General features: G+C 36.5%; 1 protein-coding gene and 1 long non-coding RNA gene across 3 annotated transcripts; one reads left to right on the plus strand and one right to left on the minus strand.

Moving 5' to 3' along the window:
* Positions 1-11,979: 11,979 nt before the first annotated feature.
* On the minus strand, positions 11,980-13,705 carry LOC120221797. The gene is made up of 2 exons (XR_005525897.1): positions 13,639-13,705; positions 11,980-13,401 (listed from the first exon to the last, which is right to left on the minus strand). It is a non-coding gene; the product is annotated as an uncharacterized LOC120221797 (long non-coding RNA).
* Positions 13,706-13,809: 104 nt separating this feature from the next.
* Positions 13,810-86,739, plus strand: TMEM161B (transmembrane protein 161B). Of its 2 annotated transcripts, XM_039219380.1 has the most exons (13): positions 13,810-13,947; positions 36,688-36,791; positions 48,494-48,577; positions 50,709-50,806; positions 54,340-54,496; positions 74,073-74,224; positions 74,739-74,799; positions 75,277-75,417; positions 78,146-78,259; positions 80,294-80,468; positions 81,507-81,603; positions 82,786-82,898; positions 86,493-86,739. In XM_039219380.1, exons 1-13 carry the CDS (start codon positions 13,945-13,947, stop codon positions 86,574-86,576), a joined length of 1,383 nt encoding a protein of 460 aa, XP_039075311.1. In that variant the 5' UTR covers positions 13,810-13,944; the 3' UTR covers positions 86,577-86,739. The 2 variants fall into 2 exon arrangements, with proteins under 2 accessions (XP_039075311.1, XP_039075310.1); XM_039219379.1 differs by lacking the exon at positions 86,493-86,739 and having other exon boundaries at positions 82,786-83,869.
* The last annotated feature ends 57,440 nt before the right edge of the window (positions 86,740-144,179 follow it).

Genomic DNA, 144,179 nt, shown 5'->3' on the forward strand with positions numbered 1-144,179 from the left:
GTTATGGACTCTGGTATTGTGGTTAAGAGCATGTAGTTTGGGGGCACCTGGGTGGCTCAGTTGGTTAAGCATTTGACTTTGGCTCAGGTCATGATCTCACAGTTCATAGGTTCGAGCCCTGCATCAGACTTTGTGCTGACAGCTCAGAGCCTGGAGCCTGCTTTGGATTCTGTGACTTCCTCTCCCTCTGCCCCACCCCTGCTCGTGCTCTGTCGATCTCTCATTCTCTCAAAAATAAATAAGTATTAAAAAAATATTGTTTAAAAAGAGCATGTACTTTGGTATCATATGGCTTGGGTTCAAATTCTGCTGTCACTTACAGTATAACTTTGGCTAAGTTATATATACTTTTTCCCCCTCAGATTCTTCATGTGTAACATGGAGGTAATACTTACCTAAAAGTCTTGCCATGAAAATGAAATAATATCTACAAAGACCTTAAAATGATGCAGGCACACAGTATGTTTTTTATCTCCATATCCACCCAGATGATAAGGCTTCATTCAAATCCTATTTACATTTATCCTGTGTACATTTTTTTTTACTGTCTTGTCACTGGCTAAAATTTTAAATTATGTTATTAAAATATAATAGTTTATATTTTCAAACGAATATTTATAAAATATATGTGTGACATTAGGAAGAAGGATATAATGAGGATCCATATGTTCTCCATCCAGCTTAAAGGGGAAAAAGTTGCTTTAGAAAGGATGAATGTATAATTTATTATCTAAACCAGAACATGTTTGAGAGTGAGAGTGCTATTAGTTATAACACCAAGAAAATAGGCAAACCAGGTCTGTTCTGGCTAAACCAAAATGTAAAATCACACTATTTTTATGTTCTTGTATGCCCCTTCATTATTCCAGTCCCTCCTTCTGCAGCTAGAGAAAATCACTATTTTGATTTTGTGGTTATCATTCACTTTAATTACAGATTTTTGTCTTATGTTTGTACTCTTAAACAAAATATTGTTTACTTTTATTGGTTCTTAAATTTATAGAAATGGAATCCTCCTTTAATATTGTTTTGTGAGTTGCTTTTTTTCTTAACATTGTTCGAGAGTCTTCCATGTCCATAGATTTGTAATGCATTTTTCCCCACTGTTATATTCTACTGTATAAATATACACGATGTATTTAACCATTCTATTGTTCATGGACAGTTAGGCTCTTTCCAGCTTTTACTGTTATAAATAATACTGTTAATAATTTTCTTTTTCATATATCCTAGAACATATCTCCCGGACCACAAAAGATATCATCATCAAGTTTACTAGTTAATACCAAATTGTTTTCCAAATTGAATATATCAACTTATATTCCAACCAGCAATGCATAAGTGTTCTGGGATATTGTCAGACTTTGAAATTTTTCCTTATGTGGTAGGTGTGAAATTGTATTTCCTTGTGTTTGAGCATCTCTTCAGGTTTCCTCTTCTATGACTTGCCTGTTTGGGGTGGTGGGGTGTGGTATACAGTGTTGTTTGGTTTTTCTTTTTTAAACTAAATTGTATTGGTTCTTTATACAATCTGAATAGTAATCGTTTTGTTAGTAATATGGGTTGTAAAGATTTTCTCCCAGTTCATGGCTTGTCTTCTATTCTCCTTATGGGGTCTTTTGTGTTTTTTTGGCTTTTTACTAGAGAAAATGTTAAAGCTTATTTAGAAGTAGGCAGAATAGAATAATAAGCTTCCATTACCTATTATCCAGCTTCAACTATTATCAACCCATAACCAATCTTGCTTCATTTATATTACCATCCACTTTCCCCATTTCTTATTATTTTGAAACATATCCCACGCATTATATAATTTTATCTCCAAATATTTAAATATGTATCTTTAAAAGATAAAATATCTTTAAAAATTACTATTTTAACATACTGAATACTTTTTAATTCCATAATATCATAAAATATTCAGTAAGCATTCAAATTGCTAATTATCACAAAAATTTTTAAGTCTGTTTGAATCACGTCCCAGACCAAGTTCTGTGGTAGGTAGACTCCACAATGACCCGCACGCCCATTCCCTGGTGGACACACCCCTGCATAATTTCCTCTCATACTGTATCTTGGTTTGTATGTGGGAACAACCTGTTTGTCACATATCTGTATGATGGAATGTCACTTTTGAGGCAAGGTCAAAAGAGACATAAAAGTCACCGTAGCTTCTGCCTCTCTGTCTTGAATTACTTGCTTTAGGGGAAGCCAGACCACTCTTTGGTGTGGTGAGGAACAAACAACCAGCAAAAGAACTGAGGCATTTTGGCACTAGCCACAAGAGTAAGCCATTGTGGAAATGAATTCTCTAGCACTAAGTAAACCATCAGATGATTGTAGCCCCTGCTGACAGCTTGGTTGCTACTTCACAAGACTCTGAGCTAGAACCACTCTGCTAAGCTGCTTCTGGATTTCTGACCCTCAGATGCTGCATGAGATAAGAAACATTTGTTGCTGTAAATATTATGTTTTGAGGTAGTTTTTTACAAAGAAATGAAAATTAAGAAAGATTTTTGTACCTGTAAATGAGGTGCTGACATAACAAATACCTAAGACAGAAGAGTGCCTTTGGAAGTGGTGGTGGGCAGCAGGTGGAAAGACTTGAAGGAGAGTATTAGTGAAAGTTTGAAAAGCCTTGAAGAAATGTGTTTATAGATGCCTAGTAACTTTGAGGAGGTGGCAGATGAGGTCTTAACAGATTAGAAAAGTCTTCTTAAAAATTGGAGGGAAGTGGCAGAAAGTTTAGCAAGTTTGCCAGCTACAGTTATGCACAAAGTAGAAAATCTGCCTAATGAACTGGAGACTTCCAGCCAGAATGGTAAAGATGTCGCCTGGTTTCTTGTTGCTTACAGTAAAATGAGAGGAGGGAGGTAAGTTAAAGGAAGGACTGATAAACAGTAAGGAGACAGAACTTGGAGATTTGCACATTCCCAGACTCTCTAGGTGATGAATAATGTTAAAATTAGAAGATGCCTATGAACAAAGAACAAATCCAGGGACTAACAGGAAAATATGAAGTTGAGGGTGTAGACAGTAAAGCCCTTTAGATATCAGAAAGATATTAACGTGGTACCTCAGAGTAATTTCATACAGACACAAAGGATGTGCCTCACACAACTTATCAATCAAATTACAGGGTTTCTAAGTTCAAGGGTGTGGTACATCAAAAATCCAAGGTAGAGAAGGGTTGATAAGGAGTATGGGTGTTGCTTTGTCTAATGGCTTGAACTCAACTAAAATTAACAGGAGGCCCACAGAGTTTATAAGAGAATTATTAGCAAACTATACTTTTTTAAACAGACTTAAAAATGTATATTTATTGATTTTGAGGTGGGGAGGGGCAGATAGAGAGAGAATCCCAAGCAGTCTCCGTGTTGCCATGTGGGGCTTGATGTGGGGCTTTAACTCATAAACTGAGAGATCATGACCTGAGCCTAAATCGAGTCAGAGGTTTAACCAACTGAGCCACTCAGGCACCCCTAAAAGAGACTTTTTAGAGGGAATTATATTACCAGGCTATTTGCCAGCCTGGACTGAAAGGAACAGAGTACCAAATGAAAAAAAGTTTTTGGACATCCATCTTTCTACAGGCAGAAACAAGCAGACAACTATACAGCTGGAAACATGGGGAAAGAAGATAACTTAGCAAGTGGACCCAAGAGACCAGAAGGCAGAGTGAAGAGCCATGGAAAAATTGCTCTCAGGCCTTGAATCTTAGTCAAGGAACTGCCAACCTGTTCCCAGGTGGATTTTAGAATTTCTGTAAACCTGTGTGCTGATTCCCCCCTTTTAAATACACATGTCTATACTGGTTATCCTATTTTACATTAGGTGTGTGGACGCAGATACTGTGTGTTTTTAGTTTACAGGTCTTCAGATAAAGAGGAACTCCACTTAAGGAGTTGTGCTTGAGGAAGTTTACCTGAAAAGCCTCATCCACACCTGAACTTAATTTATACTTCTAGGATTTGAAATAATACTGTAAAGGGATGAAAGTTTTCAGGAATTTGGGGAGAGGGTGAGTGTATTCTGAATATTGGAGAAATGAATCTTTTCGAGCTAAATTATGTTAGTTTCCTCCAACACTGCATCAGGGATCATCGCCTATAGAATATAGGAGAAATAATGATATATCATTTGGATTACATGTTCTGGGAAAAGCCAGGTGCCATGTTGTGAGGATATTCAGGCAGCGCTGTGAGTGAGACATCTTCTTTCACCAGTCAAGACTGCAGAAGACTACAGTTCATGGGTATCTGGGGGGCTCAGTCAGATAGGCATCCAACTTCCACTCTCATGGTTCATGAGTTCAAGCCATACATTGTGCTCTACACTGACAGTTTGGAGCCTGTTTGGGATTCTTGCTCTCTCCCTCCCTCTGCCCTTCCTCCTCTCGTGCGGGCTCTCTCTCTCTCTCTCAAACACACACACACAGTGAATAAATAAAAACTTTAAAAAAGGAACCTCAAAATGGCAATTTTCTTCATTTTCTATCATTTGGCATTTTCTACCATTCTTCATTCATCAATATACGTATATAGAGAAACTTCACCTCACTATTGTTACCTGTGGTACAGTCCACATAGAAAGGGCAGGACAGATGCTTGATTAATTTTACACACACACACACACACACACACACACTTGTTTTTTTAACTGGTTTTGAGAACAATGAATTGAGAGCATCCTTCAATGTTGATGACATGGATGCTTTTTGTTAGTTTAGCTATCATCATGAACTCGTGAATTTGAAGACATTTGATAATTTGCTTTTCCAATCCACTGCATTTGATATGTTCCAACCTGTGCTTAGGGACATATAAGAATTCCTGTAATCTTGTGTGTCCTTATTGATAGTCAAATTGTCCATCTTTGGCCCATGGGAAGCTTTTTAGTTATCTCCTGAATCCATTTGACATGATGCTAGGATAGCTTATTTGTTATCTTGCAAAACAAAATATTCCAGGCTCATCATCATTTTCTGTGCCTGAAAATCTTGCTACTTTCTGAAGGTTTAATAGGTTTTCCTTTCACATTTAAATTTTAATTCACCTTTAACTGATTTTTCTGTATGCTGATAAATAAGGAGTTCCAATTTCATTTTCTTCCATATATCCTGATATATATCCATATTTCTTCCATATATCCAGGTATCCTGCACCATTTACTGAATTGCTCCTACTTTTCCTGCTGGCCCACAATGCCATCTCTGTCTTATGCAAGATTCCTTATAAGAGTGCAGCTGTTCCTAGACTTGTATTTGAACATAAATCATTTTTCCATCCTGAAGGCAGTATCACAGTGTCCTAATTACTGTAGCCTTAACAGATATATTGAGATATGATTCACATACCATACAGTTTACCCATTTAGAGTATGAGATGGGATGGTTTTTAGGGTATTCACATATATGTGCAACTATCATCATAGTCAATTTTAGAACATTTTCATCACCTCAGATAGAAACCCCATATCCTTTAGCTACTATCCCTCTAAATCTCCCCATTCCTAAGCAACTGCTAATCTACTGTCTTTATAGATTTCCTGTTGCAGAATGTCATATGAATGGAATCATATAATGTGGTCTTTTGTGACTGGCTTCTTTCACTTAATATTTGCAAGGTTCATCCAGTACTTCATTTTTTTATATAGCCAAATAATATTCCACTGTATGGATATACCACATTTTGCTTATCCATTGGTCAGCTGATAGACATTTGTGTTGTTTCTACCTTTTGGCTATTATGAACACCTATTTGGTATAATCTTACAATGCTTGCTATCTGACAAGTTAACTCTCTCCATCTTAAATCTTTTGCTTCTGGAATATCTTGAAATTCATCATCCTTTGCTGTTTCATAGAAACTTCAGAATTAGCTTGTCAAGTTTCTGGAAAAACTTAGCTGGGATTTTTATTGCAATTGCTTTCATTGTAGGGGAGATTTGCCATCTTAATTCTAGAGTCTCTAAATACTTGAACATGTAATTTTTTTCTTATTAAACATTCTTTAATGTCTTTCAATGTTTTCTGATTTTTTTCTCTTAAAGAAAAAAGAATTTTAATTTGCTCCTATGTAACTTATATTTTCAAAATGATATGGTAAATGGCATTTTAAAAAATAATTTCTAACAGTTTATGTCTGCTAGAATAGAAATGCAATTCACTTTTGTATATCAATATTATATCCAGAATCATTGTAAAGCTCTTATTTTAAAATTTATATGTAAATTGTTTCTTCATAGTCTAGCTTTTGTTTTTTCTTTTAACTGTCATACAGTGCTAGCTGGGATCTCTAATATGGTTGGTACTTGTTCCTGACTCTAAGGGACTGCTAAAAATTTTCATTGTTAACAGATATATCTGTCTGTTGTAGGTTTTATTGACTTACAGAAGTCCTGGGGCGCCTGAATGGCTCAGTTGGTTAAGTGTCCAACTTCAGCTCAGGTCTTGATCTCAAACTTGTGAATTTAAGCCCCACTTCAGGTTCTGGGCTCTGTGCTGACAGCTCGGATCCTGGAGTCTGCTTCAGAGTCTGTGTCTCCCTCTATCTCTGACCTTCTTCTCCTCTCACTCTGTCTTTCTCTCTCTCTCAAAAATAAATAAACGTTAAATAAATTTTAAAAAAAGAAGTTCTGCAAAATTCCAATTTGGCAAAAGGTTTTATCCATGTCTGTGTTCATTGTTTTAAAGGCTTTTTCTGGGCAACATGTTTTCTTTTTTGAAAAATTTCTACTGATTCAATATCTTACATAGTAATCAGAGCATTCATATTTTCTATTTCTTCTTGAATAACTTTTGAAAAGTTACATTTTTCTGGAAACTACTTCACTTATATTTTCCCACTTGTTATAATAAAATTGTTCATGATATCTCCTCATTCTCTACAGCATTTGTAATAATGTCCTCATTTTTGTTTCTAATATACTTTGTGTCTGCTTTCTTTCTTAGGTAATCTTGTCAAAGATTTGCCAATTTTATTATTAAAAGGTGAAACTTCTTACGTTGTTGCCTCTCTATATTGAATTTGCTTTTTGTTTAATTCATTAATTTTATTTCTATTATTCATTCTCTAATCTCTCAGGTTTAGGACAGATTATTAGATCTGTAATTTTCAGTCTTAATATTTAAAATGATCAGTTTCCTTGTAAGTACTGTTCTAGCTGCATTCTATAAGTGTTGATATGTAGTATTTCTGTCATTGTCCAGTTCTGAATATGTACTTTCTATTTTACACTTCAATTTTCTATTGTTCATTCTTTTTTTGAATGATTCATCTTACATGGAAATGAGTTTGTTTTCCAAATATAGGAGGTTTCCTACATTTATATTAATTTCAATAAAATCAATTATACTGTGATTAGAAAATGTTATCTAATAATACCAATTCTTTGAAAATTTAAGACTTTTTATGATTACATTTTGTAAATTGTTCATGTGAACTTAAAGTATTTTTTATTATGATGGCCTTCGTAATTTAGAACAGCCCTTCTTCTGAAAACAACTAGAAAAGTTGGACAAAACAGAAAACAAACAACTGAAGGCATTAGAGAGCTAAAGGAAAAATCCAGAGGAAAAAAACAGTTGTTGAATATAGCATTAATGATAGCCTTTCCCCGGGATATCTGCTGATTCCAGAGAAGATGGCAAAGAAGCTCAAACAGCACCCCTGACTAAATTATAGAGTTAAAAAGACAAAAATTGGAGTTCATGGCCTGCTCTGGTAAACTCTACATGCTTAAGTTTAGACTCCAAAGGTCTATACCCTGGGAAAAAGTATGAACTAGAAGGAGATCTGCTCAGAGTCCAATCATCTCAATCACTGACTAAAGTGACTTTAGCTTACTAGTGCTCTAAATCCCTGCCAGGAGACATAAATCCTTTCTGCAAAAATTATCATTTAGGCCTAAAGGTATAATTTCTTCACACACTAGTTCTGGCATTCAACCAAAAATAACCAGCATAACTTAACAAAATAATATAAAAATTAGCACAAATCAATAAAACCAGCATAAGTAATATAAAATAAAAAATATAAGAGACAGGCACCTGTTTGGCTCAGTGGAAAGAACATGCGACTCTTGTTCTTAGGTTATGAGTTCAAGCCCCAGGTTGGGTGTAGAGATTACTTAAGTAAATAAATAGTTAAACTTAAAAAAAATGTATGAGACATATAAGTAAATAAGATAATATGATAAACAACCACAACAAGAAACAAAGGAGCTTCAGATAATAGCAGACCCCCTAATTATTAGACACAGGTTTTAAAATAAGTATGCTTGATGTGTTTGAGAAAATAAAAGACCCAATTGAGACAGATAAGTAGACAGATAACTAGAAACCATAAAACAGAAACAAACAGAAATGCCCAAACTGACAACCAAAAAAGTAGTAACTGAAATAAATGCTTCAACAGGTAGTTTGACAGGAGATTAGAGACTTCAAAAGAAAACTGTGAACCTGAAGAAAGTTAAGAATTATCTAGAATGAACCAGAAGAGACAACTGAATGGATACATAAAAGATAATATAAAATGATCTAACAAACATTTAAGTGGAGTACCAGAAGGGGAGAAGGGTGAAGGGATGGTGGAGAAGTAGTATCTGATTTTCCAAAAGAGAATAAGAAGAGCACATCCCAGATTCAAGAAATATTACAAACTTCAAAAAGAAAACCAACAAAACCCAAAACATTTAGTTAAATCGTAATAAATTTAAGACAAACATCTTAAAAGCAGCCAGAGAAAAAAAGAGAATACTTTTAAAGGGGTAAAAATAAAACTGACATTATTTCTCAAAAAAAATTATGGCAGCCAGAAGCAATGGAATATACCTTCAAAATGATAAAATAGCTGTTAATTCAGTAAAAATATTCTTTGAAATGAAGGTGGCATAAATAGTTTAAGGATAGAAAAATGGAATTTATCACCAGCAGACATTTACAAAAGCAAATACTAAAGCATGTTCTTCAGGAAGAAAAAAAATATGATCCTAGATAGAAGCTCAGAAACTCAAGGAGTCATAAAGCACAATAGACAAAGTAAATGTTTGAGTAAATATAATAGCACAGTAAGTATAAAAATGCTGTCTTGAGGAATTTAGGACATTAAGTATACACAATGTAATATGAAGTGGGGTGGTAAGTAAAGCTGATGTGTTCTCAGGTCCTTGTATCAACCGGAAGAGGTATAATACAAACTAATAGAAGAGTATATAAGTCTTAAGTTCTTGGGGTGGGAGAAATAGAATAATTAAAAATTAATCAAAAAGAATGCAAAAAAAAAAAGATAGGACATATAAACATATATAACATATCCTAACAAATATAAAAATACCCTAACCTAGGATAGGACAAATAAAAAACAAAATATAATAGATTCAAATCAAGCATATTAGTAACTATGTTATATATAAGTGGATCAAACACTTCAATTAAGAAAATATTACCAGAGTCGATTTAAAAAAATCTATTATTTCGTACCATTCATCAGGGTAAAATGCCTTTCCCAGCATACTCAATAAAATCCAAACCCTTTCCTGGCTTTCAATGTCAATATAATTTAACCCTTTTATACCCCCTAAATTTATTCTTTTCTTAGTTATTATGCTCCAAACAGGTAGGCTTCTTTGATTCCTGAAATATTAGAAATTAGTCCCTGCCTTAAGATTTTGCATTATGGCCCTAGCTGCAAGCATGGTTTCAATTTTTGCAAAGCTAGATTTTCCTGTCAAATAGGAGCTTAAATGGTATTTTCTTACGAGGTTTCTTTAGTCACCTGATCTAAAATAGTCATCTATTTTAATTTCCTGACTACCACTGTTACTGTCTTATATTCTGACTTATAGTCAATTATCACTAAAATGTAAATTCCCTCATAGTAGGGACTGTGTCTGCTGTATTTACCATTGTTTCTTCAAGTCTAGAACAGTGACTGAGATACAGTTGATAATTTAATATTTAATGAATGAATAAAATTAACTTAGGTTTTAAACAGGTACTTTATGGTTTTGTTTGTTTGTTGCTCTTGGTAGTGGGTGTTTTAAAGACTTTTCCTGGTAGCAAAAGGTATCAAATGATACCAAGATTCCATTTAAGTACGTTAGTGATCCTTGAAAATATGCATTGTATAATTTGTGAAAATTTGCAGTAATTACTCTAATTAACTAGGTATATGCTGTGGACCTAATTTTACCTATGGTAATATATAAATAATGGAAAGTTTCAGAGGTAGTCTACTGAATTATTAAAGGATTGCAATACACTTATTTTTTAATGGTTAGTTTTGAGAGAGAGAGACAGTGTTAGTGGGGGAACACTAGAGATAAAGGGAGACACAGAATCTGAAGCCTGCTTGAGAGGGTCTGAGCTGTCAGCACAGAGCCTGACAAGGGCTCAAACTCGAACGGCAAGGTCATGACCTAAGTCAGATGCTTAAGTGACTGAGGCACCCAGGGGCCCTGGAATGTACTTCTGAAGAACATGTTTGTTTTTCCCAAATTAGGAAGATGAGAATTATATGGAGGTTACAAAGCCTAGTTTTGGGAAAGAAAGAAGCTCCTTTCATCCATTCTTAAATAAAAGAAAATTTTAAAAATTACCCCCTTACAGAAAGGTTTAAAAGGGTTATTCCAGGAATGGTGATTCATTTATTTTAGTTACTTCCTTTTTTACTCTTTGTTCTACGTTGAGGATTTTGTTTTTTACATCAAAGCAATGCTACTGGTCACAATTTTGCAGCCTGCTTTTAACTTGGAAGAGAAACACTTTCCATTAGAAAGACTAGTCTAGGGGCACCTGGGTGGCTCAGTTGGCTAAGCCTCTTACTTTGGCTTACATCAGCATCTCAGGTTTGTGAGTTCTAGCCCGGCGTTGGGCTCTGTGCTGACAGCTCAGTGCCTGGAGCCTGCTTCAGATTTGGTGTCTCACTCTGCCCCTCCCCCGCTCACATTTGCTATCTCTCTTTCTCAATAAAAAAAAAAAAAGGATTAAATAAGCGTTAAGAAGACTAGTCTACTTTTAAAATATAGCTAACTAACTTTTTTTTTTCACTTGAATAGGTACATTTATTTTTCATCTGGTGTTAGATAGTGCTCTGCTCATATACCCTTGGGGAACAATAGAGTCATCTCTTTGTACCTAGAGAACAACTAGACTTTGATAAATGGAATGAGGCAACTAATTTCACTAACTACACATGACAGCATTTGACCCATCTCTAATTGCTAACAATTGTTTCTAACTTTTTAGCATTTTAATTATTGCTACAATGAACACTTTTGTTCATAAAACATTTTAAGAGCAATGTAACTAAAATGATTTTTGTCCACAACATTCATTTACATGGTATTTAAGGGGTAGGAGGTGGTCAACACAAAACAGGTCTCAGCTTTCTAGGTATTTATGTCTAATTAGGAAAACAATATACTATAGTAATCTGGGGGGAAATTACAAAGGCACCTTGTAAGAAAGGATGTAATCTATTAAAGCAAAGAAAAAGTAGTGGAAATTTCTCAGAAGAGGAGCTAATCAGGAAAGTATTTTGTAAAGAATATGGAGCTGGTCTTTGAAACAGTGATCGGTCTTATTGACTGAAAATGTTCCAGGTCAGTGTGTGTGTTGAAGGAGGAAGTTAACTTTTCTGGTGTTAATTATCTGAGAACAGTTCTCATTCAGGACACTGCAACTCAAAAAAAAACAAAAAAAGCAAAAAAACCCCAAAAACAAAAAACCTTAACAATAAGCAACCAAGACTTTGATCAAATATTAGACTCCTAATTCCCTTGCCAAGACTACTCAATTTCTTCCTAATCTCCATTATCCACATCTTTTATTTCCTTTCATAATTTTCCCTTTCTGTCAGACTCTCATCTGTTTAAAAGAATGGAAATAGGTAAATCCCTCTATTTCAACACATGTAACCAATACAAAACATTGTAATTATTTGTGGGATAAAAAAGACAGGGAGATGCTGCCTTTAAACATACATGGAATGCATTTTAATCTTTAAAAAACATTACTTATAACAGATTTTTCACATTGTAATAGATATTAGAATATTAAAGGTATTAGCCAAGGGTTATTTATCAAATTGTCAAATACCAAATAAGGAACACAGAACTCCATGATCTATTAAAAATGATAAGCAGATAACGAATACTGACTGTGATTTCCTTTCGTGGTTTTACTCTGGCAGGAATAGATTCCATCCTGATAATAATTCCAGTCTTACTGTCACACAGGAGGAGATGCTCTGTGAACCTCAATGAGGCTGCCAGGTTTAGGACGGATGTAAGAACCAAAGTGTCAGAAATGAAAGAGTAAGACTTCACAGGATGTGTTGTCACTGACAGACTGATAGCCAGTTTCCTTCTCCACCTTTTCTTCAAGAATAGCAGCTGCTTCCCACAGATACACAAGCAGAATGACTCCAATCCTTCTCTACCACACTTATCATCTGCAGATGCCCTGGGGCTTGTCTATTTACAACCTCGTCCCTGTACAGCAGAGGTGGAACCCTCAGGGAAGTTCTGGATCCATTAGCAGCAGGTCTGTTTCACAAAGTATTTCTCAGGCCCACCCCACCTCCAGCTGGTTCCAGTGTCAGTACTTACAATTCCTACATCTTTATCATGTTATTCATTCCCCCTCCCCCTGTCAAAAGAAAATTTAAAGTAAAAACAACTCATTCACTTGACCTCTAGGCCCCTTTGTCATGTAAAGCATGCTTCTTTTGGGTGGCTCAGAAGTGACTCCCATGGTCTTCTGACCATTTATTTATAGCTTGGATATCATGCTCTCCAGGTACATCTATAGCCACTCCTGCCTGCCCAACCTTCGTAATTTCTTGTTAAGCTTCCTAGTTTATCTCCCCAAGACCAGCTTTATGACAAAATTAGATACTGGCAAAAATGCGATCCTATAAATGAAATTGTAGATACAGTCACGTCTTTAAGCAAGGATCCCAAGTTGTGAGATTAATCTCTGGGTTAAAGGTGCTCTGTACATCCACTTCAAGCCTGCCTCCAGTACTGTGGCTTATAGCCAAATAAAAAAGGCACAGAGTTGCTGGGTACAGATTTTGGCAAAAACACCTTAAGAGAGAGGTACATGGGAGTTACACTTTTTCCCCAAATGATCATATGTTTTTTAAAATAAAAGGAAACCTTCGACATTGTAATGTATTAAATAGGCAGAATTCTCCTCCTGGTTTCTCTTCTCTTGGTAGATAGATGTTCTTCTGGCTTCAACTGGTATGTATGAATAGTGAAGAAACGTTCTCAGGATCAAATTCCACTGCCCTGAGGAAGAGGAGCGCCGCAGGGCGCACTAAATCAGGTAGAGAGATGACGGAAGGGCAAACAGGTCTGTGGAGATCCGGAAAGTCTCCAAGAAGGGGCAGCCTGGAAAAGGAGAAGGTAAAAGAAAGCGCGTGGCTGAATTCAGGCAATTACTGTGGTCTCAGCACGAGCACGGCCTGGGTTTTTCCCCCTCACTAAATCCTCTGGGCTCGGTTCCCACCCCGTTCATCAACCTGCGCCTCCATCACCTCCCTGGGCAAGCACGCACTCCGGCCCAAACCACCCAACCTACCTCCCCAAGCTCACAGTCGCAGCAACCCCCTCCGCCCGCCCACCTACCTGTGCTGCGCCTGCGCTTCCCCCCGCGCTCTCTCAAGGTCAGCACCGCCCCCAGCCTCTAACCTAGCACCCACGGAAGTGGCATTAGAGGACGTCCTGCGTATCCTCACCTCTGCGTGGCGTGGGGTCGCCGTCGTTCAAGGAGGGGAGGGACTTCCTGTCCCGCGCGGGCAGAACTTCCGGCAGAGCCGGAAAACTCTCTCCTTCGCGTTGTTTAAGAAGCTCCCGTCTGCTGGGTGGGTAGGAAAGGTCCCGGACGGTCCCGGGGACTCCAGGGCGTCCGGTCTACGACCTGTCCTTGGCGCCATGGTGAGTTCTTGTTTGAAGGCTGGTGTAACAACAGTGGGAAGGAAGGGGCCAGGAGGTCAGTCCTGTGAAGGTAGCCAGTCGGGTTCCCGGCTGAGGATGGAGCAGGCGAGAGCAGTGGCATGATTCGCGAGGGCAGGACCCTGTACCTGCCCCGGAGCGCTGAAGCTCCTGGGCCGCTGAGGAAGCGGCATCTGCCCTGCCCAAAGGCGAGATTTGTCCAGGAGTACCTATAGGTAGCCAGAACGTTCCTGGTCCATTCACTGTATGTGGAGTGTGGCGCCAGGTGGTCCCAGAGTTGACCTTGCCAAGTTGATTACTTCCGCCCCTCTCTCCTTCTTAGCTGCTTGGCAGTGGCCAAGAACTCAAGATCTTAGAAATCCCTTCAGCTCTTCCAGGCAGGCACAAGGGAACCCTTTCTTGTAGAGGATCAACACCTGTCACCTAAAAGAAAGGGCAAAATCAGCTTATCTTTCAAACTCAGCCCATTTGAAATTGGGAAGGGTGTCAAAAAATCCAAACTTAGTAAGGAGGGATTTTATTCGAAAGGAATATTGCAACACAGCGAATGCCCTAACCATAAGATCTGCAAGAGTCTCAAAGGTTAAGCAAAGAGGGTTTTCTTTTATAGGGAGGAGTAAAATAATGCTAGGAAGAACCATGTGTGGGGAAGTGAGATGAAAGCATAGTACATTGAACAGTTAATCAGATTATTTTATCCTCAGGCCAGTCTGTTCTGAGGAAGAGCTGTTAAGGAGTTGTATGCTGCTTCAGACTGAACCTGGGGAAAGAGGGTCTTAACCAGAAGTTCAGTAACAGATGTTTTGTTCCAGTTGATCTATGGGTACAAGCAGTTTAGCCAGTCATTTGTGAAACAAAGAACAGGAATTTGTGGGTTCTGTCTGACCTTGTCATAGGTAAACAAGTGGGGCATCTGCGACTCTTAACCAAGTCGTGTGGATACCAGTGATTCATTTTAGTAAGCCCTTTCCAGAACACAAAAGGCTATAGAGGGTATTTCCAAACCTTTGCTGTTTGCCATGATCACAGTGGTTTGGTAAAGTTCAACACTGTCAATTATTTGACTAAATAAAAGATCTCAAATTCTCATCTGGAGGGGAATCTGTCTTGGAATTTAGCCTCAGTGTACCATGGTTTTTCAGGACCAAATGTTGACATTGATCAGCTGTTGTGTACAATGTTGGACTTTTGAATGACTTATAGAAACTTCAATGAATGTGAAAGAAAAGAATGTCAAAGTAATGTGGTTTCTGATCTACTCTACCAGCTAATGTAGCCTGTGACTTTCTGGTACTGTGTGTGTTTTTAACGTCAGTGAATAATACAGTTTGTGTTCATTAAGAAGGCTTTTTTCCCTCTTTTATACAGTGGTATTAGACAAAGATAGGGTATAGTTGGATGAGAAGGAGCCAAAGACCAAAATTAGCTTAACCACCTCCACCCCACTACCTCCTTAATTTTACATAAGGAAGAATGTGAGGTCTGGAAATAAGCAGTGGTTTACCTAAGGTAACAGTAGTTTGGCCTACTCAAACTTCTACTGAATTAAAAACTCAGATCTCCACTTGTTACGTTTAATCTCATTTTTTGCTTATTGGTCTGAAAAGCTGAGGATAAAAATATAATAAAAGTCCGTAAATTTACAATAGTCATAAAGTAGCTGAATGTTAACTTATTCCCAGTATTCTGTAATACTAGAAGGAGAACTCCTCCTGCCTTCTCAAAAAATACAGTTTTGTTTTAGGTTGAGGCAAACTCATGCTGTTTTTCAAAACGGAGCTTAAGAGACTGTCACCTGGAGTATGTCTCCAGGGGCCAGCTAGTTGACTCTCCATTCTGGTATTGCTTATATTTCTGTGTTAACTTACTTAGCTCCACTTAAGCGATCCCAGTCATGAAATCGATAACATCTGTATATGCAAGTTTGGGCAATGTATAGAATCCCTCAAAAGAAAGGGTTTAGCCATTAAATGAAGTGAGAGGTTGAATTTATTTTGAAGCTTGTGAAGGAAGGACAGGGAGGGGGAGAAAGAATCCCAAGCAGGCTCTGCATGTGCGGCTGGAACTCAGGAACTGTGAGATCTTGACCTGAGCCTAAGCCAAGAGTCAGTTCTTAACTGACTGACCCACCCAGGCACCCCGAGATTAAAACATTTTCTGATTCTCACATTTCTGATTCTGTGACTTTCAGGACTTTTTTCAGAATAGGTACATGTTTCTCATTAAATAAAATTTAGTCTGACTTCCACTTTTTTCCTTACCCTTTGATTTTTCAAGTTCGATTTTCTTTTCTTTTTTTTTTTAAATGTTTTTTATTTATTTCTAGGAGAGAGAGAGACAGCGTGAGCAGGGGAGGGTCAGAGAGAGAGGGAGTCACAGACTGAAACAGGCTCCAGGCTCTGAGCTGGCCGTCAGCACAGAGCCCGACGCGGGGCTTGAACCCACGAACCGCGAGATCATGACCTGAGCGAAAGTCGGACACTTAACCGACTAAGCCACCCAGGCGCCCCATCGATTTTCTTTTTTTTTTTAATATACCATAGAGGTATTACTTGGAATCATTGTACATATGTTTGGCCAGGTTCACTGTTGTCCTAAATACTACTCCAGAATGGAAAGCAAAGCATTGAGATACCATGATTTTTTAACTGATAAAAATTCAGTCTATTCTTTTATTTCCTGATACATTATATACACCCAAACTCAAAAAATGCCTGTGCATGTAATAAGGTTCTTCTGTTGCGAGCAAATGACAGTAAGTAGGATTATGGTCCAGACTAAAAATACTTAGTATTCCACTCTTAATTTTTTTCTTTCATGTTGTAAAACTTGTTAGTCCATAGACAATTTACTGAAGGAAGGATGAAACTATTTGTTCTATTACAATTATCTTTTTGAAAATTACAAATCAGCTGTAATCAAATAGATCTTTTTACCATTTAAGTTGATTTACGGGACAAAGTATGTGAATAGAGCTAGTTCTGGAATTGCAGGTGTCTCATGGCTTGTTTTATTTATGTTCCATCCTGTGGTAGTTTTTATTGCTGGGATTGAGCTATGTGGTCTTTTGGCAAAAAAAGGTTGTCAACTTCTGCCTTACACATTCAGAGTTAATGAGAACGATTAGGGGGCGAAAAAGGGTAGTGGGAAGAAAATGGTAAATGTTATAATAGAGGTATGTATAATGTGCTCAAAGCATAGAGGAAAGAAATTCTAACAGTAGGGGTCATGTAATAACTGAGGACACTAGTTCTCAAACTCGAGTGTGTAGAATTCACCTATGTTGATTGATAAAAATGCTTATCTGAGCCCTGTTATTGGTAGAGTTTCAGAATCTTTTAATGAGTTTTACAGTTAAGTCTCAAATTGGTGGTCCTTAAACCATACTTTGAGAGAACTCAAGTGCAGACATAGGCTTTAATGGAGATATTGGAGATATTTGTGCTGGGTGATGATCAGACATCTGCAGTTTGTTGATATGGTGGATTATTTTAATTGATTTTTGAATATTGCACTAGCCTTGGATCCCTGGAATAAATTCCATTTGGCTGGGGTGTATAATTCTTTTCATATGTTGTTGGGTTTTATTTGTTAATAATATGTTTAGGATTTTTGCATTTATATTTATAAGATAAAAATGATCCTGTAGTTTTCTGGGCTGGGTGTTTTCTGTTAAGGAAGGTTATTAACTATTGATTCGATTTCTTTAATAGATACAGGCTTGTTCAGATTGTTCATTTCTTATGTCAGTTTTGGCAAATTGTGTCTTTCAAGGAATCAGCCTGTTCATTTAGGTTATAAAATCTGTGGGCATAGAGTTGTTCATAGTGCTCCTTTGTTAATTTTAATGTCCATGGAGTCTGTAGTGATGTCCCCTTTTTTGTTTCTGATATTAATAATTTGTATCCTTTCTTTTTTTTCTTAGCCTGACTAGACTTACTGTTTTTATTGATCTTTTCAGAGTACCAGTTTTTGGTTTCATTGATTTTTCTCTATTGATTTCTTCTTTACAATTACTGATTTCTGCTCTAATTATTTCTTTTCCTTCTGCTTACTTTGGATTTAATCTGCTCTTTTTTTGGTTTCCTAAGATGGAACTTCAGGTGTTTGATTTTAGATCTTTTCTAATATTTACATTTATGCCATAAATTTCTGTTTAAGCACTGCTTTTGCTACATCCCATAAATTTTGATAAGTTATGCTTTCATTTAATTAAAAATACTTTGAATTTGTCTTGATTTTTCCTTTTTGACCCATGTGTTATTTAGAAACATATTATTATTTTTTTTTTTAAATGTTTTTATTTATTTCTAGGAGAGAGAGAGAGACAGCGTGAGCAGGGGAGGGTCAGAGAGAGAGGGAGTCACAGACTGAAACAGGCTCCAGGCTCTGAGCTGGCAGTCAGCACAGAGCCCGACGCGGGGCTCGAACCCACGAACCGCGAGATCACGACCCAAGCGAAAGTCGGACGCTTAACCGACTAAGCCACCCAGGCGCCCCTAGAAACATATTATTGACTCTTGACATATTTTGGGATTTTCCAGTTCTCTTTTTGTTACTGATTTCTAGTTTAATTCCATTGTAATCTGAGGGCAGCCATTGTATGATTTCTGTTTAAGTTTGTTAAGATGTATTTTATTACCCAGAATGTGGTCTGTCTTGGTGAATGAACATGTGTAGCTTCAAGGATGAATTCTCAGATTTTATCAACTAGCCATATAGTGGCAGAGATTTGGGTTTCTTCCCAGTTCTCTGACTTTTCTTGTGACTTCTCTCCTTCACTACTTTCCTAAAGAGGCTTAGTTCAAATAATAATAGAGACTGTTCTCATGGGTAGAATTTTGTTTATTTAAGATTGATTCTTAAAACTAGTTTATACTCTAGCTTTGGCCCACTTTTTAAATAATTTACTTCTTTTGTGTGCTCTGGAGTAAAAGTGTAAAACAAATTTGGGTGATTTCAGAAAATCAGAAGCTAGTTTGAAGTGTTCATTTCTAGGAGAGAATTTATTATTTTCTTATTGTTGTACTGTGGTTTTGCCCATTGTTACTGAGTCAAGAATGAACACAACTTGCCCAAAAGAAACTTTGAAGAAATAAACTTGTCTGTAAAGTTTCTTTTTCCTCTTTATCTAACACTTACAGAATAAAATCTTTGAAGTTCTGGTAGGAAGAATATTCTCTTGGTTTAAGCACTGTCTGTATGTCAGGTATGTCTGTATTCTTGGCCATAGGGATATAACTTTATCAAACAGAGATAATACTGCCTTTGTGGAGCTTATGCTTTACTGGGAGATTCTAATGATAATGAAATGAGACATTATATATGTTGGTTGTGATAATTACAACTAAGAAAGAGAAAAGCAGGGTAAGGGATAGAAAATGATTAGGGTGGTTATTTTAGATAGGTTATTCAGAGAAAACCTAAATGAGGAGGTGACATTGGAACAAGTATGATTTAATATCTATGTATATATCTTCAACACATATGCCTGATATCTGTGAGTACATATTTGTGAGCTGTACCCTGAAAAATTATTGTAATGTCAGGCACAAAGTTCATATTGTCTGTAGCTGTATAATTCTTTCAGAAAAGTTAAACATTACTATGTTTCCAAACAGTGAACAGGTAAATAAGTTAAATATGTTTCTTTTAATTTTTTTAAAGTTTATTTTGAGAGAGAAAAAGAGATTAAGGAAGGAGTAGAGAAAGAGGGAGATTGAGGGAGAGAGATTCCCAAACAGCCTTCACACCAGCAGTGTGGAGCCTGATGCAGGGTGTGAACTCACCAACTGGGAGCTCATGACCTGAGCTGAAACCAAGAGTTAGAAGTCCAAACTACTGAATCACCCAGACGCCCCTTAAGAATATTTGTGTTTTTTTTCCTTAAAAAACCCTCTAAAATAGTAAGTGATATTTTATCTAATAGATTGATTTGTGCCACATATTTTTAGTCTTTTAAGATAGTATAGTTCTTGAGAGAATACAACTCATCAACTCACAATGTACTGATTTTACATTCATATCTTTCAGTTGCATAAAACAGACTTAGCTATTCCATTGTTAAAGTAGACTAAAATAGCTTTGTGTTTTGCCCATAATCAAAAGATTTAGAAAAACATATTTCAGCTTTTGATATTTTAATATTGAAACTTAGGATCCTAATATCTGATTATAAAGTTGTATTTATTTTTAAAAAATATTTAGGTAGTATGAAAAACCAATCTACTCATACACGCTCATAAAGATGACTTTGGGGAAAGTACAATAAATAAATGGCATGGAAAGTATGCTTGAACTAGAACTAGATGACCTCAGTGGTTTGCCTCAAGTTTCTGTGATTATGAATATGTGAAACTGAATATCCTTGATGCACATTGAGTTGAATATGCATTGAATTGACAGGAGGGAATATTTAATTTGTTGTTCAAGAAGAGTTTCACAATGGATGGATTGGACTAGGTCTTTTAAGGGTAAGTAGAAGTATGTTAGATGGATAAGAAGTTAAATTTTACTTTTCCTCACTTTATTTAGGTAAAAGTATCTACCCTACTTACATTAACTCGTTTAAATCTTCATGAAGTATTTAATCTTGCATTTTTTTTAACCTCCACTTTTTTTACCTGCTTTTTTTTTTAAACCTCTATTCTACAGATGTAGAAATGGAGGCAAAGCAAGATTAGAGTAACTCTTCCAAATTTAAACAGCTAGTGGTGGTGGAATTTGACTTGAACGCAAGCAGTTTGACCATTGTATTGTGCCAGTCCTACTGTTTACATTTGATAGGTTTCAACTTAGGAATAATTTCCAGAACAGTTTCCTATAGAAATAATATTATGGTGTTATATTTCTAGAAAGTCTTTCCCAACCTAGTTAATAACTTATATTATCTCATATAGTATTAAAGAAATTAATCATTATTGTCATGCATAAAAGTAATGATTAACGTAACTCAGGTGCCAAACAGGTGTGACATTGCTGGCAGATAGTCACAGTAAGAATTCAGTCCTTCATATTCCCTCCACCTTAACTGCATCCAGTTAAGGCACTCCTTCTGTACAGTATTAGTTTCCATTGTGCCTCTAGTATAGACTTGTAGTAACGTTGATGAGGTGAGGAGCAATTAGAGAACTGGAGAAGAATTGGAATTTCTTGTCATTGTTAAGTATTTGGTGGTTAAAAGCCTGTCTCAACTATTTCTTTTCCTGAGTGCTTCTAAGGATTAGCTTGCTCCTTTTCCTTTCACTTGGACTACCTGTTGCTTACAGCTAGAAGTTAGTTTTCTCCCTGAGTTGCAAATAACATAGTATTTGTAGGGTACCTTGCTTTCCTTCCATATGTGCAGCGCACATGATAAAGGTTTTTACTGCTAGGAGATTAAAACATTTTTTTTCATGTTTGTTTATTTTTGAGAGAGAGAGCATGAACAGAGGAGGGGCAGAGGGAGACAGCAATGGAGAATCTGAAGCAGGCTCCAGGCTCTGTGCTGTTAGCCCACATTGGGGCTCGAACTCAACTAACCATGAGATTATGACATCAGCCGAAGTTGGACGCTTAACCGACTGAGCCACCCAGGCGCTCCTAATAGGGGATTTTTTTTTTTTTAAGTCACCTTCCCATGTTACTTACTTCCAGCTGATCATAAACTTTTTCCTTGTCATAAAGATCTTTTAGGGAGAAAAGTAGAAGCTCTGGATGATATTGATGAGTCTTTGCAATAAATTCTTGGAAGTGGAGAGGTTTGGATTGTGAAGAAGAGATGAGATGGAAAATAATAAGGGACACTGGAGAGAGAAAGGGAGACTTTTCTCCTCCAGAAATTACTTATGAAGAAAGAACTTCAACAGGCTGTTCTGCTCTGTATTATAAGTCTGTGATAATAGGTTGCCTTCATTTGATGTCACAAATAAGGCACTGTAAGGCTCTGCAAGGCTATGGCTGTTTTTCTTCTTTAACTAAACATGATACTTTTATCTTTTTGATAGGTAGTAGATGCCTTTTGAAATACTAATCTGATTGCTTATTTTTTTTTATGTAGTTATCAATGTCTGCCCTTTACACATTGCTCAGCTGACTTTTGTTATCTTTTACCTTTTGATAGCCACTGCTTGCCCAAATACAGTGATTTACCTAGCAAAGCAATGCCACACTTTCCTGCTTTTTTTCTTCCTAAAAGAAGTCTTATTGGAGTATTCTGCTCCATTATAACTTCTTAAGTTCATTATGTTTATTAAGTATTTTTGTCATTTCAGAAGGTTTTAACCATTTTTATAAGTATAAATGATTAAAATATTTCCAATTCCTGATAATTTATGGGCATGTGTATTTATATATGAATGTTTATGACTATAGTCTTTTGTTTCTGAATACAGTCTTGCTCAAAAGAGAAGCCGTGACTTTTTTCCTAAAAAGTTTTGCATTATTAATAGTTACATTCATTAGTAGAATTTTCTTAAATTTAAATTCATGCTTATTGTCTTTCCCTTCCTCTATTAGGTTAATTGACATTAGGACAATGAAGCTTCACTTTAGCATTTATTGCCAGACAGCTTTGTTGGTTGGGTAGGTCAGATGCTAACTAGAATTAGAATTAATTGTAAACTAAGTCTGTTTTCTAATCAAGAGGAACAGAAAGCTTTGGTAACATTCATTATAATGTTAAATCATAATTTTAACTGAAATATTAGTTCTTTAAGACTAACACTATTTTTGAGGCACCTGGGTGGCTCAGTTGGTTGAGTGTCTGACTCTTGATTTCGGCTCAGATTGTGATTTAATGGCTTGTGAGATCGAGTCCTTCCTTGGGCTCTGAGCTGTCAGGATGGAGCCTGCTTGGGATTCTCTCTCTGTCTGCCCCTCCCCTGGTGTCTGTCTGTCTGTCTGTCTGTCTCTCTCTCAATAAATAAATAAACAAACAAACGTAAAAAAGATTATTTTCTAACTTGATTTTGTTATTTATTACTTATTCTTAATTTTGATAGAGAGCTTCTATATCATATCAGCAGTATTTTAGTTCGTCAGAGTTCTTTCTCTTCATGGTCACTAAAAGAACATTTCAGATCATCAGGAAAAAGAATCCTTTAATAAGTAGAATTGGCCAAGTATCTGAGATACACTTAAAAAACAAAACAAAATAAAATTGTAGAACTATTGGTATTCACAAGTCTCCTGAGAGAAATTCCTGCAAACCCTTAGTTGAGGAGAGGATGCTAGGCATCAGGCTAGGTGCAGTCCTTTACATCAGCTTGGAGCTCTGATTTACTTTCAGGTCTCCTGTATGTATTAGCTTATTTAATCCTTATGAAGAAGGGATAATTATTCCTATCAGCAGTAACTACACTTCACAGGCTTTGGCGATGGTTTAGAAATGGTAGGTATGTGAATGCAAATAATCCATTGTGTATTTAATTAAAGTACTACAATCATCAACAGTAAGATCTTTTAAGAACTTGGAGGTCATTTGCCAACTCTTATCTTTTGTAGATAAGAGTGAGTCCCAGAGAGAGCTTGTCTAACTGCTATTAGTGACAGAGAACTACTTTGATTCTAGTATGGTTAATTATTCAGTACATTAAAATATTTACAGTACATGCATCTTTCCAATAGTTACCATTAGGAGTGCACATTAAATTTTCCTGACCTTTGTGTGTGGCTAAAAATTTAAAGTTAAGCTGAAATTTTTATTTTAAATTTGTTTGATGAAGCTTTATTAGTGTACTTACCAAACTTGTCCTTCTTAGTTTGTTTAAAAGAAAGTATTTGTAACACATTCTTACTATATTAAATTGAGGGGATTATCTTATAGACTACTTTCTCTGAGATATAATATATTGTCTTTTGATCGTAAGGTGAATAATTTTCTTCTTTCTGTTAAAGTTCAGTACTTGGCACATAGTAGGGATTGACTGTAGTGAAGAACAGTGGGCAAATTTATGCTTTATCCTTTTATTTCATCTAATAGGCAGTATGAACATATATTGAAAGCCTGCCATGTTAGGCACTTTCTAGGGAGCTGAGTTAGGGCCGAAGAAATGAGATGAATACAGTTTCACTGGAGGAGAGATCCATAAATTGTTGGTTACAGTTGAGCCTGGCAAAAGCTGTTTTGGAGTAATGTGAATTTTTTTTTGTTGTTAACAAGGAAGGTTTTATAAGGGAAGTGAATGTTGAGGAATGGGTAGGAATTGGTCTGAAGTAGATGGATGATTTATAAATGCTAAATATAAATTCATTAGCTCTAATTAATAGCTTCTTTGTGTATAGATCTATAGGGATATTTTCTGTAATGACAGAAAATACAGTTAAGGAAGAGTACTACATTTAGGACTGTCTTGCATTTAACCTTTTATTTGTTACTTAGCAGTACTGTAATGAAACATTTATGCATGTCTTAGAAAACGGAGAAGTGGCTTGTTAACAACTTTAAAAATACTTCATTCTTCATCAACATTTTTTAAAAGAATTAAAAAAAATTTTTTTTAATGTTTTTATTTATTTCTAGGAGAGAGAGAGAGAGAGAGAGACAGCGTGAGCTGGGGAGGGTCAGAGAGAGAGGGAGTCACAGACTGAAACAGGCTCCAGGCTCCGAGCTGGCAGTCAGCATAGGGCCCGACGCGGGGCCCGAACCCACGAACCGCGAGATCATGACCTAAGCGAAAGTCGGACGCTTAACCGACTAAGCCACCCAGGCGCCCCAGAATTTTTAAAAATAAATGTTTATTCCACACTATATGTCAGCCAATTTGACAATAAGTTATATTTAAAAAATAAAGTAAATGTTTTTCATTTTTGAGAGAGCATGACATGAGGGGTTCAGAGGATCGGAAGCTGGTTCTGCACTAACAGCAGTGAGTCCGATGCGGGGCTCGAACTCATGAACCAGAGAGAGAGAGGGAGCGTGCACAAGTTGGGGAGAGGGACAGAGTGGGAGAGAGAATCTTAATCAGGCTCCATGCTCAGTGTGGAGCCTGATGGTGGGCTCTATCCCGTGACCCTGGGATCGTGACCTGAGCTGAAATCAAGAGTTGGTTGAGCTACCAAGGCATCCCTTCTTCATCAGCATTTTAACGACTGAACAGTATTGCTTTATATCAGACCTTGCATAATTCATTCAACTGATTGTTACTGGAAAACTATCTTTTAAAATAAACTACTGTTGGGGCGCCTGGGTGGCTTAGTTGGTTAAGCGTCTGACTTTCGCTTAGGTAATGATACCACGGTTCGTGGGTTCGAGCCCCGCGTCGGGCTCTGTGCTGACTGCCAGCTCAGAGGCTGGAGCCTGTTTCAGTCTGTGTCTCCCTCTCTCTCTGACCCTCCCCTGCTCACGCTGTCTCTCTCTCTCCTAGAAATAAATAAAACATTTTTAAAAAATTTAAAAAAAAAATAAAAAAATAAAAAAAATAAACTACTGTTAATTTCAACACTAATGTTGATATAGTTAATGAATTATATTTAATTAGAATGCCCTCTCCTTCTGAAAAAGTGGCTATTTTTGCCTTTTGTTGGTTGGGCTTCCACTTTGCCTTATCAATTTATATCAAGAAAAATGTCTTCTCAAGTTTGTTGATAAATTTAATGAATTTCAAAGGCATAGTTTTATATCATCAACTTAAGCAAGAAGTCTGGCGGGGGTATTTTTTTTTGTTTTTTTTTTTTTAATGTTTATTATTGAGAGACAGAGAGAGGAAGAGACACAGAATCTGAAGCAGGCGTCAGGTTCTGAGCTGTCAGCACAGAGCCCCACACAGGGCTCAAACTCTCAAACCGCGAGATCATGACCTGAGCCCAAGTTGGATGCTCAACCAGCTGAGCCACCCAGGTGCCCCTGGCATCCTTTTTGAATATAGTTATGTCAAATTTATGCATTCTCCTATGTTGTATGTCCTATTAAGATATTTAAGATGCACCAAAGTATTTTATTGAGAATTTTTGATTTTGAGCCTTAAAGTACATTTAAATTAAGTTTCATACTCTCACTTGGTAAATAGCAAAAATTTCTGTCCATACTTTTTACTTAAAAAAATTTTTTTTAATGTTCGTTTAGTTTTGAGACAGACCGTGCATTCAGGGGAGGGGCAGAGAGAGAGGGAGATAGAGAATCTGAAACAGACTCCAGGCTCTGAGCTGTCAGCACAGAGCCCAAACACAGGGCTCAAACCCACAAACCACAAGATCATGAAACCTACTTTCAGCCAAAGTAGGATGCTTAACCCACTGAGCCACCCAGGTGCCCCTGTACTTTTTACTTTAAAGAATTCAAAGCACATTTTGTACTGTGAAGCACGATGCTGGCAAATCAAATTCTGTAAGCAGTTAAATTAGAAAACTCATGTGCTTAAATTCAAATCAGAGCTGTTGGTAATTGTGTTTTACAGTTTTCTTTCTCTCATTTTACCTTCTCATTTATATAATTCTATTGGAACTATTATTTAGAACAGTTAAATATCTCTATTTCATTAGATTTAGTTAATAAATCTATATGAAATCAATAGATGACCTTATTCTTCAGCTGGTTTTCTGTCAAAACTTGTATTATTTTCATTTTATTTATTTAGCAAAGTTTTTCTTTTCTTATTTTCATACCTGTTTACTGTCTGTAAGGGCTGGAGCTATGTAAGGACCAGGGTAGCTTACATAACAAACCCTAAGATTTTAGAAATGGTCTATGGGCAAGAATTTTTCTTGCTTGTTAGTGATTGTTTAATGCTGCTTTTAACAGCTTTGGCATTATATGAAAGAGTTTCTCATCTCGATTAAATCTACACAGTCCTCAATCCTATTAGAAGTAATCAATTTTTTTTTTAAATCAGCTTGTGTCTGTCAGTCATCCACATGTATAAGTTTATCAGACCTTTCTTCCTGAGTTTCTAGACCGCTTCCCAGTCACATTGCCAAAATCCTGAGCTTGGTTTGTTTATTCTTCAAAGCCTCTCAAACTTTGTTCAGTTTTTAAATTTAATACATCTCTATAACTGTTTGTGCTTCTCTTCACTAGGGCAAATCTCAGTTTTTTCAACTTAAACCTTTGGTCTCATCTATTTCTGAATCGTAAGTGATTAAATTCCCACGGACCCCTTTTAGAACGTTGAGCACCCATCCAACATTGGTTCCTTCACTTTTGCATTAAGCATATATTTCTTCTCCTTATGAAGGTAATTTTTTAATATATTTTCTATGTCAACCATTCTGGTATCCATCAGATTTTCCTGTTATTGCTCAGTTTCTTCAAAGGATAATTTTGTCCATTATTTCCATCTAATCTTTACATAGTTGCTTAAGTTTTATTCTCATGTGCTGATACTTCTTTGCAGAGACACTTAATAATTTTATGCCTAGTTCTCTTTTTTCTCTAAATATTTTAATTCTTTTGGTTTCTCATTTTTTCCTTCCTTACTCCCTCCCTCCCTCCTTCCCTCCCTCCCTCCTTCCCTCCCTCCCTCCTTCCCTCCCTTCCTTCAAGCTCTTTGTCCAACTGGGGGCTGAACTCACAACCCTGAGATCTGGAGTTGTACACTCCACTGACTGAGCCAGCCAGGTGCTCCTGGTTTTGCTCTTGTTTTTGAAACTGTTTTAGTTAAGGCTCTTTGGTGTTGGTTGGATTATTTCAGAGGGCTTCTGATTTATCTCTTTGCTTCCAGTTACTTTTCACTTTAATTTTTCACCTAGTGGCATATATATCTTTCCAAAATATATATAATGGATTTGGTTCATTCCAGTCTTAAGATCTAAGTACCTGCAGAAAAGTCTATTGTGTGCAACCCATATCAAAATCTAAAACATGTCGAATTGCTCATTGTTTTGTATCATGCCATTTATTCTTTTTGTACAGGGGAGTATATCCTTGTCTAAACTTTTTCCTTTTCTGTGTAAGAGGGGGATACTTGTTTAACCTCCCAAGACTAATGCAGGTATCACCTCTGTGAACCAACCAGTCTTTCCCAGCTCTCCCATTTGGATTTAATCACTGCCTTTCTTGCAGTGCTTCCATAACACTGGCACTGACCTCTACCATACGACTTATCACATATTTGTAGGTGGCAGTCAGGAGTTGTTAACATTTTAAGAGTTTGATACAGTCACCTGATGGCAAGATATGAGTTATTCTCTAACCTTGAACTTAGATATGGATTGGTTCCAAGACCCAAGATAGACTAGATTGTAGCTGAAGCAGTGGTATTTACATATTGAAGATAGAATAAGTTTTAGATAGGTTTTTGTCTATAGAAAGAATTTATCAATTGGAATGCAGTTTTATCAGTTGAAAGTCTAGAAGTTTAAGTAGCCAGAATTGAACATAGGTATCCATATCTATTTAGGGTAGAGAGTATTTTACACTCTAGCTATTCTGTATATTCAAACTTCAGCACTGCCTGAATGAGCTGTCTATCCTTCAATGCTGCCTTTTGGTCTCAGTCACTACTCACCAAGCAGTCTACTTATAATTTGACCACCATAGGAGCATTAAGACAGGAATTGAATGGAACACTTCGTGAACTTTAACATTGGATCCACTTAGAGTTTATGTTTCCCTATAAATTAGTTGATAAAATTCTTAAAACATGATTATTGCCGGTCTGTTTCATATAGTTTGATTGTGCCAGTGAAGCATGTTTTCTGTGGGTTGTGAAAAGCTGAGATGTATGTAGCTAAGTTGCTGTCCTTGGGAGCCCTGCCTGAGGCTTGCGTTCCTGAAGTCTGCAGTTTGCTTGCGCATTGTCTCTAGGATTCTATAATCACTCAAACCAAAATATCCTGAAAATATCTTTGAGATCTTCCTCATTTTTTTATACAGTTGTTTTCCTTCATGTTCAGTCACACTCAAAGTTTGATTGGTTTTCTTCTGACAGACTTTATCTTTTTGTTCCTTAGTTTGAACTGCTTCTACCTTAGTCTTAGGTTTTCTTTTTAATTAATATATTTCTAGATCTCAGTTTTCTTATGTTACTTGAAATATGTTATTTCATCCTCCTACCTTGTCTGCTTAAAAGTCTCCCAGGGTGATCTTGAACACCTCAGCTAAATGTGTCCTTTTGGTTTTGAAGACTCAACAATGTTAGATTCTGTATTCATTTTATTTCCCACAATTCTTTGCCATATAATACTAAAGTCTGCTTCAGTTGAGCTAGGATTTTCACTGTCCCATGATTACTCCGTGTTCACATTTTTCATTTAGCCTCGAATTCCCTTTTACTCTTCATCGCTGTGATATTAGTTTCCATGGTAGGTTTCACTTACTCTATGAAACTTACTTTCTTTCCTTGTTTTTTTTTTTTGTTGTTGTTATTTTTGAGAGAGAGAGACAGAGTGCGAACAGGGGGACGGACAGAGAGAGACACACAGAATCTTAAGCAGGCTCCAGGCTCTGAGCTGTCAGCACAGAGCACAAAGTGGGACTTGAATCCACAAACTTGAGATCATGACTCTAGCTGAAGTCGGGCACTTAACTGACTGAGCCACCCAGTTGCCCCATCTATGAAACTTTGCAGTTTGTTCACTTTCTCCAACATTCATTCATACTACTGTGCGATTTTGTCCTGCAATGTGGTGTTAATTTTTGTTGTTATCTAGTATGATAATCTTGTATTTTAAGTTCTGTTAAGACATATTCTTTTGCAGTATTGCCATTCATTTAGTTGTTCCACAAATATCAAATGCCCTATTATGTGCCTTGAACTCTTCTAAATGTCAGTGTGCTAAGTATTTGGGATTTAAGTCCATGAAACACAGTTCCTTTGCCAAGTTCCTGATAACAGCCAGCAAGATAGTGGATATATGATAGCCTGAACTTGTAAATTAAATTTTTATTTGCTTTTCTTATTTATAGATATAAATAATTTCTATAGTGATACTATTTGGACTTATATCATTTTTAAGATTGTTTGACTGAGACCCTCACTAATTTGTCACATAATACATAGTGACAGACAGTTCTTACCACCAAAGTAAGAGAGATTATACCTGTAGTACTGCTGCTAACTTTAGTACATCTTTTCCTGTCATACCTGAGCTTTAGCTGTCTTAGTGCTGCTGGGTTATCCTCCTCTATTTTTACATGCCATTCAGAACAATTTTTCTTGAATACCGATCTGATCATACCACTTTTCATGGGTTTCCTGTTGCCTTTAGGTTACATTCTAAACCCTTTAGCTTTGAAGCAGATACCACTGATGGCTCATTCACTCAAGCTGATTTCATTGGGTTTTGACTCATGCTTTAACTTCCAAAATGTCCTTTCTTAGGTTTTACCGTTACTAATTTCGTTCTCTCTCTCATTTTACTGTGTTCTCAGAATCTTCTGCCTATCCTCTCATCACTTTGTATTGTAATGGTCCATTTACTCTCCTAGTTCCCTGGCTGTTCATTGGTGGCAGGGACTCTGCTATTTCTATTGCATTTGAGTGATCTAATGCTCAGCACATGTACTTTGTTGCTCATTAAATGTTCATCGAATGAATTGAATTGATTTAGTGGAAAAAGCTTTAGGTTGGAAATTAAGAGTCAAGGTTTTGGATAAGTCCATAACTTTGATCTTTGTTGTTTGAACCCTGATTTCCTCATTTGTAAATTGTTCAGAGATAGTTTAAGTGTTCAAAGTGTGAATTCAAAGTTTTATGTAAATCTAGGTTGAAATAACAAAATGTATACCTTTAAATTATTTGAGCATTTCCCAAGATGTCTATCTCCACATGCCTAGATCTCAGTAAAAAAACGTAAATAGTCAGGAGACAAATATTAGGAAGGTTGTTGGGTAACGTTGGGTGCTCTGATCAGATGAGAGGCCACCAAATGTGGGATTCATCCAAATAATTCATCCAAGGCAGAAGGAGTTCGAAGTTTACTGAATACACTGCAAGGGAATGGCAGGCAGGACACCAGAGCAGAGGCTGCTACAGGCAGTGGTGAGGGGCCACAGTTATAGGGCAGAATGAGGGAATACGGGGACTTTGGAATTTCCCCATTTTTGGTAATCTTAGGAACTGTGCCTGCTTCTAATTGGTCACTTAGGGCCTATGCTTATTTTGAGGTGGGTTGCTTAATGAGCTTGTTTGCATTCAGCTGGGTGGTCTGGTTGCTGGGGCCCTTTTGCCTTAACTCAGGTTACCATTGCTCAAGCCTGTTGCCTAAAAGCAGCTTCTATATGCAACACCCTCTTTCTGTCTTCTCCCTTCTAATTTATTCAGGGAGATTATACTTGAAATCTTTTGGGGGTGTCTGAGTCCCAAGTATATATGCAAATATGCCTTCTAATGGTAAACAGGGACTGCTTTGTTTCAGTTGGTCAGTAGGAGAGTGTCATGAAACAAAAACAAAGTGTCAATTCTACTAAGTCAGACACAGTATTCTGAGTTTTATTTTCAAGTATCAACAAGTAGGACAAAATGTTGATGTTTGATATATGTTTTTTCTTGGAGAGTTGTTTAATTTTCCTTGGTAAGAACTTTTTAAACCTACCCAGAAATGATTACTGACAAAAATGGAAATGATTATTATTTTAGAGACTCAAGGCAAATAACTTTGTCTTGCTTTTCATGGCCTCGGGTTAATAGATAAAGACAGGCTGAACCCTAAGTTGCCCCAGTATTTCACCCATCTTGGGTCGTATAAGCTATTTTACCAGTAACTTTCCCAGTTTTGGTTATCAAGAGATAGCTGGTTATCAGGGCCTAGTGACAATGAATCTAGACAGAAACCATCTCTTGAGTTAAGTTTTGATGCGTTAATAAAAGCATTAGGGCCACTCGAGTCAGTGACCCATATGGTTGTGTTTGAGACTTGAGCCATGATGGACTTTGTAGCCTCACTACATTTCTTCCCAGTTTAACAGTTTCTGTTTTGAAATACATGATTGTTTATGGCTAAATATATTGAATCATACTCTTTAATTAAAAATGAGAAGTATTTGGGACATTTTATTTTTAAGTTAAACAGTTCAGTAATTCTGCTTTTGTATAAACTTAGGCATACACAGAGGCACCTGTGTGGCTTGGTCGGTTGAACGTCTGACTTCTGCTCAGGTCATAATCTCATGGCTTGTGAGTTTGAGCCTCGCATCAGGGTCTTTGCTGACAGCTCAGAGCCTGGAGCCTGCTTCGGTTTCTGTCTCTCTCTCCCTCTCTGCCCCTCCCCCATTCACGCTCTGCCTTTCTTTCAAAAATAAATATAAACACTACAGAAAAAAAAACTTAGGCATACATAGATATTAATTTGAGCAGTGAAGGCAGGATATTATTTATTTTTAGAAGGGTTTGTTTCTAAATTTCGAATTGTTGTGTCCCTTAGTTAATGAATTGAACTTTTTTTTTTGTATTTTAATGTGTTAATCCCTAGAATGTACCCTATAAATTGCTAACTTCATAGTAATGTCTCAAAAGTTGATCTAAGTTTAGTATTAATATATTAAATTGATAATATATAACCGATAATATATAATATAATAATGTTGGTGAAATAATTTCCACATAATTTTATCTCACTAAAAGATTAGATACATTCTAGAAAAGATTCATGGTGTTCTCTTAGAAAGTTAGAAGAAGTAGGAGCACCTGGGTGGCTCAGTCGGTTAAGCGTCCGACTTTGGCTCAGGTCACTATCTTACAGTTCATGGGTTCCAGCCCTGTGTCAGGTTCTGTGCTGACAGCTCAGAGCCTGGAGCCTGCTTCAGATTCTGTGTCTCCCTCTCTCTCTGACCCTCCCCTGCTCATGCTGTCCATCTGTCTGTCTCTCTCTCTCAGAAGTAAGTAAAACATTTAAAAAAATTTTAAAAAGTCAGAAGAAGACTGACATATATAATAATACACTTAGGACTATATTGATGAGGTTTTGTGATAATATTTCTAGCTTCGTTTAAAAAGGTAGAAGTAGCAGGGCACCTGGTGGCTCCCTGCGCCACACTGTTAAGTGTCCGACTCTTGATTTTAGCCCAGGTCATGATCTCACTGTTCATGAGATTGAACCCACGTTGGGCTCTATACTTGACAGTGAGGGGCCTGCTTGAGGTTCTCTCTCTCTCCCTCCCTCCCTCTCTCTTTCTCTCTCTCTCTGCCCCTGTCTGACATGTGCTCGCTCGCTCTCTCAAAATAATAAGTAAACTTAAAAAAAAATCTATTTGAAAGAAAAGATGGAAGTGGCATAATAAAGGAATAGTGTTAGGTTACATTTTTACCTTGAACATTTTTTAGTCAAACTGCTACATTGAGAATGATATTTGCCTTTCTTGGGGTTCTGTTTAATTCTTCCTTTGTTCATAAGAAGAATGCATTCTTCTTATGAGTACCAGAGATGCCACTGTAATTTAAAGCTTCATTATTTCTGGTCTGGGCCATTGCAGAAACCTAGTTCATATTTCTAATTCTCATCAATCCAGTTTGCTGATTTTTGTTTGTTTTTGCCTTTGCATGGTTTACATCTTCAATTTTGTATCTATCAGCAATATCATGCTTAGTGATTTGGAGTAAAAGGAAAGAGTTGAGCAGAATATCTCTCTTTCACTGTTCATCACATTCCATCATATATATTTTCCATATCAGTCTTTCTGAAATGCCATTTAATACCTGTAACATTTATTAGATTTGACTAAAATATGATTTCTGCTATTAAGGAGCTTAAATTCTAATAAATTTATATACATACACACACACACACACACACGTGTGAGAGATTATACTAGATTACCTTCAAGATTCTGTGATGCTATCACTTATTTCTTAAAGACTAGATTGAGGTTCACTTTGTCCACAAAACTTTCCCTGACTAAAAACTTATCTTCTGCTTTTAAGTCTATAATCTCAAATGGACCAAACTTCTGACATACTTGCTAATATATTTCTTGGCCTTGTTCTGCCTGAAAGAGTTCTTTGTAATGGCATTCATTGTATGGAGATTGCAGAACTTCTATCACAAACTACACAGAAAATAGGATAGTAAATTCAAGTGATAGGAAATGTGAAAGTAGAAAGGTAAAAATGTAACCTTTGATGTTAGGTGAACATAAAAGTGGTCTGAACCTTAACCCAATTGGTAAAATTTAAGGCGTAAAATATCCACAGTAAAACCAGAGTTGAGGCAGGTTTCAAAAGCATTTTAACAGCTGTCCTGTTTAAGAGACACTTTTACGTCCCCTTTTTTAGAGGACTGTCTGTACATATTTTTCCTCTTTTTTTTTAATTAGCCATTTGGTCTTTTAGTACAGTAGTTATTCTTCATCCCTTATCATCCACTGTTTCACTTTCCATTATTTCATTTACCTGCGGTCAGTCATGGTCCGGAAGCGATCCTCCTTCTGACATGTCGTCAGAAGGTCGGTAGGAACCAAATGCTATGTCACAATGCCTACTGCGTGCACCTCACTTCATCTAATCACGTACGCATTTTATCATTTCACATCATCAACAGGATGGAAGGTGTCTATAGTACAGTAAGATATTTTGTGAGAGAGAGACCACATTCAGGTAGCTTTTATTATAGTATATTGTTGTAATTGTTCTATTTTGTTATTGTCTATTGTTAATCTCTTACAGTGCCTAATTTATAAATTAAACTTTATTGTGGGTATTTACATACAGAAAAAATCATTGTGGATATAGGATTTGATACTATCCATGGGTTGGGGCATTTACAGGGGCATCTTGGAACATACCTCCCACTGATTTGGTGGGGGGACTCCTGAGGTTGATTTATAAGAAATCTGTTTATAATATCTAATAAGGAAAGTATCCCTCTGTGATGTGAATTACAAATGCCTTTTCCCAGTTAGTCATTTGACATTGTTTATATCATTCCCAATTGCAGAAATTTGATTTTTCTTAATTCATAAAGTTTACTTTTTAGAGTACTTGTAGGTTGACAGCAAAATTAATTGAAAAGTACAGAGAGTTCCTGTATACCTGCTGCTTGCACATGTTCAGCCTCCCCCACCATCACCATTCCACCCCTTCATTTTACCGTGATGAACAGTGGTGGAACGGTTTGTTCCAATGAACTTTGATTTTTTTTCAACTTATTTTTTAGTTTTTTCACTCAGGAGAGTATTGTCATTTTTTGAAAAGCCTTCTCTTCTTTAAATTTAAAACATTATCTTGCAGAATTAAAAACTTCAAAAAAGTTATAATGGAGGTAATAACAATGACAGTAACAACAAATAGCATTCATACATATGGAGCTTTCTCTGTATCAGGCATAATTTATAACCACAGCTGGAGTAGGTAGTTTAAATAGGTAGCTTTATTTTACAGGAGAGGTAATAAAGATACATAATGTTTAAATAACCTTTGCAAAGTCATGCAACCAGTGGATGGCTGATTTTATCCCAGGGAGTTTGGGCCCAGAATCTATGCTTTTAAACCTGCCCACTGTACCACTTCTTTTTAAACATTTTTATATTTCTATATACTTACTTGGTATATTAGGTTTGAGATAGGAACTCAGCTTTATTTTCGGACTGCCTAAATAGAGAGGGAGGAGTTAGCAAAGAGGAGTATGAAGAATTGATTGTCATGGTGTGAGTAAAGAAAGGCATGTGGTAGGCCTTGTGGGATACTGCTGAGATTTAAAATAAGGAAAGATAATTTGGCAAGATGAGGTCATCTTGATGGTAGATATTTCAGTGGAATGGGCTGAAGCAGAAGTCAAATGGGAACTGTGTGGGGATATAAGAACATAGAAGCAGTCTTTTGTCAAGTGGCTGTGAATATAAGGGAGGAGGGCTGTAGAATGAGGGAAAATAATTGTTATATTTCAGAAAGATGAAAGAGACTTAAAGATGTTACAGTGCTGGTAGGAAGGATCAGAAACAGAAGAGATTTAAGAAGATACAGTAAATAAGCTATTCAGTGGTTGACGTTCCTGAAAATCAAAGGAAGGATGGGCTCTTGAGCACACATGCAAGGATTTGTATAGAAGATGCTCTGTTATTTCCAGAGGGTGGAAGAAAAGATGAGTGCAGATACAAATGATTGTGAGCTTCTTGGTGAAAAGTGAGGGTTTTCATTTAATGGTGTTTATTTTCTTTGTGAGCACAAGGTATCCTCTACAGAGTGGACAGTGAGAAGTTTGAGGGAGGTTAGAAGTGTGGAGATGGGGAAGATTTTGAATTAGTTATCATAGAGAATAGGGAGGGATTGATGAGAGTAAACTAAGGAGGCTTTTGGACCTAATTGAAGACCCACTGCCTGGAAGGAGGTGATGACAGCACCAGTTAATTTTTTTTCTAGTGACTTTTAGGCCAGTTCTGTCTTCACATTTAATATGGTTAATCCTCTGTAATCATTCTCTTAATCATTTAATTGTTCACTACCACCTTAGAAGTAAAAGGTAGGCATACTCCGTTTAAAGCTTGCCAAGCTAGTGTTTTAAGTGTATTGAATAGAGTAAGTTTGGAGAAATTGAAAAAAAAAAACACGACTTTTTACTTCTTTTTGATACCCTTAAATAATGGATAATGTTTCTTGGGAATTGATTTTAAAGGTGCATGCTAACTCATTTAATTTTTATTAACATGGATGTTACCCTTGGGGAATTTATAGAGGATTATGAGATTAAAGTGTTTTAAGTTTAAACATGTGATCTTGAATGCTTAAATGCCACATAATAATGTATTTTAATTGTAAACTCATCTTTTGTAAGATCTAATTTTGGGGATGTATAGAAAGTTTTCCACCAGTGTCCTCAAATCTAAATTCATTCATTGTTAAACTTGTTTTCGTTTTTGTTTTTTTCCTAATACAGGGTGTGATAGGTATACAGCTGGTCGTTACCATGGTGATGGCCAGTGTCATGCAGAAGATTATACCTCACTATTCTCTTGCTCGATGGCTACTCTGTAATGGCAGGTAAGGCAAGGATAGGCTGATTGTGTCTGGCACTTTCAAATCTCTATTTAGTTCAAGTCTCAGGCTGATTGACCTCCCAGAAGTTGAACGTAAATTCCTATTTTCTAAAAACAGACAAAGGGAAGCTATGAGAAAAATCTAGTTTCCTTATTTTTCTTACTTGATATATTAGTAGTTTGTTTTTTTAGTACAAAGGTTATTGGGTCATGGTCAAGAATTCAGTCCTCCTCCTTTGCTGTCCCTTTTTGTCCAGGGCCATTAAAAATACCACATCACTTTTCCCATAGTTACCTTCTTAAAAAGTTGGTCAACAAGGGGAGGAAATGATAAATTGAAGTGATTAAGTATTTTTACCATTGTTGGGAAAAATGACTGAGACCATATGTTTAATTATTGATGACTCATTTGAGAGTTCATTATGAGAATTAGGTATTCTTTGTTTTACTGCAAAGAATTTTTTTTAAATAATTTTTTTAATGATTTTTTTTTAAATTTATTTCTGAGAGAGAGAGCAAGCATGTGAGCAAGGGAGGGTCAGAGAGAGAGGGAGACACAGAATCTGAAGCAGGGTCCAGGCTCTAAGCTAGCTGTCAGCACAGAGCCTAATGTGGGGCTCGAACCCACGAACCGTGAGATCATGACCTGAGCTGAAGCTGGATGCTTAACCGACTGAGCCACCCAGGCATCCCTGCGAAGAATTTTAAACTTCAACTTAACAAGGAGAGGGCAAAATTATTTTGCATGGTTTTAATTTTGTCTACTCTGCTATAAGCTTACTACTATTTCCAATCCTTCCACAAAAGAGCTCAGTTGCCTTGCTGATATGTGTGCAATAAAATAATGACGTTACAAATAAAGAAGTTGAATATAGGAGATAAGAGACAAATGCAGGAAAATTCCGTATAGAAATACATGCCAAAATCCTGTGTAATTATGAAAGGTAAGTTACAGATTTGATACCACAATTAGAGTTTTATTCTAACTCTTCATCTCTAGTAAATAACTGCATTCTCTTAATTTGTAGGTCCCCCATTTTCTTTTGTTTAGACCTTTTGGAGTTAGAAAACAATGGCTAGCTCCTATCCTCCTAATGATTTCATACACCGCAAGACAAATAATAAGCTTTTATGATTAGTTCAAGGCCATTCTATCCACAAAGCTTAAATCTCCTGTATTGAATTTATTTTCTCTGCTTCTTTTCATATTGTTTAATACAGAAAATATTATGCACACTGCTTAAAATCGTTTTTGATCACTGGTGCACATCCCCGTGCGTACACACACAGAATGTGTGAGAGAACGGCTATTTAAAAACATATGTTTTATTAGCAAATTAAATAATGACTTAAGTTTTAGTGTAGTTGAAAACCTCTGTCAGGGCTATTTATATGAAAAATCAGTCATTTCTAGCTAGTTTTTAACTGTAGTCTTGTTGACCTTTTTGTTTACCAAAATCCTTTTCCATAGATCATGAAAGAATAAACATCAGCTGGGCAATTTATCATTCATTCTAAATAAATGGAATCCGATTTAATGAACTAGATAAAAATATGTTAAGGTAGCTTGTTTTCTGCTGAGAATTTCCTGTTTATAGACCCTGTTCATGATGAGTCTCCAGTAAGATTCCAGATGTCTTTTTGGCTCTAAAGATCTTGGCAATCTTGTCTCATTTTAGGATATAGGCATTTTTCGTGTTCTTACATTATCTACTTTCCATTTGTTTCTGTGAAACTTACATTTACTCATAAAAACTAAAACTTCAGAGATTGAAAACCTAATTCTTTTCTTTTTGTTAATATGGGAATTATGTATTATAATTTATATTTTTTGACAAATATTAACATGGATGTAAGTATACATACTACATGCTTTGTAAATATACATACTACAGATATGAGGGAGAGTTCATTTAAAAATAAACATGAAGTAGATAATTTTTTTAATTTTTATTTGCTTTTGTAAACAGATTAACTTTAGTGTTAAAACTGTCTCTAATTCTAAATCCAGTTCTAAAGATAGCAATCAGAATTTTCTAGGAAAAGTTACTTTTCTGCTATAGTTTCATTTCCTCCCTATTTTGGTGCGTGTGTGTGTGTATGTGTGTGTGTGTGTTTAACATTTATCTTTCTTTAATGTTACTCCAGAAATTTTTAGGTCATGAAGTCAAATTGCTTAATGTTGTTGCCTCTGTTCAATAAGATCATTGACTTTATCCTTGTGGAATAATTAGTGTTTTATACCTTTAATGATATGAAATTATGCTGTTTTAATATTGATAAAATGTAAAATCCCTTCTAAGTTGCTCATGTAAAAATATTGATCAGAAATGACAGTTTGCATTTTAAACCATATGATGCTGTTGAGTTAAAGAGAAAGATCTGAGGGCATTCTTTATCATCTGTAAAATGCTTAAAAGAACATAAGGAGAAAGGCTCATGAAGACTTTTAAAATTATGAATAGTGTCGGAATGCTTGGAAGTGACTGTATTGAATGGAACAACTGAATAGAACCTTTCAAGTGAATAGCTGTGTAGATACCATGAAAGGTTTGAGTATGACAGAAGAGACTTGTTTTCAGGTTCTGTATATATTGTTCTAATATTTGTCCCACTAGTATCTTCATATTGTAAATAAATATTCATATTTCCCTTAAAAGTTAGGGCTTGTCTTTTTGTATCATAAAATTAATTTATGTCCATATCTCTCATCAATCTGTGTTTTTTGGAATGGAGGCTTTAAAGTGCCATTGAATTTTATTATGTTGATTTAAAGAGTAAGCCTGCCATTTACTTAAAGAAGTCAGTACCTTGAAGGAATAAATAATTTTTGCTTTATAAATTACTGGCCTATTGATTTTTAATATTAAAAAAACACTAATTTTCTAGCTCTTGTTAAATAACATGTATTGCTATTAGTATTGTAGATCTCTAGTTTTTTTTTAAAAAAACTGCATAGTCTTTAGCCTTGTTTAATTCCATTAATAATACCTTTACAATGTTATAAAACTTAATAATGATAAAAAGTTTTATTTCTGTTATCCTGTTTGGGAATTAGTTAGGAGAGGAGATGCACTGGGATATGTTATGACCTGAAATCTCAATGTCTGCACTTAATGAAAGTTTCTCATTTTGTTTCCTCAGGCAGGAATCAGAGTCCATTGGGAGAGTTAGAAAGGGGTTGTTGGGCAGCTCTCAAGGTAGATTCTTGACAAAATGGTATTTTAAGGATTCAGCTGTCTTTCTAGTGGTTACTTAGGGACTCTAGGCTTCTGTCTTGTGGCCCTTGTGTTCCTCCTGAAACCTTGGAATCTTCTGTTAGATGCTGTGTCTGTTGGCAAGTAAAGGGAATAGGCTATGGATCTTTCAGGAGATTCAAGGGGCCACACTTAGAAGTAGATCTATCATTTCTATCCACATTCCATAGGCTGGGGCCCTGTGACTAAGGCCAAAATACAGGTGTGTCTGGGAAGGTAGTTTTTATTATACTTAAGAAGTAAAAGCAAGATTGCTGAGTGTCTAGTCGTTCTCTGCAGTAGATGATAGTGTTTACGAATGAGAAAACTCATTTGACTCTACCCACATTCATATATTGAAAAATGAAACCGATCTAGGTTTCTTATCCTGAAGTTCAGTTCACAGTATAGTCTTTATTTGATTTATGGCTGCTCATCAACTCCAGACCTTGTCCTGGAACTGACATACTTGAACGGAGTTTGGAATTTGATGGAGGTGAACTTTTCTACAATTACTCTGACTTCTGTTGGCAGTTTACAGAGTAATTTATTTAAGATTTTTTTTCTACCTTTTGTTCCTAGTGATACTTAGCCTTTTATCAGCTGTCCTTGAGATTGTAAATAGTTAGTGTATGGGTTCTCTGCACTTACTGTATTCTTCTGGCTTTTCTGTGACTACATACCCACTTTTTTTTCTTTTTTTTTTTTTAATGTTTTATTTATTTCTAGGAGAGAGAGAGAGAGAGAGAGACAGCGTGAGCAGGGGAGGTTCAGAGAGAGAGGGAGTCACAGACTGAAACATGCTCCAGGATCTGAGCTGGCAGTCAGCACAGAGCCCGATGCGGGGCTCGAACCCACGAAGCGAAAGATCATGACCTAAGTGAAAGTCGGACGCTTAACCGACTAAGCCACCCAGGGGCCCCATACCCACTTTTTATTCTAAATTAAAAGGTATCTCAACGCTGATTTTGATTACCACAGATATGCTAAGTACAAAGTAGAGTTTAAGAAATACTATCTATTTGAATTATACTTATCACCTCATTATTTGAAATTAAGTATATTCCACATTACTAAATTATAAATATTTTGTATTCCATTCTTCCAGGTTTTTTAATAGAAAAATATTTTTCTTCTGAAAAATGTTATTCTCCTTTTTACATGCCTTTTTATGTGAGTATCAGATTTCGTTGAAGGGATTCTACTTTAACAAGAACTTAGGTAACAAAATCTCCTCTGCCTGTAACCTGTGAGCATGCATTATTAACCTTGAAAACTCCACAGTGAAGAGTCTAGTGCTCTCAGATCGCTCTATTCCTCCTTCTTTGCAAAGGGAGGAAAAATCATGGGAAGGTAGTTTGTCTGAACTGCTTTTCCCTAACATAAGGAACACTTTTAAGAGTAGTTCTTTATCATGTCCAGCATACCACTGTTTGTAGTCAAACTATTCTCTACTTTCTATTGTAATTAAAGTTCCTTTTTGTTTTGAAGTTTGCTTGGCCCCTCTTTTCTTGGAGAGGTAAGTGATAGGTTACATTCTTTGTACATTTGAATAGTGGGTTTTGCATGAGGAAATAGGATTTTGGTTTTCCTTTTATTTTCTGACATAGCTTCCTTGCTGAACCTGCTTTCCATTTCCCTGATTGTTTAACTCAAACCTCATGCATTCTTCTCTACCTCTTCATCTCCCAAGGCTCTCACTTTGGTTTGCTACTTCCTATCATGTGTCCCTCATTGAAAATACTTTATGGTTGGATTTATTCTGATTTTGCCTGATCCAAAGTTGGGTAAAGAGCGTGTACCAACACCTTCATATTCAGTTGCTCTAATACTTTTTGCCTGTTCTCTTTTGCATGTTGCCTGATCCAAGAATCTGCAAGTTCCTTTTGGTGAGAGAAACCTACTATTCAAATGCGCAGTAGGTCGGACCTATGACCTCAGGGAAAGGTGTAAACCTTCACCTACCACCCTTGTGGAATGCCTGAATCCTTGCTCTCCTTGCCTTAGTCATCCTAACTTCCAGTTCCAAAATGCTCTGCTGTCCTATTGAAATTTCCAGTAAATAACAAGATAATGTATATGTGTGACAAACGATATTTCAGCTACTTGTGCTGAAGGGTTTTCTGGATTTTAAGTGGTATTTGTTTCCTCTTAAGTTTTTTTCTCACTTGTCCAAATTATTAGGATTTAGAATGAAGACTGAAAATAAATGTCTGTATGACCTATGTTTTGAAATAGACTTTTGTTTGATTATGTGTTAAAACTTTTTTGCTTGCTCTCAGTACTCAGGTTTTCTATATTTGTTCATGTTTAGATTTCCGTTTTAAATTTCTGAAATTTTTACTTCTGAAAAATTTTAGAGTGGGTTGCTTTAAATTACATTACTGTTTAAATTTTTTAAGGAGGCTATGTCAATACATTTTATATTTTCTGATACATATTTTTTTCAGCACTGTTGAACTTAAGTAATGGTCTGTTAGTATGTTATTTAAGAGGTTTATACAAGAAAATTATTTAAAAATATTTCAGTGATTAAGTGAAATGTAACACCAGGTTGGCTTTATGTTCTGAGACACTACTGACAATTTGAACGTAAGTGGAAAAAAAGCCACCAAATAGCCAAAGTAAATGTCATAAAATATACTGAGATTCATACATTTAACTTAAATGTAAGTTTACTTTTTAGTAAGATCCTTTTAATACTTTTATTTTTTAAAGTTTTTCCCCTATATTTCAAACAAAGTAATGCCTGTGATTTAGAAAATAGATAATAAATGATAAAAAGGGAAAATAAGAGGTAATGGACTGTATTCTCATCAGCTAAAGACAATCAGTGTGTACATTTTGTTGTATTTCCTTCTAATCTTTTCTATTCATATTTTCCTCTCACGGTTGTGATTATATTGTATGTGCAATTTTAGAACATTAACACAAAGCATTTTTCTCTAATTGTATTTTTGTAACCATTCTTATTAACTGCTACATAGAATCTAAAGCTAATTAGCTTTTATATCTGTCTTCCAAGACCGTATTAGAAAGGCATGGTGCTGCAGTTACAAGCAGATTGCGAGTCATTTTGCTGAGATAGACATACCAACTAATAGCAAAAGACAAGACTAAAAAACTGAGACCAGAGCTTAAAGTATAGTGCAGCGGAACCATATGGTATGAAATCCAACTGTGTACGAAGCACTGACTGTTGAGGAAAACTGCGCAGCTGTACTTCTGGATTTTACTTAGAATTTTCAGATCTTAGGTGGCAACTCCACGCTGCCTGGATGTCTTTGTATGCTCCACTTCTCAGACAGCTTTTTCAGCCTAAACCCTTTCTCCCCAAATAGTGTGCATGCCTGCCTCAGCCTCAGCTCTTGAAACCAGAGCCCAGCACTCGTTTTCTCACCATCAAATCCAAAACCCTAGTTACCTCTGCAGCTCCTCTTTATTTTTAAAGAATGTTTGTATATTTTAATTTTGGCCTATGGAAGAGGTGTCCTGTCTGTCAGGGGCCATTTCCTACACTTGTGCTCTGTACCCCCTTCCCTCTGACTTTTACCTAGACTGCTCCTTTGGCCGTTTCCTTTCTTCCCTGTCATTAATTGCTTCACTTCCATTGGGGATTGATTATTCCTGTTAGCACACACACCCATACACATACTTGCTTTTTTTTTTTTTTTTAAGATCTCTTATTAAGAGTAACAACAACAACAAATAAAGAAGAATCACAGCCCTGCCTCCCTTCTGCCTTAAAAAAACAAAGCCCCTCCCATGTCCATTTCTTAGTTTTGACCTATTTCCTTATTTTCTGTTATAGCCAGATTTGTTACATGCATTGTCTTCATGAACTCTACTCACTTTCTGATTAACTGTTTAGCTTTCTGCCATGTTTTACTTTCCCCTTAGGTGATATTATTGATTCCATAAATACCACAGTTGTGTAATGACCCCAGGTTATCTCTGAGCTCTAGATTCAAATATATAGTTTTCCTCTACATGTTTTCACTTGATATCTCATAGGTACTTAAAAACTCAGCGTGTTTAAATTCTTGAGTTTTCTTGTTCTACTCCATCTCAGAAAATGTACCACCATCTTCCTTAAATCAGAAAGTAGATATCCTTTATTATTTTTTTCCACTTCCCACTTTTAGTCCATCACTGTTGACTCAGTATCCAAAATGTAACTCCTTCTCTTATTGCCTCCTTAATAATTCACAGAGCAGCAAAAAAATTCTTAAAGTTTAAATTAAGTTATTTCTCTATCCTATTTTGAGACTATTAGCATAAAATCTAAACTCCATACTGTGACCCAGGAGGCTGTGCATGATCTGATCCCTTTTTATCTCTCCGCCTCCCTTATATGTTTCTCCTTGCATATGGTGCAGCTGCCTCTTTGGCCTTTCGGTTACTGCAGCCTTCTGTGTTCTTTCATGCCTTTGTGCTTTGGACATGCTCTTCTCTGCCTGAATGATGTTCTCCTCCATTCTTCTCATCCATTAGGTTTCTGGGTAAATGTCATCTCAGAGAGATTTTTGTAACCTACAACATAAGGTTTGTCTCTCTCATTCTCACCATTTGTTAGGTCCTTTTATATAGTATCTAATTTATGATTGTTTTGGGTCATTTTTTACTTGGTTAAATTCTACCCCAACTACAATATAAGCATCAAGAAAGTAGGAACTTTATTATATGTGATTACATCTCCTTTGCTCAGCAGCGTACTTGGCCTTAGGAGACTCCATAAGTATCTGATGAATGGATGGATGGATGGATGGATGGATGGATGGATGGATGGATGGATACATACTTGAGTAACAGACTAGAAGTGGCCCTAAGAGCACCCACCAGTGTAAGGCTGCATCTTTGAACAATAATTGTTACTGTTGAAGATGACCCAGTTGTCCAGTAAGAAGTATAATAAATGCAACCCATTCCAGAAAAATGGGTTGACAAAATTAGATTAAACAAGCTCAAGTATATTTAAAAAGAAATGAGTCCTGGAAAATGTTAAGGATCTTAAGATATTTCATTATTATAGCATTCTAAAAGCAACTTAAGTTTTCCTATACTAAGAGTTCTTTCACTGGTTAGTAATAAGTAATGATTATTTCTCACCACCAAACAACTAGTATCAGTCTTTATAAATGAGTTATTGCCTAAGTGTTCTTCTAAATGTTATGCGCTCAGTCCTCATCATTCATGGATTCTGTATTTGTGATTTGCTTACTTGCCGAAGTTCATTTATAACCCCCACATTCATACTTGTGGTGCTTTCAACATCCTTAATAGACATATTCAGAGAGGCAAGTAGTTTGAGTATCCAATGCCCACATTTGCAGCTGAGGCCTTGTTTCACTTTTTATATTATAAACAAGTGGTTTTTCGTGGTCTGTTTAGTACTATGTTCACATTTTATTTAGCTTTAGACTTTTGTTGATTCCCCTATTTAAAATGGCCTCCAACCAAGATGTTGAAGGGTTGTCTAGTGCTCTGAAGTCCAAGAGGGTTATGATGGGCCTTATGGAGAAAATTCATTGGAAATATTCACAGAACTCAGGAAAATACTATACTTACAATTATAGTTATTAAATAAGCTTTGTTTAGGTGTGAATTATAGTGCTATTGGCTGTGAATTTAATGTTAATGAATCAACAGTATACATTAAATAAGGTGTCTTTAAACATGAACACACATAAAGCAAGGTTTTGTATTTATTGGTTGATGAAAATGTTGTGACTAGAGGCTCGCAGGAACCTAACCCTGTATTTCCCCTAGGAACAATGTTCAGTGTTCGCGGCGACTTTATAGAACATAACTACCGCGAATAACGAGAATCGACTGTAAGTTAAAATTCTGGACTTAAATCGAAATTTCAGGAAGTGCCTCCTCACCCATGTTAATTATAGCTTAGAGACTTTTTGGTTGGGATATATTTTATTTAAAAACCTTTAAGAGGAGAATTAATTTTGGTTCGGTGATCCTTTTTGAGCACTTACTATATGCCAGTAACTGTTCTAGTTTTGAAATTTACAAAAACAAGTAAGTCATAAAATCTTCACTCTAAGGATCTTTCAGTTAGAGGAGTATTTCATTTTAATCCAACTGGTCTGTTACCAACTGCAGTTTAATTTTGACACTACCTGGAGTTAATATAGAGTCCATGGGTTAAAGACAAATTTCTCTGAGAATGCTTAGGTTTCCAGATGCCAGCTGCATGTTCTTGGAATCCCCAGGCCACTCATACTTCTATATACTGGCTACAGATTGGGGCATTTTTATGACCTCTTCTTAGGTTCAGTAACTTGCTAGAACAATTAAAACTCAGGGAAGTGCTATACTTAGGATTACAGCTTTATTAAAGAGATGACATAGGAAGAAGTTTGGAAAGTTTGCTTTCCATCCCTGTGGAGTCAGGGCATGTCACCCTCCAAGCACATCAGTGTGTTGACTAACCAGGATGCTCCTCTCAGCTCCAGTGTCCACAGGTTTTACAGAGTTTCATTTTACATAGATATGATTTTAAATAATTGGCCACAGGATTAAACTTAATCTCTAGACCCCTTCCCCTTCTAGTAGATCAGTCGGCTGAAGTTCCCCACTCTACTCACATAGCTGTTATTTCTGGTGACCAGTCACCATCCTGAAGCTATCTGGAGGTCCACCCAGAGTCCTCTGATTAATATAACAAAAATACCTCCTGTCACTCAGGAAGTTCCAAAGGCTTTTGAAGCTCTTTGCCAAGAATGGGGGACAATGACCAGATACCTTATTTTTTTTTCACACCGTAGGACAACTTGCCTTACAAAGAGTAAAAGTTAAATTAGAAGTTTGCCAGTTAGGGGCATAGATATTTATAAGGAGATACAAGAATATATGCTGAAACATCAAAGGATGAAAGAATTTGTAGAGTAAAATGTCATTTAGTCTAGCTAGAGTGTCGTGTTCAGAGGAGGAGTTGTTGAAGGTGAGTCTGGTAAAGTAGATAGTAGTCAGATCATCAAAGTCTGTGAAAACAGGAGGTCACAGATCCTATGCACATATGAGCCTTACAGTGTGTGTTCTAACTTCAATGGAAAATTTCAAACATATACAAAGAGTAGACAGAATATAAGTGATATGTAATGAATGTTATAATCTATGTACAAATCACAGTTAATAGCTGGTGGTTAACACGTTTCATCTGTTTTCCCCTTCATCTCTCCTCCCTCTGACATATTTTCTAGCAAATATTGTTTCATTCATAGATATTTCTGTGTATATCTTTAAGGTATATAAGCTTTTAAAAATAACTATAAGCCTATCTTTACAGCTAAAAAATTTTAACAATAATTTCTTAATATCATCAACTGTCTAGTCATTATTCAAATTGCCAGTTCTGCAGTGTTTTTAAAAATAGCAAATCACTTGCTAACTTTTTAAATTGAGACATTTTACTTTAAAAATCTAGATTTTTTGTAATTGAAAAATTGGAAGATCTAGCATTACTAGGTGTATGTTTCTCCTTTATAAAAACAGGACCTTGGTCACAGTCTTTGCCTAGCTGCCACTTAACTGCTTTCACTACCTTGTGAAGACTCTTACAAAGGATTTAAACAGCCATTTACCTTAATAAGATTTGCATTATGGAAAGATAACTAAAGTTGGGATCAAAATGCGTTGAGGGGAGTGTCCAGGAAAGACAAGGAGACCAGTCAGAATGTGGTCTGAGCTAGAGAGGCACATGTCGTGAACTAAAGTTCTTACAGGGAGCAGAGAAGTTAGAAGTTTAAGAGTTAAAGAACAGAATTAATGCTAATATGTGGTGAGGGCACTTTGAAGATAAAACTACAATATCAAATTTAGGTAGTTGGTAGTTAGGAAATTCGGGTGAGATAGGAAAGTGAGAGTGAACAGGTGGGTGCTTGGGAGGGAATAAGTGATTTGTTTTGATGTTTTGACTACATAGTGGAGGTGAAGATGCTCAGCTGTTGGTTAGTTAAGCCCTAATTTAAAGGGTTTTGTAAATACAACTTTTTACTCTAATTCTTCTACACATTAAGTTTCTTAATTTCCCAGCTAAATAAAAGGAGAGGATAGGAAAGTAAAGACTACTTGTAGTTTTGAGGACAAAGAACTCTTTTTAAGACAACTATCAGTTTCTTCTGTGTAAATGAGGGATGGGTGGAGTTCACTCCATTTACTTTTAATAGTAACCCTGTATAGCCTTAATATATATTAATACATTGTCAGTTTTAAGAAATATACCTACAAACAGCATTGCAGGGTCTGGCATCTAGTAAGTGCTTGGTAAGTGCTGGGTTTGAATCAAAACCCTTTTAAGGCTCAAGCATTAGTATGTAATTCAGATGAGAGTTTTTCACCTGGTAATTCCCTTCAGTGTCTTCACAAGTAGGAAACTCAATAAATATTTGTACCATAAGTGAATAATTCTGGTGATTTTAATTTCTTTATTTAAAAGGGTTCTTTTTTTTCTTAGTTTGAGATGGTATCAACATCCTACAGAAGAAGAATTAAGAATTCTTGCAGGGAAGCAGCAAAAAGGGAAAAGCAGAAAAGATAGGTAAGTTATATTGTTGAGCTTGTAAAATGTTAATATTTGACACAGTTTATATAAATATGTTTTTGTACTTTGGTTAAATAACACTTACTGCTTATGCCATGTGCAATTAATAAATTTGAGATCAAAATCCATGATCTAACATAATTTTAAATTACTCTTTAGAAAACCCAGTATGCAGTATAATATATAAGCACAGAAGTGAATGTTTTACTTAAGAATGGTTAACTTTATTCTTCTTTGTGTTTTAAATTCTGAAAATAGTAGATCCATCATATTAAAATTTGGTAGGGATTGACTGGAGCGAAAACCATAGCCCATGTCTTTATCCTGTAACTTGTTTACGGATACCTGTTGGTCTGGTGTTTTCCCCAGGTTTTGCTTTTATTCAGTATTAGTTTTTAAATAAAAACGGTAGACAGTACAACTTCTTAGGTCCCATTCAATTGCTGAATATTGTATTGACATTTAAGGTTTATGAAGAAAACTGCCTGCTAATAAACCTCACTGAATGGACGACAACAGCCTTATCTGTGAAATGGAAGGACCAAACAAAGTAATTTTGCAGGATCTCTCCAGCTTTAAAATTTTATATCTCTATTTAAATTGAATTCTCAAGGAAAGTACATGTTAATTAGCCTCTCTATATGGACCTTAGTGTCCTCAACTGGGGAGGATCTAAGGACCTTAAACTATGATTTCTAATATATTACAAAATGTTAATGACAACATATTGTCACCAAATTTCTCATGTGTATTTAAAAATTATATTAACCTGGGCTAATACATTGGTAGCTGCTAGAATTTTTTAAAGCATTAATGATTATTTGGCATGAAATTGAAAATTTTAAAACGGCCTTTTTTTCTGATCTTGTCATTCTCTTTTATGCTTATTACTACAAATACACCTTGAAGATCACTGACTATTAAGTGTAAGCCCTCCTTCTCTTTGTTATTGTTCTGAAAAGGCTTTACATGTACAAAAAGATACAAAAACAACTCTCTCTTATTCCTGGTAACAATAATTATTTGATTTATTGACATAATTAATATTTCTACTGAGATTTTTCTCACAATAACTGAAAATTGTTTCTTGGTATTAATAGTATTGAAAATTTATTTTCTATATACATGTGATTGTCTTTAAAAATTAAATTTAGGAATGATCACATGTATACCTGAAGAATTCTTTTATTTCCTCCATTTGTGATTCTTAGAGCACTCCAGAATAGCTGTTCACATTATTGAATTTCTGATGCACGTAAATCTTAGTATATTTCTTCAACTCTGACTTGTTTATAGCTACAGGTTTCTTCATGTGTGGACATGTATAATTTCAAAGTGAAATGCATTTTGTCGTCATATGTTTTTACTCTTAACACTAAAGAAAGAGTTAAATAGTTTCAAAGTGAAATACAAAAAAGGATTCCAGCTCTTATGTGAGTCTCATGTCACAGAAGAGCTACTTTGGGGGCGCCTGGGTGGCTCAGTCAGTTAAGCATCCAACTTCAGGTGAGGTCATGATCTCATGGTCCGTGAGTCGAACCCCAAGTCAGGATCTGTGCTGACAGTTCAGAGCCTGGAGTCTGCTTCAGATTCTTTGTCTCCCTCTCTCTCTGCCTCTCCCCTGCTCGTGCTCTCTTTCTCTCTCAAAAAATAAATAATAAATGTTAAAAAAAAAAAAAAAGGGTCACTTAACCCTCTTTTAGGTTTTCTGAGATGTTCTTCCATATGTTTAACTATTATGTATTAATGGTGTTTCTTTAATTTTAGATTTGCTTTTACTCTTGTACCTAAAGAAAGAGATCTTATATTGTCTTTAAATCTATAGAAGAGAGAATAAGAGAAATAGGGTGAAATGCTAAGCTAGTAATCAAGATTTTGTCACTAATTTAGGTATTTCTTATCCTGATAATCTGTATGATTCACATAATAATTTACATCCACATTTTGTAGTCCCCCACCCCTTTAAAAACTACTTTTGGGTATTTAACCTCCTATTTGATGACATATTAGAAATTCTGCTTCTCTTTATACTGTGAAATTTAAAACTTCTTTTGTGATTAGTTGATACAAGCACTTGGATAACAGTATAGGTAACTTGTTTTTTGTGTCACTTGTTTGATTTTTATAGGAAATATAATGGTCACATTGAGAGTAAGCCATTAACCATTCCAAAGGATATTGATCTCCATCTAGAAACAAAGTCAGTTACAGAAGTGGATACTTTAGGTAAGGGGAATCTTGGTAAAGTGTTCTGTAAATCTCATTTTTATACTATGCTAGTGAAATTACTTTCATTTTATTGTGGCTGGATTTTTTTGTTTAGTTTTTAAGTCCATTTCACAGAATATGAAATATTTTTCAGAACTTAGAAGCTCAAAATGACATCATTGAATTCCTTTGTCTATTCGCCTAACTTGTGCTAAGAATTGTTTTTCCCATTTTTCAGAAGAGTATGACTTACATGTTTGTTACGCAGTTTCTGTTTTTATGTTGAGATCACAGTCAGTTTTCATTACTTTGAATTCTAGTCTTTCCATATGTGCCATTCTGCTCCTTTTGTGATGTGGCTTACAGAAATGCATTTGTATATTTGTATTTAATTACCTGTACTTGGAATGATTCCGCTTTATGCTCACGTTTAGTAGAAAGGAAAGTGGTTTTAAAATAATAACCTGGGGAACGCCTGGGTGGCTCGGTTGGTTGGGCATCCGACTTTGGCTTAGGTTGTGATCTCATCATTCATGGGTTTGAACCCTGTGTCAGGCTCTGTACTGAAAGCTCAGAGCTTGGAACCTGCTTCAGATTCTGTGTTCCCTCTCTATCTGTGCCCCTCCACTGCTTGTGCACTGTCTCTCAAAGATAGTGTTAAAAAAAAAACAAAAGAAGAAGAAGAAGAATGGACTGGATTGGGAATCAGAAAACTTGAATTCAGTATTTGCTTTTACCCACTGTGTGTGTCTCTAACAAGTCATCTGGGGGTTTTTTTTCCCTGTATATCAGTGTTTACAGTCGTAAATAACTAGGATGATTTTAAATTTAAAGTGAAATTTATGTGAAATTATTTGAATCCTATAAGAGAAAGCTATCTGAGGTGAAACTATATTAAACACTGATTTTCAAATGGGGCTGTACATCAGAATTACTTGAGCAGCTCTTTAAAAATACAGATTCCTCATATCTACCTAAAGAGATCTGGGGTGAGTGAGTTCTGGGGATTGATTTTGTATTTGTTAAAATGCTCTTAGTGACTCTGATTTTAAACTGGTTTGAGAACTAATGGTTTACATGATAAGTGAGGAATAAAAATAACACAATAAAAATAATAATTTTGATAATGTATAAATCATAACTATTCCAGAAAAACCTTAATAGATTCATGTAGCATCTCATATAGAATTATTTATTGATAAAGAATGGCTTAAAGGTATTTGAAAGTTGATTCTATATTTACAAAGATTTTATATACATACATACATATACATATATATGGAAAGGATGTCCTAGAACCCAAAAATGTCAGTGAGGAACAGTATAAATCAGTTGTCTAGTATTGTTAAGACTGTTTCAACTGGTTATGTCAGCCTCTTTTTTCTTTTTAACTATTTTTCGTGCAAAATTTAAAACCTTTAAAAGCATTTTATTATATGGAAACCAACTTGACAGTAAACTATGAAAGAAAAATAAATAAAAGCATTGTGACTTTTTGATTGGTTGTCACATTTATTTTACTAATTTTATATGTGTGCTTACTTGTATAAAATGTTCACAGATGTGTAAGTACAAGAATATATACATATTCTGCCTGATTTCTAGTACAGATTTTTGTCATTTGTACTATTAACTAATACTAAATGAGTAATTATCAGCTTATTAACTTTAATAATAGCTTAAATTGAGTACTTGTCAGGCATTGTTGTAAATGCTTTAATTGTATTAACATTCTTTTAATTTTATAGGGTATATAACGATTACTAACTTTTTTGGGGGCGGGGGAACTCAGTGTACTCAATTAAGTAACTTGGCCAGGGTTACACACCAAATGTGGTAGAGACAGTCACTGAGAACTAGACTAATTTAATGAACTTAAAAAGATTTAAATTATGGCTTTAGAACATAGCTTATTTAGTATTTTGTTTCATTTGTATAATTTTGAAACTAACTGCAAATGGTACTAGTTTAACAACTGGTCACATAATTTCAAGAGCAGAATAATGGAGAGAGATTTTATCTTTATATTTATGTAGTCATTTGTGAATGCATGCTGTGTATGTTTGTTTAGGTAAAAATAGAGGATTTTCTACTTGTACTTAAAGAATATTCACAAACTTAATACAAACCACTAGGCTTGATGAACTGTAAGTTTCTTTTGATTCTAATAGCCTAATAAAAGGCACATATGTATATCTGTTATAATAACCTCTTAAAGCATATGAGTATTTGAAATGTAACTTGGCTGTTTGCTGTGAGAGTTCTCTGGTGGAAGCCTCTATGAGTGTGGGCAGGCCTGAAGATTTGGAACTTTTACTTCACTTGTTATTAATAAAATTTGAAAGCCTTTAAATAAATGGATATTTGTCTATCTGCTCTACCCATTTCCCTGTCCTCCTTCTAGAAAGTTGTGATTGTAGTGGGAAGGAAGGTGGCTAGAGGGTAAGAATTCTGCAACTACTTCAGGGTAAATCTTTCAGACCGGCATTCCTAAGCTATTACATCTTTACACACGAAAAAGTTAACATACCCATAATAACTTGAAGCAAATAAAAAATTTACCCAGTCTTAGAAGGATTTGGAAATTTTGCTGTTTTACAGAGATGTAAGTTGGGTTGGTTGGTTTTGATATTTTAAATAAGTCTGTCTTTGAGTGGTATTTTATTTTCAAAATACTTTTTCTATGAGTGCGTGATTTTAAAATATCCTCAGATACTACAGCTTACAACTAAAAATTTTTCCAAAGCAGCGTAGATCATTTTATTATGTGCCAGTGAGAACGTAGGAATTGATGTTTATGTGTATGATTTATTCGCACATTTTCAGGAGGTCTTTTGCAAAAATGATGCTGATATTTTGGACTCTACTCTGGCAGAAGTAAACCAGAATATCTGATATGAAAAAGGAAATGGAATCATTTACTATCAGAGAATGCTAATTGTAATGTAAACCTTTTGTTGAAGGTGTATGGTTTTTTGGAAAATTGACATGAATTTCATCAGCTCTTCTTGCAGTAGCACAAGAGGGGAAAAAATATATTTGTTATTTCAGTCTTCAGTAACTCACCAAATTATTAATCCTCCTTTAGTACAGTTAATAACTATAGCAAAGTTTAATAACTCTTCCTTCACATAAATGAAAAATGTAAGTCAATCTGTAGAACTCTACACCAAGTTAAATCCTGAAGTTTAAGTATCATACTTGAGATTCTTTTAAAAAAACAACAAAACTTAATTTTTAATTTCTGTAAAAAACAGCTAATCAGCTAAGAAAATACCAGCTTATTTTGCAGTCATATGTTTTTAACAGTTTAAATAATTTTTGGTAATCATTTTAGGTTTTAAAAAATTATTTATAAGGTATTAAAATTTAATTTTGATTGTCAGCATTCTTGATCTGTTTCCTGTATTTTTAGATTCTCATATTTGTAAACCTTAACATTGTATATCAACAAATAAAGTCTAGCATGATTAAAGTTAATTACAGATAAATCCTCCTGAGCTACTTATGAAAGTTTAAGTAAACTTTTTTCTTTAACCTTTATTTTTCAGCATTGCATTACTTTCCAGAATACCAGTGGCTGGTGGACTTCACAGTGGCTGCTACAATTGTGTATCTAGTAACTGAAGTCTACTACAACTTTATGAAGCCCACACAGGAAATGAATATCAGCTTAGTCTGGTGTCTGCTTGTTTTATCTTTTGCAATGTATCCTTCAAAACATCATTAATATTAAATTATGAATTTATTCTTGTGTAGCTAACACAATTAGATCTCTAATTTGAAAAAAATTTTAGATCATTAGAAAATTTTTCTTTGTTGAAATCCTCTATTTAATAGAAAAAATTTTTGCAAAGTAGAGGTAGTGTAAAAAGTGAAATACAAGAAAAGATGCAAGTATCTTTCCTTTACTTTCTTATGTGAATCTTAGGTCACAGAGGAGCCACATTACCCTGTTTTGGGTATTCTGAGATTTTTTTTCCATATGTTTATATCATGGGATAATGGTGTTTTTCTAATTTGAGATTATTGTACCATTCTTTCCCTTCCTTTTCCTTCCCTTCTCCCAGAATAGTAAGGAAATAACTGTTATATCAAACCAGTAGTCACTTTTAGTGTTGTCCCTGAAAATATTATTTATAGGGTTCTTGGGTGGCTCAGTTAGTTAGGCCTCCGACTCTTGATTTCAGCTCAGGTCATGATCTCACAGTTTATGGGTTTGAGCCCTGCATTGGGCTCCACCCTCATGGCACAGATTCTACTTGGGATTCTCTGTCTCCCTGTCTCTCTGCCCTTCACATGTGTGTATTCTCTCTTTCAAAAGTAAGTAAGTTCTTGTTTTTTTTAAAAAATATTATTTACAGTTAAGCATTATAATGTCTTATTACCTTCCTTGAACAATTATTATATAGAACCTAAATTTTTTTTACAAAATTTTAAAACTTGGTAGTTCAAATAGGTCATTTCTATTTTGTTTTCCCGTGTAAATATCTTCCTGGAACTCTAAATTCTGTAAACTTACTGCATAGCTGTTAACCTGGGATTTTTCTTCACTGACTTTCTAAGAATTCCCTGTGCCTGTTTTTGGATCACATCATATGCTCATCCTTGGCTTGCTGTTCTTCTGACAGAGGGCATCCTCCTATAATGTCCTTGAAAGGGGTGCTACATTTTTTATTGATATAATTTTGCATGCCTGAAGTGATTTTTTCCTCATAGTTGATGGTTTGGCTCAATACAAATTCTAACTCTTGAGAAATTGGATGCCTTCTTGCTCTTGGCATATGTCTTCCTTTCCCACTGCATACACCCTCCAGATGCTTTTTCTCTTTTAGTATTGTGAAGTTTTCATCACTGATTGGGTTAAGTTCTTGGGTTAGCCTTTAGATCTGGGAACTCATCCTTTATTATTGGGCAGTTTTTTTCCCTTATTTTTATTAAAGTTAAATATTTCCTCCTCCATTTCTACCTCTCCAGAGATAATTTCTTCCAGCTCCTTTTTTTTTTTTTTAAGATTTTTTTTTAATCTTCCAGCTCCTTTCTATTTGATGTTACATCCAAATTTCCATATGCATACAAAACTACTGCTTGACTTTAGTTTTAGGCTGTAACTGCTACTACTGTCATTTCACTCTGGAAACAAGGACTTGGTACATCTGCCTGGCTTGTCATGTATCACTGAACATTTCCAATTCACTTCATCATCTAAATATAGTAATGTCATTTTTTAGAGGAATATTTAATGTTTATGTTGTAATTATGTAAATAAACAGTATTCACAGATAAATATTTGTCTTCATTTTGCATTTGCATTGTTTCGTTATACATACTCTTAATTTAACCTAAAACTTCTGGATGTATAAATCTCACAGTATGTTCACATACATCAGGTGTTATGTCCGTTTCATCTTTGAGAAAGTTCTTGTGGAGTCCTTTGACCCAGTCGTGATTGGCTAACCTTTCCAGCTGATGCACAGCTTTCCTCCTAGGATCACCAGTTATCACCATCTTGGGATTGTCTTTATTTCTCTTGATTATCTTAAGAAAGGTTGCATGAGAAGTACATTTTTTGTGATCTTGCGTGCCTGAAAGTATTTTTATTCTGCCTGAAAATTACTTGATCTGTTGATTGAAAACAGAATTCCAAGCTTAAGATTATTCTTTTGGTAATTTTGAAGGCATTGTTTTATTGTCTTCACTTTCATTCTTTTAATGAATTCTAGTTCCCATTCCAGCTTCTGATTTTTTGTATATTCTCTTTTTTTCTCTCTGTAATTTTTACCATCTATTCTTTGGCTACCTAGTGTGTTGAAATTTTATGGTGATGTACCGTTTTGTGGATCTGTTTTCATCCATTTTGCTGAGATTTTACTCTCGGGAAATTCATGTTCTTAACTTCTAGAATATTTTCTTGAATTATTTTATTTGTGTTTTATTTTTCTCCGTTTTCATTGTTTCTGGAATGCTTATTGTTCAGATATTGGATCTCTTAGACAGGTTCTCTAACATTTTCCTCTTTCTCTCATATATGTTCATGTTTTGTTGTTTTTAAATTTTCTAGAAGATTTTCTTAGTATTCCCAACCTTTTGAGTCTTTGTTTCTAATTTCTGCTGTAATTTTTAAACTTTTTTTAAATATTTATTTATCTTTGAGAGAGAGTGACAGAGCATGAGTGGGGAAGGGGCAAAGAGAGAAAGCAACATAGAATCTTAAGCAGGCTCCAGGCTCTGAGCTGTCAGCACAGAGCCCGATGTGCGGCTTGATCCCACAAACCATGAGGTCATGACCTGAGCCAAAGTCGGATGCTCAACTGAGTAAGCCAGCCAGGCACCCTCATCCTTTTTAACATCTCCTGCCACCCCTAATATACACATTTGCACTTTGGCCCATTGTAGAGAATTACATGGCATCTGACTACTTCCTGATCCTACCTGGGAGCTCTGTACTAACATCAGGTTTTATCTTAGCTTTCCATTTCAGTTTCCTCATGCTGTTTAGTCGTTTATCACCTGCCTGCTTTCTACCTTCTGGAGTTTTACTGCTTTATTCTTCTCATTCATGGTATTTATGTACCTAAAAACAAATTCCTTTATACTGTCATTTTGGTGGAGGTTAGGAAGAGACCAAAAGTCAGTAGAAGTCTCAGTCTGTTATTTTTATCCAGAAGTTTTATATGGACTCTTTGATAAGATTCTCTGTTTTCTGTCTTTTCAGGGACTCTTGGTAATGATGTGTTCTTCCTTTGAGTAGTTCTTTAATATATCTCCCTTTTTCCACTTATCTTATACTATTTTCTTGATTTTTCTGTTGATTTTCTCTTTTAACCCTTTTGTTGAATTCTTTTTATATCAACTTTTTTTAAAAAAAATGTTTGTTTTGGAGAGAAAGAGGGAGAGATAGAATCTAAAGTAGGTTACACGCTGTCAGTACACAGCCCACCTCAGGGCTCCATTCCATGAACCCTGAGATCATGACCTGAGCTGAAACCAAGAGTTAGCGGCTTAACTGACTGAGCTACCCAGGTGCCCCCTTGTTGTTGTTGTTGTTTTTTAATTTTAAAAACTTGGAATGTTCTGTTCTCATAGCATATGTGTGTCTTGAATGTGTAATATCTTTATATTTCTAAGGATATTACTATCCTTTAAGTTTTAATTTGCACCTTGCATTATTTATTTTCTGAGTATGCTTTTTGCTTTAATCATTGTCATCTTTGAGATTGTTCTTAAATGTCTCATGACCTTTGATTTTCTGTTTATATTCAAGAAGGAAGCTATTAAAAATTAGAAGTTTTGTGCAAGTGGTTGCAACGTGTTGACTGGTGGCCTTTTTTGTGGATGATTGAATGGGGACTTTATATTATTGTCTTTGGGGAAACCTCTTAATATCAGTCTGCAGATTGTTTGGGTCTGTTCATTTTCTCCAACAAGAGTTGTTAATTTTCTCATCTTTGAGGTGTAAGTGTAACAGCCAGTGTTACAGATACTGATTGGGGAAGAATTTCACTCAGTGACTCAGCATTCAGTGTACAGGCATTAATTTAAATGCATGTCTGTGTCCCCCTTGTGCCCCTTGTTTTCTGGGCTTCATTGTCATCCTAAGTTTTGCCTGAATACTCCCAAGCCCAGTCTTTTCTGGTTTAACTTCTTCTCATAGTATATCTTCTAAGGGTCTGTCAGAGTTCAGGGATAGCCATCACCTCATCTGTATAATTAGGCAGGTTCTGAGAAGTCTAATTATTGCTAATACAGACATACAACCTATCATCCTGTTTTCATTCATTCTGTAGCCCACTTATCTCTTAATTCCTGACCTTTCCAGAGCTTTTTAATGAATGAGTTGGCTTTCTTTTTCTGGATTTTTTTCCTTCTGTAGACCCAGTGTATCAGAGAAAGCTGAAACCTAAATCAGTTTTTGCTTGTCCATCTACTTAGACGGTCTTCCAACTTTTGTTGACATTGTTTTTTTCTAGAAACTGTCATCTCCTTACTTTTTTGTTTCTGAGGGCTTTCCTATATGATTTATTTAGTCAGATTTTAGAAGTAAGAATAATTGTACATCCTACATCTTTTATATTCAGCTAGGGACTGCTGTCTTGTAAAACTATAAATGCATACTATTTTAAATATATGACATGACTTGGCATTCACCACCAGTATGTTCTTTCTTGACTCTTCTGGATTGAGTTAGGTCTAATATAGTCCAGAAGAGCCAGAACAAAATCTTAAGAGTTGACATCTTCACCAGGTGTTTGTTCTGCTGGATAGAAATATTGATCATGTGTGTCAGTTGAGAAACATCCCCAGGTATCTAGTGCTATACTGCTTCAACAGGAGATTTAGTTGAAGTATTTAGAATATTATTATTTAATTCTATAGTATTAAATACGTGAAAGTACTATGCAGTCAGAATAAAGACCCATCGCTAGACATCAAGTTATATAAACACCAAAAATATCTTAACTTGGTCTTTAGCACTAGCTCCCATGATACTTTTTTCATAGCTGAGTTGTCTGAAATATTGCTTATTTTGGAGTATTCTTGTCTTCATTTTTTTCATGGTTGATAGTATGATGTCAAAATAACATTTGTGATATTTATGTTGAAATGCATATTTGATAACCAGATTTATTTAATGTGATACAACCCTTAGTGCCTATTTACCAAAGAAATTAGAAAAATGTACCTCTAGAAATTAGAAAAATGTACCTCTTAAGAGCTACTCAGTTTATTGTTTATGTGAATAAATTTCATCTTTCATTTCACTAAGTAATGCCTAATAATGTGAGAGCAAAGGTCCCACACAGTCTTCAGCACTGAACTGGCTCTGCTTAGTTTTAAGTTGTGCACTCGTGAAATGCACCAAACAATAGCATCTCTGCGGGAATCTCATAGCTGGCTTTCTCCGTCATCCTAGAGAAGACAGAAAGTGCTGAAGGGCTTTAGAATCCAAGCTATTTTCTGCCAACTTTGACCCTCCACAGAAGAAATAGGGAAGAAGAAGGAAAGTAGAATTGTGTATATGTTGAGGTACGTGATTTTCCTTCAGACTTGCAGCATGTGAGAAATGACCTACTGCCTTCGGTGGTATGCAGGAAACCAGAATTTGAATGTCATATCCAGATTAGCACTAGGGAGGAGTCTGTATATAGCCTGTCTTTTATCTTAGTTATAACATATCTGGTATGCCTTTCACATCGTATGAACAGAGTATAACTGCTGTGACCTCTTTTTCGCTTCTCTTCATTTTCTTACTGTATGTGCCTACTTATTAGTCAAACACATGTCTCCATTGATTACATAGGACAATAGCTCCACTTAATTCCTGAGTCACATACACATCAGTTGATTCAGAAATTCTTTGCAGTTGTTACTGATAAAATGTCCTTTGTTAAAGTGGTCCCAAATTTAGACACGTATAATAACTTAAATAATTGGTTCATTTAAAAGTGGGGAAGAAAACGTTTTTATTTCCACGGTCGTTTTGTTTTTGTTTCCCCATGAGTTTTTATATGACCTACTTCTGTAGGACAACAATTAGAACTTCTATAGAATTTTGAAAGTTCTAAAAGTATAGGAATGAGTTTTTTAAATGTGTGACGCTAAAATCTTGAACCCTGGTACCTAAAACTAGGCTATCACTTATCATCAGCTCTACTTGCTATTTCAGCAGAGTTGTACATGTATCTCATCTATCACAACTTCCAGTCTCACTCCTAAACCCAAACTAATTCTCAGCTTTTCTCTCTTGCCTGTTTGTAATTCTAACCACCTTATATGATCAAACGTGTGTGTTCAAGTTCCATTTATGCTGAGTTACATGGTATGGGGAAGGTAAAGGGTAAAGAAAGCCTTACAGTGAGGATGGAACAATTGTGTTAATTGTCTTTCCTGCGTGATGGTCCATGAAGTCTTAGAGTCACTGGAGAAATGTCTACTGATTTATAATGTGAAGTGTATCCTTTTTATTTATGAGTAAAAGAAGACTGAAAGGTAAAAATGGTGCTTGCAAAAAACCCAGTAGTCCTTGGATGGAATTAAACTTAAAAATTAAAAGTCTACATTCTGTGGATTTTTTTTTTCCCTCAAAGAATCATTCCTTATGAATAAGCTGTATCACGGAGTAATATTGAGTCAATTATGTGAATTTGAGTGAGAAGAAAGCTATTCTACAAAGAATGATAAAGCTTCTCAGTAGTCCTATTATATTTGGTTAAAGGACTGGATCAGGAGTCACATTTCCACACTGCTTGTATTTTACAATGTGGATGATTTAAGGTACAAAACTCTGTTCTGTATGTTTTTAAGGCTACGTTTAAAATTTTTAATTTGCCTTGGTTGCCAGACATACTAATTTTATACAATGACAGAAGTTGGGAATGGTTTAAATTGAAATAAATTGTAAGGTTTTCTGTGTTAAATATCTTCAGTTTTTTATGTAGAATGTAAATGTAAATCGAATACTGTGTTTGTTTGCTATAGGAAATAGACAACTATAGCAAACTGTCACAACTTAGTCACCTTTTCTAAATTCCTTAATGATTTTGAGTTATTGTATTCTTACTTTACAAAATATTCTTTTTTATATTAACAAGAGAAATGAAGCACTAAACCCTAAAGTGAACTGCATAAGCTATCAAGTCTTCTAGTGAGAAAGGGACAGAGTAAAAGCTTTTGAATCTAAGCCAAAGTACTTGTTTGAAAATTTGTAAATAGCATGGTATGTCAAAGATTGTTTCTTTTATGAACTTTTAAAGATCTGCTGTGATACCAGTGTTTCCAAATTATTTACCTTTCAGGTTGGAAACTTAGAGCTTTATAGAGAACTTACTTTGAGAGATAAAACCAGTATTTCTGATTTATTAATTTATAGTTGAGATTTTTTTTTCCCTTTTAGCTAGAAGTGATAATTTCCCTCCACACCTAAAAATTTAAGGATAATCTTCATTGTTCTGCTTTATTTTAATACAGAAGGTTACTTGATAGTTTTTTGTTTGCTTGCTTTTGTTTTGAAATAAAACCTGTGTTTTATGCTTTCAGAAATCCATACCATTATTTCCTTCCATGATCTGGGTTGTTTGAGGCTGTCTGTAAGCTTTTGTGGGACAGATTTTAAACATGCAAAATTTTTTGCTTAAATCTGAGAGAAATTTAGGTTCTGTTTCTTTTCTCTTTAAAAGAAAGTAATTGAACCTTCTTTAAGAATATAGGAAAAAATTATTTAAATTACCTAAGTTGTTTTTTTGTGTTTCTTTTTTTTTTTTTTTTTAAGTTGGAAGACAGGATCAATTCTTTTTAAAAGGGTTTTACTGGATAGGTCATAAGGATTAATGTACTTGTTAGTTTTCGTTGTACACACTGTAGCAGAATCTTGGAATAGGTTTTAGGTTTCTTTGCAGTGAGAATGCAAAGTATAATGTGTTTTGAATATTTTGGTTGCTTCTTAGATAAAAATAGATGTTAAGAGGTTTAGCCACTTGAATAGAAAAAAACTTTATTGTTAGTGGTCACCAAAACAAGACTATAATCTTTTACAGAGTAGAAAACTTTCAATTTACATGAAAATGACTTACTTGAGTGGAAACAGGATATATTTTTTTTTTAATTTTTTTTAATGTTTTATTTATTTCTAGGAGAGAGAGAGACAGCGTGAGCAGGGGAGGGTCAGAGAGAGAGGGAGTCACAGACTGAAACAGGCTCCAGGCTCTGAGCTGGCAGTCAGCACAGAGCCCGACGCGGGGCCCGAACCCACGAACCGCGAGATCATGACCTAAGCGAAAGTCGGACGCTTAACCGACTAAGCCACCCAGGCGCCCCGGAAACAGGATATATTTTAAAAAGATCATAAATTTTGGGAAAAAATTTTTGAGACACCTCAGTGTTTATTCTTAGGATAGTAGCCATTAGATTTGTTTATTGGCAACAAAATGGTTATTCTCTGAATGTGATCTCTTTCCATTTCCTTCTCAAAAAAAATTGATAAATATCTTTGAATAATTTCAAGATGTTAGGATATAGAAGACATTTTCTTAATAGGAGAATTGGGTCTTTAAAACAGTATAAGTACCAACTAAATTGAAACAGTACCTCCATAAGTATATATGTTCTTTAAGTTGTTACCCTAGATCTGAAAGAAATTTGTCATTTTAGATCTAGAAATTAAGCTTGCTCATTATTTAAAAGCTCTTTCCTCTAGTTCAAAGGTAAATATATTTAAAATGTGTCCTACTGATTGAATCTTTCCACTTGTCCTTGATTTTTCTTCCCTATTGCAACTTTTGTATCTGCATCTAGAATGGGCTAATTCCAAGTCGCAAAAAAAATGTTGATATTGAATTAGAACTTTGAAAATGTCAGCCAGGTGGTGAAAAAAAATTTACGCCACTCCTAACGGTTTTTTTTATCTCGAAGGTTGAGATTTTATCATCTAAAGTAAAATAAATTATAGCCCTTCAAGTATGTGATCCTTTCAGCTAAGAGCTGAGGGGTTAAAAGGGAAAAGAAAAAAATTATTAAAAGGAAAATTTTGAAAATGATCATTTGCATCAGTAGTTTTACATATGCAATTTTGAATATTTACTAATAGAATATTCTTTTGAAAGGCTTATAGCTATCTATGAAAATGATAGTGAGAAAGGTAGCAGGAAGAGCTTACTTACAGGGAAAGTATTCGACTATTATTTTCATTAAATCATAAACCAGGAACTGCGTTGTCTTTTACCTAGTGTTTTTTGTTATGCATGTCTATAAATACAAAAGCTTAATTTTTTTGGTTATTTACATTATCAGGTTGTATTTATTTATGAAAGGGCAAAAGTAAGTATATCTCACTTATTTGGAAATTGTGGAAGAACGAACAGACTTAAAGTCTGTTTTAGAGAAATTTTATTTTTAAATTATTTAAATTTAAGTTATTTTACATATAAGAAATTTTATTTTGAAAAGTCATTCAGATACCTGAAAGTATTTCAGATATGGTTTATTATTTGTTTTTCTATATGAATAATTTATGTTTAATAAGCATACTCATGAGATGAGAGCATAAAATGGTTTTTCCTTATTTCAAAATAATTTGTTATATAAGTATTAGAGAAATTTGATAAATAGTTCAACAAGAAACTTTGTTACTATCTCAGCTAGTACAGAAGGTTTCTGTAAGCAGTCTCAAAGTTACCAAAGTTGTCAGTGAGGAACTCTAAATGGGGTACCATGGTGTAATTATTTCTCCTGTTAAAAAAAAAAAAAAAGTCACATTTATATTCTGATGCATCAAATGCTAACAAAAGTTTGTCTTCATAGGAAGTTTTTTAATCTACTATCATATACTACTGTTTGGTCTTATTATACATTAACTGAATAAAATACACATTGCTCTAAAAGTTTGGTAAAACTAGCAGTTTTGAGTTGAACATGGTGAAGATTGTACAAAATACAATCCTAGGATAGACTTCAGTTGGACCCGCAAATCTTTGCATAATTCTTTTGGCCAGGGATAAACTGTTAAGGGTTATTGGTGGAAAATACTCAGATTGTTTTCTTTTGGATAAAGAGTAGAGCTCTTGGAAAAGTGCCTGTTTAGTTCTTTATAAAATAGATTAAATATTTGTTCTGTTCTGGGATGTTTATACATCTTTGCCAGTGGATGGGTGATTAGATTGTTTTGAAATCATAAGGTTTTATGATGATAGTGTTCCACAGCATTGAAACATTTCTAATAGTTGGTTATTATTAATTACCATTAACATTTCAGTATGTTTTAATATGATGTGGAAAAAATTTCTGTGCATGAGATTGGAAAGGTAGTAAAACATAGACACATGCTTTACACCATAAATTCGTAAGTAGTTTCGGTTCTGTTAAGCTCCAGGACATAATATATACTTTTTTCTGGAGTGAGCGGTATGTTGTATACTTTATGAAAATCTAGACTGAATTTCTTAAAATGTTAACTTTCATCAAATAATATGTACACATAGGTTATATAGACAGAAGTTCTTAATGTGTTAAAAACCAAGAGTCCCCTTCCTGACCCCCTCCCTTACCACTTCTTCTCATGTTTTTAGCTGGTTATTTTGGTTTTTAAAAATCTTTGTATTTCTAAATATAATGCCTATACTACTGTTAATTCAGTTCTGATAGGTGAGGATTTTTTTTCTTTCTTAAATTATGCCATCCTCTGTGCTTCTTCTCTTTTATGTTCTTAATTATTTTATAATTTTATTGAAAATTGTCAATATTCAGTGATAATTAAACCTATATAAATGTTATTCATTTGTGAACATTATAAGGTATTATAGCTTTTGTACTTTTTTTATTTTTAAAAACTCACTTTTTCTTTGCGCTTATTATTAATTCCACTAGCTTTCCAGAAGGTCACTTAAAACTTTTTTAGTTGTGTCCCATCCGGTGTCACCCTCATTCCCCTTCCTCACCATTCCCTGTGGAGATGCTCTTCCTGGAGACCCTCCATTCTCTAGCTTTCATCTGGAGAGGCTGCCCCTTCAGACCTGCTAGATAACCATCATCCTGGGACTGACTTGTATTGTCATCTAGGAATTCTCTCTGCCATTTTCCCAAGTTTCATTTCCCATTTCCAGAATTCACTGTTTTTCTCGTTTTTGGTTTGTTCAGATATTTTGGTGGAGCCAAATATGTCTAGTTTGAGTAACTAGTTTTAGGCTGCTGTCTTATCTGTACTCTCATTAATCTGGATATAGAATTCCAGGTCATCAATATTTTTCTTCGTAATTCTGAAGACATTACTCCGTTGTTCTCAACCTTAGACTTTGCTGTTAAGAAGTACGGTGTCACGATACGTAATCTTTTTCATATGACTTGTTTTTCTTTATATTTTTCCTCAAGAAGTTTTACAGTTTTCATTTGTCTCATTTTTGAAGATTTGTGATTTTGTAGTACCATGTTGGAAATCTTTTTTTCATTCTTTGTGCTGGGCTTTTGGGAGGTTATTTTCATTTGGAAACTTTGAGTTTGGAAATATCTTTTAGGATCCCTTTCGTAATCCCCCAACCCCTCCCACCCCCTGTTCTCTTTTTGTGTTTTTTGTTAGTCAGATATTGTACCTCCTAGGTTGATTTTCTTATTTTGTTACCCTTTTCAGCTTGATGGAGCTTTTTGTCAACTTTATCGTTCAAACTTATTTTTTAAAATTTATTTTGCCTGTCCTATTTGACATTTTTTTGAGCTTATTTTTGATATCTAACCATTCCTTCTTCATAGCATCCTGGTAATGTTCTCAAGATATACTGATCTTTATTTAGCCTTATGAAATACAGATATATCTCATATATAAAATATCTTTGTAGAAACACATGTGTATCTGTATATATTTAAATTTTTTTATTCTGCTTCCTGTATCATCTTTTCTCCAAGTTTTTTTCCTCTTTGCTCATTTTTTCTCTTTTACATAAGATGCTTTGCTCTAATAGAAGGATTGATAAACTGACTTGCGTCCAGTTTTTGTATAGTTCTTGAATTGAGTATGGTTTTCAACATTTTAAAGGTGTTTAAAGAAATTAAAAAGCATACAGAAGACTATGCTACAGAGACTGTGATGGCCCACAAAGCCTAAAATATTTACTGGCTGTTCCTTAACAGCAAAAGTTTTCTGATCCCTGCTCTAATGTTGAGATTCCTGGCTTTCCTTTTATGTTTAAGAGTCAGGCACTTGAATTCAGAAGTGAATTGGAAACTATGTGTAAGAAAGGCTTGGTTAGTTTCACTGGAGATTATAGTTACCTGGTAATGCTGAAGCTAGTTTTTTAACAGGTAGATCATAAGGTCATTTTCTATTGGTTGTTGGGACCTTTTGGTTTCTCTAGAAGAGTCTAATCTCCTTGCCTAAGTGTACGAGTCTGTTGCACATGTTTTGAAGGTAAGAAAACCTTTGAGTATGTAGTTTTCATTTATTTTAATTTCAATGCAGTTGTCTTAATCTAAATTCTGTACTTCAATTTTACTTTTTTAATTTAATTTTTAAATTTATTTTGAGAGAGCAGGAGAGAGAGAATCCAAAACTGATAGCACAGAGCCCAGTGTGGTGCTCGATCCCAGGAACTGTGGGATCGTGACCTGAGCCAAATTTGAGAGTCCGATGCTTAGCTGACTGCACCACCAAGGTGCCCATAAATTTTGTACTTCAGATTCAGTTCCTTCAGAGGCTAAGTCTTCATTTTATGCTGGAGACAGAGTGAAGTTTGTTACTTGGCTGCACAGGGGGTGGAGAAGTGGGCATCCATTTTCTACTTATACAGAGGTCAACTCCTACCTATATTTTCAGCTTGACACAACACTGCTATGTTTTATAGAGAATTGAACCTCCTAGATTAGATTTTCGTGGAAAAGTTTAAAAAGATTTAAACATAATTGGGGATTGTATCTGAAGTAAAATTAACTTAGTTTTTTATTATCATATAATCTGTCCTTGCATACATTCCCATACTACTTTTTTGATATTGGAAGTTTAGCATTTAATTTCATTATATAGAAAACAAGTTATTGCCAAGAACTACAAAGAAATCTGGAATATTCAAAATAGCCCTCTGAGGTGGTAGAGGTATTAGTTGCATTTACAAATGAAGAAATTGGAGGCACAGAGAGGTTAATTAACTTTACATGGAAGATCACATTATAGGGGTAGAACCAGGATTCAGCTAGGCAGCCTAGATCTAGAGAATGCTTTCTTTCCATTTGTATTACGCTGTACTTTACGATAGGATATCATATACTTAGCAAATGAATTACAGTAGTAATTCATGAGTTCAAAAGACAATGAGAATGGTCTGGGCTGGAGAGTTAATGGTAAGTTTCATAAAGCATATGGAGCTTGAGTTGAGTCTTTGACAAGGTAGGGAGGGGAATAAGGTAGTTCAGGTAATAGGTTATGATCTCAGGCAATATACCTGTTACGTTCAGTAGATGGTAAATACAGCATTCTGATTTAAGTGGAAGCTTGAACATATGGGTGTAGCCAGATCATAATATTACATTTCAGAATACTCTATGTATATTTTACACTATGGATTATGGGAAGGTTTGGTTCTAATGTTGGACTCAATGGATACTTGGTTTTAAGATTCATCCAATATTCAATTTGAATTGAGGATGCAAAGATTATAACATTTTAGGTGTTTGTGGTTAAATGGATTAAAGTAGTAATGATATAAGAAAGATGATGCTTCACGATTGGATTAGATTGCATCTAATTTTTTTTTTCTTTCCTTTAGTGTTGACATATTTTGTAATTTAATTCTGTGGTAACAAAGTTTTACACTGGGTGTAATCTATGAGAAATTTCATTTTGGTCAATTGATATCACTTGGCTAAAGTGTTTTTTTATTGTAAAAGGAGTTGGAAATTATTTCCAGATTCTTGTATCTATTTTCGGTAAAAATGAAACAATGTTTTTCCAGCCTGGGCTTAGGTCCCTCAGGCAATGAGAGATATCATAGCTAGATCTCAAAAGCAGTTCAGTTGTGATTGCCCCGGGGGGGGGGGGGGAGTGTATTTTCTTTTTCAGTCTAACTCCTCTTTCCTTTTTCTCCCCCAGCATGTAATTAGTTACAATGCCAAGAAAGATGGACCTGCAGTGTTTGATACTAGTAAAATGAACCACCAGCTTTGTTTGTCTTATTTTAAGTAATGGAGAAGAGTTAAATCAGTAAGGAACACAGGATTCAGAATATCGTAGAGGGAAAAATTTGAGCATGTGTTCTAGAATTTCGTCATCACTCTTAAACAGTGTTTTGTGTTTCACTCCTTGAATGCTGAAAGTTAAGTGGAAGTTTAAAAGACTTGTCAAATTGTTCCTAACTTTCTTAGAAAACTTGTTGCTCAGAGATAGATTCTCTACTTCATTGTAAGATAAAGTACTATACAGGGGGGAAAGCTTCAGTAGTCCTATTTGAAAAATCAGATTTTTTTTTTGTTATTGGCTTTCATAAATTTCACACTTAACCTGGCTTCAGCTCTTATTGAAGTGATTAATAGCACTTAATCATAGATATATAATAAGGCTATGCTTTTAAAATTAAATAATTTAGGGGTGCCTGGTAGTCAGTCGATTAAGCATCCAACTTCGGCTCAGGTCATGATCTCACAGCTCTTGGGTTCCAGCCCCATGTCGGGCTCTGTGCTGACAGCTCAGAGGCTGGAGCCTGCTTCAGATTCTGTGTGTGTGTGTCTCTCTCTCTCTGCCCCCCTCCTACTTGCGCTCTGTCTCTCTCTCTCTCTCAAAAATAAATAAACATTAAAATAATAAAAAAATTGAATAATTTAAAAATTAATGGTATAGTAGAATTTTACGTGTATAATACTTTGTTTCCTTCTTGAGGAGAGGTTAGGAAGTTTTAAGCTGAGAAGTCTTAACTTTGTATTTTTTAGTAATTGAACCACTAAAAAAATAAATCATAATGTAAATTAAAATTACAATGTGTTTACTTTGGTTGATTAGAAAAGTATCCCACAAGGTCGTTTAAATGCTTTGTAACTTTTTTTCTGCATGCACACACAGCTGGCTCCTTTCAGAAGCATCTTTCATTACAAACTATGTTTTCACCCAGGTTAATGGAAGAAGTTTGGTGGGGCAGACCTTACCTTTATTTCTGCTCACTGGAGACTTGATTACTGTCAGGGTCCTCTCTTGGTTTATAGTCTTACTATTTTTTTCCTTTGGAAAGACTTTTTACTTTAAGCAACTGTGGACTACCAGTGTTTGTCTTTGATGTAGAGCATAAATGCAAAAACTCCGAATGATATTTTTATGGAAATGAAGAAAACAATAGTAGTAAGATATATGTAATGATTAAGTTGTAGAAAAGCTAAAAATAATTCACATTACGTCTTAAAATGATGCAGAACCTAAATGTGGTTTGTTAAACTCTTCATTAATCATTTTAATTGAAATTGACATCCTATCAATTTGATAGTCCTACTTAAGCTATTACACAGCCATACCAACTTCTGCAATGATGCGATATACTCTTATTGTTTATAAATGATTTAGTAGCTGTTAGTAGCCAAGGTAGAAAGAGAATTGACAAATATATTTAGGGGAAACTTGTACAGTAATGTTAGCTCATTTTAGAAAGAATTATAAAGGGATAATACATGGAACATAACAAAATACTGCCTTGCAAAATAAGTGCAATGTAAATATCTCTCTTGAAATTCTTTCTTTAATTTGCAGAGATTGTTGGTTTTGCAGATTTATAAGACTTGAAGATTTATAAAAATACTTTAGCTTCCCCCTTCCCATTTAATGCTCAAAATCATAGAAAACTGATATCTATTCTTTTGTGTTACCTTTTTTACTTCAGTAGAGTTTCATATTTGTCTATATTTCTATAACCAGGGTACTACAGACTTAAATTGAGCAAGAAAATTTTCTGTTAGGGTGCTGAGTATTTTGCTGTAGGTAATAATTATAAACTAGTGGCATTTGCTTGTTTATTAGTGTTATTTTTTTACATTAAAAAAGTAATTTGGGGGCGCTTGGGTGGCTCATCTCACAGTATGTGGGTTCGAGCCCTGCATCGGGCTCTGTGCTGACAGCCAGCTCAGAGCCTGGAGCCTGTTTCAGATTCTGTGTCCTCCTGTCTCTCGGACCCTCCCCTGCTCATGCTGTGTCTCTCTCTCAGAAATAAATAAAAAATTTAAAAAAAGAAAGAAAAGAAGTAATTTGTTCAAATATCTAACCAGTATATATTTAACCTGGGTTATGGTGGATATCAGAAGACATTTAGAATACCTGGTAAATGTCTTCAGAAGGTGTATGCTAAAGTTCTGTAAATGTATTCTGGCTGTATGTATCCTAAAGCAGGTATTCATTATAGCAAATACGAAAACATGCAGAGGTCTTCTTAATAAAAAAGTTGAGGGATTATCATCAATCTTTCTGTTACCTGGTTTTGTCTTGTCTTTGAGGCAAATGATGTACTTTATTTATAGAATGTAGCATTGTGAATAATATAGTCTATGAAGTAGGTTAAAATGCTGAAATCAGTTCCTAGTACAGCAATTTATAGGTAGTATGTATCCAACTTAACATGTAGATTGTATTCTAAAATGCTTAGAGAGGCACCTGGCTGGTTCAGATCATGATCTCATGGTTCTTGGGTTTGAGCCCCGCATCAGGCTCTCTGCTGTCAGTGCCCCCCATTTCAAAAATAAATATTTTTAAAAATTTATTAAAAAAATAAAATGCTTAGAAATAAAATAATGTTTTTTAGAGAAATAATGCTATAAGTGGCATCTCCAGACCCATAATATTAGCCCATGATCATTCATTTGATCTATAAAGTAGCATATAAAACTGTATTTTTTTTCAAAGAAGATAACACTATCACTAATAAGCAATTAGGAAAATAGATCACAGGAAGTATATATCTGGCATCGTGGTGTTTAAGAGAAAGCAGACAGATTTGTGTGAAAGGGAGATGAGCTAGAGTGGAAATAACCGAGGTGAGAGCAGTGAAAGGCAGGAAGGGGATGATACTCAAAAAATGAGTTTAGTAAAGGATATTAACAAAATACTTTATCCACACACTGTTCTGGGGGACTGGTTGCTCTGGTTTAGGTGGGTAAAGATGAGATCGCTATCCCTGTACCTTTTTTTTTTTTTTTTTTAACATTTTAACGGGGGAACTATGAGCTAAATAAGCCTTAGGAAAACAAAGTCAGAGCCTTTACAAAAACCCAGACAGTACTTTAAATTCATAACCATGGGTGGTAAATAATTTATATTTTTGTTATTACCAGCAGTAAAAACATCTTTGGATTAAAGCTTTTTTAAAAATGTTTTAATGTTTATTTTTGAGAGAGAGAAAGAGAGCGGAGGGAGGGGCAGAGAGAGAGGGAGACACAAAATCTGAAGCAGGCTCCAGGCTCTGAGCTGTCAGCACAGAACCGGATGCCGGGCTCAAACTTGCTGGGATTAAACTCATAAACTGCAAGATCATGACCTGAGCGGCAGTTGGACGCCTAACCGACAGAGCCATGCAGGTACCCTAGACTAAAACTTTTTCTACATTCTTTTTTACTTTGAGTATATTATCCTAGGGAAACAGTGCTGTTTCTCATATCATTCTTCAAAAGATCTATTTTACCCTGAAAGCATAGAATCAGTACTATTTCAGCTTACCTAAACTACCTTGTAAAAACATTTCTATAACAAATTCATTCACTAATTGCTTGAGTATCTACTATATGCCAGGCTCTTTCTTTTCTTTTTTTTTTTTTTTTGCATTCTGACTACAGAAATGAACAAGAGAGCGGCACCTGGGTGGCTCAGTCAGTTAAGCATCTGACTTCAGCTCAGGTCATGATCTCATGGTTCGTGGGTTCGAGCCCTGCATCGGGCTCTGAGCTGATAGCTCAGAGCCTGGAGCCTGTTTCAGATTCTGTGTCTCCCTCTCTCTCTGACCCTTCCCTGTTCAGACTCTCTCTCTCTCTCTCTCTCTCTCTCTCTCCCCCCCCCCTCCCCCTCTCCCTCAGAAATAAATAAAACATTTTAAAAAATTAAAAAGAAATGAACAAGAGGTAAGAATCTTTGATATAATGAATTTTACATTCGAGTACAGATTTATTTCAAGTTCCTTTTGAAAAATGCCAAAAAGTCATCTATCTTTATTACTTTAAATTCACTTACTTAATGATAAGCAACCTGGGCTAGTGTAGCTGTGATGCTCCATTTATATCCAGTATCCTACGGAGTATCTAAAAGAAATAGAAAATGGGTAATAAGTGTATTAACCATTTTTAAATAGGGCAGAAAGGGATACCTTTTTAAGAAGTAAGAAAGAAAATTCTTACCTTTTCTCAACTTTTCCTGAAGAATTCTTTGAGAATGTTTTGAACTATTCACATCTGTCATGGAGCCTCTATTATTAGAAAGTTTCATGTGTTACTAATAAATTATGATATAACGTAGGTATTATGTACAGTTTAGAAGAGGCAATGTAATAAGTTGTTAAGTGAACATTTCCTGGATTCAATCACCTAGATTTAAATCCCTGCTTCTCTAATTTATCTGTGTGATCTTGGGCAAGTTACTTAACATTCTGTGCCAGTAAAATTTAAAATATGTAATGATCATAGTTGGTTAAGGTGAGGATGAAATGAGCTAATTGGTAATGCCTAAGACTTGTAAGTCCTAAGTTTCAGCTGTTATTATTTCTCATGCTTGACATGTAGTTGATGTAAAAGTTGCTTTTCTAGATTTTTTTATTTTGCGGAGCATCTTATTATTTTGTTTGGTGGGTTTATGCTTTCAAGGAGAACAATTTGATACAATGAAACCTGGGTTCTAGCTTTGGCTCATCTGCTGGTTTGATCAGTTAGTTGGGGAGGAGGGTTCTGGTAAAATATCTATTTAATATTTTTGTATAAAATTAGACCATTTTAATTTTTTTTGATAGGTGAGTATGTGGAACCTTTGGCTGGTTTTGAGTGCTCAACTAGAACTTATTTTCTCTGGAGTTTTTTGTTTAATGGTACTTTGAAATGATCTGAGATAACACAGTTTACCAGTGGCTTTTAGTAATTCTCAAATTTTGAATTATTGGTTGGTTTGCAGATTTCTGTGATTTGCATTTGTGTGTTTAATTCTTTTTTTTAAATTTCTTTTTAATGTTTTATTTATTTCTAGGAGAGAGAGACAGACAGCGTGAGCAGGGGAGGGTCAGAGAGAGAGGGAGACACAGACTCTGAAACAGGCTCCAGGCTCGGAGCTAGCAGTCAGCACAGAGCCCAACGCGGGGCTGGAACCCACGAACCGCGAGATCATGACCCAAGCGAAAGTCGGACGCTTAACCGACTAAGCCACCCAGGCGCCCCTTGTGTGTTTAATTCTAAATTACTTGAAAAACATTCCCATTAAAAGTTCCCTAAAGTAACCTCTACCTTGGTGTTTCATGTCACTGAGAACCGATTTCATAAAACTATTGTAATACCCTCCTAGTAAAATTTGAGTCCGATAAAATAGAAATAGATTTTTTTCCCTAGTTACAGCTTAATTTGTGTATGTACTTTTCATAATTTAAAAATCTTACAAATTTTGCGAAAATTGGATTGTTTTTATGTCTTATTTCCTGGAAGACTAATCAGATTTTCATTGCTTTTTCACTTCCTTCCAAGGGGTACCTTGTAGATAATCATGTTGTAGAATTAAATGTTGTAGTCAGATTTTATTGGAGTTCAAATCCTGTAAAGATGGTTCTGTTTAACTCCCACAAAGTTACTTGTGGTTTTTCCTGAGCTTTTCCTTCCGCAGCAAAGTTCTATTTTCATTAACTACACACTATTTTAAAGTCGAAGATGGTGGTGAAAGATCAGTCTGTGTTACCTTTGGATTTTTTTTCTTTGTGAAAGCAATGGCAGTCTTGATTGTAACAGAAAACTATCTGGAATTTGGACTCGAAACAGGTGATCATATAACTTCAAAACTCAGTTTTGCTTTATCAAGTGTTAATATTTTTTACTTCCTTACTTAATTTTTACATCTGATAACGTTTTTAAAATTAGGGTTCAGGTGTATATTCTGTACTGTTCTAAATAATTAAACTTCATCATTCTTAAGTAAGATCTTCCTTCTTTGTAGTTGTTTTAACTGAACTTTTTGTTACTTTTTATCAAAAATGCTGCCCCTCCCCATTTTCTCCTTACAGTTAAGTAAGTTTCTACAGTGCTGAAGTTTACTCACATAGATAAAGATGCAGATTTTAATGCAAATTTTATGCACACTTATGGAATGTACAAATATCAAAGGGGTGTTTTCAAAGACTGTTCCTGCTAATAACCAAATTTTACTGCATTATGGCATACTAATTAGCACATGAAAGAGCTAAGCTAGTTACTTCAACATTTAAGATGTTCTGTTTTCTAACATTTTATTTCCAGAGAAAGATTCTGTATTAAGAATTCTTTTTTTCCCCTGCAGGGTTTACAAATTTTTCAGATAGTGCGATGCAGTTTCTTGAAAAGCAAGGTTTAGAATCTCAGTAAGTTTTTAAAAATATTAAGTACTCTTAAATTTTAATTTTCCATTTTTTTATAAAACAGCATTTAATGGCTTTCTGTTCTTAATCTGTGAAGAGTTCTTTTTTTAAATAGGATTGTCCCTTTTAGAAATATCCTTACTTGTAATTTTTACACATGTATAAAATAGAATTCTTACTTGTACTTGTTCTTATTTGATTTAATTCCTTAAATAACTTTATGCTGAGCTGTATATCAGTTTCTGTGTTGAAGACATACGTTGTTAGCGTTGTGGCTAGAGATGCCTGAGTGAGTTTACAGTTCACCCAGATATGGCTCCTTATAGATAATTGAGTAAGAGAAGTCTTTTTGTAAAAGTTTTTATTACTATTATTGTTGTGGTATGTAAAGTAATGGCTTAGAAGAAAAGAAATTCCTAGAAAGTTAACTTAGAGAAATTCTCACCTTTTTTTTTTTCTTTAATTTTATTTTATTTATAGGGGTCCTGTTTCAAAACTTACCTTCAAATTTTTCCTGGCTATTTTCTGTTCACTCATTGGGGCTTTTTTGACATTTCCTGGATTACGACTGGCTCAAATGCATCTGGATGCTCTGAATTTGGCAACAGAAAAAATTACACAGTAAGCGGAAAATGTACATAAGCACATGCAGATAAATATATGTTTTCCATCTTAATGAAGGTATATTATTGTAATGAAATCATAAATTATTGTATTAAAAATTAATAAATAACCATTTGATATCATACTGCTTCCTCTTCTATAAGCAGGTTTCTTTTATTCACTTCTAAATTTTAAGTCCTGTGTTTAAAAACATACATCATTTACTCAATTCCTTTTCACTTGTTAAAATGGAAATACCAGTATTTCTCTTAGTTCTTTTTAACAGTGTTCTTTTAGTTGTTTTAGTCAGTGTTTGTGAAATACTCCCTACAACTGAACGAAAGATCTGTGGAAATTTTCTTAAATCAGAACACTTTAATTAAAATATTTCATTTTAATTTTATGTAAATAATTTTATGCAAATAATTTTTTACTTAAAATTGTTTTTAAATGTTTTGAAAGTTAAATCTGTGTATATAAGAAATACGTTTTTTAAATTATTGATCTGTTTATGAGACCTTGTTAAAATAATACATTATTTTACTTAAGAGATTGCCGATACTGTACTAAGTGTTAAATATCATAGATTACTTTTAACTGCCAAATTCTATTTTAGTTCTCAGCTGAAGAAATAATACTTGAATATCTACATGTAGTTCAAATCCCATTTACCATATTCTTTGTGGTTGTTATAGATGTTTTTTGTTGACTGTTAGACACCTTGGCAGAACGACAGGTTTATCTCTTTGAATTCATATCGAGACCCAAATTTCCATCTTGTCTTCATGTTTTGCGGTAGAACCCCAAGTTGAGAATATTCCATTTTGATATTGGTGTATATAATCTTTGAGTTTCTCTGAGTGATCATTTTTCCTAACATTTCTGTTCTATAAAACCCTATATATTACTGATGTTGTTTCTCTAGTCTTTTCACATTCTTATCTCTCTTACCTATGTCATTTTCCTTTATTTTAATTTTGCAGTCTTTTTGGTGTTTTTCCTTACCTCTGTTTTTCTGCATATGCTGTATATGTGTGTTTACTTATTCTCACCTCCCGGTACCCACTTCTTCCTCCCTCTTTTTTCCCTCCTCTTCACTCAGCATGCTCTTGGCTACATCCTGCTTTTCTCCCAACATCCATCCATCTCTCTAATAGCTTCTTTTAAAACAAAACCTGCTTCCCCCCCTCCTCTCTACACACACACTTCTGTCCACTAACCCCAGTGTTAGGATTTAAATAAGCTGAAAGGGTGGGTGGAGGGGAGCCCTTCACCAGCTACTGAAACCGCTGGGGGCTGCTCCTTGATACTAGAGTGTTCCCTAGCAACACTGCATACCTAATACTGCTGCTTTCTTCCCCCTCACCCGGTGGTTTACCCAGGCTGGGGGATGAAAGCATCACTTTATAAACACATTTAAAGCATTTGGTGGTAGTTTAGGGTTGGGAGGGAGCGCATCTTCGTTTCCTTTTCAGTAAAACGTAGCTGCTTTTTTTTTTTTTTTTTTAAGATTTTTCCTTTTGGGGTTTGGAGCTTTATTTTCAGTTCATTGCAGCCCCCGATTGTGTTGTAGCACTCTGCCATGATACAGGAGTGTGGGCAAGCTTGTTCTGTTGTGAGAATAGCAGGACTGGCACAAAGCGCAGCGCTCTCCTCACCCCCACGGCCAGGCATTAGTACGTGTTTTAATGCCAGAGCTTACTTAGAACCACAGTTCTACCTTTTTTGGTCAGGTGTTCATGGGTTTCTTACACAGCCCTGTTTCCTCACACAGGTCACTGTCATTTGCATTGTAGTGAAGATTCTAAAATATGTGCATGTATGTATTTAAGACTCCCCAGTTAAGCCCTTCACTGTGGCTAATCATGAAAACAGTATTTGGTAATAAAACAGAAGAATTTGCTTTTTTCTCAAATAAGAACAGTCTTCAGCAGTCATCTGCCTTTGTGGGATACAAACTTAGAACAGCAGTTAACAATGAATTATAATTCAGACCTAAAACCTTTTAGCGTATTAGGGATTTTGCTTTTCTTAAGTAATGTAAATTTTCTTGGTACATATAGGATAGGGAAATTAATTTCAGGTATGTTCATAATACATCATGAAGAAATAAAATATTTGAATTATTCGTGATTTTAACAGTCTCATTAAAACACTATACATGAGTATTGCATTTTGAAAGTGTCCTTGGCTGTAAGTTGTTACAGTAGGTTCCTTATGCCATATGCCTGCTAGTATTTGTACCTTGCTAATACTGTTTCTTACTTATGCATAGTAAGGAGGCACTGTGTTTTAGCTGCACTGAGAAACTATCAAAAGATGACGCATGTATACTGAAAATCCATCGGATTTGTTGACTGTGTAAAGTTAGGGAATCATTTAAGTACCTGTGTATTAAATCAGGGATATTGTAGGGGATAGTTAAAGAACACTAGAACAGAACTGGACTAATTTTTATTTTAGTGCTAGATCTGCCTTTAAGCTGTGATATTCCCATGAGCAAGTCATTTACTTTCCTGAGTCTAAATGTTCTCATCTGAAAAATTCAGATAATGAGGTTTGTTTTTGCAGGGGCTCAGATCAGTGTCAAGTGATAAGGATAAATAAAAGATAATGTTGCCAGTAGTACCTTAAAACAGAATACTGAAAATAAGTTTCTACCTTCTATTTTTAAGTTCCAAGTTTCTGTAGTTTATTAGTGTATTTTGTTCCTGGATTTTTATGTTTGTTTCTTACATACTTTCAGAACATTACTTCATATCAACTTCTTGGCTCCTTTATTTATGGTTCTGCTCTGGGTTAAGCCAATCACCAAAGACTATATTATGAACCCACCATTGGGTAAAGAAAGTGTCCCTTTGTAAGTATGGGTATTTGATGGCTAATTTTTGTTTCCTTATAGAATCATAACTTTTATCAAATGGTATTTACTGTACTTAAGTTTTTAATGATAATATTAGGACACTGTACTTTTAAAAGACATAGAAATGCTAAAAGATGTGTTCTAAAACTGAAGTTACTGGCAAGTCATCATTTAACCTTTTTATGAATGTGAACAATTATTAATCCGCACCAATATTATCTTGCACACTTGTAAGATAAGCTGCTTTCTCACATCATGATCTGACTTTTTTCTGATTTGGGGCCTGTTTTTAAGATACTTTCTGCAGTTCTTTTTTTTTTTCTTAATTGTGAAAATTATGGAGGAAATAATAGTAGTATAAATGGAAACTCATATATTCAGCCGTTATAAGGTTTGTTGATATTTTCCATATTTGCCTCACCTTTTTTTGTTTTGTTTTTTGATGCAGTAGCTTTTCAGGTGAATTAGAAGTCTAATTTTTTTTATCCCTAAGTACATTAGTATACACCTCTAAGAAGTAAGGACATTTTCTGAAATAATATTATCATTGTACCTATCAAATTTTAAAAATAATTCCTTAACATTATTATCTAATATTAGGTCATATTTCCCCTTTTAACAGAACTAGATGGTAAGGAAACATAGAAACAATTTATTAAAAGGTGCTAATAACTGCACTTGATATATTAACTCATTAACCTTGTGGAACTATGTTAGAGTAATAGAAAGAATCAGACAAAGCTGGTTCAAACCCCACTTGTGATCTTCACTGAAACTGTCACTTGAGGGAGATTATTTAACTTCACTGAGCCTCTGTTTCCCCATCTGGAAAATGAAGATAATAGTATCTATCTCACAAATTAAATGAATTAAATGAAAGAATACATGTAATGCAACCAGCTGGAAGTAAGTGCTTAATAAATGTTTCCTTTACTGCTCTGCCTCACCAGAATTAAAGTGGAAAACCTTGACTAGTCATTGACTACACAGTATACGTTTTATATTATTGTATTTCTTTTAGATCCGAGTACATATTTGTCTTGGAGTACTTAATCAGTGATGACCATGACTTTTTAAATTTTTTTAAGAGTTAATCTTACTGAACTAGGGAAGTATCCTTTAAAGTTGTAATGTTTTTTCCTCATATAAGTAAGTCTTAATGGTAATTTTAACTTGAAAGATTCACAAAGTTTGTTAAAGGTAATTTCATATATTTCAACTCTCCTATATTAAGCACCTGATATCTGCTAGAGATTAGAATAGATGCTAAGAGTGGTCTAGGTGTTACTTTCCAATTACATTGTTACTTTTAATCAACGCAGAAACCATGGTCTTTTAAAAACATTAAACCACAAAAGGACATCAGAAATTACCTCTTCTTTCTAAAATCCTCTGAAAAAAATATTATAAGGGTACAAGACTTTTCACCTGGAATCCTCCTCTGAGTCTTGAGGAATTGCTAACAACTGAGCCAGCTTGAGCACATGGGTTAAAGGACTTATTAGAGGGAAATCTGAACCATCTGGTTTCTTCATAATATATCAGGATTACTGGTTTTCCACTGATCTCCCAATCAGGAGCTCAGCAGAGTGAGAGATCCTCTTCAAATATCTGTATAATCAGACAAAACTCTAGGCATGGGTTGTTGACTTGGTAGTTCCACATGCAGTACCTTGTAGTTTCCTTTTTGCTTAAACTCTCCAGTTTGAGAGCCCTCAACTTCTCTTCATTTTACAACCAAAATGTTTCCAGAGAAGAGGGTAGATAGAGAATAGGATCCCATGTACTTTCTGCTTTTTTCTTGTAGATATATTTTACTACTTAATTTTCATGATACATTTATCTGTCTAGTTCTGTTGTGCAAGTCAAAGTTATTATATAGTAAGTCTGTAGTATATTAGGGTACTGTTTTATATCTCCAACTGTAAGTGTAGATATCCTGTGTTTTATATGGTGAACACTGACGAATTTAACTAGCATGCTAACATATTTTAGTTTTTGAGAGCACCTTATCGACTTTTTAATCTGTAGAATGACAGAAGCTACCTTTGATACTTTGCGACTCTGGCTAATAATCCTACTGTGTGCCTTGCGGTTGGCCATGATGCGCAGTCACCTGCAGGCTTACTTAAACTTAGCCCAGAAATGTGTGGATCAGATGAAGAAAGAAGCAGGGCGAATAAGTACCATCGAGCTACAGAAAATGGTAAGTTTCATACTGTAGTCACAATGGAAAATAGCAAACACTGTATTATAAGAAACGAAAGCATTTGATTTCCTTTAATAGTAATTTCATCCCCTCATACTCTTACCGTAAATAAATGCTATAATCTTAAATTGACACATATGGAAGAGACCTCATTCTGCTTTTGGAGCTAAGTGAAAAAAGAATCTCAAGTTCTCTTCCTGCCTTAGTACTGTAGTGTATCTACTACTGCTAAATGGGACCCCCAATTGATTTGGAAGATACTACAATATATTATGTCTAGCCTTTAAGACTTAAGGGGTAGGAAATACTAGTTTTAGTGACTAAATTAATTCCATTTAACATTCTTCCAAGTATTTGAACATGAAATGTTAACATTTAACATAATGTGAATTCCATAGAAGGAAAGTGCTACCTAGGAATCCATCCATCATTATAGTTCACTGGATCTTTATAACCTGATCTTGTCTTTTTTAGAAATTTGGTGTCAGATCTCCTGTTTTTTACTCTTCTTTCATAGTCAGGGGCATTTATCAAGATTCAGACACTTTGTTTAACCTTACAGATTTTCACATTCTCTATAATTTTACCTCAAATTTTAGTTGAATATGTTCATATAGAATGAAAATTAAATGTTTTGCTTTATGAGGGATTAATGAGTCAGCATGTTATTTTTATTTGATGTTTTGGTGTTTCTCTAGAGATTTTAGCATTTTATTATATTTGATACGTAAGTGAATATACCATTTGAATTTAAGTGATTATTTTCTCTAAATTATATGAATCGCTTAAGAAGAACTATTTTTAAGGAATCTATTTTAATATTTTCACATTTTAAAAAACTCCTCTTCAAACTAAGCCTTTTTGAAGTCCATTTGGGGGCATTTATAATGAAGTAAAAACTTATTAGCATTTATCTCCCTTCCCATGATGGAATTACTTATCTCTTAAGCAATTCAGTTTGACAATTATATGAAAGTTAAATTCACCCATAACACATCCACCGTATTAGACACTTAAGAATGTTGTTGTTTGCAGGTGGCTCGAGTGTTCTATTACCTTTGTGTCATTGCCCTGCAGTATGTGGCCCCTCTGGTAATGCTGCTTCACACAACTCTGCTTCTGAAAACACTAGGTAGGCATGCCCTGGTGACTGGAAAGCACCTTGGTTTCCTTTCTGCCTATAATTAATAATGCTTTTTGTTATCTACAAAGAAATACACCTCTTAAAATTGTTTTCTTTAAAAGTTTTAAGAAACATGGAAAGCTTTGAGCTGTAGAAATTGATTCATCATCTTGATTTTGAAAACTCAGTTCCATATAGTTTTATAATATTACGCTTTATTTTTTTGTAAGAATTGTTAGCTGAAGGTTAATTCCCAAATTTACTGAGAAACTCAAATGAGCACTCTTGGTCTTAGTTATTTTGTGTTGTAAGAGGATAATACAAGATTAGTTAGTGCCTAATGTTTAAATTATTATAAGGCCTTTGTATATTTATGTGAATTGCAAGATCCTGTAGTAAGTTGTACTTTAGATATTGACAAGATAAAGATTCTTCAATTTCTCAGTGGAAGAACAAAGTTCTCCTTTAAGTCTGTTCACTAAACTATGAATTTCCTGTGTGGTGTTATTTGAGAGCTATCCATTATTGTATTGATCATTTCCCTTTGCTTGGATCAGGCAGTCAGCTAGTGTGGGGGTTTAAGAAGCCTAAAGGAACTAACAGTATTATTTGGGTGGGCTTAGTAAATACTGTAGAGCTGATGACAGATGTAAATAGCCTTTAGGAATCTATGGAACCTAAAGAAGTAGCTCAATTATAAATTATGTGACTCATATCCTATCCAACATAGTAAAATATATGATGAAAAACTTTCTGGAAGCTATTAATAGTGTCTCACGTTGAAATCATAGATAGTTTCTGAGAAAGAAATTTATTCTGATATTCTAGTGGTAGAAAAGATTTCTAAGAAGTTACTGAGTCTGTCCCTGTCACTCCAGTAGAGGTAATTGGTTAGTGTATTATACAAGGAAAAAATGTTTTTATTATTTTACCAGATTTTACTGCAGTTAATTAAAAGTAAATTAAGCTTTTTATGTGTACTTTTACTGATAAGGCCAGACTGTAGTAAAGTGAATTTTTACCAGGTATGTAGAAAGGTTATTTTACTTTATTTTCACCATGAAATAATTTGTTGTACCACTAAACTTCTTGTTCTTAATTTCATATATAAGCTTAAAAGAATTATTTTTTTAATTAGAAGCTTTGGAATTAGTCATTCTTCAAATTTTACTTGTGTCTTGAATTTTCTAGGTAATCATTCCTGGGGGATTTATCCAGAATCTATTTCTACCTTGCCAGTGGATAATAGTCTACCCTCCAATTCTGTTTACTCTGAATTACCGTCTGCTGATGGGAAGATGAAGGTAACTGTTACACAAATAACAGTGGCACTGAGCAGCTTAAAAAACATTTTCACTCCTCTGCTTTTTCGAGGACTTCTGTCTTTTCTGACCTGGTGGATTGCTGCTTGTCTCTTTTCTACAAGCCTTTTTGGACTTTTCTATCACCAGTATCTGACTGTGGCATGAATCTCAGTTAACAAAAAAGGATATCCAAGTTACACTTTGAATTGAAATATCTATGCCCTTGGTGGGCTGTTGGAAACTAGAAGAAAGCAAATACAAAGGAAAAAACATATCAGAATATCTTATTTTAAATGCTTCCTCTGTATTCTCAGGGTGAATCAATGGTATAACATTTAAAATTACAGAGTAGATTATGAACTGCTATATTGTGGCATTGGAATTTTAACTCCTTGTATTAACTGATGGGGAGAGGGCTATCTACAGGGGTAGTACTTAGGATTACCTAGGTTTACAGAAACCTCCCACAGTCTTTGAAACTTCTCATATGACTCCAGTTCTTGATTGATTGCTCTTAATGGTATAAAGGTACTGTTAATATTCATAGTGGCTGCCCTATAGAACAATCTTCAAACTGAGCCATGCTTTGGGGGAGGGAAAGAAGCTAAAGTCATTTCTGTTGGTAATATATTAGTCACTTTTCAAATAACAATGGCAAAATTCAACAGAAAGGAAGAAATAGCTACTGTATATTACAGTAAAGCCGCATAGTAATTTTAAATTTAATGGAGATGTACATGGTTAATATCTACAAGTACTGCTGCTTGAGAGTAGCAAGAGTATTGTCTTAAAATGTATTTTATCCAACTTGAGGGATCTTTTAAAATGATTGGCTATATGAACATTTGCTGTTAGGCTTGGAACTCCCATATTTTATTTTATTCTGTGATCCTAAATATAGTTCTTTTAATAGTCTAAAAATATTTATCAATGTTGATCCGACTTTTAAAAATTACTTTAATCCTGCTGACTACCTGTATGTATTGTATATATATTATATATTAGATATATAATATATTGAAATTCTAAAAGATGAAAATATTGGATCCTTATAATATTTTAAGTTGCTGAATATATATTAATGAATGAGATGTGTTTGTATCTAGAAATTTTCTTTCTTTTTGGAATGAGATTAAAATACATTTTGAAAGTTCCTAAGATCAAGCAGTTTATTTGCGTTGCCTGTGTGTGAGATTACTTAAAATTTTTTGGATACGTAGGTGATTTCTCCCAAATTAAAATTTTTTTTATCATTTTCAAAAATCAGAACCTTCCTCACAAACCAAATCTACAGGAATCATTTAAACGTGTTAAATCGGATTTGTTTTAAGTTTGTAGTATTAGTATTGTAGAATTAGAAATGTTAGTATTTTCTCTGATAGGATGAAATTGAGGTAATTTAAATGAAAAACTGATATGAAATGAAAAAGTAAAATTTTTTTGGATGCTTTTTACATCTGAAGCCTAAAATTAAGGGTTTCAATTATAAAGGGAATGACTGTAAGAGATAAATAAGGTTTGTGTATTTTTTGTTTAACAAGTAAAATTTGTAGATACATGTTCTTTCTTGTAAAGGTCTTGAGACTACATATTAGTGTTATTGTTTCAGTGCTGTTATCACTGTTGAAAGCAGTTTTGAAGCTCTTTTGGAATTACTTCCAAGGCTTGTGGTTCACATTCATTTGAATAATCTCAATACAACAAATTCTTTTGTTATAGATTAAATATTTTGGAATTAGCTGATATTTTAAATATGAGGAATAAGTGCTTAAGTTGGATAAAATTCTTTGGTTGAAGTGAATTGTTAATATAGCCTAATGGTAGTTCATGTGTATTTACAAAAGAAACATTCCAAATACATCTTGAGATAACAGAATCCATGAAAATAAGAATCTTATAACTAGATTATAGCATTTATAACAACATTATGACATTTATTTTGTATGTGAAAGTTCTGACATGTTGGACTTGAAAAGAACCTCACTTGATATTTATAAGCATTTTTATTAAAGAGCTACATTTTAAAAATTAGAATTAAAGTTACTGTTTGGGTTTCAGAGATTGTACTGTAGAGTAAAATGGAGGGGAAAAGGCATAGAATTTATTCTTGGATGAAATAACATTTATTTCTAAAATACTATTGATTCACTCTTTTTAAACTTGAATTCTTCCTAAGTATACTGTGAACTTGTGCAAACTGCACATTAATTTAAGTAATGGGTTTGTTTTCTTTTGTTTTTTAGCCTTTCCAAACAAATTTAAAGAGAATGATTGTTAAAACTACTAACCGGTTTATTTAAGCATCTTGTCTTTGTACACAAATTCTGTTCCTGAGTATAAAGAGTTTGTACTTTATGTAAAACAAACAGTATTTTTTAATTGAGATATAATTGACATATAGCATTTTATTTGTTTTAGGTGTACAACATAATTATTTATATATATATGATTCCAAATAATATTTTAATCTTCTTAATTAGGTCAGTAGAATTCTTTCATTTTTTATGTCAGACTCTGGTCAATGTAAATGCTTCATAGGTCAGTTATTTTACATTTCTCCTAAAGTAACTAGGAACCCTTATAATCTTGCTTCATATGATTTGTGGAATTGTATTTGATAATTTGTTGATTCCTGCCCCCCATCCCTTCCCTATTGCACTACAAAAATCAGAGCTCTATTCTCCCTCCTACCCCATTGAAATGTCTGAAATGAAAAGCATATAATTTTATCTTAATATCCGTATGCTGTTTGATTATCTTTGGCATTTTCCCCAGAATTCCAATTGCTATGCATAAATGACCAACGCATCCACGCAGAATGGGCTCATTGTCTTATTGTTTCTGATATAAATATCATTGGTAAAATACTGACATTTCTTCTTGAGTTATGATTCAGAAGAGATAGTCATCCATTAATGGAATTGATAGGTACAGGAAGCAATAAGTAGAATTCATTATAAAATCTATAATTGGAACTTCACTGGATAGATTTTATTCTTTCAAATGAAAGATTAAATTCTCAGTACTGAAAAGCATAGGGTCTCAACATTCTCTGAATTCAAACACACTTTCTGAGCGATCTCATAATTGAAAATTGTCTATCATGGTATATGGCTCTATTCAGCAAAATAAAACTAAGTGATTTTTGAATGTGGATCATCCTGCATCTTCACAGAGCTTTAGATGGCTTAAAGAATCAGATTTAAACACATTTATGATCCTAGACCATGAACCTAGTATCTCAGATATTTCTACAGTATCATCTTTAACTTCTACTCCTCTCATAATGTCTGTACCCTGGGTTTCTAGCTAAGCTGGTTGTATGCCCTGAGAACTCTGACATGGACACTAAGGGATGATCACAAAGCTCATGTCAACCTGTCTCGTCCTTAAAATGATAAACATTTTACTTATTTTATTTCTTCCTAACAAAAAAGAAAAACCAGATTGAGCCTGTCCTTACTCTTGTCTTCTGTTACAATTGAACTTCTTTCTTTTTAGCTACAAACTATTATGTTGGATGAGCCTATCTCTAATGATTCAGACAGTGTGTGTTTGTCTGTTTCATTGTTCTTTCCTTTTTTCCCCCCTTAGAACTCCCTATATATGTGGTTACTCTCCTCCTTTCTCCCACTTGGCAAAAGAATGTTCATTGTCTTAAATGAAGAAGCAGCATAATTTTGTGGAAAGAATATTAATTTAACCATCAGGAACCATCGCATTTCTGCCTTCAGTTAGCTTTTTTTTTTTTTTTTTTGCGCTTATTAAGCATTCAACCTATACTAATTAAGTAGAATTAAATTATCATCACTATTGACCTCAATTTTATCATAAAATAAAGAATTTATATTAAATATACGGTTGTGTTTTTCTAAATCTGATATCACTTTCCCTTTGTGTTAATGTGAAAAAGAGGAATAGCAATATTTGTCTTCAGGAATGGTCACAGATCATGTTAGAGGACGTTGACTTGCTGTTTGTTAAAAACTTCACAAAGAGTGTTTTCTCCAGGAACATTTTGCTTTGTGCTCATTTAGTAATTCATTCAGGAAATATTTGTTGAGTATATTTTATATTGTCGAAAGTGCCCTACATGTAGCAGTGAACAAAACATCACAATCCCTCCCCTTGAGGAACATAATATTTGGTGCCAGAATGTAGCAAAATGAATGAGTCAAATGTAGGACATATTAGATAGTGATAAGTTCTTTTTTTCTTAATGTTTATTTATTTTGAGAGAGAGAATACGCTTGTGACCTGGGGAGGGGCAGAGAGAGAGAGCGCGTGTAAGAATTTCAAGCAGGCTCCACGTGTCAGTACAGAGCCTAATGTGGGGCTCCCAACTCATGACTGCAAAACATGACCTGAGCCATAATCAAGAGTTGGACACTTAACTAAATGAACTACCCAGATGCCCTTAGATAGTGGTAGGTTCTAATGAGTGGGAAGGAATCAAGGAAAGGAGAATATGAGGTTGGAGGGTAGGGATAAAGTTAAAGTTTTAAACCTCACTGGTTTTCAGAGAAACCTCACTGAGAAGGTAATTTCTGAGTAATGACCTGCCAGAGATAAGAACCACCGTAATGATTTTTTTCTTATTATTACTGTAGTTTGTTGGTTGACATAACATCCTGATTGCTTGGACTTTGCTATTTGTGAGCTCCCTAATGAAATTTTTGAAAAGATGGATGGTATTATATACTCCTCTTTTCAGATTGGTGTGTTGTACAGGCAGGATTATAGGCATGGAATTTAAATGCTGCTTGTTTGCTAATGAACACTAAAGCATGTAACAAATAGAATCTCCTGAGTCCACTTGTTAGAGTTTTTCTGTCAGGTGCTTTTTAACTTAATTCAAACATGTTTACAGTTTATTTCAGTAGAACTTTTAAAGACTCAAAGGATTTCAGATGAGTTGCAGCACCCTAGAGCAATACGATCTGTCCATTTGGTAGGCAGATTTTACCCACCAGTTTTTTAATCTGTCAGATAATCTGTTACACAAAGGTAATTACACAGGGGGTAACATGGCTGAGCACAAATTTGAATTAATAGCATCTTATCAAAATTTTAAATATAGAACATAATTTGAGTAAATCAAGTGTACCTACTGCTTAAGTACTCGAAATGAAGGAGATGTGTTTTTTTAAATAGTGCTCTACAAAAGTTAGCTTTAGCATCTACTTCATTTATTTGGAATGCAGTTTTCTTTCTGTAATTCTAGTAAAACAATTTAGGAATAGAAAATTCCAGAAGACTAAAAAAAAAAAAATGAAACTATGTTAGTAGAATTACTTTAAATAAGTAGCAGTGGTAACTTGTAAGAATTACTGTGATTGTGTTTATGTGTATATTTACTTGTTCTGTTTTCATCATTTCCTTAGAGCATGAAATGTAACTTTTTCCCGTGTGTTCAGATCTCTTTCATTATAGTAGATAGTCCGTGTACCAGTTTTGGGTAAGTGCCTGATGTCTAAAGTTGAGAGTCTGTCAACTGAATAGTCTGTTGAAACTGATTATCAGCATTAGAGAAAAAAACTGAACTATAGGAATAAACAAACTTTATTTGACAAATTTCAATCCTCAAAGGTTTTTGTAATGTATAGTGAGATTTTAAAGGAGTAGCATTGTAACAATCGAGAAAGCAGAGTCATTTCAACTATTGGCACTAAAATAGATACTCACATTTCAGAAAATAAACCTCAGTCCTTCATTTGCAGTATGTAGTACCTCACACTACACACAAAATTTAACTCAAGAGGGACTATATACCTCACTGTAAAAATTAACACCATACAGGGTGCCTGGGTGGCTCAGTCAGTTAATTGTTGGTTAAGCGTTTGACTCTTGGTTTCGGCTCAGGTCATGGTCTCCTGGTTTCATGGGTTTGAGCCCCATGTCAGGTTCCACACTGACAGTGCAGAGCCTGCTTAGAATTCTCTGTCTCCCGCTCTTTCTACCCCTCCCCCACTCACACTGTCTCTATTTCTCTAAATAAGTAAACTTCAAAAAAATTAAGAAGAAAAACTAAAACCATGAAGTTTTTAGAGGAATTCAGAATAGTTTCGTAATTTTAAGGGTGGACAAAAGTTTGTTAGTATGCAAGCAATAGTAGTAAAATTTGTTTAAAATTTCTTTTTAATGTTTATTTCTGAGAGAGCGAGAGAGAGTGAGCGAGCCAGGAGAGGCAGAGAGAGAGAAACACAGAGCCCAACATTGGACTCGAACTCACAGACCGTGAGATCATGACCTGAGCCAAAGTCCCATGCTTAACCAACTGAGCCACCCAGGTGCCCCAAATTTATTTTAATAATAAAATAGATTTCATAGATTTTTAAAACTTCTCATCAAAAAACCTGTTAAGAAAATAGACATGTCACAACATGAAGTAAAATATTTGCAAAACATGAGGCAAAATACTGGTGTTCAGGATATATAAACAACTGCCAAAAAAGAAAGAAAGAAAAAAAAAAGATGAAGGAGTGGGCCAGAAATTTAAGTAAACCCTTCACAGTTGACCAAAAAACACATGAAAAAGCACTCAACCTCTAGGAGGTTTTTTTTTCTTTCTAAGTTTATTTGTTTTGAGAGAGGGCGAGGGAGAGAGAATCCCAAGCTGTTAGCACAGAGCTTGATACGGGGCTCAGTCTCAAACTGTGAGATCATGACCTGAGCCAGAATCAAGAGTTGGACGTTTAACTGACTGAGCCACGCAGGCACCCCAAACTCTAGCTGTTTTAATATGATCCTTGTTACAATTTTGTTATATTTCTTGTACTGAATTTGTTGAAGTTCTTAGATCACTAAGTTTTTATCTCAAGTCAAGTTAAAAGACTGACCAATTTTTCCATCTTAAGGAAAGAAGTACAGATGCAGTTGTAATGCATTGTTGCATTTTATAGTTTTTGTGACAGCTCTTTTGCAGACAAACGTGTTGAAAGAAAAAGAGTATTTGATTCTTAAAAGTTAGGATGGTTACATAAAACGCTAAGTACTAGCAGTATCTAGATCAAGCATAAAACGTTTTTCAATTACATGGTCAGACATAAGCAATAAATTTGATAATAGTTTTCTTTGCCTCTTTGAGTACTGATTTTGCTTGACGGTATTAAAAGTTCTTGGCAGAGGGAGTGGATTTTAGTTTCACATTTTAAGTGGGGAAGAGCACTTTCTCGTCTTATCACTTCATTTGAGTACCTTTTAGAAGTACCATGTTTGTAATTATTAAGCTGTATTTGTTTGGTTGTAAAACAATAAAAAATTAATACCTTTTTTGTCTGTTGTTTTTTAAAAAGTCAATTTGTTCCATAACTCATTGACACTGTTTTCTTTAGATGACTTCCTATTTGAGATCGTTTTTATGGCTATATCTTGAAGTTCACTAATTTTTTTTTTTTTGCAGTCTCTAGTCTGATGTTTAACTCTTGCAGTTTATTTTTCATCTAATACCTTTTTTTAATCTTTAGAAGTTAAATGTGCATCTTTTATATTTCATACATGTCTCTCTTTAACACGTTTGTACTTTACTTTCTTGAGCTTTCAGGATATAAGTTTATAATAGTTCAGTGTCTTGGTCTATTAAGTTTATCTTCTGCGTCATTTTGGAACTTGTGTCTGTTGACTGATTTTTCTTCTCATTGTGGATCATATTTTTTAATTTTCCTTCCTGCAAATCTCTGGGTGGCAAACACTGAATTTTGTCTTGTTGGGTATTGGATATTTTTGTATTTCTTTAAAATTTTACGAGCCTTGTTCTGGAATGCAGCTAAATTACTAGGAAACCTAGGAGACAGTATTGATTCTTTTGAGGCTTGCCGCTAAGACAAGGGTAGCCTTTAAGTTGGTGCTAATTTTTACGAGGAAATACCCTTGTGAGAGTACTCCGCCAATGCACACTTTGACTTGTGGGTACAGGAACTCTCCCCACCCATTTGAGTACCAAGGATTGTTTTTCCTGTTCCTTCTGGGGATTCTTTCCTCAGCACTGGGTGATTTCCTCAAATGAATCCATTGATCAACACTCAGCTGAAGACATGAAGGGACTCTGCCAGTCTCAGAGCTCTCCCTCTGCAGCTCTCATTTCTGATACTCTTCCCTGATTTTTTTTAATGTTTATTTATTTTTGAGAGAGAGAGAGAGAAAGAGCGTGAGCAGGGGAGGTGCAGAGAGAGAGGAAGACACAGAATTCGAAGCAGGCTCCAGGCTCCAAGCAGTCAGCACTGGGGTTCCAACTCCCAGAACACGAGATCATGACCTGAGCCAAAGCCGGACACTTAACCGACTGAGCCACATAGGTGCCCCTCTTCCCTGATTTTTAGTTGCCTTTTTCTCACCAGATTCTCATCTCCGGGAGACCACTGGGATCAGGTTAGCTTCTTCTTCCCTGTGTTGTGCCTTGAATACTTTGGTCAGTAAGCTGGAGCAGAGTTCACCTCCTAATTTTCTTCTTTCAGGGACCACAGTCCTGTGCTGCCCTGTCAATATCTGAAAACTGTTGTTTCATGTATTCTGTTCAATTTTTTAGTTCTTTCAGATGAAAGAGTATCTGATCCCTGTTAACTTCACCATGCCCAGAGTAGAAGGCACAGCTTCCAAGTGTTACCTTTGTTACAGGAGGTTTTTTATTCCCCAGGAGTCTGTTCAGAGACAGTCTTCTATTCACATATTATTTTGGAAGATCTGTCACACAACATTGTCACCAGGGAAATACATATTTAAACCACAATGAGATACTGCTGTATACTCAGTGGAATGGCTAAAATTAAAACCTGATACCACTAAATGATGACAAGGATATGAAGCAACTGGAACTCTCATCCTTTGTGCTATAGCTACATTGGAAATGATATAATCACTTTATTAAAAGTTCTAGTAGCTTGGTTTTGTTTTTAAGTAGGATTCATGCCCAACATGGGGTTTGAACTCAAGACATCAACATCAAGAATCACATGCTCTACCAACTAGGCAAGCCAGCTGTATTTCTGGTAGTTGTTTTTTTTTTTTTTTAATATATATATATACACACACACATATATGGTAACACATAAACATGTAGTCTGATTAAGTTGTTTCAGTTTACAAGAACATGGGGGATGTAGGCACCTGGACCCATATCTAGGTGACCTTGAAGTCTTCTTTACTTTTTTCTTTTTCCTTAGGAAGGGGTTCCTACCACAGTGTGACCCGCCTTCTTCTTCCCCCTTCTCGGGAGAACAGTGGGTATAACTGAAAATGGCTCTCTGTTCCTCCTGGTGGTGTACATATATGTATATATGTGTGTGTGTATATATACATATATATGTATATGTATATAAAACTAAGAATGCAGCTGCCCAACAACCCAACAATTCTACCCTTAAATGTTTACCTAAGATAAATAAAAAATCCACAAAAAGATGTAAAGATATGCATAGCAGCTTTATTCATAAGAGCCCCAGAATGAAACAGCTCACATGTCCATCAGTAGTAGAATAAATATATCAGTACTAGTGTTCAGTGGAAACCTCAGTGTAGTAGTGCATGGTAATACATGCATAGTGACTTCCTTTGTAAGGAAGTACAGTGTGGAAAGGGGGATAAAAGCTAGTTTCACAGTGGAGAAACCTGATAAACCTGACCTGAACAAAGTGATCAAGGTTAACGTCAGTAAATTATGTTAATAGTATGTACCCTTAATAATATGTAATGAGAATGATGCTTTACTGCTGTGGTTTTCCTCCCCCAAACTCCTAACACCAGTATAATCATGAGAAAAGCACCAGAAAGAGATCCCAATTGAAGGATATATTATAAAATACCTGACCAGTACTTCTCAGAACTTTCAAGAATGTCAAAAAGAAGGAAATTCAGAGAAACTGTTAGAGCCAAGAGGAGATTAAGGAGACATAATGACTAAATATAATGTATCCTAGATAGGATCCTGAAAGAGAAAAAGGACATAAAAACTAAGGAAATCTGAGCCAAGTATGAACTTTAGTTAATAACAATGTATCAATATTGGTTCATTAGTTGTGATAAATGTACCATAATAAATACTGAGATGTTGATAATAGCAACTAGGTATGAAGTTTATAGAGCTCTCCGTACTATCTTTGCAGTTTTTCTGTATATCCGAAGCTGTTCTACAATATAAAGTTTAAGATACATGTGAACTTCATCTACAATTTTATTAAAGTTCTATAAATTTTAGACTCCAGGAATGCTGAGGAAAAACAGGTCATAGGTTTCTAAATGCAATGGATTGCTTATTCTAATGCAGCAAGATAAGGAGAATAGGACAATATATAATATATTCTTCATGAAGCTAAGTTGATATACTTTAAAGCTTTGCTCTTTATTCTAAGGTTGTTTCTAGAGTTTGTGATGTTAAAATATCTTTTGAATTGATGCTAATAGCACATGTGGTCTATTACTATACAATCATAGTAAGAGATTATTAGACCTTGAAATTAAAAAAAAATCTGAGCCACAGACCTTTTCAGTTCATTTCCTCATATCTTTCAGAAAATTCTCTTCCTGCTGTGTAGAGCCAAAATACTGTTGCTTTATGGTATTTCTCTTACAGCTCCCTTTACACATTTTAAGAGTCTAGATACATATCTGATCCTTTCTGGCACCCTTGAGCAAAGGAAATAAAAACAGAAGAACCAATGAAAGAGTGCCTACAATCTCATCTCACATCCATACAGTGGAGAAAGGAAATGCCAAGATCTTCCAAAGTCAGATTATCAACTCTCTCTTATTAGTAAGGTAGAAAATGAAGGCCCTGGAAAGTATGGCACCTCAGGTCAGTGGATTCAGAAAGTGGTAGAAACCTGCCTATAATGGAACCCAAAAAGTTTAATCATGGGTTTTGTATTTTAAGGTGTAGTGAGCTGAGTTTTTTCTTCCTAGATTACAAGATGTGTAAGTTCCACTGAACTTTTGAAGTTATCTGAAAATAATTTAAACCTTCACCTTCTACAACTGCTATTACCTTTTGTGGTAATACATTTAGTTTTTATTTTATTTCTTTGATTTTATTCGTATTTATTTTGAGAGAGAATACAAGCGAGGGAGGAACAGAGTGGGAGAGAAAGAATCCCAAGCAGGCTCAAAGGCTCAAATCATGGGATCATGATCTGAGTTGAAGTTGGACACTTAACCCACTGAGCTGCCCCCGTGCCCCTGGGTGGACATTTGCATTTAAAAAAAGCAAGATGAGATTTCAAGTGTTCTCAGTGATAGCCATACTTCTATGCCCTAAGCATATGTTTTAGTGATGTGTATCCTCCATTCAAATGTGCCTTAGTTTGCCCAGCAAACGTTTAATGGTTTAATGGTTAATCATTGCCAGTATAATGTGTGCTGTGCGTAAAAATGTGAACAAGACAGTCTTTCCTTGAAGTGGCTCCTAATCTAGTTGAGAGACATGATTGTCATACGGTATGGTAAGTACTTTGTTAAAGACCAGCTGGTAAGTACTTTGTTAAAGACTAGCGTAAATTTGATTTTTTAGGGGAAACTTTATGAAGGACAAAAGCTGAATTGAAAGTTGAAGTTTATGCAGTTGAATTGGCTGAATGTTAAGAAAATCAAGATGTTAAGAGTTATCAATACTCTTAATGCTAGGGGTAATCAAGGCAGAAATTTCAAACTTAATAGTTAGAATAATATTGAAAGAAAAGATATACTCACCTGTTACTGATACGATGGCAGGAATATGAAACCTTATTTAAACCACTATTTTAGAAGTCTGGGAATCAAATTATAAACTTGCTGTTAGTCGGATTCCTTATTTGTAAGATGAAAAAAGATAGTCTGTCAAGGAAAAAAAGAGATGGCCTATGTCAGAATCACTACAACTCCTTGTAGTTACTAATGGGAATTGCTTCTCGGCCTTTTGGCAAAGATCAAGTGGAGTTACTAATGGAACACAAAAGCACAAAACACTAAATGTATAAAACAGACATTTGTCCAGAGACTGAGACAAAGAGCAGTGGAGTTTAGATTAGAGACGGTGGCGAGACACCTGGGTGGCTCAGTGGGTCCGGGGTCCGACTTGATTTCAGCCCAGGTCATGATTCTGGGGTCTTGAGATCAAGCCCTGCATTGGGCTCCACACTTAGTGTGGAGCCTGCTTGAGATTCTCTCACGCCCCCTCTGCCCGTCTCTTCTTGCATGCAGTGTCTCTCTTTATCTCTCTCTAAAATAAACAATTTTTAAAAAGACTAGGGACAGTGGAGGAAGGAATGAGTTTTGTGCTGCCAAGAGGGGAAAGGTGGTCTAATAGCAGATAGCTTGCTACATTCACTGCCAAGGCAAAGACCATGTTATAGTCTCAAGTGAGGATCATTATTATAGGCTACTAGGCAAAGTGAAGAAAATTGTATCAGCTGTTTTCTTGGATCTCTTCAATTTTGACCTACTCCGCGAATTGAACCTTAAATTTGCAGTTTAAGATGATTGACTCAAATTCACACGAATCCCTGGTTGTGCTGCTCCTGATGCTGGATGATGTTGGAGTGTAAAGGACAGCCTGCTCAGGGGAAGTTGAATTGCAGATATCTGTCATTCAAATTTAGTGGGATATATTTATGTTTTGTTCTGTCACTTCCATGGGTGGTTATTGTTGGCTATCCAAATAGAAGACTGTCTTCTAAAATAGTTCTAACTCCCAGTGTGCTAACTCACTCATCCAGCATCATGTCATGAGATGCTGGGTCAGAGGTATGTCATTTAATAAAAACACATTGAGTGGCTTAGTCGGTTAAGCATCTGACTCTTGATTTTGTCTTGTTTCATGATCTCATGGTTTGTGAGTTCGAACCCCATGGTGGGCTCTGCACTGACAGCATGGAGCTTGCATAGGATTTTCTCTTTCCCTCCCTCTGCTTCTCTTTCTCTCAAAATAAATAAACCTAAAAAAATTGAATGTATGTTGTTTCACTGGATTTTGTGACACAGTTGTTATTTTCAATGTAACAATAATTGTGATGTGATTTTTTTTATTGTAAGTAGCTATTCACTTTTTAACCTAATTCTGTAAACATAATTATATATTTTTCTTCAAGAGAGTTCCCCAAATTGTTTATGCTTGAGAACCCACAAAACCTGAATCTGCCCATGTTTAATTCATCTAACGGGACTTCAACTCAATCTCCCTTCTGCTCCAATAACCAATCAATCAAACAAACAAGTGACAACAATAATTTGTCCATCTGCCTGCTGATGCATGTAAGTACGAGGAGGTAAAATTTTATTTCCCTATAGATATACAAATCTTTAAAAAGGAACTGCCTAGTTGAAGCAGTGTTTCACCTGCTTGAGTTTCAGTTATGTGCAATCAGTTATCCCAAAACTCTGACTACCATATACTTCCTACTTCTTTTAATACTGCGAGATGATAGGCACAGGATTGACTCTAAAGATGAGGATACATTGTCAACAAACAGGTAAGCAGGTCAGAAGAAGGAGGCTGAAAATTTAGAAAGCCAAGAACAGCCATGTCCCTGTTTATCCTTGGTAGAGTTACAAACAAGCTTTGGACAAAGGAACCATTCCTCACTGGGGACCTCTTTAAAAGTGTCCAGTGACTCTAAAAGGTGGACTGGTTTTTAGGAAGCTGCCTACAGAGACCACTTAGCAAGAGGATAACTATTAAAATAATAATTCTGTAAACCTCCTGAGATGTTTGGCAGCTTTGGTAGACTTGATTTTTTCTCAAGTGAGTGGGAAAATGATCAAAAGATTTGGCATGTGGAGGAAGCTGATTGGGCAGATAAGTCTGAATGTAGGGCTCTAGTTTTATTTAAAAAATATTTTTTACATTTATTTATTTTTGAGAGACTGAGAGACAGATCACAAGCAGGGGAGGGCCAGAGAGAGAGGGAGAAAGAGAATCCAAAGCAAGCTCCAGGCTCCCAGCTGTCAGCACAGGGCCCTAAGTGGGGCTCAAATTCAAAACTGTTGAGATCATTACCTCAGCGGAAGTTGAATGCTTAACTGACTGAGCCACCCAGTTGCCCCAGTGGGCTATAGTTTTAGTTGGGTGAGTTTTAAGAACTATTTTGTAGGTAAGAATATGTAAACGGAAGATGTAGGGAAAGAAGACATGGATTCAAATCCTACTTTATACTACTTCATACAGCCTAGTTTCCTTTGCTGTATTTTGAAGATAACAGTAACCCTGCAGAGTATTCAGGATTGTCATGAAAATAAAAATAAATCGCTAACTGACACATAGATTGGGGGTTCATAAATCTGGGGTACACAATGGCCTTGAAAAAGGAAAGTAAACCTTAAAATTTCAGCTATGCAAACTCAAAATTTCATTCAAATATTTCTGTGGGTGAACACTTTCAGGAGAAAGTGGTTCATAACTTTCATCAAATTCTCAAAGAGATTTGTGACTAAAAAGATTAAGTGTCATTGAAGTGGGATCTCACTTATATGTGCGAATGAATTGCAAAGAAAAAGGTTTGAAATTCTCCAGAAGTAGAATAGTCACCAAAAAGTAAAAGAGCTGGGACAGAAGAGAAATAGGTTATAGTGAGAAAAATTATCAAGTTGATACTGATTAGATAAAGCAATCCTATATTTGTACTCAGTACTAGTCTTTGTAAGTATATTTCTGTTTCTATAATGAGAAGAATATAAAACATTTTCCTCTTTTTCCTGCCATGAGAACATGGTTGGTATTTTTTTAATGCAAGCAATTTTATTTTATTTTTTCAATGCAAGTAATTTTCAAAAGCATTGGAGTAGAAGTTTAGAAATTAATAATGTAGCCCTGGCCCTACCAGGGCTTAAAAACCCTATCAGCCCTGGCCCTTAGAAATTATGCAATTTTGTGCAAGTCATTTGCCTCAGTTTCCCCAAGTGTAAAATAGTGGTGGTAAACCATTTCTTCTTAACAATATGGCTCAAAATTTGACTAACAAATGAAAATATGTTAACTTTCTTGGAGAAAAGAGCTACTTAAAATCAAGATGTTATGGCATATTTTTCTTTCAAAATTCAATCTCTTTACAAATTTTAATAATAATATCCCAATCCATTGTAATTATTTATCAAGGAGATTTAACTTGGTATCTGCATGTTACAGGCCTATCCTACTGATGTGGATATCATAAATAATCAGTTTCTTTGCATGTGTAGTTTTTACATAGCTATATCATACCAGTGATATCTTAGCAAAAGTCCGAAATCCCTATGTCCCACAGAACACAGACTCGTACACTCATTCACCATTCACCCAACTGATTATGCATCATTACATCCTTAGCATGAAGATCACCTTCTTGGCAGGGCTGGGGGGCAGGGGGCTTTCTTCAGTTTCCACAGTTGAACAGCTTCCTCTCTTGCCCTTACACTTAACTTGTTCAACTCTTTTCCCTGCCAGACTAGAGGCACCACGTAGCAGGAGTTGAGTTTTTCCTACTACTATATCTCTAGGACTTGGCAAACAGCCAGATTCATAACAAGCCTTAAAAAAAAATGATTATTCTTACTTTAGTTATTTTGAAATTATCTGAAATTTACACCAAAGTTTCAAGTATAATATAAAGGACTTTTTAAATTCACTAAACTATGTGATAGTAAGTTGCTCACAAAATGCCTTTTCTATCCCTAATCCTATAGTGTTTTCTTGCCAAATACATTCTCCTATCTAATCACAGTACAACCAGCAAAATCAGAAATTTGATATTGATACGTGACTTCCATCTACATTTTAAACAACAGTCAGGTTTTGCCAGTTTTCACAACAATATCCTTTATGTAATCTAGAATTTGACTCCCTGAATTTAATTGTTACGTCCTTCAGTCTGAAATAGGTTTTTAATCTTATCTTGGCTTTCATGACCTTAACCATTTTGAAGATTCTGGGCCAGTTATAGGATACCCTTAGTTTGGATTTCTCTGATGTTTCTTTATGAGTAAATTCAGGTTATTCAACTTTAGAAGGATTATCACAGAAGTGATGTCTTGCTTTTCTCATTGTAGCCTGTTGGCTGGCACACAGTTGTTGATGGTGTTCACTTTAGTCCCTTAATTAAGGTGGTGTCTGTCACTCTAAAGATGTATTCTTATCCCTTTTTAGTAAGTATTTTGTGGAGAGGTAAATATCTTGGTCCTCACCAAACTTAGAATTAATTTAAATCATATGGACTCTTGTTTATTAATGGGTCATTATCTGTTACTATCATTTTTAAAGTTTATTTATTTTGAGAGACAGCATGGGTACACGTGTGCACGTGTTGCAGAGAGAGGAGGAGGGAGAGAGAGAGAATCTCAAGCAGGTTCTGCACTATCAGCTCAGAACCTGATGTGGGGCTCGAACCCACCAACCAAACTGTGAGATCATGACCTGAGCCAAAGTCAAGAGTCAGACACTCAACTGACTGAGCCACCCAGGTGCTACTATTACTATCATTATTTATTTTGATGCTCACATTGTCCTAGATACTGCCAGTGGAAGTTCCTTCAAGCTGGCTCTTATGACCTTTGGACATTCCCCATTGTTCTCTGAGATCTTCCTTCCTTTCTGGCGCAGCAAGGTATTCCAGACTCATCTTGTACTTTCCCTATTCTGGAATCAATCATTTCCCTAAGAAACTTGAGTTTCTTTTAGTGAAGAATGGTATTTAGGAACCATGAATTTAGCATTCAGGTGTGTTGATGGCTGTTGGATTGTCCTTGTTCCCAGACTTTCTCAGAGGACAGAGCCATTGAATGGATGAGTGTGAGTGCACACACACACACACACACACACACACACTTGTGTAAACATGCAGACACTCATTTACCATGATGTTTCTTTTCATATTCTGGCTACATTTATTGATACCATAACAGTGCCATCTTCCCACCATGGATGCCCACCTAAAACCTTTAAGTTCTGTATTGTTCAGGACGGAGAAGGGATCAAAGAGTACTCTTTAAATGTCTGAATAAAAACTAACTTGAGATATTACTGTCCTTTGTATCAAGTTCATTCAACCTCTTGATGTGTTTTATCTCCTTTTCAAGGCTAATCTGCATTTCTCTGGGTGTATGATAGGGAGGGCTCTGCCTCATTAGAAGAGGAATACAAAGAGTCAGAGCTTTTCTACCTTTATTGTAAGTTTTTTGTATTTGTTTAGCTCAGTATTTCTCACTTGATATTTTTGGCAAGAATGAAATGCTTTATTTTAGGGTTGTCGCATACACCAAGATATTTTGTATCCCTCACTCTACATTCACTATTGCCACCTGAGGTCCCCCACTTAAAAACGGGATAACTAAAAAGCTAAAACAAAGCACTTTTACACATTTCCAGCTGCCTTGTAGGAAGGCAGCCTTCCCCTAGTTGAGAACCCCTGGAGCTCTCGGAGCTCTTAGCAATTTGTTTAATAGCTGTTTCCTAATACATTCTTAGGTTCACACTGATTCACATGGAAACTCACACGGAACAGTTTGACTACCTCACTCTATTCTCCATCAAGTGGTTTAGCCTTGTAAAATCAATGCTTTCTTTTTTGATCAAGAAAAATTACATGCTTTTTGGCTTGGTAAATGTCCCCTGTTGATCCTATTTTGGGTACTGAGACCCAAAACCAAATGCTGCTTTGTAAGGAAATTCTCTTCTGTCATTGAAATGTCCCTTGAATTAATTGAAGTATGTAAGCCTTAAATACAAAGCAATTGGGCTATCAGTATATAAATTAAGGTCCCAATGCCATATGTGAAATGTGTGTTATTAGCTTTTTAGCTATATATTTTAATAGGAATGGGAGATTGTTGGGTGTAGGCAAGTCAGCTCCTAGCTAACAGTCAGAGGTTCTTAAATGGAGAGGGATTCTGGGCTGTCTCTCCTGGATGTCCCTCTTGATGATGTGCTGAAGACTGCTGCTTTTTCCCTGATGGACAAAGAAGAGCCACATTTTCTCCAGGCCAACAGGCTACTAGAACAGGTCCATCCTCCTTCACTGGTAGCATATACACTGGTTTACTTGCACTGGGAAGATAGCACAGTCTTCAGCTACAGGTGTTTCTTTCCCCCGTCTTAGTCGTTTTAGGCTGCTATAACAGAATACCATAGAGTAGGTGACTTATATTTAAACAACAGAAATTTATTTCTCACAGTTCTGGAGGCTGAAAGTTTAAGATCAGAATGCCAGCCTGGTTGAGCTCTGATGATGAGCCTCAGTGAGTGCTCTCTTTTCAGTTGCAGATAGCTATCTTCTGACTGCGCCCTCTGATGAGGGAAAGAGGGGTGGGGAGAGATCTCTGGGGTCTCTTTTAAAAGGGCTCAAATCCATTTAGGCAGGTGCCATACCATCTCTGACTTAATCTCCTCCTAACCGCCCCACTGCCTAATACTATCATGTTGGAGTTTGGGATTTCAACACGAATTTGATGGGAACAAACATTCAGTCCACCACACAATGGGACTCAATTAATGCTTATTTACTTGTGTTCTGCCCTGAGTTTAGATGAGAAAAAAAATCTTCTAGTTCCACCATCCATATAAATACATGAAGGGGAAATAAGTTTCAACCCATACTATGCTTGGAAAAAAAAAATTACCTTAGACTGGAGAGCAAGCTTTGTATGAATACATGCCATGATTTAAGAACTTAGTGGGGTGACCTGCTCTGTTTTGGGTAGAATCTATGACAGATATTTACTGCTTACCAAATATGTTTACTACTTACCAAGTAGGTTTCCTCATACCACCCAGTTCTTTTGCAGTTAGGTGGGGCTGTGTGACTGGTTCTACCAAGGAGGGTGAGCTAGGACTGTGAGAAGAGATGTGTATCACCCATCCTCAAATTTGTGAGTATGTATTCATTTTTATGAATGCTTTCAAGTGAACTAAATTTGAGTTGCACTAAAACTGGACATAGATTTCTGAGATAATTTCCAGCCTTCCCAGAAACGAGAGGCATTATTACATCATTGAATACCTCCATTTAGAACCTAATGTGTAATTTTATTTGGTTTGGTTGTAAACAAGTTTGAACCAGGGTTGGTATTCATTACCTGAAAGGACCTAATCTGAATGGGATTGATTCAGTAATTTAAAGAAAAAAGCAAATTAGAAAGTTTGTGTCAACATGACAGTATTTCAGTTCTCTTCAGTTAATAGTTTAAACCATAGGAAATTTATGTTAACTCCAAAGGAAACTCACGCACTGTAAAGTACACAGTTCACTTCCTTTGCCTTCCCTTCCCCCTACTTTTCCTGGGAACGTGGTACATATTATTTCAAGGACATTTCAAAAGACTTGCATTAGCAATTTTTATACCTATGAATGGCCTCTTTCAGTTCATTTAGGATCCTGGACAGATGTAACACACACACACACACACACACACACACCCCTACCTTGGGGCATCTTCTCTAAAATCAAATATTTCTTCATCTGAGAAATTTTTTAGGATTTCGATCACTTGCTGCTTTTGAAAAATGGAGATTTTGCACAATGTGTCCTTATGACCATTTTTTTTTAACGTGGTGAACAACAAAAACAAGGAGAAAAAACACAGAACAATTTCACACCTAAAATTGAAGGAGTTGATTACTGTCATTTTGATGATGTGCCTTTTATACGTTTACAGTGGTTAAGAAAGACTTTATGGTTTGGAGCATGAGCACTTTAAAGTGATTCAAAATTATTGAAAAGCTACAAATTTTATAAAGTGCTTCAATTTGTTACTGACTAGAGCAGCAGTAGAACGATTCGGCAGAGCTTTTAGTACTATGCATAGTCTGCAGATGCTCTCGTAAGCTTTCCAGATGTTAGTCCTTTACACATGGGGGCTCTGAATGTTCCTGCCCCGAGACAGCTCTGCTTCTGGTCTGGAGACCTACATGCCCCAAAAGCAGTGCTCACACATGGGTGTAAGTTTAGCAATGCAGCCCACTTCAAAGCAGCCTTCTCTTGTTGCTTGGCTTTGCCGGAATTAAAAGACTATTGGTCTAAAAACCTACTAGACTTCTGGTCACTTCATGTAGTGTCTGGATGAGCATAGGCATATAGGGAGTAGAAAATAAATGGCCTAAGTGTAGGCAAGGTGGCTTAGACGATGCAAAATGAGAAAGTGACCTTTTAGTCCCTTTGAGACACACACAGAGACTAATGTTTAAAAAGTCGGTGCTGTTAAGAGAGGCCAAAACTTTGTAAAAGCAGGTTTTAAAGACTTCTTTCTGCTTTGCCATTAGCTTGCATTATTTTGCTGGGCTTTGATTTGCATGTTTTAGAGCACCAGTAAGCCCTGCTTATGTAAAATAAGAAAAATAAGGCGTAGTCATTGAAATTTAAAATGACCACGTGGTTTAGATATTGATTTGTGATGTGGGGTTCCACTAAAGCACATGTATAATTCTACCTTTTAAAATTGATTTACACCCCTGAGATGTCCTGGATAGTACATGGCTCCTCCATGTGATGGCTGTAAATGGCACATTTCATTTCTTTAGAACTAGAGTTGTAGAGCTTAGCTAGTTAATTAAGGAGAAAGTAATCTTAAATCAGAACAAAGCTAAGTGCATAAAAGTCAGTTCAAAGACAGAACCAGCCTGGCACTGGCGGGCTATATGTAGGTGGTGGTGGTGTTCATCAGGTCTCTAGTTTGTGAGTTTCTGGCAATAATAGGTGTTCAGAAAACCTTGGTCTCTTTTGTTACCTCACACACAGGTGATTCTTGCCAGAGATGAGGTTAGAATCCACATTTCCAAGACTCCTTTCTCACCATTGTTTTTAGCACCATGTTTTTGATCATTCGATTTAAAAGCCATGATGTGTCCTTTTAGAAAAGGACTTGTTAGAATATAGCATATAAATAAATTTTATAAACAACATGGTTCTCCAGTTTTTATGCATGAGAAATCTAGAATTTGCACTGAGATTTAATAGAATTAATTTGAGTGCCCATCATCCCCAAATTTAAAGACACTAAGCATTTTTCCTCATCCGGCTGTCTTGGTGGAATTTCCAGTGAATACTTCTGTGAATGCCTCTTTTATCACCTAAAAAAAATGATTTCTGACAAGATCCAAGATGTCAGAGCCACAGTATGGTAAGGTAGAGAGTCCAGTTCATCATACTTCCTCAAGGACAACAGTGGAAAAATTGTATGTCATATTAAGATTAGTACTTTCTAGAAAAATAAGTTTATTCCCCCACCTTCCTTCTCTTTTCTCCTAAGTGACCTAATACATGTACAGTACTTAGAGTGTTTGACTATTATTACTGTCTGATATTATTTCCTCCTTTTCTTTACTCGATTACATATTTTTCTCCAAATAGTCATGTGTATCCTTGTCTTTTTTGACGTACTGTCTTCTCTTATCAGGAAAATTGGAATTGATGGTGACTCCGAACTCTGCTTAGACGGTGCCCCAGATAAAACTCTTCCAAAAATGTGTACCAGCCCACCTTGGTGTCAGAACCTGTCTGTTCCTGGTTGTGCTCTTTTGGGGAATTTTAGCCAGATTCATTTAGGTCTGCCTGATCTACTTTGTGGTTTATTTGATTAAAGTGTGAGCACTTGGATATTTGTAAACAGAACATTAAAATATTCAGACATTCTGTTTTCCTCAAGAAGATCTAAGAACTGCAAGTGGAAATTGCCAAAACATAGTAACATAATCAGGAATGAAAGATATTTGTCCTTATTAACTAAGCACACAAGCAACTGAAGTAAGGAATATTTGCATAGTGAATTAGTATTATATTGTAATTCAGCTCCTAAGCCAAGAAGATATGGCATGAAACCTTTTTTTTTTTTTTTTTTAGTGCATGCTTTTTGGGTGTTTGCTTGTTTTTTAAATTTATTTTTGAGAGAATGAGCACAAGTGGGGGAGGGGCAGAGGGAATAAGAGAGAGAACCCCAAGCAGGCTCCATGCTAACAGAGCAGAGCCTGACACGGGACTCAAACCCACAAAGAGTGAGACCATGACTTGAGCTAAATCAAGAGTGGGATGCTTAACCAACTGAGCCACCCAGGAGCCCCTGTAGGAAACTCTTTTACCTTGGCTCAAGAATGTGCTTTTGTATACCAAGGTGATAATGTCTAAATATCTACTCAGTATCGTTATACAATTGATCTAAGAAACAAAACCTGATTTGCCTTCAGTATTTATGAAACTGTTACTTTTTAATTTTTTTTTAATGTTTTATTTATTTCTGAGAGAGAGAGATTGAGATTGAGCGTGAGCAGGGGAGGGTCAGAGAGAGAGAGGGATATACAGAATCTGAAACAGTCTCCCGACTCTGAGCTGGCTGTCAGCACAGAGCCCCACATGGGGCTTGAACCCACAAACCGTGAGATCATGACCCGAACCGAAGTTGGACACTTAACCAACTGAGCCACCCAGGTGCCCCAAAACTGTTACTTTTTAATTTGGTAAGTCAGGCCTTGTTTTTAAGTTAAATACTTTGAATGAGTACAAACATTTTATAAGCTGGGTATTATTTTGACTTAAACCCTTTAATGCCAGGGAAAGCTTTTCCCTTCTCATTTCTCCCTATCAAAATCCTATTCCTCATTTTCTGCTGGATATTGTAATCATCCTGGCTTAAAGCAATCTTTTCCTCCTTTAAATGTCTATTATAGCACTTGCGTAGGTGACCCCTGTGACATTTATCACACACTAAAGACTCTTATTCCTAATACATCTTACTACATCTAATTTCCCAAACCTGACTGTCATTTTCAGAACCTTATTTAGACACAGTCCATTCAGCATTTTCTCAGTGAATGTTTATCAGTTGGCCACAATGTGCAAGAGCTATGCTAGGCACTAGAGATACAGTGGCAAAAGACATGACCGCAGCTCCTTTGGAGCTGAACTGTAAGATGAATAGATAAATGAAGGTCAAAGAAGGTGTATCATTTACAGTATTAAGTACAATTCTGTGACCATTGTGATGATACTGAAGGTACTTTTGAGGAAAGATCTAATATACTGTGTTTGTTGCTAAGCAAACTTATAACTAATAGAATGCCAACTGTTGGTGTATATGCTTTTGCTACAAATAGGATTTTCTACTGTATTGAAATAGCTTTTGAAAAAATATGTAGTGAAAATAAATGTCAAAAAAATCTAAGATTGTTTTGGGGCACCTGAGTAGCTCAGCCAGTTGAGAGTCCAATTCTGGTATCAACTGAAGTCATCATCTTACGGTTTGTGAGTTTGAGCTACCAGCACAGAGCCTGCCGGGGATTCTCTCTCTCCCTCTCTCTCAGCCTCTCCCCTACTCATGCTATCTCTCTTAAAATAAATAAATAAACTTAAAAAACATTCCAAGATTGCTCTTCACACTAACATAGGACCCCGTAGAAATAAACATTTTATATCCATCTCACATTTTGAAACATCCTTACAAAACAAAGAGTTATATTTGGACATTCAAATCATCAAAGACAGTACCTTACTACTATCTAATTTACACTGTAAATTAAACTTTGGTTCATGATTGATTACAAACTTCCAATAAAAACAATAACGCAGGTATATGAGATAACTAAAGTATGAACAATATAAAAAGATTTTTTAATTAAAAAATTTTTTAAATGTTTATTTATTTTTCAGAGACAGAGACAGAGTGTGAATGGGGGAGGAGTAGAGAGAGAGGGAGACACAGAATCCAAAACAGGCCCCAGGCTCTGAGCTATCAGCACAGAGCTGGACATGAGGCTCGAACTCACAGACTATGAGATCATGACCTGAGCCAAAGTCAGCATTCAACCAACTGAGCCACCCAGGCATCCCTTTTAAATTTTTTTAAACATAAGCTTATGATGCAACATGGCAGTCTGACCCTAAAACATTAATAAATTATAGAACATCTTTATATAATATAAGAGAGCATAAGAAGAATCTAACTACAACAGAGAGATTTTGTAAAAGTTCTGGAAGTTGAAAAGTAGATGGAGGAGTGGCAACTAATGAGCCAGGGAGGAAGCAGCTACTGCGTAAAATATATGCAGAGGTGACTACAAGCAGAGAGGGGTCCAGACTGCCTTGTGGAACCCTGGGAGACCCAGAAGTAGATGTGAAGGAGGATGGGGGTGAGAGGTGTGACTGAAAACAGGCATTGATTATATGTGAAACCGTCATTGCCTCCACTCCAATGTATAGAGTATAAACAGACAATTGTATCATTTTCCAACATAATGAAAGACCTTCTCTAGAGAAATTGTCAAAGTGGATCCTGGGAAGCTTGTGCAGGCATTGATACTCCAGAACAAAGACCCATGAATTATGGCAAGAGTGTGCTCTTCAATAAAATGACCAGCTTCTAATAGCATTTTATTAATTGAACTGTCTGTAAATAATACCCTACCATGTTCAGAGAACAGTCAGCCATTTTACTATTTCCTATTTATAAACAGATACTAAGCATCTTAATCATTTGAAGAGAGTCAGCAATATGAATGAGAAGGGCCCAGAAAAAAGTAATAAAAAAAAGAGAAACAGACACAAAGATGACAGTACCTTGAAGGAACAACACAGAACAAAGTCTTTAAAAGTTCTAATCCATACCACAGAAAGATTAGAAAGCAGAATACATCAGCAAAAAAAAGGATGAGATGCTATGGAAAAAATTATATATGAAATGCTCCTTACATTTAAAAATATGATTATCAGACTAAGAAAATACAATTGAATGACTGAAGAATAAAATTAAGTAAATTTCAAAAACAGTACAAGTGGAAAAATAAATGGAAAATATAAGGAACATGTAAAAGAGAAAGAATAAGTCTTAAAAACATTTTTAATGCTTATTTATTTTTGAGAGAGAGAGAGAGCAGGGAAGGGCAGAGAGAGAGAGAGAGATACAGAATCTGAAGTAGTCTCCAAGCTTGTGCAGTCGAGCCCCATGTCAGGCTCTGCACTGAGCATGGAACCTGCTTGGGGTTCGTTTTCTCTCTCTCTCACTTGCTCTCTCTCCATGTCCCTCTCCCTCCGAACCCCCCCCCCACTCACAAACAAACTCTCTCTCTAAAAGAAAAGAAAAAAAAAAGAAAACTAAAGAGGAATTAGGGTTGAAGAGCATGAGTAATTTGATTGAAAGTATCCATTCAATGCTCAAAACAGTGAATAAATGCAGACTCACAGTCAATACATTATTTAAATGTACAGAGAAGGATAAAGAGAAGACTAAACGTTTCCTGGGCAGGGAGGGATGCCTAAACTTTTATAATAAGAAAAGAATCAGATATAATCAGTCTTTACATCAGCCATAACAAAAGATAGTGGATCAATGTCTTAAATTTTCTGAAGCAAAATATTTTAAACCTAGAATTCTTTACCCAGCCAAATTATCAATATAATGTGCAAATTGAATAAATACCATTTAAACAAGAAAGGACTTGGAAAAATTGTCCTCTATGTGACCAATATAAAAGTTTACTTGAGCAGAATGGGGGATATAGGGGGCAGTGACACAAGAAAGAATTGAGTTCCATGCAGAAAATATTGTCTACAACCTAGAAAAGTAATGAAGGCATGTCTCAGCCTGCCAGTTTTAGACACATCTTGGAGAGAAATCTGTCAAAAACAGAAAAGGAAAACACTTTTGGAGAGAGGTTTTAGACAAATAGATTTCCAAAGGTTGATTCCATCAAAACTTTGGAAGTGACAAAGGCAGAGAATTCAAGAAAAAAAAGGCAATGGGAAACTCCAGGAAAAACAAAAGGCTGTACAGAGAAAATACTATGGTTGTACAATAAACAATATTTACATTGTCATGGAGCACCTGGGTGGCTCAGTCGGTTAAATGTGCAACTTCAGCTCAGGTCATTATCTCAGGGTTCATGAGTTCAAGCCCTGTGTCAGGCTCTTTGCTAATAGCTTAGAGCCTGGAGCCTGCTTTGGATTCTGTGTCTCCCTCTCTCTCTGCCCTTCCCCTTCTTACATTGTCTCTCTCTCAAAGGTAAACATTAAAAAAAAATTTTAATATTAACATAGTTACAATTGTTAAACTTTATTGATTTTCAATTTTATATTTAACATAAATACATCAACTTTACTAATTTAAAAAGCAGAATGTAATGTCATCAAATTTGCTAAGATAAATACAAAATATAGAAAATACTATTTCAGTGGTGAGAGATGAGAGGAGAGCTAAAATGTGATATCAAAAGATATTATCTGAGGTTATTTCATCAAGAAATACAGGTGAAATATATTATTTAAAATTAAAAAGACAATGTAGAAATTAAGAAATGGTAATGAAACTGTATCAGGAAAATGTATGAGAAGTGGTACAGGTAACTTATATCTGCATATCCCATGACAGGAAGTTAATGACAATGGCCACAATTAGTAAACAAAAAAGTAGATGTATAAATATAATACTTAGCAAATATGATAATCACCAAAAAAATATTAGAAACAATTGAAAACATTTAAAATGATTCTCATGAAGGTCTATAATGGAAGTAAAAGAAAGGGGATGACACTGTGCCTTTTTACTGTAAGTCAATCTATGTTATTTTTTAAACCATATATATCCTTAACCTTGATAAATATTAAAAGATAAATATACAATTAAATATATATAACTAATATATAACTTAAAAATATATATTAAGAGCACAGAGAGTCATTCTTACAGGGATATTAATGACCAGATTAAAAAGATTGTGTCCTTAGGGCAGCTGGGTAGTTCAGTCAGTTAAGTGTCCAACTCTTGATCTCAGCTCAGGTCTCAATCTAAAGGTGGTGAGTTCAAGCCCCACATTGGGCTCTGTGCTAGGCATGAAGCCCACTGAATGAATGAATGAATGAATGAATGAAAGTCTTGTCTCTTCATTTCAAGCTCCCTCATGCCCTTGCACACATGTTCCTCATATTTCAGACCTCCTCCAGATGAAATATTCTTAATGCTTCCAAGACAGTACTTGTAGTGGGAGCAGGGAGATTATTTGCATGTTTATCTCTGAAATACAAAGAATATAACTTTGATATAATTTTAAGTGTGGCAGAAACAATGTCTGAAGACATCAGATTGGGACAAATTGTAGGGATATTGTGGAAGTAGCTAGATTAGCCTGACATAACTGAATATTGGCATTTCACTTTTTGAAAAGAGTCAATGCTGCAATTAGGATACAATTTAATCCTGTAATCTGTGTCATGCATAATAATAACTGATATTTATTATATGCTTATTTTATATGGAGTACTTTGTATCCATTATATTTAATCATTACAATTCCCTGAGGTTAGTATTTTTATTGCCAATTTACAGTTAAAGAAATGAGGCTCAGAGAGGTTAGGTAACTGGCCCAAGGTCTCTCAGCCCAAAAATAGGACTTAGAGATGTCAGGCCAGTCAGCTGACTCTACAGTTCATGCTGCGCTGCCTCTTTATTTGCCATGAGAAATGAGAGTGTAATCTTTGGATTCTTTGAAGCACCTGTTATTTTTCTGAACATTTCTTTAATTCCTGTGTTCCTATACTTCTTTCAACAAATTATGTGACCATCAATTTAACGCTGTTTTGTGTGAAGTACCACCTAAGTGGCTAAGAGCTCTGTCTAGAACCAGCCTGCCTCTGTTTGAACCTTGGCTCCTCCATACACCAGTTATCGGCATCGTATGATGCAGAGCTGTGAGTTAACATCTCTTGCTTCTCTCCTCACCTGTAAAATGGTCATACTAGTCCATGTCTCAGAGGGTTTACCTGGGATATTGAATGAGATTATTCACACAAAACACTCAGAACAATGCCTGACACAATAATCTCTTGGCCTTCCCAAGGAAGTCTCCCATTTCCAGCAATTGGAAGACTTTTAAAAAGAATTTTATGATAATGGACTGCTTAATTTTATTTCAGATTTATGATATGTATGTAGTATTTTATTGTGTTCATTTTGTATTTTTCACTTAAGAGCACTTATAGGAACTATCCTAGAAATTACTAAAAAGCTGCCACTTTTCCCATGATTCAAATAGTCAAATAGATACTGAGCACCCTGCATATTTTTTCATTCATTTATTAATTAACTCATCCTCCCATCTTTGTGCCAGGTATGCTGATAGGAATAAGGTATAGACATGCCAGTGTTCTATCTCTATCTACAAAAACGCAGGCAAAATATGGCGCCCAAATTGGTATTTGCTCTTCTGTATTGTGTGAGTGCTAACTGAGGTAGGAATTAAGATAATAGTAGCTGGAATTCTGAATGTGCCTCTGTTAAGTCACTTGTAATCTGTTAACATTTAATAATTAAATGGTTGTGGACTAGTGCAGCAGAATGGAGCCAAAAATCCTGTCAATGAATGCAAGAGGATCTTAAGCAGCTTACTGAAATAGAAAGAAAGGTAAAGTTTCCAAAATGGTATTTAGCCTTTATTCTGTAATGGGGAGAAAAATGCCAGTGCTTTAATTGCAAACATGGTTTCTTACGGCATTCCAAGTTTTCCTTGGAGACTTTCAGAACCAGGGATTGACTATCCTTGTGCCTGCTTGGACAGAAAAGGGCTTGATCAAAGTGCTATGTCTGCTGGCACAATTTAATCACTTAATACCTTGTTCCAATTGAAAATATAACCCAACCCCATTCAGATGATTGAGCACCTACACTTGATCTGTCTATGGCTTGTGCAGTCACTGATATTTCCAAGGGAAGTCTTGTGATTGTCGAAATGGAAATTAATTTCATAGGCTTGGGCCAAACTGAAAAAAAAATGTACATTGTAATCTGCTGCTGCTCATTGTTGAAAATGTTGCTTAGATTAAATAAACTAGAGGTCAGCCTGGAAGAATGGGCCTAGGTGGGGACTGGGTATTGGTAATAGAAGAGGAACTAAGGGGAGGGGAGGAAGACAAACTGAGAAAAGATTATTACTGGAGAAAAAGACAACTTCAAGGACACTATCAGAGCATATTCCCCACATAGTTCTTGATTCTTACAATCACTGAAGCAAACTAGCTGTCTTCCAGAGAACATTATAAAATTATCAAAGGTATTAATTCACCATCTTCAATAACGACTGGAGGAAGAACTTAAACTTTTTTAGGGTCATAAAATTCTTACAGATAACACCATTCCTGAGATCTTCATTTTCTACAACTAGATGGAGTGCTATTGTAGAAGTTCACATAGCATTCAGTGCCCTTAAATTACTTTAAGAACTAAACCTTTCATCCATGCAAAGGAAAACCAATGCGAGGATTGCTGGGTTTGTTGTGGTTTTGCCTATGAATGGTTCCTGTATAGATCTTTGGTTCTTAAACTTTTTTGGATCATGAATCTCTTTGGGATTCTAGTGAGACATGACCCCATTTACAGAAAAGTGGATATATGCATCAAGATACAAATTCTTGGGGCAGCTACGTGGCTCAGTCAGTTGAGCGTCCGACTTCGGCTCAGGTCATGATCCTGCGGTTCATGGGTTCGAGCCCCATGTAGGACTCTGTGCTGACAGCTAGCTCAGAGCCTGGAGCCTGCTTCAGATTCTGTGTCTCCCTCTCTCTCTGACCCTCCCCTGCTCATGCTTTCTCTCTCTCTCTCATAAATAAATAAAACATTAAAAAGTTTTTTTAAAAAGATACACATTTCTTTGTAATCCTTCCTGCATTACCTTGGATTGTTACGGGGCAATGGATCAGATCAGGAATCCTCCCAGACAACTAAAACAGAGTATTATATAGACAGTTAAAATACAGACTAATTGTATAAAATAGCCATGAAAATGTTTATTTTGATATTAATATTGTCTTTATGTAACTGCAAAATACACTGATGTCAAATCTTTTATTAAACTATAACTTTTTGAGCTATAGATTATTTAGTTCAATCCCCAAAATTGACAAAGCAGAGACCCAGTAAGGAGAAAAGACTTAAGTTCACCCACTAATTTATAATAGAGAAAAGACTATGTTATGTTCTCTGCATATATATGTGTGTGCTAAACTTTCAAACTGCTATATGAAGAGAGTAGATTTAAAGGACAGATTTTACTTTTAAAAGACCTGTGTGGCTCAGTCAGTTAAGCACTGGTCATGATCTCAGCGTTCTTCAGTTCAAGCCCTGCCTCAGCTCTCTGCTCTCAAGCACAAAGGCTGCTTCAGATCCCCTCTCTCTGCCCTTACCCTGCTCATGCTCTCTCTCTCTCTCTCTCAAAAGTAAATAACATTTAAAAAATTAAAACAAAAATAAAAGTGTACTGTTGTTTGTCAATAATATCTATTTTGATTTCTACTCCAACATATCAGGGCATTATGTAGCAAAAGGAGGAATTAAATTCAGAAATGCTTACATCTATATTTATTAAATCAAAACCTTATTAGTATAAATGTTTTTAATATCTGTGTTTTAAACGTCATCTGTTTTTGACTCAGTTGTGTAAAAACTACAGTATATTTTTTCAGAGAATTCTGGAAGCAGTTACTTTTCATGAAGCTTTAAAATCAAGAAATTTGAACCCTGTTTTCCAAGGAAGATTATTTGAAAATAAATACTTCTTGAATTGTTAAATCGATCAATTTGTTAAAAATCAAATGGTTTCAGTTCATGAATCAGACACAAGCAAGCAGAACAAATAGGAAATAAATTAGGTGCTATTAGGAAGGATTCTAACATTGGAATATTATCAGAGCTGTGTATGAGAACCTTCTGTGAAGAATCACCAGAGGGTGAAGTGGGGCTCTGGCATCTGCCTCTCCTGGCCTGGCAGTTGGTCTGGGGCTCCCATTCTGAGCAGCTCAGACGTTGCTAGTCAGCTTGCCCTGTGGAGGCACTGCGGCCTCCTCTAATACTGCTGTTGTCTTTAAACCACAGTGGTACATCTGAGACTAGAACTGTCCCAGGTCCCGTCGTACTCTTGGTCTACCCTTAGAGGCTTTGTTTTGACCTTGGTCTACCCTTAGAGGCTTTGTTTTGACCTTAAGCTCCTTCCAGAAGACTGAGTTCTGAAGCGGGTTACTGCCAGGTGATTAATTCCCTCTCTGGAGGCTGTCAGCCCCCTGGAGACAGATGCCGTCTGCTACTGGAGTGCAGGGCGACTTGCTGCCTCCCTCCATGTGCACCCGGCCACTCTGGGCCCAGAGCTCGGTTCAGTGCAGGCTCCCCCTATCCCCCCCCCACCCCACCCCCCACCCCGCCTCGCCTGCCAGCGCTTTCAGCCCGAATTCACTTCCAGAGAACTGCGGCCTCGTGGCCAAAGGCATCAAAGGCTCAGGACCTGGCGCCTGCAGGAAGCAGAGCGACTGGCCTTTCACTTCCTCAAAGTTCTGCCAACTTTACTTCTGTCCGTTTCTGGACCGGCTTTCTTTCGCTCTCTGAGGAGAGCTGGGGAGGATAAAATTCTTTCTCAAATAGCTGTGCGGGAAGGGGAAGCGCGGGGGTCAGCCATTTGGGCCCTCGGCCTCTTGGCCAGGCCTCCCCCGCTGGGGCTTTCCCAGTGGGAACGTAGGAAATGGGTGAGAAGTGGCGTCCCCGAGTTTTTGCACTCTTGCTTTTGCTAGGGGACATTGCTTGGGGTCTATTTTTTGCTGTGCTTTACTTTTTTTGATTTCTTCTTTTCCCGTTTGGTTGGGAAACGTGCACCCTGCTCTTGCTTAGCCTTCCCCTCCACCATAGACTCTTTGCTCTCTTCTGTGCCCCTGAACATATGTGTCAGCATCTATCCTGAGTTCCCTTGAAGGACCGGAGTCCACCGCCTTAGTCTGCCATCCTTGACCCTCCCCTCCCACCCCCCGCGAAGGGCCAGGGGAGGTCATACAACTCGATCCCAGGAATGGGGGTCCCTCCATATCTGGGTTTTACTTCTGAGATTTTCCCGCTTATCACGGACAGAAATCAGATAGCAATCACTGTTAAGGGCGCTTAATACAGAAGCGAGAAGCCCAGGAAAAGCTGGGCCAAGCCCCACCCTAACCCTCGCGTTGGTCTCAAAGACTTTTTAGGGACTCTAGTCTCTGCTTTACCAGAGCTTTACTTTGCACTCATGTTATAGATTCCCCAAAAGGAAAGCAGGCGATGGGGGAGGGACCATGGAAGAAAAAAGAAGAGCGAACAGGAGACACTTGGATTATATATTTATTTTACATCAAGAAATGGTACATATGTAATTTTAGATTTTCTTCCGAGTTAGAGTTCTGAGGCTATAGAAAACCTATTTTTAACACCCCCTACTCTTATAACGGCCTTGATTGCTTAAATTGCTTCTAATTGGGTGGCACATATTACTGGAGACGAAGGACGCATGACAAGCAGCCTTCATTCTTTCGCAAATTTAGATAATGTCTCCGGATGAATATCTTTTCCGATCTGGAAGAACTAGAAAACTCTTAAACTGCCCGCAGTTTTCCTAAAGGGTTTGTGCAATAGAAATGTCCTGACCATCATGCTGTCGTGCAAATAGATGGCATTTTACAGAATACATCGCATAACAATCCAGTGCCAACGTTTTCCTCCGGGTCTGGCGTGAACACTAAGAGTAAACACACTTTTTTTTTTTTTTTTAAACCCACTTCGTCTTCTTGCCTTCTCTTACTTGGCATCTGTAAAAGTTTTTAGGACACCTCTTTCAACATATATGTTAGCTACTCCCTCTCCCTCTTCCCTACCTCCCCTTGCCCAAGGTCTGGGCAGCTCTAAGCGCTCCTGGCGCGGCATGCCAGCCCCGACAGCTGAGCAAAGGCCATTATCACTCTGAAAGGCGCATTTCAGCACCACGGGAGAGTCAGAGCCTGGCAGATACCTGGGGGCGAGAGGTTCTTGCACACCAAATTGAGTGTGCTAAGAGTTAGGGTCTGAGGAGAGCGCGCTGGTTTTTCTGAAGTGCTCTCTGGCCATTGCTGGGTAATTCGCCTCAGAGAAGCACAGACATCTGAATATGGTGGAAGATGAAATAGTATGGTCAAGTGAACAAACATGACATGGAGACACACATCTCTGATCTTGCGAAACTGCAGTTTCACTGGTTGCATTGCCCAGAAACAAGTACATAACCAAAGTTATTGTTTGTACTTTGAGGAAATTGTACAGAGGAAGTGTGACAAGAGGAAGTATCCTTTCCTGTGTCAGCTTTAGAGACTCCGGATTTTCCTTGCAATTCTTCCCGCAAAGAAAAACCCCAGAATGGCGCTGGAATTTCCTTCAGGGCACCTTAAATTGTGTCACAGCAAAGTCCTGGGTGAGGCCAGAGCACCCCAGGGTGAGGGTGCTGGTGGGTCGTTCAAAGTGAAGACCTACCCACCTCACCTGCTTGGAGAATAGGGAGTGAGCAACGTCAGTGCCCCTAGGGGTGAGCCTGTTCACCTTTCCCGCAAAACCCAAGCACAAGTTTTCTTTTCCCTTTATGCATCAAAGTGAGTATACCTCGATTTTGGATTAATGTAGCGCTGGGACTGCATTAAAGGCCCACTGCTATGTATCTTCACATTTTACGTTGGCCCTCAGATTGAGTTTATTAGCCCGATGGAGAAAGATATGTGCAGGAAGAAATTTTCAACGGTTGCATTCCAAATTGATTACTGCCGGAGGCGTGTGCCTCATCTCTGGCCTTGGTGGGGTCGCCAAAATGCTGCCGAAACTCCCCGGCTGCCTTTAGAAGGTCCTCGCTTCCGCAGCTGCCCCTCTGTTAGCCCCTTGACGGGCCGGAGGTGCAACGCGGACGGAAACATCACGGACTGGGGCACCTGCAACTCTAAAGGGTCAGGACAATCCCTCCCATTTAGGAGATGCCTTTGGGCGGCAGTTTAAAAACGGAGAGGCAGCATCAAAGCTTCTTTAAAAGGGGTAGCGTGATGACTCAAACCCGATCTTTGGCTGGCAAAGAAGCAATTGCCTGAAACGAAATTGGCATTCAAATAGGGTCAGGTAAAGCCCAGCGCCCCTCGCTCCATTTTGGACCCCGGAAGGGCACCTCTCGTCTCCAACTCTTTTAGGAGAAAGGAAAAGGAGGAGCGAGGGCCGAAAGGGGGAGAGGGGAGAGGCAAGAGAGAAAGCAAGGGAGAAGAGGGGGATATTTAGCAAGTTAAGAGGTTAAATATTTGAACAGATCTGTAAATATAGAGACAGCCCTTGTTATTTGGAATGTGTAATAATGCCTTTTGTGATGCCGTCTGGCTGGGAGGCTGAGGGAAAGACTTCTCCCTAGCACCTTCCTCTCGGGGAAATCAACTGGAAAGCTCCTGAGCTCGCAAAACAAAAACAGGGCTACCCTCCTCTGGGGAAGGGGGATTCTCCCTCTACCCTGTCTTAAAAAACAAGACGGAAAGGGGAAAAAAAAGGAAACAAAAGAAAAGCAGAAGAAATGAAAATGTTTTTTTCTTAGGGATGATTTTTCAGGAACATCCCAGAAAGCCACCTTCAGGCTGAAGTCATTTCAAAGTATTGTTTAAGCTGATGACATACTCTAGCTCTCAGTTCTCTATTGTGCATCCATTATTTCTTTGAACCTAACTCTCTTGTCTGACAAGCATGTGTGTGTGTATATGTGTGTGTGCGTGTTTTTAAAACCTGGGTTCACTAACTGTTCCCCTGTGGCTTAGGGTGGTTTTTTTTTTTTACCTTTTTCTCACGTTAGTGTTTTCTGGAAAACTGTACTGATGGCAGTTGATGGCATCTGTCCTCTGCTTGTGCCCGTGGGCGGAGGACACAGGCTGTGGGTGTGTCCCGCCTACAGTCGCGCGTGCGTGTGCGTGTCTGTGTGTGTATACCCGCATTCTCTCGGGTGTGCCTCAAATGGAGCCATTTTTTTTTTGCCCGTGTCAGCGTCCTGCGTATTTAGTATTATGCAAATAGAATCATTCTGCTTGAGTATTTTTGGGAGGGGGCGGGGATGAACCAATTAAACTATTCTCTCGTATTTTCTCGGCAGTGTTTCCATTGCGTGTGAATTTACTTGGATGGCTTTTCCGAGGTGTGTGTGTGTGTGTGTGTGTGTGTGTGTGTGTGTGTGTAGTAGTGGTGGTAGTGGTGGTGTGCTGGTCAGTGTGTGTGTGCCTCAGCGTGTGGGCGAGTGTGTACAGCCTGTGAGCACCTTGTGAGTGATGCTTGTTCTCTCCGGGTGTCCTGTCTGGCTATGCCCCCCCCCCAACCCATGTTTTGTGTTCTCAGGGTGATTATGTGCGTATTTACATATGTGTGCCTATTCCCCTGCCTACGTGTATTGTCTTTCTCTATAATCCACACATTTCATATATATTCTCTTATCTTTTGGCAAAGTGCCTTTTTTATTCCTGGAAGAATATTTATTGATGTGATAATCTGAAATGAAAAGTGGTCTCCCATGAAGGAGATGGAAGAGAAAGGAGTGTTCATCTTTCTTAATAGACGGGGCAGAGCCAGTTGACTGGATCACAGGGTTTCTCTGCACTTTCTGCGTGTCTGTGTGTGGGGGGTGGGGGCAGGGACGGAGGGGGTGGGGAGCTGAGAAAAGGAGCCTTTAACAGGAACAAAGATGGGACATCGCGCCCCCTCGCGGCCAGGCTTCATATTGCGCAACCGGGTCCTCTCGGGCTTTCTTTAGCCAAATGATTCCTGTAATTTCCTCCGTTAAACCATTCAGCAGCCTCCTCTCAGACCCAGCCTCCGGCCGTCATCCAATCACCAGGCGCCATGCAAATCACCTTTTCCGTTCGCCAAACCCGCTGCGGCTTTAGAGGTTGCTCTCGCCGCCTCGCCCGCGTCCCTTTCCTCCCCTACACACGCCCTCCCTCCTCCGCTCCCGCCCGAGCAGCTGCCGGGGACGAGGGCAGTGCTGGGTGCCTCATGCATATGCAGATGATCCTCCTCCCTCCTGCTTCTCCAGCACCCCCCGCCCTGTCCTCCCCCGCCTCAAACCCCCACCCACCCGGCCCCCGCCTTCCGCCTGCACCTCCTGCGGTTTCCCCGCCGCGTCCGCGCCCCTAGACGTGCAGTCCTCCAAGCTCTGGTCCCGGGCAGCTGTTTCCCAGAAGGAGGCCTGCGCGCGCTATTGGAACAGGAGAGGGAAAGGAGAGGAAGGTACTATCCTTGAAATCCTCTCGAAGGTCAAGTTTGAGGCTTGCTGAGCAGGGGCAAAAGGCGTCGAAAATGCCTCTGCAGGTCTTCAGGAAGGTTCTGCACGCAGAATGATTTTGAAATGCCTTTCTCCTCCTAAACACCAGATTAATTTCTCTGAAACACACAATGTACTGGTCACGTCCAGAGGCAGGATGATGATAGATGATTTTTTAAGCTCAGAGCTACAGTGTGTATTTGTCTTGTACATCAAGGCTACACAGCTTCTTAAGAATTGCAAAGAATTGGAGATGAGATCAAACAGCATTAGATCTACTTAGTAGGAGAGAAAGTGGGGGGAGGGGCATGGGGGCATGGGGCAAGTGGTGGCTTAAGACCTGTTAAAGGCGCTCATTTCAGTGTCGAAGCCTTAAACCGCACAGGTGAGCTGACTTAGAGCACAAACGCGGATCCATGAAAGAGAACCAAATTCTCGAAGATAAAAGACCTGGGGGTACTTGGTTGTTATTGTTACTTACATCCAGACTCTGGTTTCCGGCCTTTTGCAGCTACCGGTGAAGGGTATTCAAGCTTTGAATACTGCTGTGAACTGACCTTGAGGCACATTAAGGGGACAAATGTCACTGGAGAAAATCGCGGTTTATATAGTGCTTTGAGATCCTCTAATGAGAAAGCAGGAAAATCCTGATCTTTCATAGATGTCTATTTGGACATGGGAACATTTCAAGGCTTTGTAGTAAGAACTGAGTTGAGTTACCCCTGAAATCTAATACCAGGGAGAAGTGAGTAGGGAGCACAAGACTGGAAACACTTTGTCACCATTTGTTCATCTAACACATTTTTTTGGAGTACTTCTTGCATGTCAGACACACAGCAGGCTCTTCCACGCCAAGCTCGTTGTATGTGCCTTGATTCTCATTAGGGAGAGGTACAGGGATTTGGGATGATTTCTGCCCTGGAGTTGCTCATTGTCTTGCAGGGAGAGGAGATACAAAAGATAAATGTGGTATAGTGTAATAGGGAGCATGGAAACAGCTCACATATCTGTCAAAAAGACAGTGGATTAATATACTAGCATATTCCTACAGTGAAATACTCTGCAGCAGTTAAAAATGAATAGATTGTTTTGGAGGCAGTGTTGGATGAAAAAAGCAAATTGTAAAAGCATACATGTGGTATTAATATTAATATAAATAACTATTCATGTAAAAAGATTTTTAAAGCCTCCCAAATAGAGAAGTTGTACTACATACTTATGTAGTAAAAGTATACAACCGTTTCAGGGGAGGAGCCTGCGGCCTCAGGATGAGGGTAATGCCTGGGGAGACAGCAGGGATCCTTTAACCACATTGCTCTAGCTATATGAGTAATGTTTATTGCTGTAAAGAAAAAAAGGGGGGATCGGAAGAGATAATTAGGAAGATAAGAGAATATAGAGAAATATGGGAAGGATTTATGGAAGAGTTGACATCGAGGCTAAGTTCTTGAAGTGGTAATCAAGAGTTTAATGGGCATAATCAAAATAACTCCCTCTCTCTGAATGCATAAGAGAAATACTGAAGCTTTTACACTCTTTATCGAATTTTTGATATTCATACAGAAAAATTTACTTTTGGGGGTTATACTATTCTATGAGTTTTATAAACACAAAGAATCGTGTAACCACCACCACAAGCAGGAAAGAAAACATTTCCATCACCCCCACCCCTTTGTGCTATCCTTTGTAGTCAACCTTTACCATTTGTAGTAAACTTCCCTGTAACCTTAAACCTTGGAAACCACCTCAGCCCTATAGTTTGCCTTTTTTTAGACTATCATGTAAATGGAGCCGCACAATATGTATCGTTTGTTTTCCCCTGCGCCTAATTTCTTTCACTTAGTATAATGAATTTGATCTTCATCTGTGTTGCTAGATGTAGTTTGTTCCCATATAATTTGTTCCTTTTGACTGATGAGCAGTATTTCATTACATGGACATACCACAGATAGTTTTTCCTTTTACCAGTTGAAGGCCATATGAGTTGTTTCTGGTGTACCATTTCTTTTTCTTTTCTTTGTTTCTTTCTTTTTGTTTTGTTTTGTTTTGTTTTGTTTTTGAGTAAGCTCTATGGCCAACATGGGGCTTGAACCTGTGACCCCAAGGTCAAGCGTTGCATGCTCCACCAACTGAGCCAGCCAGGCACCCCTGGTGTACAGTTTCCTGATTCCAGGGACTGGATTTACTATTGTCCAGGGTGTTGTCATTATAATGTGGATCTTCTGTTACTCGTCGTTGTGTTATATTGGTGAATGTGTTCACTTCTTTCCCCCTGAGGTGAAATCTGTGATCTGATATTAAGTACTGTGTACTGTTGAGCTAGGTACAACCTACCCAGCCAAATGTATGGAAAAACACACGTTCACAGCCATTTAGAAGCTGCCCTTCAATTAATTTAGCTGTAGTGAGTGCAGTAGGAGAGAGTGACTAGAGATGCTGATGACCTACATTTCTAACTCTTTGAGCATCTGTATATTTCCAACTGTGGAATTATGGCTTGTTTCTGAATATTCCCTAAATCCTTTTTGAAAGATGGACCTTTGCCCTTCGGAGTCCAGGTTGAACTTCAGTGGCAGGCTGAGTTTCCATGCATCTGATACAGTGTGACAGTTTATATCACCAGTTTAGGGATTCTCAATACTTCTAAGGATTCTGTGTGATTCCAGATTCTGATCTATACTATCAGTCCTTAATGGTTTGTTTTCTTCTTGTTTGGTCTCCTCTTTGTTTCTCACAGGGACCCTGAGAAGTGGACACCTGGGCTGTACAGAGTAGGTGATGATTCAGAAACAGAGTAAGCCTGTGGGGATATAAGCATTACTTAGTATATATGCCACAGAATTCCAGAGTCAAATATCAGATTTTTGGGAAGCTACTACTTAGGGCCTTATTTATTTACTTATTTAAAAACCCCTAGCCCTGGGGCCTCTGGGTGGCTCCGTTGGCTAAGTGCCTGACTTCTGATTTCAGCTCAGGTGATGATCGCTCGGTTCATGGGTTCGAGCCCCACATCGGGCTCCATGCTGATGGTGTGGAGCCTGTTTGGGATTCTGTCTCCCTCTCTCTCTGCCCTTCCCCTGCCTGCTCTCTATCCTTCTCTCTCAAAATAAATAAAGAAAGAAACATTAAAAAAAATTTAAAAACCAAACCAAAGTCAAAACCTCTAGGTCTCTCATGGTTTTTTGAAAGCTGTCTTTGTCAAAGGCAGCCAGCCCAGTATTAATGTGCAAGACGGGAAGGAGAGAAGCAAGTGTTGTAGGCCGATGAGTTTCTGGGTGTGGTTTACAGTAGAGAAGAGGACAGTCCCAGCTGTCAAGAGTGTTATGATCAAAAGAGTGCTGCTTCTCATCCTAGTTCCCTTGCTAAAACAGGCTGGTTTTCTTTTCTTTTTCTTTTTTTAAACATTTTAATTTTTTTAAATTTTTATTATTTATTTTTATTTATTATTGAGAGACAGAGACAGCATGAGCATGGGAGGGGCAGAGAGAAGGTAGACACAGAATCTGAAGGAGGCTCCAGGCTCTGAGCTGTCAGCACAGAGCCCAACACGGGGCTCGAACTCACAAACCGCGAGATCACGACCTGAGCCGATGTTTGATGTCCAACCGACTGAACCACCCAGGCGCCCCTGGTTTTCTAATTCAAATTGTATCCAGTCGCTACACTGAGACTTTGTGTGTCATCCTTATTCTTAGTTCTGATAATTAGCATCACCCTCTAGTAAATGACTCTAGAAAGTTTCATTTCACTAGTCAACTAAAGGACTAGTTAGTAAAATAGCCAGTCAGATTTTTGGATACATTTTAAGCAAAGGTTATAGAGGTTATAAATCAAGGGATATAGAGGCCACGTTTGAGCTTTGTAACGTCTTGCGAGACCTTGAGAACGAAGTACCTTATGTGTACCACAATTCTCTCACTTATAAAAGGGCAAAGGAGCAAACATGTTGCTATTTTCTACTTTAAGATTCCCCCAGCAAGAGAACTTTATGAGCCCTGCTTCTCTTCTAGGTTCTTTGGCTGGTCTGATGATTAAATTGATGTAAGATGGGTGCCCCACAAAAATATGAGACCCAAAGGCAGCCAGGTAATTGAGTCTTATACAACATCCTGAGCAAAGGAAAGGGATAGGGATCTGGGGATACAAAAGGAAGTCATTTATAGAGAGGTGGAGGAGAGTTTGGAAAACAAACATTTCCCTGGTATGCAGATAACGTTCTTGGGTAAAAAGGTATCTCTGATAATAGCCCCTTTTCCAATGTAAATTTAGGCAGTTGAGGAGGAGGTAGAGAGAGAATTTTTCCTGAGTCTACTAGGTTTTGATTGCCTTTAGCTCAAAATAATCCTTATGCCAAAGAAACGTATTTTGGGGTGGCAAAAATCTGCCCCCCTTCGCAGCAGAAGCGAGTGCGTTATCATAACGTTGGAATAATGACATCTCGAGGCTTGTATGCTGTATTCACAATCCAGAGAAGTCCCAGAACGGGTTGACTCAGCAGTACCTGACCAGGGTGTTTAATGCAGTGATGAATACCATTGCCCCTACGAATTAAATCTAGAGGTGCTTGGAGCTTGTGTAAAGTTTCCTGTGCCATTTGAAAAAGGTACTCAGAGAAAAGATAGGCCGATGTTTAATTTTAATGTTTTACTCATCGGTTTAAGTACATTTCTGGTTTGCCTTGCAAAATGTCAACAGACATCCCAAGTGGATAACATTTTAAAAAGATTGAATTTCTTATATTTACTCTAATATCATTTCAAAAATATGGTCATTAATGCCTACAGGTTCATTGGTTAAAACAACCCAGTCAAATGATTATTAAAAAATATCCAACAGCATTGTTTGTTATTTTCCACGTTGTCCCAAATTCTCACTGATTAGAATTCTAAGATCTAGTTCTCATATATTTAGAAAGGGCTTCAAGTGGAGCTCCCATCTTCAAGAAATAATTCTCTGAGAAGAAATAATTTATTATCTGATAGGATTGCTGTTCATTTTGTATCATAGATACAACTATGCTTTTACATATTATATACTCAACAATTGACAAAACACTTTCACATAAATTATCTCATTTCATGTAAATTATCTCATAATAACCTTCTAGAATAGATTGGCGATAACAGTTATTATCCTTATTTTATAGTAAAGGATACGGAGGTTCAGACATATTGAAAATAGCTCGCTTTTTAATGGACCTCTTTCTTTGTGCCAGACAGTGTTCTAAGAACTTCCCATGTTTTAATTCATGCAGCTCTAGGAAATACATATTATTATTCTCATTTTCCTTTTATAGATTGAACCACAGAGGTACAGAGAAATAGAGTAACCTCTCGAAAAGGTACAGAATGAGTAAATAGTGGAGTCAGATGAGAATCTACCCAGCCTGGCTCCAGACCTAAGTGCTCAGCCCTCACACTCTCCAACCAGTCAGAGTTCAGCTGCTTGCTCAGGAAATTTGGCCACTCTGTGTGGGATCTTAACTGAGAACCTGATACGCAGAGAAGTGCTTTTCCATTTTCCATTTGGTTGTAGCTTCTCTCCTTGTCTTTGCTTTATTGTGTACCACATTTTACCACCTTATGTACTTCTCATATTCCCCCTAATGGAAAGTGAGCTTCCTTAGTGCAGAGAAAAGGGATGATTCCTTTTATACACGGACTCTCCCCTACCATGTCTGGAAATTCTTCTAACCTAAGAGGGAGCCACTTAAATGTTCTGAATTGAATTGAACTTGTGAACATCTTCGAATACATTAGGCCTGAAAATTTGCAGTTGGAACTTTGGTGACATAGAAGTGGTTGAGAGTGGGAAGGGATCAGTGATAAACCAGGGAATCAAGGGAAAGAGTTGATATTGATACGAAGAAGTGTGATAACAATGTTTATATAATTCTTATTATGTGCCAGACACTTTTTATGTTTCAACCCACTTGATTCTTACACCATTCTATTATTACCTCCTTTTTATGAATGGGGAGAATGAGGCACAGAGGTTATATGACCAACACATAAATATATGTGTTTGTGGGTGTGTATGTATGTAAAAAAAAGGAGAAAGTCATGCATACATTGTTTCCATCTCCTGATCTCCCACACCAACAATTCCCAAAGGTTTTCCTGGTATATTTATTTGATTTTGTTCAGATATTTTCTGTCTTGGTTGCCCTATATTCCTGACTCTTCTTCTACTGTCTGCATAGTACCACAATTACCTTTCTAAGATATACATCTGATCCTGCTACTTGAATTAAAACATTTGCTGGTTCCTCATTGCTAAGAGGTTATGTGACTAGCTGCAACACAGCCCTGTTCTACATCTTCATCATCATTTCAGCCTCCTTTCCCAGACCTTTTTTTATAATTGTATTTAAACCCTTTTTAATCCCAGGATGGACCGCACACTTTTGTTCTCTTCTAACTGTTGGGAAAGAATTTTTCTTTACCCCTCAGAAGTTCTTGTGGTTGGTCTAAGAATTAAACTGACATGAGACAGATAAACAGGGGGAAATCAAATTTAATTTTGTACATCTGGGAAACCTACATTCAAAAAAGGAGGGCAATTCATGGGGCAATAAGAAGGGGAGCAGGTGATTGGTAATTGGATGTTTGCTTTGGCAAACAGATGGGTCATTCAGGTAAAATTTGTCTCTGGTGGAAGCTTTCATTCTGAGAAAGATCCCCAATTTAAATTTTTCTAGGAAGTTAAGAGAGGGGCAAAAGTTTATCTTTTCAGCTCAAAATGATTCACATACCAAAGTGGCAAAATTTGGGGAGATTTGTTCTAAACCTCTTCATGATTTTATTCATATTGTCCTTTCTGCCTGGAATGCTGTTCCCCCACTTTTTATCTGGTGAATTGTACTCCTCCTGTAGGATGAAGTTCAAATGTATTTTTTTTTTTTATTTTTGAGAGAGAGAGAAGAGAGAAAGTGAGAGAGAGGGGGAGAGGGTGAGAGAAGGCACAGGGGAGAGGCAGAGAGTGAGGGAGAGAGAGAATCTTAACCAAGCTCCAGGCCCAGTGTGGAGGTCGATGCCAGACTTAACAGGGGGCTCCATCTCAGGACCATGTAATCATGATCTGAGCCAAAATCAAGAGTTGGACACAACTGACTGAGCCACCCAGGAGTCCCCAAAGTTTTCCTTGAGGAACCCTTTCGTGATCCTAAAGATGGACTTAATATATCACTCCACTAATTTATACTCTGATTTAAGAACGACAGCTAACATCTACTGAATGCTTACGTGCCATAGTTCTGTTATTATTGATGAAGAGAATGAGATTCAGAGGCTTTACATAAGTTGTCTAATATCACTTGGGTAGTAAATTTTCAGACAGATCTGTCTGACCCCAAAACCTATAAACTTAACCACTTTGTTTTGCCTCCTCCATTGGATACCACATATGAGGTTACATGTCTGTGTATCACTTTCTCTTCAATAATATGAATTCCAGAAAACCAGTTATTTGTTGCACACCCTTTCTGCCTAGCACAGGGTCTGTGCTATCAAAGAAGCTCCATGAACACAGTTAAAAGACTGAATGGATATCGTTTGCTTCCTATTCCCTGAGCTGTGTTTCCCTTATCTGGCTCATGGTGTCCCATGCTACACATTAAGATCATGCTACTTCATGGGGTGCCTGGGTGGCTTAGTCAGTTAAGCGTCCGACTTTCGCTTAGGTCATGATCTCGCGGTTCGTGGGTTCGAGCCCCGCGTCGGGCTTTGTGCTGACTGCCAGCTCAGAGCCTGGAGCCTGTTTCAGAGTCTGTATCTCCCTCTCTCTCTGACCCTCCCCTGCTCACGCTGTCTCTCTCTCTCTCTCTCCTAGAAATAAATAAAAATATTAAAAAAAAAAAATCATGCTACTTCACTCAATTCTCCCACATTACTGACTTCTAAAGTGGCTAGTCACAAAATTGACCATCTTGACAATATTGCCTGTGAGAGTCTTTATTTCCCATCTGTAGTAGGTATGGCCAGAAAATAAAGGCAAGGTATGATCTGCTCTATAATACTTGGGCTGTAGGCACTGTCTTTTTTGTTTTACATTTTTGAGTTGAATCAGAACTGGCTTGCCTCTTGTCTTTGCGATTGACATAAACATCAATGTCACACTCTTAGAGTACTCCTTCCCCTATTCTGAAATATTTAAGAATTCTTGGGTTTACAGGGGCCCCAAAGAAGCCCCATGGCTACTCTGGCCACAGGAGAACTCTCATTGCCTGGGGCCATTGTGACTTTTGCTTCCTGTTAACACACTGTACTGCATGGACCTCCAGGCCACAATGTTTCTCTGAATAAGATTGTTTCCCCAGGACATGGATCTTAGTGCCCATCCGTTGGGTGTGCACACCATCCAAGAACCCACTAACAGTATACCATGCTAGATGGTATCCACTGCCCACATTTGGCCTCTGAGGATGCACCCGCAGGGATCAGCAGCCTTCTCTTTCCCTGGTCCCAAACAAAATAGCAGTTCCTCTCCTTTTTCTGACAATAGAGCTTGTTTGTTAATTGAAGGGTCCAGAACACAAAGTCTCAAATGTCTATTTACTTCCATGGTCTGGAGATATTTCCCTTCTTTTATGAGAATTCCTTCCTCCAAGGACAAATTGGAAGACCTCATGGTATTTTCTCCATAAAGGGGCTACAACAAAAGCATCACTTAGATCCTCACCAAGTCACTTTTTAAGTAGTTAAATCTTCGTGGGGTCACCAGTTTAAAAAAACAAAAATGCCAAAACTTAATGGTACACATAAGTGAGAGTTGTCTTTTTTATTTTTTTATCTTATTCTTTTAGAGTTGCCCTTTTTAAAGGAGTCACTTGCTATATATTATTGTAATTTGCCAACGTCATTTAAACAGGTTTTTGAACCCATTCTCAGGTTTTCAGAGCCTGTCGCCCAATTTTCTTTTATTACTCTCAAAGAGAACAAATATTTATATTTGAAAATGGATTTGATTTTGGAAAGAGCCCAATGTTATTTGGCTTAGTTTTGTAAATATAATCAGTGTGAAAAGCTGCTTTTGGTCCGAAAGGAGGTGAAACTATAAGTTAATGCTACTGATTTAGTGAGTCTTACCAAGTACAAAAGGGCATTTCCATATAGAGTGTCAGGGATGGAGTGTCAGGGAGATAAGGATAAAGGTTCCAAATGTGACTACACTAAGAATGGCACAAATCTGAATAGAAATATTCTGGTATATTTGTGACCAACTAGTCTCATTGCTGTCTATGAAGGTATAACTTACATATTATGTCCAAAATTCTTGCTGAAAATAGCAGTAGATTGGTGCTTCTCAAATTCTGTGTAAACACAAATCCTCTGAGGTTGCTAAAATGCATATTCTGATTCAAAAGATCTGGTCTGGGCCCAAGATTTAGCATTTCTTTTATTTTTATTTATCTATCTATTTATTTATTTAATAAATAGTTTATTGTCAACTTGGTTTCCATATAACACCCAGTGCTCATCCCAACAAGTGCCCTCCTCCCTGCCCATCACCCCCCTTCCCCTTTCCCCTATCTCCGTTAGCCCTCAGTTTGTTCTCAGCATTCAAGAGTCTCTCATGGTTTGCCTCCCTCCCACTCCCACTATTTTTCCCCATCTCCTCCCCCATGGTCCTCCATTAAGTTTCTCCTAATCCACTATGTGGTATCTGTCCTACTCTGCCTGACTTATTTCACACAGCAGAACACCCTCAAGTTCCATCCATGTTGCTACAAATGGCCAGATTTCATTCTTTCTCATTGCCATGTAGTATTCCATGGTATAGATGAACCACATCTTCTTGATCCATTCGTCCGTTGATGGACACTTAGGCTCTTTCCATGTTTTAACTATTGTTGAGAGTGCTGCAATGAACAATGGGGTACATGTGCACATATGCATCAGCAATACAGTATCCCTTGGGTAAATACCTAGCAGTGCTAATGCTGGGAAAAAAGGGAAATAAAATAATAAATTAATAAAGAAACTCCACACTGATTTCCAGAGGAGCTGCACCAGTTTACATTCCCACCAACAGTGTAGGAGGGTGCCAGTTTCTCCACATCCTCGCCAGCATCTAGAGTCTCCTGATTTGTTCATTTTAGCCACCCTGACTGGCATGAGGTGGTATCTCAGTGTGGTTTTGATTTGCATTTCCCTGATGGTGAGGGACGCTGAGCATGGATTCATGTGTCTGTTGGCCATCTGGATGTCCTCTTTGGAGAAGTGTCTGTTCATGTCTTCTACCCATTTCTTCACTAGATTATTAGTTGTTCAGCTGTGGAGTTTGGTGAGTTCCTTATAGATTTTGGATACTAGCCCTTTATCTAATATGTCATTTGCAACTATCTTTTCCCATTCCGTCAGTTGCCTATTAGTTTTATGGATTGTTTCCTTTGCCGTGCAGAAGCTTTTTATCTTGATGAGGTTCCAATAGATCACTTTTGCTCTTGATTCCCTTGCCTTTAGGGATGTGTCAAGTAAGAAATTGCTGTGGTTGAGGTCAAGGAGGTTGTTTCCAGCTTTCTCCTCTAGGGTTTTGATGGTTTCCTGTCTCACATTCAGGTCCTTTATCCACTTTGAGTTTATTTTTGTGCATGGTGTGAGAAAATGATTTAGTTTCATTCTTCTGCATGTTGCTGTCCACTTCTCCCAGCACCATCTGTTAAACGGGCTGTCTTTTTATCCATTGGATACTCTTTCCCGCTTTGTCAAAGATTAGTTGGCCATACATTTGTGGGTCCAATTCTGAGTTCTGTATTCTATTCTATTGGTCTATGTGTCTGTTTTTGTGCCAATACCATACTGTCTTGATGATGACAGCTTTGTAGTAGAGGCTATAGTCTGGGATGGTGATGCCTCCTGTTTTGGTTTTCTTCAATATTACTTTGGCTATTCAGGGTCTCTTGTGGTTCCATACAAATTTTAGGATAGTTTGTTTTAGTTTTGAGAAGAATGCTGGTGCAATTTTGATTGGGATTGCATTGAATGTGTAGATTGTTTTGGGTAGTAATGACATTTTAACAATATTTATTTTCTGATCCATGAGCATGGAATGTTTTTCCATTTCTTTGTGTCTTCTTCAATTTCCTTCATAAGTTTCTATAGTTTTCATCATACAGATCTCCTATATCTTTGGTTAGGTTTATTCGTAGGTATTTTATGTTTTTTGTGCAATTGTGAATGGGATCCGTTTCTTGATTTCTCTTTTTGTTGCTTCATTATTGGTGTATAAAAATGCAACTGATTTCTGTACATTGATTTTTGTACCCTGCAACTTTGCTGAATTCATGGATCAGTTCTAGTAGGCTTCTGGTGGAGTCTGTCGGGTTTTCTATGTAGAGTATCATGTCGTCTGCGAAAAGTGGAAGTTTGACCTCTTCTTTGCCAGTTCTGATACCTTTTATTTCCTTTTGTTGTCTGATGGCTGACACTAGGACTTCCAACACTATGTTAAACAACAGTGGTGAGAGTAGACATCCCTGTTGTGTTTCTGATCTCAAAGGAAAGCTCTCAGTTTTTTCCCATTGAGGATGATGTTAGCGGAGGGCTTCTCATAGATGCCTTTTATGATGTTTAAGTAAGTTCCTTCTATCCCAACTTTCTCAAAGGTCTTTATTAAGAAGGGATGTTGTATTTTGTCAAATGGTTTTGCCTCATCTATCAACAGGATCATATGGTTTTTAGCTTTTGTTTTGTTAATGTGATGTATTACATTGGTTGATTTGTGAATATTGAACCAGCCCTGTAACCCAGGAATGAATCCCACTCGATCATGGTGGATAATTCTTTTTATGTGCTGTTACATTTGATTTGCTAGTGTCTTGTTGAGGATTTTTGCATCCGTATTCATCAAGGATATTGGCCTGTAGTTCTCTTTTTTTGCTGGGTGTCTGTCTGGCTTGGAATCAAAGTGATGCTGGTTTCGTAATATGAGTCTGGAAGTTTTCCTTCGATTTTTATTTTTTGGAATAGCTTGAGAAGAATGGGTATTAGCTCTGTTTTAAATGTCTGGTAGAATTCTCCAGGGAAGCCGTCTTGCCCAGGGCTCTTATTTGTTGGGAGATTTTTGATAACTGATTCAATTTCTTCACTAGTACAGGTGCGTTCAGATTTTCTATCTCTTCTCATGTGAATTTTGGTACTGAGAGTGTGTTTAGGAATTTGTCCGTTTCTTCTAAGTTGTCCAGTTTGTTGGCATATAATTTTTCATAGTATTCCCTGATAATTGCTTGTATTTCTGAGTTGTTGGTTGTAATAAGTCCATTTTGATAAATGATTTTGTCTATTTGGGTGCTCTCTCTTTTCTTTTTGAGAAGCCTGGTTAGAGGTTTGTCAATTTTGTTTATTCTTTCAAAGAACCAACTCTTGGTTTCATTGATCTGTTCAACTGGTTTCTTTTTGGGGGGGAGGGGTTCTATATTGTTTATTTCTGCCCTGATTTTTATTATTTCTCTTCTCCTACTGGGTTTGGGGTGCTCTTGTTGCTCTCCATCTAGTTCCTTTAGATGCACTGTTAGATTTTGAACTTGAACTTTTTCTAATTTCTTGAAATAGGCCTGGAGTTCAATGTACTTTCCTCTTAGGACTGCCTTTGCCGCATCCTATAGAGTTTGAATTGTTGTATTTTCATTTTCATTTTCATTTGTTTCCATGTATTTTAAAATTTCTTCTCTAATTGCCTGATTGGCCCATTTCTTCTTTAGTAGGGTGTTCTTTAACCTCCATGTTCTTGGAGGTTTTCCACACTTCTTCCTGTGGTTGATTTCGAGTTTCATAGCATTGTGATCTGAAAGTGTGCATGGTATGATCTCAATTCTTTTATATTTATTAAGGGCTGCTTTATGTCCCAGTATGTGATCTATCTTGGAGAATGTGCCATGCGCACTTGAGAAGAAAGTGAATTCCATGGCCTCAGGATATAGAGTTCTAAATATATCTATCAAATCCATCTGGTCCAATGTGTCCTTCTAGTCCATTGTTTCTTTAGTGATTTTCTGTCTAGTTGATCTATCCATTGCTGTAAGTGGAGTATTAAAGTCCCCTGCTATTAGCACATTCTTATCCATAAGATTGTTTTTGTTTGTGATTAATTGCTTTATGTATTTGGGTGTTTCTGTGTTCGGTGCGTAGACATTTATAATTGTTAGCTCTTCCTGATGGATAGACTCTGTAATTATTATATAATGTCCTTCTTCATCCTTTGTTACTGCCTTTACTTTAAAGTCCAGTATGTCTGATATAAGTATAGCTACTCCAGCTTTCTTTTGACTTCCAGTAGCATGATACATATTTTTCCATCCCCTTACTTTCAATCTCGGGGTGTCCTCAGGTCTAAAATTAGTGTCTTGTAGGCAGCAAATAGATGGAATTTGTTTTTTTATCCATTCTGCTATCCTATGTTTTTTGATTGGAGCATTTAGTCCATTTACATTCAGTGTTATTATTCAAAAATATGGGTTTAGAGTCATTGTGTTCTTTGTAGGATTCATGCTTGTGGTGAGGTCTCTGGTACCTTGCATTTCTGTGCAACATTTCCCTCATAGAGTCCCTCTCAGGAGTTCTTGTAGAGCTGGTTTAGTGTGATGAATTCTTTCAATTTTTGTGTTTTGGGAAGACTTTTATCTCTCCTTCTATTCTGAATGACAGACTTGCTGGATAGAGGATTCTTGGCTGCATATTTTTTCTGTTCATCACATTGAAGATCTCCTGCCATTTCTTCTGGCCTGCCAGGTTGCAGTAGATAGGTCTGCCACCACTCTGATAACTTTCTCTTTGTATGTTAGGGCCCTTTCACCCTAGCTGCTTTCAGAATTCTCTCTTTGTCCTTCTGTTTTGCCATTTTCACTATGATATGTCATGCAGAAGATCGATTCAAGTTATGTCTGAGGGGAGTTCTCTGTGCCTCTTGGATTTCAATGTCTGTTTCCTTCCCTTGTTTGGGGAAGTTCTCAGCTATAATTTGTTCAAGGACTGCTTCAGCGCCTTTCCCTCTGTCTTCCTTTTCTGGAATTCTTATAATACAGATATTGTTCCGTTTGAGTGTATTGCTCAGCTCTTGAACTCTCCTATTGTGTTCCTGGATCAGTTTATCTCTCTTTTTCCCGACTTCCTCTTTTTCTGTAATTGTGTGTTCTAATTCACCTATTCTCCTCTCTGCCTCTTCAATCCGTGCATTGGACGCCTCCATTTTATTATGCATCTCATTTATAGCATTTTTTAATTCATCACAACTATTTTTAAGCTCCTTAGTCTTTGTAGCAATAGTTTCTCTGATGTGTTCCATGCCTTTCTCAAGTCCAATGATTAATTTTATGACTATCATTCTAAATTCTTGTTCAGTTATGTTACTTATATCTGTTTTGAGCAGTTCATTAGTGTCACTTCTTCCTGGAATTTCTTTGGAGTTGAGTTCTTCCATTTAGTCATTTTGGTTAGCTTTCTGTCTCTTGTTAGTTTTTAAAGCTTGTCATGCACTCTGTACCTGTGAGTACTACTGTATTAAAGAAGGCTCTTTGACTGTCCAGGGCCTATTCATTCAGGAAGTGTTCTTTGAATGGTGTCTCTTGGTCTCTCTTGTTGAGACTTTGGTTATTTTATTTCCCTACTCATAGTCGTATTTGGGACTCTCCACCATGTGTACTTTGGCTTGTTTCTTGAGGTGGCCCTGGAAAAGAAACAGACAGACAAACACACAGGGAACAGAGGCACACAAATGCACAGACAAATCCAACAAACACTCAAACTGAAAGGGAAAAAGAAAAAGAAAAACAAAAAGAAGGGAAAAACGATCAAGGAGGAAAAACCAATAATAAAAAGAAAAAGAAAAAATAAAAAAGAAGACAAGAAAAGAAAAAAGAAAAAATCCAAAAGACAAAGGATAGTCTAAAAGCATAGAACCAGAATTCCCAGCTACAAATAAAGAGCCAGATATATGCAGTGCTGATGGAAGAGCATAGACAAAGAGAAAAATGATAGGGCAGGGAGGAAGTGAAATTGGACGATGACTAGACCGAGAGACTAAGAGGCTTAATTCAGAGAGAGAAAGAGAAGAATTGGTAAGAGGCGAGGAGAAAGAAATGAAGATAATGTTTCTCAGAGAAACTAGGTAGTCTGATTATTCCAGAGAGAGAGAGAGAGGGAGAGAGAGAGAGAAAGGTAGTGGTGGAGGTGTAGAATACACATCTAGAGAATGGATTAAATATGACTGTGTAAGCAAACCAGTGACCAGAGTGCCCCATCCAGCAGAGGGGAGGGATAAAAATGAGACAAGGGAAAATATATCTGAATAGAAAGAATTGATCTAGAATTAATTGCGGCAGTGCATCCATGTTGGTCTTGCCCCAGGCTCCGGTAAAAAAAAAAAAAAAAAAAAAGCAAAAAAAAGCAGCTCTCTAGCGGGGATGGGCGTGGTTTGGTGTAGTCAGGTCTTATCCTCTACTGCAACTGGAGGGCCGTCCTCTGAGGTCCCGTGGTTGTGGGGAGAAAAATGGTGGCGCCCCATTCCCTTCTCCAACCAAGCATTTCAACTCACTCTTTTGGGTCTGATCTCACTGTGCCATGGGTGTAGCCAAGGTGGGCCGTGCTCTGTATCCCAAGCCAGGCCTTGTTCCAGATCTTAGGCCAAGCGCCCCATTGATATCACTGGCAATAAACCTGTTGGCCGAGTCCCTCCGAGGAGTTTCAAGCCTGTTGCCTCCCCACTGGGGATGGAGCTGAGCTAGAAGAGTGGCAGAGCGGCTTCGGGCAAGCTGCTTCCCCTCCAGGTGGAGCTGGCGAGCAGAGGAGCAGTTTCTCCTGGACTGCCTGGGACCAGGGCCTCCAGCTCAAGGTCAGCTGCAAAGCCGGAAACACTCTTTGTCCCGACCGAGGTTTTCTCTTCTCCAGGGACAGGGACAGTTCCTTGAGCAGTTTCAGCCGCTCTTTCTTTGCCCCTGGACTCACACGGCTCCTTGCAAAGGGGGCTCCCTTCCCTCCCCCGTGTCTCCTGTCCCTTCCTGTTTTTATCTTCCCAGTTCTCACTCATGCCATAAGGTTTTCTCAGCGGGCTCTGTCTCCTTTTCCTCCCAAACTCTTGGATTCACACTTCAGGCCTTCTCTGTGTGAGATATGAGGGCGAGTGAAATGTACCAAGCCCCCTACTTCTCCGCCATCTTGCCTCCTCCCTCAAGATTCAGCATTTCTAAATAGCTCCCAGGTAATGGTTCAGGGACTTTCGGGTATTCCTGCCCTAGACTATCTAAGTAGCTCTCTTAATTAAATTAAATCTTGTTTGCACATTGATATTGGTAGCCATGTTAAACTACAGATGAGTTGTTTTGTTCCTTAGCATAATAATTGTGTTCGTATATATGAACGTTACATTGAAACAGACAATTTCTATGTACTTGATCCATGAAGAAGCAGCAGTGACACTGCCATTTTCCTTAGATTGGACGGTTCCTTTATTCAGAACATAACAGAAATTTCTATGGTAAAAAATGATAAAAGTAAGTTAACTGTTCAACCTCACTAATTATTACATGGCAGATATTATCACATGAGAAAATGCAAGGTACATGTTGATATATTTAAAATTGTTATTTCTGATTTGACAATTTTTGAAACTGATGTAACAAAAGTTCTTTTGCCAGCTAGCTAAAAACAAAATCCTCTTTCACAGCTGAAATGTAAACAGCTAAGATGTAATCGGAGGACTAAATTTTCACAGCTACAAAAACACAGCTGTGAAACATAACTTTAGAATGTAATAAAGCCAAACAGTTTTGCATGCTAATAATGGATATTACAAATAAAAATGAGAATGACTTTGTTATAATTTTTTAGTGGTTAAATACCTTCACTAATGCTACTTGTTTAACTGAGAATGTGCTCAAGTTACCTGCTACATTTGCATCTACTGAATGTCTAATATGTGTATCTTGCTAAGAACTAGTGATAGAGAGTTGAATTTGACAAGTCATTCTTTCAAAGGGCTATTTTGTATTACATAATATGTCCTGTGTCAAATAACATTTTTGAGTTTTTTCCAGCGTATAAAACTAGTACATGCAAATTGGAAAAATATTAGGAAATACGGAAAAAATTACAAAAGTTAAATATACATTATTAAAAGTCCTACCACTGTTAACATTTTCATGTTGTATTTTAAATTTCCATTGACCTAATTCTAAGTATTCTTATTTATGGCTTCTTGGCATACTTTATTATTATTATTATTTTTAACTGTGGAAATAATCCTTGCTGATCACTGTCAAGGTATATTTCAGTTGAATTTTTGTGCCAGTGTTGGCCTGGGCTGAATTGTGGAAATCCACAGTTACATTGTATAAGATGTGCATGTCTGTTTGTATGTGTGCTAGGATGGAGACTAACTAAGGACCTAGAGCAGTGGTTGGAATTCCATCTAACTCTGTAGATACTAGTAGGCCAGAGACCCTTTATGATATAATTTAAAAGGTTTCAATTCCCAAAGTTACTCATGTGCACATTGTGTTTCACTTTCTCATTTTTGTGGTAAATTTGTTGGATGGTGATAATTTTGGATTGGTAGGCAGGGGACCTAGTTCTTTACTAAAATCTGTTGCACATTTTTATCATCTGTAAAATAAGGTACATTAACTACATATCTTCAGTTTTCTTGATGTCTTGAAATGTGAAATTCTATGACTATTTTCTTTATTCATATCTTGCATGCGAATAGATCTATCTTCACAGATACCTTCAGATACTTTTAATAGTAATCTGAATTAATGTAAACCTAAAGTCTCTTTTAAAATCTATAATTTGGAAAAATAACCTTGAATTGAGCTTGGCAAAGTACTGCTCACAGACTGAATCTGGCCCACTGCCTATGTTTGTAAATACAATTTTATTGGAACACAGCTACACCTATGCAGTTATGTATTGTCTATGACCGCTTTCAAGCTGTGAAGGTAGAGTTGAGTAGTTGTGATAGAGACTATATTTACTACCTAAATTGTCATAGAAAAAACTTGTTAACTTCTGATCTAGATTAATGATCTTCTGGATCAATAAGTATGCTTTTATTCAGAGACTTTGAGTGCATATGAGTAAACATGATACTATAGTAACAATAGCAGGAGGTATGGTTATGGAAGACATGACTGGGTCATATAAACCAGGTCCTGGTTTTTTAAAAAGGGCTTTTTCCTAAATGGAATTTACTTGGGCTTGATTTCCAGAGGTCAGCTCGATCTGCATCAGGTAAATGTCACATCTGTTGTCACAAGAGAAACTAGAGTGTCAGAGTGACACTCTTTGAGCCTGGCAAGATTCATCTTGAACGATTCAGGCAGAAGCATTTTCAATTAATGTGGGGACCCTTTGTAATAAAACGCAGGGCAAAAAATCATGAGCCTTTAATATCATAAGGTTAGAGGTATTATTTCACAAGGAAGAGGGGCCAAAGTCATGTTAATAGTTGATGTACACATTTCTCATGAAGATTAGACAGGGTCTTGCTCAAGCCTTTGGAAGAAAATCAACCAGCTTTGTGATCAGGGGTGTAAACCTTTGAGTATTTAGCAGGGAAGTGAGTTGCAACATTACTGGTGAAGACTGTCTTGACTGACCTTGAAATATCCACGTTTTCCACAGAGCCCAGAGGAGGAGGAAGCTTAAGCAGAGACAGACCTCTCTGAATTCCCAATGAAGTCTGAGATGGCAGAGTTTGAGCAGAAGACGAGAAGGGCCCAGGACTCAGATTGCCTGAGGGGAAGAGTGGTACGTACTGTTTTGAGAGGGGTGGAATTGAAGACCGTAAAAGGGAACTGAAGATGCTTGGGAGAGGGTGAGAGAAAGGGAGGGAGAGTGTCCACTGGGAACCTCCTCCGGAGACCTAAATGGAGAGACCTTGCCCCCTCAGGTACTGCAAAAAGTCTAGATAAGTGTAGACTTTAATGACCCTGAAGTTTTGGATCCTTTGATGCTTTTGGAGATCCGGTGAGCCTTTGGTAAAAGAATGCTAAAATATCCATTAGAGTCTAGTTCGTATCATTTTGGTGAAAGGGTCCTGGAATGAATATCCGTTTGAACCTGAATGAGTACCAATCTGCCCATTTGCAGACCACCACCAAAGGGCCAACCAGCCTGAGTGATCAGGGGGCCCCTTCCTCTGATTTCTTACTCCTTCGCTGGACAGAAAGACTCCTGTTCTCTGCTCTAGAGAAATTTAAACTGTTAACTTGGTGGGAAATTATCAGTTGTTTGAGATGATTGGAACTGAACTGAGGTTTTCTCTGTGAAGTAAATAAAAGATTTAGAAGATTATTGAAAATAATTTAATTTTCAAGGGAAACTGAATCATGTTATATCAGCAACAAATAGAAAAATTAACTTCTCTTTATTTATTCCTTCCAGCCTTTTTCTTGTTGTCATGGCATTAATTACTCTGATGCTATCACAGAGAATGGAAATGTACCAACTCCTTTTCATTTAGAAAATATTTTAAAAAATCACTGTCTGAGGTTCAGATGATTTGGGGACAAGATTAAAACTGGTCCAACTCAGGTACTTGGGTTTCTCTCTTTCTCCATCTTCCTTCCTTTTTTCCTTCCCTTCTCTCTCTCTCTCTCTCTCTCTCTCTCTTTCTTTAGTTCTCTTCACCTGCTGGACTAATGTAACAAAGTAAGCTGATAGCCTAAATCACTTATTCCATACTAATAGGATCAACACATGAGGCAGTGTTATACTGAAATGTCTACAAGAATTGCCCCAGATAATAAGGGCTTCTGGGGAAAGGTTGGTAAGTCACTTGCATGTTTTTATGTTTAGGTAGAATTTGACCCCCAAATAACTGATCAGTTAAAAATTCATTTAATGGAAACTAGTCAAGCAAATATAATAAGTTATTAAGAAGAAAATACTAGGCCAAATCACATGAACTTGCTAATATTAGGCATCTTAAATTAAGATGATGGCAATTTTATGTTTTAAGCTAATACATAAATTATCTCTTGAGATTCCCCCTACCCCACTCCAGTTTTTATTTATCCCATTGCATTTTTCTAAGACAGGTAAATGGTATTCCTTTCTTCACTCCTGGAAGAAGAAGCTAGCATAGTATTTCTAAAGATCTTAGATGCCCTTACTGGCTTTCTCTTACTTAGTTTTCTTATTTTGTTTTTCAGATCTATTAATGCCCTAGAGCAGAGAAAGAGGAGTAGAGTTTGATGTTTTGAATTGAGTTTAAGAGGAGAATAGAGATTTTCCTCTTCCTACTAGGGTCTTCCATAGAATAGAGAGAAGGGTCATGGATGGATGATGTGTGAGAGTGCAAACCCAGGCCATCCTGCCATGCAGTGTTGCGTGAGGAGGTAGGACCTCTCAGGCAGTGGTGAGTGAGTGTTTCAGTTCTTCAGTCTTGAGGGGCCATGGAGAAGGGTCTCTGTGGCCATGCTTTGGAAATTGCCTTTGAATAAATGATATGGGCCTGGTCAGCATAATGCAATGAAGACTGCTGGTCTTTTCTCAAATTTTCTGGACTACACTCTTATACAACCCTAGAAAGTATTCCTAAAACAGGATTCGGTTTGAATTTTCCCTCACTTTCCTCAGGTGTGGGTAAAACCAGATTAAATTGTGCATGCTTGCACTCATGTACACTCGCTCTCTGTCTCTGTCTCTCTCTCTCTGTCCTTCTCTCTCTCTAACACACACACACACACACACACACACACACACACACACACTCTGTTTCTTTCACCTATGTGTCATGGAGGAGATTCACACTTTTTACCTGAATTTGGCTATATACAGATAAAACGATTGTTTGAACACTTTACTTTCCAAGTGGTTACCTTGCATCAGAGATATAACTTACACTTGTCTTTTCACTTGACTTTTATAAAGTGGGTGTCTAATGAAATTTTATTTCTGATATTCTTCTTTTCCCATCTCTCTCTTCCACCCTCTACCTTTAAATGTGCAGAATACAAAAGAGGTGAGAAATACAACATGAAACGATACTGAGCATTCTAAAAGGAGTCAGTAAATAGTTGAACGAGTAATAGAAGGGAAAGGACTTTGAGGTATGGTGTTTGTTAGCATCTGAAGCTCATCTTTTCCATCATTTAATACATTACTTTCTACCTTTCCATTTCTTTGGATTACCTTCAGTGCACAATCATTCTTCTGCTGATGGGTTGGTCTTAATTTTCTCTTGAAAGAAACCTGTTTTCTTTCATTTCCTGAATTCTCCTTCTCTTTTTCACTCTTGTGTTAGGTACAAATTGTTTTCAAATTTCTTACAATGTTTTCCACTTGAGTTATCAGTTTGTTCTATTTCTCCTTTCTATTAGGCCAGTAATGAAGATTAAACTGGGCACAAGTCTCAAGTGTCACAATGTTCTGTTGGATATATTTTGGCTGCACAAGCCTTTTTTTGTTTGGGTCCTTGGTTTATGATACTTCGTTCAGTGTTGAACTTTAATAATTGAGCATGCATTCACTATAATTCACAAGAATAATTCAAAAGAAACTTAGTCAGGATCTGAGATTCACATTTTTTATGGTGCTCTTTAGGTGGAGTTCTGGGACTCCAGAACTGGAGTCCATGCTGGTCCATGGCTTGGCTGTATGACCACTATGAATAACATGGAGGAGGACCATGATGTGATTGGCTGAATTTTTCACTAATTTTCTCAGTTATAATTTCTACTATATAATTCACATATGGTGAGAGATTTTCTTAAGCCTCAACTGGAATACCCAAGATACAGATGACTTTTTTGTTTGTTTGTTTCTTCATGGTATGAGAGGTAGCCTGGGAAACTGGCCAACATACTGACATTTCCTTGACATTATTATTATTATTATCATTATTTTCAACAACGGGAAGGATATTTATTATTGGGATGTTTTAGGAAATCTAAGAACTATGGCAGTCATAATCATGTTGATTCAATTTTTCTGTCTGGTCTCTCTGAATGTGGTGAGATAGAGCTATTCATTTTCAACCTTTTATATTTTTGGAGGAGGGTAGTCCTTATTTATTGGCATAAAAGGCAATTACATATGTAGACATTATTAAGAGGATACACTGAAAGTGTCTGGACAGAGATGTTTCCCACTGTTTCCTTAAACTCCACCTTAAATAATTCATTTCTATATGTTGAGCATATTTTTCCCCTCCTGTTGTCTACTCTTAACAATTTAATGTAAATAATTTTATCAGGTTTCTTTATTCTTATTTTGAACAGATTCAACCAATATCAAAGATATTCAAAGCATTCAATCTATTGAAAAAGGAGAGGGGAGAATATAGGGGAAGAGAAAGGAATATTTATGTTATTTTACTGTATGAATGTTTCAAACACCTCTATTAGAGCCCTCCTGGGTTTTCCCTCTTTGAAAGAAACTTAAAAATCATGCTAAAACCGATTTTCAAGTGTGGCATGAGTTAATAGTAGAATACTGTTTTCCTGTTACTACGTGGACACTTCTACTAGAGTTTAAGGAGAGTTTTTCTTTGATTATAAAGATGGGGACTACATTTGGTGTGAAATATCTCTAGAATATTTATCAGCAACTTGAAGGTGCTTAGCTATATCTTTTAATATTTGTATGATGAATATACTCACAGCATCCTGCTTTTATATTATCCTCAACGTTCTTGATGCCTGTAAATTTTTTCTTGGTTGAACTATTTTCTTTTTATTTTTTCCTTCAGCCTTATTGAGATATAATTGACATATAACATTGGGTAAGTTTAAAGTGTACAATGTGGTGATTTGATATATTCTATATTATGAAATTATTACCACCATATTGAAACATTAACTAACATCTTTATCATTGCTAAGATCCTTTCTCTTAGCAATTTTCAAATATATAATACAGTGTTGTTAAGCATAGTCACCATGAGTACATTAGATCTTCATACTTATATATCTTATCACTGCAAGTTTATACTCTCTGACCAACTTCTCCCCATTTCCCTTACCTCTCAGCTCCAAGTAACTAGCCTTCTGGTGGCTCTGTGTTCTTCTATGTTCTATATGCTTCTCTGTTTCTGTGAGTTTGATTTTTTTTAGATTCTACATATAAATGATATCATACAGTATTTGTCTTTCTCTGACTTATTTCACTTAGTACAATGCCCTTGAGCTCCATCCATGTTATTGCAAATAGATTTCCTTCTTTCTCATAGCTAAATAATATGTCCAACTATTTTCTAGTTTCTCTTTTTCAGATTTTCTGGTTTCACATTTGTACACATTTGAATGCTTATGTTTACACCTTAAGTTTGTTAAGTGGATGTATTTCAATCTGAAAATACACCATCATGTTTAGTAGGGATTGATTCAAGATACTGTATAAAGATGGCAAGCCTTTTCTTGTATACATTTTTTGTCATAGTCTGGTGGAAAATATACCAGAAGATTCTAGTTTTCTACAATGGGGAGAATTTCACTTAGCATATCATTAATATTGTTTCTAATCAGAAGCCTGGAAATTCCTTGGGTTAAATAAATTCTTTTTTTCCCCTTTTAGCATGTTTTGCTGTAATCCAATGGAGCATGTTTCTAGTGAGCAACTTGCTAATTGTCTACCTTGTGTTTTCACTATGACATTGTGAGCCCTGTGGGAGTAAGAACAATATTCTACTCACCTTCGTATGTGCAGAGCCTGGCATAATATTTAGCATACTTCAGGTGCACATACACGTTGAATCAATGACCTAGTGGTACTATAATAAGGATTAAAAAGTTTGGTTAGGTAAGTAAGCATGACATGGGTAAGGGGTGCCTGGGTGGCTCAGTTTTTTAAGTGTCCAACTTTTGAATTAGGCTCAGGTCATGATCTCACAGTTTGTGACTTCAATGCCCATGTGAGGCTCTGTGCTGATACTGCAGACAGTGCGGAGCCTGCTTGGGATCCTCTCTCTTCCTCTCTTTCTGCCCCTCCCAGGCATGCTTGCTCTCTGTCTCTCAAATAAATAAATAAATAAATTAATTAATTAATTAAAAACATATAGCATGGGTAAAAGCAAATACATCATGAAAACTTTGTGATTTTATCAATATATTAGACTATTGTGAATATACTCCATGAGAAAAGATACAAATTTGAGTATGTTTGCTTAGAAAAGTGTATTATTAAACATCTTTTTGTTTGATGACTTTTTTATGGAGAAAATTTAAAAGCAAGTTTGATTTTTTTGGAAAATAATTATTTTGAAAAATGTGTCTGACTTTAAAAGTTAATCCTACACTATCTGGTATGTGCTGTTAATTTTCATATACGTCTGTATATAATCTCTTCAACTGTATTGCAAACTTGTTGAGAGTACCTGAGCTCTTAGTAGCTTCCATTCCCCACACATGTAAGGAGTTAGTAACGATTATCATATGTTACTATTGGGTTCATTATTCAGAGTGGTTTTGTATATGACCTTCTGTGTGTTTCCCCAAATGTAAAACTGGGAGAATAATACCTTTTCTACACTATTTATACAAAGTTTATATGTATGCTTTGAGTCTCACAAGAATGCTTTTGTAAGGATATTAATTAAAATAAGAATAAGCATTTTAGCAGTTTTACAACTGTTTTAACATGTACATTTGAAAGAGCAAGGTATAGAGGCTTTTGCTTTTTTACTGGCATTGGAATTCTGGTTGTACTTTGTACCTTGGGTATGATGTTTAAGTTCTCTGAACAGGTGTATGCTCTTCTATGAATGGAATTTGTAATTTTTTCTTTATAGTGGTGTTGTGAAGCTAAATTTGATAACATGTGTTACTCTTAATGATGTGCCCAACACATGGGAGATATTCAACAAAATGGGCATCATCTTCTATTCCGGCTTTCTGTCTTGTTCTTTTAGCAATCGGAATTATTTCATAGCCTCAGGTAAAATTAGTCTGTCTTTAATCAGCATTTCCTCATAAGCTCCAGAATTGCATTTCCAGTCACCTTCTGGAAATCTGTATGTTGTATACTTACTTGCCTTTAAAACTTGACATGGCCCAAACCAAATTTAACTTTTCAATCTATTTTTTCCCTTTCAGTATTCCCTATTTCTTATTTAAATTACTATTCCGTAGTAATCAGTCCAAAGACTTTGGGCTAAGTGTCATTCACTCTCTTCCTCTTATTCTCTACATTTAACTTGAGGGAATTTGGGAGAACTGATTTAGTATATCATAGTAGAAGGCCAACTTTTCCCTCCATCCCCAAACAATGCCTGCAGGATGTCTTTTGGTGAAGTCAGCATCTTCCAAGTGTGGCCCAAGATCTGCCCACAGCCTCTGGGTCCAGGACCCTGTCCTCAGGTAGGGTTGGGCA

Source organism: Hyaena hyaena, unplaced genomic scaffold, assembly GCF_003009895.1.
Source record: "Hyaena hyaena isolate Hyena2069 unplaced genomic scaffold, ASM300989v1 scaffold_815, whole genome shotgun sequence".
Taxonomy (NCBI): domain Eukaryota; kingdom Metazoa; phylum Chordata; class Mammalia; order Carnivora; family Hyaenidae; genus Hyaena; species Hyaena hyaena.

What these genes read in the sequence shown, in the direction of transcription:
- TMEM161B (XM_039219379.1), top strand. An exon ending in TACAGAAGTGGATACTTTAG is followed by an intron (nt 50,807 to 54,339) that starts GTAAGGGGAATC and finishes TTTATTTTTCAG; the next exon opens with CATTGCATTACTTTCCAGAA. An exon ending in GGAATTTGGACTCGAAACAG is followed by an intron (nt 74,225 to 74,738) that starts GTGATCATATAA and finishes TTTCCCCTGCAG; the next exon opens with GGTTTACAAATTTTTCAGAT.